A 144,179-nucleotide genomic window follows, 5' to 3' on the forward strand; every position below is an offset into this window, starting at 1 on the left:
CATAGATGTTCATCTAAATTCAGCGACCCGTGATAAGCTCATCTTTCCTTCTGCTATCACAAGGATTCTACGCCACTTTTCTGTTCCTTTTCCCTCATCCGACCACTTCACCATCATGTGTGCCATAGATTACGCTACCGTTAAACGTAGCGAGGCCCAACTTCGGTCACGGCAGTCGGATTCAGCAGCTCCTTCCTCTCGTTCCGCTCCATCCCGTTCGGCTCCATCCACATCAGCTCCTTCTTCCTCTTCGAGCGATGTGTCTCTAGGAGATATTATGGCACAGCTACAACGCATGGATGCTCACCTCAATACACTCTCTACGGAGTTGTATCAGGTGAACGTTCGTGTCGGTCGTATTACTCGACGACAGGCGTCTATGAGTGGCTTTATTCCAGAGGCTACTCCTTCACCGCCTTCTCCTGTGGCTTCTGCTTCTGAGGATGAGGATGATGATGATGGTGATGACGATGATGATGGTGATGACGATGATGTTTCAGATGATGATGATGGAGATGCTAGCTCTGCCGATGAGATGTCTACTTGACACTCTTACCTTTTGTCATTCGTGACAAAAAGGGGGAGTAGTTTTGGTATGAGAGTAGTCTATCTTAGGGGGAGAGTTAGTATAGGATCATTTTGTTAGGGGGAGTGTTGATACATTTTTTAGGGATGTAGTGAGGACAGTATGTATCTTTTCTTTTCTTTCTTTTTAGATACATTACTTTTGTACATGAGGTCTTGTGACCATTTCTAGACATACGTTATACTTATTTCCTTATTTATATTGATGTATGTTTTTCTTTCATCTACCCCTTCATGTGTTGTTTTCTTTTCGCTCTTTATACACATGTTTCTTATACATGTATGCAATCTATTATTTATGTTTCACACAAAGATGCCTTGATGAGTTTTGTTTAAAAGTATTTCAGAAATACAGGCTGTCAAAGTCTACTTGCCATAAACTATCTTCTTGCAAAGTTTTTCAAGAGTTTGTATTAAGATAGATTTTATTGTATTCAACAAGTGAATATGAGTTGAGTGATTTATGACTTCTCTCATATGTTCATTTGTTTGTTGTGGTTTTGTCACGGATTGCCAAAGGGGGAGATTGTTAGGACATATGTGTTTCACATGTTAAGAACATATGTCTTGATTTTATGTAATTGGCTTATCCTTTGACAAAACGCACTTTACTTGTATTTGGGTAGATTTAGGGTGTTTTAAATACTTCAAGAAACTTTGTTTCAAGATCACGTATTGAAGCTTTCAAGTTTGTTCAAGAAAACAAGTTCAGAGTGCAAAATCATTAAATCTCGACAGTTGGTCGACAGCTGCATCTATCGAGCTTAAGGAAGCTATTCTTCATTCGGTGTGCTCGACACTTGCTCGACAGCTGCTTGACACCTGCTATCTATCGAGATTTAAGATTTTCATAATTTCAATATGATTTTCTTGGGATCCATGAATGTGTCTTTAGGCTTTCTTTTCTCCTAACCCTAGACATATAAAAGGATCAGTTTAAGGGTCGTCAAAATGTTCACAAGTTGCGTAAGCTTTGAGCAAACTCTGTTTAAACAAATTGTGAGTGGAGACGAAATTCTTGCCCTAGCTCATCTCTTTCTCTTGAAGAAGTTGCTATGTATGTGCACCGTAGGGTTTTGTGACCAAGCATCTTCTTGATCTTCATCGTGTGGATGAACTGAAGAACTTTGCAACCAACAACCTTCTTAGTTGGTGATTAAAGTCGCGTACTGGGATCCGCACAATTGGTTAGTCACGTACTGGGAGTCGTGCATCTGAAAGGGGAACTGTCACTACAGAACACGTCTAATTGGGTATTGGGGTAAGGGTTCAACTGTAGGTTGGTAAGGTACTTTGATTCCTTTACTTGTAACCGCTTGTTGTGATAATAGTGGAGTTTCGGGAGTGGTGACCTAAAAATCACCCGGTGGGATTTTTGCCATTAGGTTTTCCCCATTCGTAAACAAATCATCGTGTTATTTACTTTCCGCTGCATAATTAGTTTATTGGTGATTTGTTTGTGCTACCACGCGTTTGTATGATAAATTGATTACTTAATCACTTGGCTAATTAATTAATTAATTTTTATTACAAGGGGTCATTCAGTTTGTGGCCTATCAGCTTAGATTCCACCCACTCCGTGAACTAATCAGTTTCAACCAGAAGCCATCTTCGGTTTCCCACAGTTTTAGGAAATGGTCCTACAATGTCCAAGCCCTACTAAGCGAATGACCATGGACTAAACAGAGGATTAAGTATGCCCCCTAGCTGATGAATGTTCAGAGCAAATCTCTGACACTGAGTAATAATGTTTTTCAACACAAATTTTTTTTGCATCTAGGTCCCTAATATTGGACAATGGCTTAGCTTCCACCCACTTCGTGAAGTAATCAGTTTCGACCAGAAACCATCTTCAGTTTCCCATAGCTTTAGGAAATGGTCCTACAATGTCCAATCCCCACTAAGCGAATGACCATGGACTAGACAGAGGATTGAGTACGCCCCCTAGCTGATGAATGTTCGAAGCAAATCTCTGACACTGAGTAATAATGTTTTTCAACACAAACTTTTTTTGCATCTAGGTCCCTAATATTGGACAATGGCTTAGCTTCCACCCACTCCGTGAAGTAATCAGTTTCGACCAGAAGCCATCTTCGATTTCCCACAGCTTTAGGAAATGGTCCTACAATGTCCAAGCCCCACTAAGCTAATGACCATGGACTAGACAGAGGATTGAGTATGCCCCCTAGCTGATGAATGTTTGGAGCAAATCTCTGACACTGATCACACTTTTTTACATACTCTTTGCATCTTTCTGTATACTGGACCACCAATACTCTTAAGTAAGGGCTCTATGTGATAGCGACATGCCCCCTGTATGACTTACACATATTCCCTCATACAACTCTTCCAAAAGTGGCTCCACTGCCTCAAGATGGAGACAAAGCAAGTATGGTCCAAAAAATGAACGTTTGTAAAACTTTGTTCCTCGGACAACCAGAAACGAGGAGCTTTACTCCATATTTTATCTGCCTCTCCCTTCTTATCGAGCAGAGTACCTTCTTTGCGAAACAAGACCAAAGGATCCATCCAACTAGGTCCGACCATGATCTGGTGAACTTGGACCTTCTCCTTCTTCTCCTCGATGGGCTTATGTAGATCCTCAAAAAGTATAACCCGAGGTAGGTCTTGTCCAGAAGAGGTTGCCAAAGTTGCCAAAGAATCAGCATGTGTAGTTCTGCTTCTTGGGATTTCTAGTATGGCGAAAAACTCAAAACTTGACTGCAAATGCTGTGCTTGATTCAAATACCCTTGCATTCTCAAATCTCTAGCTTTCAACTCTCCCCTTACTTGGTTTACAACCAACCTTAAGTCTGAGAACACTTCCACAACTTTTCCTCCCATCTTCTGAACCATGGCAATCCTGTTGAAAAAATACATGTTTGTATCGCATACAAAACATACCCAGCGGAAAGAATAACGGATCTACTTCATTTGCAATTAATAACATGTACTATGTAAATTTCAGAATATAAGAACAAGAGAGTGTACCTTGGTGCGGTGAAATTCAAAACCAAAGATTAGAAGTACTTGGGAACACTTTTAATCTTCACTTCAATTCCACTTATGCCCAAGAAGTGTGGTCTCTCAATCAGTTTATATGTGTGTGTTCAAGGGCAAATAATAGAGTGTCCTACACTCACATACAAAGCATTTCATTCTCATACAAAATTCTGTATGTTTCTCTCCTTATAATTGATTATTTAATTGGGCTAGCCTTTTGGGCCATTCCAATTGGGCTTTAGTATGTGGCTTGGAGTGAAACCAAAAAAGAACAAATAACATACCAGCTCCAATGGGCATTGGGCTTTTCTGTCAACTCTTGACAAGTCCAAAGTTACCATTAATTATATTTAATATTACTATATAAATATAATTGCACTTTAGGCCTTATTAATAAATTATATCCCAAAACTTTATTGTACATGCAACCCCTTCATAAAATATTCATAGTAATACAAAATCATGAATGTAGACTGTCACTTTGAAGATTACTACATCTTAATCCTTGAGTACCCGGTTTAATCCTTTAAGTTATTCATTATATATTTATGAAATCCAATTTCATAAATATATATACTTTAGTAACTCCTTACTAAAGTAGTTAGGCCTAACGTTCTAAATAACCAAATCCATTAAACTTATCTCAAGGGAATATTTTAGATCTCTGTTAAGAGATTATGAATTCCATCTTGAGAATATATGTTCCATCAACACTAAATGTGGCTGCCCAATATACTGAGGTTTTGATTGTGACTTTAGATCTCACTTCTGATATATCAAAGTAACCTACACTTCATGATCAGTCAATTATTCTCTTAGGATTAAGAGTTCATGTAAATAGAAGTTAGATTTATTATTCATTTGATAGTCTTTAGAAGAATAATAAATCTCATAGCCGTCTAGTTCAATATGTCTTAACTCTTAAAACATATCAACATATCAACTAGAAGTCTCCACTTCCATGATCAAGACAAATCATCTTAGTTGATATGTTATAATCTTCGTAAATGAAATGCCCAATTTCATCACCGACTACAAACTAAAATTCTAAGTTTACAAAGAACTTGTGATTTATAACTTCTGTGACTAAACCACATAAATCACATACTATGCATCTCATGGACAAAATGATAATGTCCAAATATTCATGTTACCATTATTTTAGATAATAATAAAACAAATTTATTAATTACAACATTAAGTCGTACATAATGTCATACATAGTGTCATACATAACATCATACAATAGGATTTAAGGCACTAATCCTAACAAATCCCTACTAGCAAAGCCTCATATTTGGATTCATTGTTTGTGGTCAAGAAACCTAACCTTAAAGATTTCTCAATGGTGATCTTGTCTGGGGACACTACAACTAGCCCCACTCTAGATCCCCTCTGATTTGCTACATCATCAACATACAATTTCCAGGATGAAGGCCTTTATAAAGAAATTGTCTTAACTTGCTTTCCTCCTAAGTTATGCTCCTCGTCCTCTATCTCTACTGGAGACTCAGTAAATTCTACCACCAAATCTGCAAGAACTTGCCCTTTAATGGAGGTCCAAGGCATATACTTAATGTCAAATGCCCCGAAAATCGTCCCTCACTTGGCAATTCTCCTTGTATAATCAACCTTCGAAGCAACGACTGCAAAGGGAGTTGAGTTAAAACCACAACTGTATGAGCTTAAAAATAATGGTAGAGTTTCCGTGTAGCATGCACCACAGCCAAAATAGCTTTCTCTAAGGGTAAATAACGAACTTCTGCTTCGTGTAGTGACTTGCTCACATAATAGACTGGTCGTTGTACTCCATTCTCTACCCTTACCAATACCAGACTAACTGCATAGGGAGCCACAACAATATAGGCAAAAAAGACCTCTTCCTTTTCAGATCTGGACATAATGGGTGGCCGAGAAAGGTAATCCTTTAATTACTAAAAAGCTAGGACACATTCTTCAGTCCACTCAAACCCATTCCACTTGTGCAACACTTGGAAGAAAGGCCTACATCTGTTTGTAGACCGAGAGATAAATCAGTTCAAGGCTGCAGTCATTCCTGTAAACTTTTGGACTTCTTTGGGATTCCAAGGAGGCTGTAAATTATTGATTGCCTTAATTTAATCAGGGTTGACTTCAATTCCATGATGGGTGACCATGTAACCCAAATATTTGCCCAAACTGACACCAAAGGAACATTTAGAAGCATTAAGGCGTAACTTGTGCTCTCTCAACACCTCAAAAATACTTCCGAGGTCACTCACATGGTCGGACTCTGCCTTACTTTTCACCACCATGTCATCTATGTAAACTTCAATATTCTTGCCAAGCTGAGGATCAAACATTCTAGTCATCATCCTCTAATAAGTTGATCCTGCATTCTTCAATTCAAATGGCATCACCTTGTAGTGGTAATTGCTAGTGGGCATTACAAAAACAGTCTTCTCTTGGTCAGTCAAAGCTAATGGTATCTGATCGTACCCTTGGAAGGCAACTAAAAAGCTTATCCGAGGATGACCAACCATTGCATCCACCAACTAGTCTATCTGAGGTATCGGGAAGGGATCCTTGGGGCAAGCTTTGTTTAGATATGTAAAGTCCACACACACTCACCATTTCCCACTCTTCTTCTTTACCACCATTGTGTTGGCCAACCACTCTAGGTAAAACACTTCTTTTATTGCCCTTGCACGCTTAAACTTCACCACTTCTTTGACAGCATCAGAATGTTCCTTAGAAAAGCGCCGAAGTGGTTGCTTCTTAGAGGTGACAGATGGATTAACATTCAGATGATGACAAATGAAATTCGAATCCATCTTGGGAGCTTCATAAGCACTCCATGCAAACATATCAACATTCCTTCTAAAGAAAACAACCAGTTCTTCCTTCTCCCGAGAAGGTAGCTGAACTCCCACTTGAAAATACCTTTCATCATCATTATCAATAGTGATTTTTTCTAACTCTTCACACTTTCCCCTTTCTGCCATAGCATCCGAGGACATGATTGCTTTCTTTGGTTGCTATAAATCCCTTTCTGTGAGAGCCGAGGATTTACCCTCAAACTGATGTCTAATTGCCGCTACTAAACACTGTCTAGCCATAGCCTGACTTCCAATCATCTCCTTAACCTGATCCCCTGAGGGATACTTCAATTTCAAGTGCAAAGTGGAAGAAATAGCCCCCATGGTATGAAGCCAAGGTCTTGCCATGATAGTAGTGTAGGGAAAATATGCGTCCACCTCAATAAAATCCACATCCACGACCTTTGACCTTGCCTAAGTAGGCAATCTGATCTAGCCCATTGGGATAACTGTTTTCCCATCAAACCCCACCAAAGGGGAATCATAGCTGACCAAATCCTTGGGCTTTAGCTTAAGGCCCTTGTACAGGTCAGGGTACATGATCTCTACGCCGTTACCTTAATCCACCAAAACTCTCTTCACATCATACCCACCTATTCGAAGGGTAACAACAAGGGCATCATCATGTGGCTAAAAAGTTCCCACTTTATCCTCTTCAGAGAAGCTTAAAGCTGGTCGGACTTCCATTCTCCCCCTCTTAGAATTAGGGATCAAATCCTCAGCGTGTGGCCTTGCTATGGACATGGACCAGTTTGACTTGGGGCAACAAGAATAACACTGATCATCCCCAAAGGTGGTCTTGAGGAAGCGTCCCTCTGATGTGCTGACCTGGCCTAGCTTCCCTGCCTAGTGGGCTAATATAGGAATTGCTTCAACTTCCCAATTTTAACTAGCTGTTCCAGGTAATCACGTAAAGTCCTACACTTTTCTGTAGTGTGTCATCGATCCTGATGATACTGGCAATGAAGACTTTGATTATGCTTGTTAGGACATATGTGAATCATGTTAGGAACATATGTCAATATAGAATTGGCTAATCCTTTGACAAAACGCATTTTACTTGTAATTGGGTAGATCTAGGATGTGTTTAATACTTCAAGGAATAAAGTGTCAAGTCCAAGTGTTAAAGTCATGCAAATCTGTTTAACGATCAAGTGAAGAAATGCTGGATTTTAAAGCTCGATAGGTAGCTTGACAAATAGCATCTATCGAGGTTTAAAAGGGAGTTTAGCCAAATGCTCGATAGCTTCTCGATAGATAGAGTATCTATCGAGATTAAAGAAAATCAGTTTTTTAGATCTGATTTCACTCCAATCCATCTATAAATGTTTGGGCTTTCTTTTCTCACAACCCTAAACACATATAAGAATTGTTTTAAGAGCCATCACAGCTGATGCACCTCAATGCAAAAGTTTTTCATAAGCATATTATGAATCGGAAACATATGCCCTAGTTCATCTTTCTCTTAAAGAAGCTACTATGTTTGTACGCCGTAGGATTTTGTAACCAAGAAATTTTGTGATTCTCATTGTGTTGATGAACTGAAGAACTTTGTAGCCAACATCCTTCTCAAGTTGGTGTGTAAGCCGCGTACTAGGATCCACACTTTGAATTGGTTAATCACGTACTGGGAGCTGTGCTTTGAAAGGAGAGATTGTCACTATAGAACAAGTCCAATTGGGTATTGGGGTAAGGATTTAACTGTAGGTTAGTATAAGGTACTGGGATTCCTTTACTTGTAACCGCTTGTTGTGATAATAGTGGATTATCGGGAGTGGTAACCTTAAAATCACCCGATGGGGTTTTTGTTGTGTAAGTTTTCTCAATTCATAAACAAATCACCATATCAATTTATTTTCTGCGGCACATTAACTTAGTTGGTGATTTGCTTGTGGTACCACGCTTATTGCATGCTAATTGAATTAATTAATTAACTTGGCTAATTAATTGGTTAATTCATCACAAGTGGTCAATACATTCTTGGCCTATCAAGTGGTATCAGAGCAGGCACACTCTAATTAGGATAAATCTTTGTTGTGTGATCCATTGATCCTTATTGTCATAGCTGCAACTGACATGAAAAGATCTTTGTTTTCAAATACATCGTATTTTTCTAATCTCTATTTGTTTGAGTGTATCATAAAATGTAAGTCTAAAAGTTATTTGAATTCTATCATGATGATCATTGGAAAAGATCTTAGATTGACAAAGAAGAAACTAGACTGTCTCAGAATAAAATTGCGTAGAGGAGTTCGTCTGAGAAGAGTGAAAGTTAAAAGTTTTGTTCATAAATGGTAGATGAGAGAAACCACCATTCCTACTGATGAAGTCTGCATTTAAGGTTATGGACACTTGTTTGTGGTACCTTGACAGTGGCTACTCAAGACACATGACTGGAGACCGATCTCTCTTTAAGGTTTTCGAGTCTAAGAAAGGTGGTAATGTCACTTTTGGTGATGGGAGCAAATCACAAATTAAAGGAAAGAGAACCATCTCACTACCTAGACTGCCAGACATTGCAAATGCGCTATATGTAGAAGGTCCAAGAGTGAACTTGTTGAGCATAAGTCAGATATGTGATCAAGACTTTATGGTGCTATTCTCAAAGGGAAAATGTCTTGTGTTGGATGAGTCTGGAAAGAAACTCATAAGTGGTGTTCGTACTCTAGACAATTGTTATGGTTTAGTCCCTGATGCTGATATTGTGTGCAATAGTATTCGATTGCCAAACAAAGATCTATGGCATCAAAGGATGGGACATGCTAGTTACAAACATCTTTCAATTATATCTAAGTATGAATCAGTTTTAGGGATGCCTAAGCTTAGTAGAGTGAACAATGTGGTGTGTGGACCATGTTAACTTGGGAAACAAACAAAAGCTAAACATCCGAGCACTCAGACATCCACTACATCCAAACCATTAGAGCTACTACATCTGGATCTCATGGGTCCAACCAAAACTGAGTCCCTTGGTTGAAAGAGATACATCATGGTTGTGGTAGATGACTTCACTAGCTACACTTGGGTCATCCTTCTACGATCCAAGTCCGATGCTCCTAAGCACATTGAAGCCTTATGCACAAGATTGCAGAATGAGAAGAGCTTGAAGATTGATCGAATTCGAAATGATCATAGTAAAGAATTCGAGAACTCTTACATGGAGTCCTTTTGCACTAAATCAGGTATATCTCAGGAATTCTCTGCTCCTATTACTCCTCAGCAAAATGGTGTAGTAGAAAGAAAGAACAGGATTATTCAGGAGATGGCTAGAGCCATGCTACACAAATAGGATGTGGCTAGAAACTTGTGGGGAGAAGCCGTCAACACTGCGTGTCATGCGGTTAACAGGGTGTATTTCAGACTCGGTGCCAAAAAGACTCCTTATAAGCTGTGGAAGGGAAGGAACCAATTGTTAAGTATTTCAGAATCTTTGGAAGCACTTGTTTCATTCTCAAGGATAGAGAGAATGTGGGAAAATTTGACTCCTAAAACGATGAAGGAATATTTCTGGGATACTCTTCTACAAGCAAGGCTTGTCGGGTATACGACAAAAGAACCAAGAAGGTAATGGAAACTGTGAATGTTATTATCAATGAATCTTTAGAGTCCAGTTCTAAGAAATTAGTGAGGAAATCCCCAAAGAAATCCTTCCTCCCGAGCCCAAGGACGTTCAAGAAATTGTTGATCAAGAGCCTGCATCTCCAAGTACTCCTAACACTCCAAGTGTTGTAGAAGGTTCAGCAAACATACCTACTTCACCAGATTCTAAATCCCATGAAGAGAAAGGACCTTCCTCTTGGATTAAATTGAATCATCCTCCTAAAGTTATTGTAGGAAACATGAATGAACTTACACTAAGGAGGTGTACAGTTGATAAATGTGTTGCTAACTTTGTGTCATGTTCTTGTTATTTGTCACAGGTTGAACCCACCAAGGTTGAAGAACCTCTTCAGGATGAAAGCTGGGTTGAGGCTATGCATGATGAATTGTTTCAATTTCAAAGGAATGATGTCTGGACTCTAGTACCTAGACCAGAAGGTGAGCACATCATCAACACAAAGTGGATATTCCGCAATAAGATTGATGAGGAGGGTAATGTGATTCGCAATAGGGCTCGTCTTGTGGCTTAAGGATACTCCTAAATGGAAGGAGTAGACTATGATGAGACATTTGCTCCAGTAGCCCGTATAGAGTCCATTAGAATTCTCCTAGCCCTAGCATGTCACTTGAAGTTCAAACTTTACCAAATGGACATAAAGATTGCTTTCTTGAATGGGTTCCTTAAGGAAGATGTTTATATGGCTCAACCAAAAGGATTCATTGATCCACACTTTCCGGATCAAGTGTTGTACCTCAAAAAGGCACTTTATGGCTTAAAACAAGCCCCCAAAGCTTGGTATGATCGGCTCACACAATACTTGGTGTCACATGGGTTCACACGAGGAAAAGCTGATCAAACTCTCTTCATCAAAAGGGAAGACGACGAGTTGATAGTTGCTCAAGTCTATGTTGATGATATCATCTTTGAGTCGACTAAGGATGAACTTGTTCATAGTTTCTCAAAACTCATGTAGGCTGAGTTTAAGATGAGCATGATTAGAGAGTTGACTCACTTCCTTGGTTTGTAGATCCGTCAACAAGAGTCAGGTATATTCCTGTCTCAACCTAAATATACTAAAAATCTTGTGAAAAAGTTTGGTTTGGAATTTGCTAGTTCTGTTAGAACTCCTATGAGCCCAAATGTTAAACTCAATGTTGATTTGTGGGTAAAAGTGTTGATTCATTTCTTTATAGAAGCATGATAGGTAATCTTCTTCACCTTACTGCTAGTAGACCTGACATTAGTTACAGTGTGTAATGAGAATGCAAAATGTCATATTTTTCTCCCTTAATGTTTAGTATTTTATACTTATTTAGTGCCTAAATGTACTCATTATTCTTATATTTTGATTTAAGATGCAAATGGAAGCATTAAGTGCAAAACGTAGCTAATTGGGCGATTTTGGACAGTTTCGACATTACTTCGTAATCTGGGCATAGCTCTCTCATCAGAGCTCCGATTGAGATGATTTAAGATGCTATGGAACGCCAAGAAAAAGCTCTACAACTTTTGAGTTTTGAGAGATACGGGATGCATCAAGGTCGAAATCGAGCTTGAAGTTGCTGCACCTACACTGCTAACGTTCTGGAATATCCCTTTGCTTGAAATTCTAATACCTGATGCAGTTTATTTTCAAAAGCTTCCAGATCTGGTGCATGAAAATTCCAACTGAAAAAACACCACTTTCCTAGTTATATTAGGACTTTGTTTTATTTTTTATTTTTTCCTTAATTAGTCATATTTGGATATTATTATTTAGAAAGAAATTAGATTGGACACACACACCTCTCTCTCTCCCCTCTTCTCTAACTTGTCCTTTGAGTTTTATCATGGCCTTGCATAGCTAAACTTTTATACTTGGTCGAAGGAAACTAAAGTCTCGGAATCAATAAAACTGTGAGATCTAATTTGTTTTTATTGTTCAATTTATGCTTTGAATATCGGATGTTCTTCTGTGCCTATTTTCATGATTGTCTCGTTTAATTACTAGGAGGCCTACTAGTTTATTATTCGTTGCAATTTACTGCTAGGTTAGATATAAAATCTGTAATTGCTTGATCTCTCTAATTTGTGAAGCAACCAAGAATTAATAATTTGCTGCGTCAAAAATTATTAGATCTTAGGAAGAACGCTCAACTAAATTAAATGCAGCCGCTTGTGCTTGTGTTGTTTAGCTTCATCGATCTCTCTAATTCTTAAGGCTACTGCTAAATTAAACATTTAGCACTTGTCTTGGGTTGTTTTGTAGTTAAAGTTTGTTAGATCACTTGTTTTCTAATTAACTACGACTAAGGACAGATAGGAAAATAGTTTCAACAATGAATATTCAAAGTGTAAATTGATATATGCTTGCATTGATGATCAGTTATAATATTCCGATGGTGGATGTTAACTTAGACCAAGGTTTGTTCTCTTGATTGATTTTGACACTTTGATTTGAATTGTTCCTTAGTTATTTTTCTTAAAATTATTTTCGTTATACTCAACCCCCCCCCCCCAATCCTTGTTCATGTAGCATAAAACTATGCTAGATACACTCTGTGGGAACGATCCTTACTCACACTACTACATATATTTTTAAGAGTATAGGTTTTATTTTTGGTTACCTGCGACAACACACCAATGTGGGAGTGTGTGCTAGATATCAGGCTAATCCCAAAGAGTCTCATATGATTGCTTTGAAAAGAATCATAAAGTATGTCAAAACCACTGCTGACTTTGGTGTGTGATACAACAAGGACACAAATGATGTCTTAGCTGGGTATTCTAACGCAGATTAGGCTGGAAATCCTAGTGATAGAAAGAGTACATCGGGGGTTTTTTTTTATGTGGGTAATAATCTTGTCTCCTGGATAAGCAAAAAGAAGAATTTCATCTCATTATCCACTGCAGAGGCTAAGTACATCGCTACTAGTAGCTATTGCACCAAACTTCTATAAATGCAAAAACTCCTTGATTACAGTATTCATCAAGAGTATCTTACCATCTACTGTGAAAATACCAATGCCATCAACATCTCTAAGAATTCGGTTCAACATTCTTGAACTAAACACATAGAGATTCGACATCACTTCATTCGAGAGCTTGTCCATAATGGTACTCTCCTTGAGTTCATTCACACTGATGATCAGAAGGTTGATTTGTTCACCAAACCTCTTGATAGCAAATGGTTTGAATTCCTTCGCCAAAACATTGGTGTTATCTCCATGGATTGATCTCTTCTTCTCCTCCTCCTTCCTCATGCATTTGCATCTAATTTATGCTTCGCTTTGTTTAACATGTTTTTATTTGTTTATTTTTCAGTTTTGCTTTTTTTTTTTTCATAAAAATTTAAAAAAAAAAATTGAAAAATCAGAAAAATACAAAAACAGTGTGTTTTGTGTATATTGGTACTTATGTACCTTGGATGGCCATTGAAACAAAATTTTCTAAACTTTGTATCATTTGTAACTTAGATGAGCATCTCTATGCACAACTAAGCAAGTGAGCTTTATGGCTCGTGTTTGTGATGAGTAAGATTAAGAAATCTCTTGTACTTAACACTTGTATTATCCTTTTTGAAGGGAAGGACTAGAAAATCCTAAGAGAAATGCATAAATAACCATCTCACCATTGTTGCCCACCAATCATAATATGACATCTGTATGCTTCGGCATAACAAAAGTGCAATGTCAAAAGCTTAACATTATTGGGTATTTCTTTTCTCTCTCTTATATGCCCATGCATGATATGCTTAACAAAAGAAAATATGCAAAGAAAAATAAAAGTAAAAAGAATCAAAATGCTTTATATATGATTGTAAGTGTGTCTTCTAGGAAATATGAGTTATAGAATGTACCTTAAAAGTGATAGTCCCTATCAAACAGTTATGACTATGTGTGAGTTAATGTGATTTTCTCATATCTCAAATCGTCATAACATGTAAACACTTATGCAATCTTGTGATGTTTTTTACACACAACATGCAATATTCTTTGCTACTCTTGATACATGTGCAGGTACAATGTGATTTGGCCATCACAAGGAATTCATGTGTTAATGTATGCTCACTAAACTGTCTTGACTTGTTTTTGAAATATAAAATTGGTTAGACTTGTTTAGTGTATGTGTGTGTGTGTTTTTTTTGGATCTAAATGCTTGACATTTTTCTTGATGATAGATGTTTTTGAGAGCTTAAAATATTGTTTGGATCTTTGGTTGAGTAGCATGTTTAATTGCATTCATATCTGTGTTTTTCTATTCTTTGAAAAACTGTTTTTAATCAATCTCGATAGCTTCTCGATACCTCTCAACAGCTAGGCTATCTATCAAGCCTCTTGAGCTTCCTTTCTCGACAGTTGTTATCGCATTTTCAATCCATCGAGGTTTTTGAGAATCAGGCTCGATAGCTACTTGACAGATTCTCGATCCATCGAGGAAGTTTCTGTATGCTCGATAGCTTCTCAATCCATCAAGGTCACATTGCCATGGACACCTCTCGATAGCTCCTTAACAGTTTCTCGATAGCCTTATCTCACTTTTTTTAATTCTCGACAGCTATCGACTCCTCTTGATCCATCGAGAAACTGAGATTTCTATAAAAAGGGTCAGCGCTATTCTTTTCTCATTTTCTCCGATTTCTCTCGATAGAAACTCTCTCCTTTCTCTCCCAAACACCTCAAACTAAAACTCTTCACTAACCCCACTTAATCTTCAGTCTAAATCAAGTTTTCTTCATCTAGTATGATCCTTTTTCTCTATTCTATCATGCATTTCATATTTTCTTACCTAAGTTTTGGGTTTTTGAAAAGTTTTTGGGGTTTTTCAAGTTGATTAAGGTTTTTGTGAAATTTTTGGGCCGGGTTTTTGTTCAAATGATTTTAAATCATCATGCATTGCATCACATGTGCATTTTAACTATGATTCATGCATTTTAGATGTATGAATATTATGTTGAAATGTTGTGTGCTGGTTGGTTTGGATTGAGCTGAGCCCATGATGTTTTTACTATTGCATATCACATGCTCATGCATTTTTCATGCATACGTATCTTCATTTCTTTATATTCTTATATTGAACTGTTTTGTGCTTTTCTGCGTGTCTCTCTCTCTCTCTCCTTCTCTCTTTCTTGTGTTAGTTTGCTCTATAGCCCCTAAACGCAAATCTACTCCATCCCGGAACCCTCTTCGTTCAAGGGCATCTTCTTCTTCTTCCCCCTCTGATTCTACTCCATCTCACATTCGGTTTCGTGATGATAAAGCCCATAAGGACTTTTCGAAGAACTTCTCATGATGAGGCATTCATTCGGAATGCCAAGTCGTTCTATCAGATTTTTCCAATATTGACCTTCCCACTGTCATCTACAGTAAGGGTTGGGAGTCACTGTGTGGCATCCCTGTCACTTGTCCCTCCGTGATCATACAGGAGTTTTACTCCAAAATGCACGGATTCGATTATTTAGTACCTCATTTTGTCACTCGTGTTCAAGGTATGCACATTGTAGTCACTCCGAATCTTATATCCGAGGTGCTACATGCACTGAGGGTAGAGTTTGCTGACTACCTTGATTGTAAGCGTCTAAAGACTATGTCCAAAGACGAGCTCTTGTCTCGCTTTTGTAAGACACTTTCATCTTGGGGTGACCGTCAAAACACCCCTTCAGTCATTGCAAAAGATCCGAGGTTCCTTAACATGTTGATGAAATTTGTTCTCCATCCATTCTATCACTATAACTCTATCACAAAGCCTTGTGCTCAATTTTTTTAATCCCTTCTTAAAGGACTCACTATTGATTTTCCTTTTCACTTCATTCTATCCCTCATAGATGTCTATAGGGATACGGCAACCCATAATAAGCTCATTTTCCCTTCGGCTATCACTCAGATTCTCCGCCATTTTTCTGTCTCTTATCCAGAGTCTACACACTTTTCCTCTATGTGTGCCATAGACGCTACTACCATCAGACGGAGCGAGGCCAAACTTCAATCGAAGTGGCCACGGACAGAGACAGCTACTCCTCTAACTTCTTCTGCTCCTTCCACATCTGCACCTTCTTCATCGGCAGGTGGTGTGACCTTCAAGGCGGTCATGACGCAGCTGCAGCACATGGATGCTCACCTTAACACACTTAGTGATGAGTTATGTCAGGTGAACACCCGTGTCAGCCATATTGCTTGATGGCAGGCTCGCCGTTGTGGCTTCTTAGAGTCTCCCTCTCCTTCTCCAAAGGCATCTGAGGATGAGGATGATGATGGTGACTCCGATGATGATGATGATGATGAGGATGAGAATGAATATGCTAGCTCTTCTGGTGACGATGAGATGACTGATTGATTTACTTACTCTTTGTCATTCGTGACAAAAAAGGGGGAGTAGTTTTGAATATGAGAGTAGTCATATACATAGGGGGAGAGTTAGCATAGGAGATTTTTGTTAAAGCGAATGTTTATATTTTGAGGGATGTAGTGAGGACTTATGTTTTTTTTTTTTCTTACTTTTTAGACACATGTTTCTTACTTTGTGATAGCAAACCTTGTACTTATGATGTTATATATATATGATAAGGTTGTTATTACAGTTCCTTCACCTATCTCTACTTATGTTGTTTCTTTTCTTTCTTTATGCACACGCTTCTTATGTATTGTATGCAATCTTTTATTTCTGTTTCTTTTCTCTCCTCTTGCAAAGTTTTTCAAGAGTTCGTGTTAGGATAGATTTTATTGTATTCAACAAGTGAGTATGAGTTGAGTGATTTATGAATTCTCTCATATGTTCATTTGTTTGTTGTGGTTTTGTCACGGATTGCTAAAAGGGGAGATTGTTAGGACATATGTGAATCATGTTAGGAACATATATCAATATAGAATTGGCTAATCCTTTGACAAAACACACTTTACTTGTAATTGGGTAGATCTAGGATGTGTTTAATGCTTCAAGGAACAAGGTTTCAAGTTCAAATGTTAGAGCCATGCAAGTCTATCCAAGAATTAGGTGAAGAAGTGCTAGATTTTAAAACTCGACAGCTAGTATCTATCAAGGTCTAAAAGGCTATTTAACCCGATGCTAGACAGTTGCTCGATAGATTGGGTATCTATCGAGATTTAAGAAAATCAGTTTTTCAGATCTGATTTCACTTCAATCCTTGTATAGATGTTTAGACTTTCTTTTCTCACAACCCTAAACATATATAAGGATTGTTTTAAGGTCCGTCACAGCTGATGCACCTCAATGCAAAAGTTTTTCACAAGCATATTGTGAACCGGAGACATATGCCCTAGTTCATCTTTTTCTTGAAGAAGCTACTGGTTTGTACGTTGTAGGGTTTTGTAACTAAGGAGTTTCATGATCTTCATCGTGTTGATGAACTGAAGAACTTTGCAGTCAACATCCTTCTTAAGTTGGTGTGTAAGCCGCGTACTGGGATCCACACATCGAATAAATAGGTCACGTACTGGGAGCCATGCATTGAAAGGAGAGATTGTTACTACAGTCTAATTGGGTATTGGGGTAAGGGTTCAACTGTAGGTTGGTATAAGTTACTAGAATTCCTTTACTTGTAACCACTTGTTTTAATAATAGTGGATTCTCGGAAGTGGTGACCTTAAAATCACCCGGTGGAGATTTTGCCGTGTAGGTTTTCCCCATTCGTAAAAAAATCACTGTGTTAATTTATTTTTTGCTACATATTAACTTGGTGATTTGTTTGTACTACCACGCTTATTGCATACTAATTGAATTAATTAATTAACTTGGCTAATTAATTGGTTAATTCATCATAAGGGGTCAATACATTCTTGGCCTATCAACGCTTCATGGGATTTCCTCCCATCTTATTTGGCCACTTGAAGTATGACTCATTCTTTATCTTCTCCAGGATTTGGTGTACAGGCTCCCTGAACACTTTGTTAACTACCTGGGCAGTAGCAGGCCCAGTATGCCCAGCAAAATTTCTCTTCGGCCGATTGTTGTTGTACCTCTCTAGTCTAAAATCTCTTCGGTCTTGAGGAATTACCTTCGCCTTCCCCTTTCCTTGCTGCTAATCCTCTTCAACTCGTTTATACTCATTAATTCGATCCATTAGCTAACGCACACTTCGGGCAGGCTTCCTAGTCAAAGACTTCCTCAAATCATTCTTAGCAAGTAGGACAACATTAAACGTCCTTATTGCTACAACATCAAAATTTCCATCTATCTCGTTAAACATCTCCCAGTACCTATCCGAGTATATCTTCAAGGTCTCTCTCTCTTGCATAGCCATAGACTGTAAGGAATCCAAGGGACAAGGAACCCTACTACAAGTGACAAATAGGGCCCCAAAGGCCCTGGTAAGCTCTTGAAAGGAGCTAATTGATCTTTCCTCCAACCCATCAAACCATCTCATCACCACTGGCGCCAAACTAAATGGGAATACCTTGCACATTAAGGCCTCATTCTTCATGTGGACAAGCATTCTTTGGTTAAAATGGCTAACGTGCTCCACTGGATCCTTCCTACCATTTTACATGGTAAATATTGGTTGGGTAAACCGCCGAGGAAGTTTTCCCCCCTCAATTCTCCGTGTAAATGGTGATTTTGAAATTTGGCGCAAGGTCCTGCTCATAACATCATTTCCTAAGCCCCTATGGGCCGGGCTTTTACTCCTTCATTTATGATGGCAATCTTCAACATAAGAGAAAGACTCACTAGGTGGAAGTCCTTGATCTGGGTCTATAACTGTCATTATCATCAGATTAAGACTCCGAGCTTAAAGGAGTCCCCCTTCTTTGCTTACGGCGTAGCTTCCTGCATAAATGATCTATCTCTAGCTGCATGTTTCTGGTGTCTTCTCAGTAGGACACATGACTCCCACTTCTAGAATGACTCCTATTGGTATGAGTGGTGTGGACACTAACTTCACGATCTCCCTTTGTTCAAGATTAAAGAAATGATCTTGACGTTGAAATCCTATAGATTCTTCACGGTTTGGCCCTAAACCCACCATGATTGAACAAGCTCAAAAATGTTTAATTTCCCACAGATGGTGCCAATTGTAAGAACACATTTTGCTCCACAGCCAAAAAAATGGATGGACAATGGCCCAATGAGCCCAAAACAATGAATTTGTTAAAAAGTGGGCTCGAGACTGAACATTCAATGAGTTAGGAAGATATTGTCACAATAGAGTAGTTATTAGTGGAATGAACAAATAGTTTGAACAAAAAAGGCTCTCCTCAGCCAAGTCCGAGGAAGGTATGTTCTTGTATATTTCTCTTAGACTCATACAAAAATTACAGTTCTTGGTTACACAGTCATATTTTCTCTGGTTTTTCTCCCCTTAATTTCTATAAAGGAGTTCATCCCTTTCATACTTCCTTTATTTCTTTCATCTTAGCCTTCCACGTGTAGATCAAACTACTAATCTTCTTGATACTTGTCCCATCAGCACCTTCCTGAAGTCTTTGGACATAGCTGTAAGGCTGAAAGTTACCATTCAGGCATCACTTCCACATTAATGTGGCCAGAGGGTTAGATGTAAAGCATTCAATACGGTGATAGCAGCTTTCTTCTCAGATATTTCTCACTTCTCTTTTGTCTTATATCTTTCTAACGCTTATCCATCCAAGCACGATTGCCTGCTACCCATTACTTGATGGGTAGTCGGACTATAGGCCTCAGTACTATTGGCCGAGATGGCATTGCTCCTTGAACAACATCACTTACTCATCATGTCCTGACCTTTTCCTCGACCTAATATCTATCTGCCTTCATTTGGACTGGTCTGTCCTCGGGCTATTTGATATCCTCTAGCGCAGCCTACGGCCCAATATTCTCATTTGGGCCCTTCATCCCTACAATTATGATAATCAAAACTCATAACAAGCTTATACTGAATATGTATAATTTATTCTCTAAATTTTTATTGTAGATAATTTGTTCTTCCTAAAAATTAAAAAATTTCAAAAAGTAATTTCCATCACTCAATTTTTACATATATATAATTTTATCATTTTTTATTGATATTATTCTTTTATGAAATGGTCATATTCTTCTAACTATTTTTATTATGCATTATATTTTCCTAATTTTTTTTGGTACAATTATAAATTTTAAAGTTATTATTCAAATTCTCATTCTTTTAAGGAGATTATTATGATAACCAAAACTTATCATATAATTACAATTGGTTTTACTCAAATAATTAATAGTACTCTCAACTCAAACTTGTATTTTGCCATTCTTAAGAAGGTACACTGAATTGGACCGAAGTGATTAAAAATGGACCAAATAGACCAAAGTGGACCGAATAGACCTAAGTGGACCAAATAGACAGAAATGGATCGAATTGGGCCAAATTGACCGAAGTAGACCGAATGACCTAATTGAACCGAATTTGACCGAATTGGACCAAAATTTACTGAAGTAGACTAAACCAGACCGAATTGATGAAGTGGATCGAAATAGACCGAATGTCGATCTATAGATTGTGTTTTGATATAAACTCAAATTCTTACTTCCAAAATAATCAAGTTTTAACTCAAACAAAATCAAACCAACCAAAACTATGTGAGAGAGAGAGAGAGTACTTATAATAGGGAACTAAAAAACATAACACCAAAATGTATGAGCCCCAAAATAAAATCTTAAAAATCACAATTATTCATTAATATAAAGTAGAGTTGCAAGAAAGAATAAAAAATGAAGAGAGAGAGAGAATAATCACTTTTCAATAGAGAATGTTAGAGAGAATACTGAGAAATTTATAGAAAATTATATGAGAAGAAAAACAAGTAAAAATAAAAAATATTGTAATAAATACCAAATTATCCAAGTCATGTTATGTTATGTAATAAAATAACATTATATTCTTATATATTATTTTTATATATAATGCAATAGGATAACATCTATGAAATGAAAGAGACGAAAAAAGATAACAACTTAATCACATCAACCTAAAATAAAGTTCCTAATAATATTTTTTTTTTTAAAAGGGAAATTATACTTTTCTTACCTGTGATTTGCCCGAAAAACATTTTGCTTACCTGTTGTTTAAAAATTGACATTTTACCCACCTGAAATTAGCTCCATTTGACTCTTGTTACCCACCTCTTTTAAAAACAATGGTAAATTTGTATTTTTGTTACCCTTTTATGTCTCTCTCCACTCAAAACATAAAAAACTTTAAAAACCAAGGGAAAAGAAGATCTAAAAGCTAGGCTTTGTAAAAATTAAAACCTAACTTTTACATCTTTTTTTCATATGTCAACTTTTAGATCTATTTTAAATCCAAATGGGATTCTTGTTCCTCTAGTTCTCTTCTTGGTTTACACCACTTTGTTTTCACCAAAATGTATAGTGACAACTGAGGAACCAAACTTCAAGAGGCCTGATCCTCTGCACCACTTCCATTACTACAAAGGAAGTTACGATGTTAGGAACAAGCATTACTGGGCTGTAAGTTACACTGCCTCTTGAGGAGGATATACATAACATGATTCATCCTTGCTTTTCTGTGTTTTGTTCTTGGTGAGGATAGAACCCACATCACGTAATATAACTGGCTATATAAGGGTCCCAACTCCCAAGCACATGTCCAATTTTTTTGGAGCAGTCAACCATGATGTTATTAGAAAAATAGAATTTTTTAGAAAATCAATAATAATAATGTGGGGTTAAGGAAAATGGGATTGATTTAGTGTGTTTTTCTCTTTCTTTTTTTTTTTTTTTCCAGTCTGCGGCATTTACAGGAGCCTAGACATGGCAATACGGGTCAGAATTTTCTGACCCGACCCGACCCGACCCGAAAAATACCTGACCCGAACCCGATTTTTTGACCCGAAGTAAAAACGGGTTGACCCGTGACCCGACCCGATTTTTTTGCGGGTCAACCCGACCCGACCCGGATAACCCGTGACCCGACCCGTTAAAAAAAAAAATTCACTATTTTTTTTTTTTTTTAATTACGTTCTGATACTATGTGCATAAAGCACAAAGTACCAAAACTAATAATAATATATTCAATATTTATCACACCATCAATGCTACTGTGCTTAACAGTAGACAAGACAAGTCACTATACAAGTGACAAGGGTCAAGGGCCAACCGGCCAAGGCTGCCACAACCATTAAAAAAAAAAAAAAAAACTCATTCAAAGCTTGCTAGCTGTAGTCCATCACTCGGCCAAAGCACAAAATGCACAAACACAATACAATTATACAAACAAACCTGAAAAGTGAAACCTGAAAGTTGAGTTCCTCACTTCCTCTACTTCTCTAAGTTCTCTTGCTAGCTACGTTATGTACTAAAAGTTAGCTATATGGATTTAAAGGTAATTTAATTTTTTTTTAGTCATAATTATACAATTTTAATTCTTTATTGATTTGCTTTCATGGTACATTAAGTTATATTAAAATATTGTATTGTAGAATAGATGCTGACGAAATTGGTCAACTTGAGCTACAATTTACAAGCATGAATATTTGCAGTGCTGAATCTGCTACCAACACTGAGTAGATTGAGATTGAGGTGTAATTTTTATAAAATATTTACTTATTTTTCTTTACTTAATAAGTTATGTTTATTTTTAAATATTTTTTTGTTTAGTTTATCTTTCTAAATAATCTAACTTTACTATTATTTTAAATGCAATAGGAACATGTGCACTTAAGAAGACTGATAACTTGCTACTTTGCTAGCTTACTTGTTTTATTTGTTTTAAGATCTATCTCTTTTTAAAGTTGTAAACTTGTAATTATATGCATTATGGCAGTGAACTATTAACATTGAAGACTTTTTCCATTATGAATTTATGACTATAAATAATTTTTGTTATGCTCAAAAGTCAAAACTGTCAGAATTAGAAGGATATTAACAAGTGGCATTAAGTGCAATTCATTTGCTTAACTGATTTTATTCATTCTTTCTAAACAGATTGTCATTGATTTGTTTTTGTAATTGCAAAAAAAAAAAAAAAAAAAAACTTGTTTGAAAAATACGGGTCAACCCGACCCAACCCGACCCGACCCGCAACCCGAGTGACCCGTTTAAAAATGACCCGTGTTGACCCGTGACCCGTTTGACCCGCCAACCCGATTGACCCGACCCGAACCCGACCCGACCCGCCCGTTTTGCCATGTCTACAGGAGCCTATGGTTATGCAATTGGGGTAGTTTGGTTGCTGTGTGGGCTGGGATTTCGAATTTTCTAAATCGTGAAGGAGCCAAGCAGTGCCTCTTGGCCATTTATGAAGTATTTGGATCATCATTATTTCCTAATGTTCTTGATGGTCCTGCTCTTCACCGTTCTCGCCACGTAAGTATTTCAAAGTGATCCTTAATTCCATTTTTTTTTTTTTGTCTGCTTTTAGTTCTATAGAAAGAGGGGAAGGTTTTAAAATAGAAGATTTAAAAGTTGATACATGAAAAGAAAATGTTAAAATTAGGTTTTAATTTTTACAAAAATTAGCTTTTAGATCTTATTTTCCCTTGATTTTTTATTTATTTATTTATTTTTTATGTTTTGAGAGGAGTGAGACATAAAAGGGTAACAAAAATACAAATTTATCTCTGTTTTTAATAGAGGTGGACAACAAGAGACAAACAGAGTTAACCTTAAGTAGGTAAAGTGTCAATTTTTAAACCACACGTAGGCAAAGTGTTTTTCAGGCAAACCATATATGGGTAAGGTGTAATTTCCCCCAAAAAAATCATCAACCTAAAGTAAAGATACAAGAAAAAAAAATCACCAAAAAATGAAAAAAAAAAAAATTTGAGAGAGAGAGGGAGAGAGAGAAATAACATTTTTGTGTGTGGGAAAATTATGTATAGAATAAAATTGAAAATTGAAATTTATAGTAAGAGGAGGGGAATAAGAAAAGCCAAAAATAAAGGAAGATAAAGGGATAGAGGATAAGTGTTATTAAGATATATAGTAGTGGGGAAATGAAAAAGTAAAAGGGGGAGGAAAAGTTGGAGAAAGTATAACATTAAATTGGGAAATTAATAAGAAAAAAAGAGAGTTAAAAATAAGAAAGAGAATGTTGGAAATGAGTGGATGATGTGACCCTGACGTTATTCAACGAAAGCGTAACAACAATAAATGTTACGTTTCAACTTTTATATATAATAATAATAATATATAGATATAGATGTTGATCTTATTTTAGGTTATTTTAATGGTGATGTGTTAAAAGTAAGAGATGTGATGTAAGTGAATTGTAAATCGGTGTGTTAAAATAAATAAAATAACTTTTTAATGTGTCAAAATAGCTTTTTCTTTTTTTTTTTATAGCACAACTAATGCTGATGGTGACGCTCTTAAGGGATGAGGGAGAAAAAATCAAATGCACCTCGCTTATCTTGCTAAATGAGAGGAAGACTCTTATGCTCTGTTTGTTTCAGCATTAATATTTTCTGAAAATTTGTTTATTTTTCAAAGAGTATTTTCTAGAAAATTGTCTTATTTTCCAGTGTTTAGTAATAATCTTGAAAATGAGTTTGAGAATGTTTTCTAGTGTTTGGTATGCAATTTTAAAAAAATATTTCTTGTATAATTTAAAACATGTGTATTATGTAAACCAACTAATATAATCATTATAAATAAATAAAAACCCAAGAATGAATTTGGTTTTCATACTAAAATTTTAACAATAGATACAATCAAAATTAATTAGTTGTCAAATTTTTATGATCTCTACTACTCATATTGTTTATATATATAGATAGTAACGTACGTACATATACCTACACACATACACACACACACACACATATTTATCAACCATTTGACTATTTATAATAGCGGAATACATTTTCAATCAGTATAAATAATAATAACTTTTAATTGTTTACTCTTTTTGTTGGTATACTAATTGTCTACTATGGTCAACTACAAGTCTTCAATATTACTCTAAATTATGTATTTACATAATGTATCTGTATAATATATCATCACTGCATAATATCTGCCTAAAGTATATGCCAACAAATGCAATTCCCCTAAACAATTATCATTCATTATATAACAATGTTATTAGTCTATGGTAAATAGTGTCCCATGTAAAAGCAATTTAGAGCAATATAAGTACTATGTTTAAAATTTTCATCTTTTACTTTATTCATTCTTTCTTCTTCTTCTTCTTCTTCTTCTTTTTATTTTTTTTGCACTTCATGTACGAAAAAGAAATAACTTCTGTTTGGAATCCATCAAACCGAAAATTTGTTAGAGAAAAAAGAAAATCAAGCTTGAAATTCAATGCAAAAAATTGGGATTTTGGTAGAGAGGAATGAAATAATTACCGCTACAAATTTGTTTTCTTTTGAAAGCCAGAGCTATTGACCAATCAGTGAAGAAAAAAAAAATCTAATCAAAGAATTGTGTTACAGAGGGGAAGAGAAACACATAGAAAAAAGAGAAGAGAGGCAGTTAGAGAGAGAAATCTATGAGAAGAGGAGAGACTGAGTTAGTAACAGTGAGAGTGTGAGGAGAGAAAAAGTAAAAGGAAGAGAAAAAAAGTGAGAAAACTTACCATGAGAGAGATAAGGCGTCAAAAAATTATGTTTTCCACAGCTACAGACGAAGATAATATTTATAGGAGATGCAACGCGTGAGAGAGAGATTGTTTTCCAAAAAATTTTTTTGAAAAACAACCTATAAAATATAACCCTTATTTTTATTAGGATTTTCCACTTACTAAAGATAAAAACTATTTTTACAGAAGGTTTTTCAGCGAAACAAACAGAGCATTATAACGACACTAATATACCATATAGAAGGCTGGGGACTGATGCTCTAACACATAAAATGATGTTTCTTCAATCAGTTGGGAAGATTCACATTTCCGCTGACAAAGTTTATTTTTTCACTTCTTTAGAAACAGAAAGACTATATAGACGTATTAACAAATACTAACAACTTAAACTTGGTGCCACACCAATAATCATTTTTCTTTCCTGAACAGGGTATACAAAATAACAATTATATTTCAATTATAAAAGAATACTAGTTGTTCAAATTATCATCCAATTTTTTTTAATACTTTTCTAACTTGAATCTTGGACAATCTGACAACAATTGAAAATCAGGACCATTGAACTTTATAGTCCACCTTTTATCTCTTCATATAATGCCCACAACAAAATGCCAATTACAGTATCTCTAACCAAACTCTTAAGAAGACCATCAACCCACCGGTTGGAGCCATCACCATTTGGCCTCTTCCCTGCAAGATCTCGAAACCGCAAGTCTCCTTGGTCTGATACTAGTGCATATATCACTCCATTCATGTGGCCTTTTCCAATCACCCCCACCACTCTTTTACTGTTATTCACAGCTTTGCTCCTCTTTAGTGACCATGCTAGGTACTGAGAAAGCAGTAGCATATTTCTTAGATGAAAATTATAGGCCTTAGTAAAGCAAAGTAGAAACATGATGCACGATTACTATGATACAATATGAGTCAGCAAAGATTAAAATTTTCCACAAGTCACTAAAACTATAAGAAAATTATAAGTTCTTGCAAAACTTTTTCTTCTTTCCCTCAAAACTCTAAACAAATGAGAATGTACCCATCTCTAACGTGGAGTTGAAGGACATTGCAGCTTTCTAGTGTTTTTCTGGCTGAGAAGTACTTACAGTGTCTCGTTCGTGTATAAGAGGCTGCAGAAGTGATGGAAATGAAAAACTGAGCTGCTCATAGAGCTGAAAGGTTCCATCATCTGAACTTGGTTCCTGCAATAGGTTGTAGAAATTATAAAGGAATAATCATGCTAATGTCACCATACTGTTGAACTACGGTCTAAAATGCAAAGAAAAATAGGATATTACAGCTAACTTTGACTTTACATCCTAATATCTCAGAACTTTTGTTAATTCCAATCCTTCAGAACAGAAAACATACTTAAGAAGGGCATCAGTAGGACATCTACGTCCATGGGAATGACAGGATTGATAAAAATAGAGTTGTGGGGAAATTTTTCTCTAAAAAGAAAAAGAACATTAAACCCAAAAACAAATGTCTAGCAGTCCAATTGATTACAAAAATACACTACGGGTAAGATTTACTACATTTTCACTCTTATGTGTTAATTGAGAAAGAAACACACATTAACCCTAAAATGTAGATTTCATTGCCATCCTGGTTGAAACAGCATTCAAATGGTTGAGTAAGGGAAGGATCTAAAGTTTCTATATGACAAGAGCACCATTTTAATTCCCCTTCCTTCCCCCTAAGGACACTGTTAGCTTTTACTTAGGTACCACCATAAGAGGCTAGCAACCAATTTCTATAGTCCTTGCCATGTAAGGCAATATAGCTTTCTAGCACATGTTAGGAATCAGTATATCATCATTTTCCTTAACTGGTACAACAAACCAATAGTGCTATCCTCCAAGTGAAAACAAAGGACAAGGAGATGGTGAAAAACAATTCCTGTAACGAACCCGAGTTCAGTGGAACAAAGGCTTCCTCAAGTTCAATATATGAAATAGACAATCCAAAGACTTAGTCATCACTTCATTTTCAAACTTCAATAGAGGCGTGGGAACTGTAACAGCCAGGAGATTATGCAGAATCAAAAAATCATATAATTTCGGGGAAGAGTTTTTTTTTTTTTTTTTTCTTTTAAGTTTAATTTCAGAAAGTATAGAACCAGTCATACTTATATCCAAGCTTTCTGAGGTGAAACTTTATCAAAGATGCAGAAATCCTCAAACCATAAATCTCCCTCCTCCCCACCCCCCCCCCCCCGGGTCTCTCTCTCTCTCTCTCTCTCTCTCTCATCATACTTCAACAAGGAAAAAGTTGGATTACCTAGATGACAATTAAACAGTGTAAGGGATCAACCTTGAGACTGTTCCTAGACATTTCGGACGATGATGTTATCCCACGAATAACTGAGGTCACCAAACTTAGTTTCTCAGTCCATGTCAAAGAATTCCAAGCCCTTTCAAGCTGCAAGAACACACATAGGAGAAATGGAAATTCTGTTATTTGAAAAATTATGCATAACTAAAAAATCCAGCTTTCAAAACAAGAACCAATAAATGTACTAAATTTAGTGCAATAATTGCTAAAACAGCAATCAATATGACCAGAAATAGGAGTTAAGAACTAGCTGGAATATTTTAGTATCATTTGATCAAGTTGTCTCATGTGTATGCAAGAGTTAATACATATGTCCATACCGTAATTTCAATTGGCCGATCCCCCAAAACTATTTGAGCACCAATTTCTTCAGATATTTTTCGAGCAGCTCGGAACTACAGATTATAGAAATTTTTGTAAATATAGATGCTCCAAAGAAACATATTTGTATGGTTCTTTTTAAGTCCTTGGTTGTATTTTTGTTTTATTTTGAATCTAAAGAAACTACCTCATCACCAAAAGGGCGGTTGATATCTGAAGAGAGTTTTGAGGAAAAAATTGCCAGCAGTAGACGAAGTGCTAGAGCGGTCTGACCCCCTGCCTTAGGATTTTCAGTAACTAGTTTTCATAGGCACATAATGAAGGTGCAGAACAAATTAAAGCTTACCTAAGTTTATGCTACGACCAACAGCACCAAAAAAGCCAGTCCCACTCAAAGAAAACATATTTGAACGAAGTTGTTGGCCAACCTCACCATCATTGGAAGTGTACATAATTCCAGCTCTGAAAATGAACTCTGCAACAATTGAAGTTAAGATGTGGATTGAAGCTAAACATGTTTTTGACAATCATGTTACTTCTTTTTGCTAACTGTCAAGACAATCTGCTCATAAAATTAATCTAATGCTATTTCCAAATAAAATGTGTCTTGAATCAAAAGTAATAAGTTTTAGTCTTTCTGGCAGACCTTGCACCTAGGAAGCACAGTTGCGGTGATACAGCAATTTTTGAAAGAGTAGGGCATAGGTGTGGCGGAATACGTTTATTAATTAATTATTAAATAATTTTTTTATTTATATTTTCAATATATTGCTAAGCTTTTTTTTTTTTTTTCCATATAATGGTAAACATATATCAATTTAAGAGCAATAGTAGTTAATAAAGTGAGAATTGATATGATTTTAGGGTTGTTTCCTTCAAAGTCTGCCAACAAAACGGTTTGTTTTGATCTAATCTTTAATGTTTTTTTTAAACAAGTATTTCGGCCCATATCGGTCCAAATTGGGTCCTGTTTCTGACTGTATCAGCCCATATCGAACCAAATTGAGTCCTATTTTAAACCGTTTCAGAGCGAATCGGGCCGCATTCAAAAAAAAAAATTTCGTCCACGGCCACACGGCGCATCCATGCGAATCCAACTCGGATGCACTGGCCAAATCATCGCACCCGTGTTTCCTTACCTTTCACTCTATAAAATTAATTTCCTGCATAAATGTTGATTCTTTTTCTTTTCATTAGTTGTATGTTATTTGCAAGTGTAAAAGGTGTTCTAAGGTTCATATATGCACCATTTTGTAAGTAAGTAATGTAGCATCCTCATGGCTGCAAACTCAAACCATTTCATTGGATTTAAGCAAAGTGATGCAAGATGTCTTCAAGAGTGAAGACCTTGCCCCTGACCTGTACTGCATATGGAGGAAAGAGTTACAACGGTTATTGTAAATCATCTTAAATGTGAAGCTCAATGGTTCTAACTCTAGAAAAATGAGTGGACGGTACTAGACTACTAGTGCCTATTGTCAATTGCTAACTACTAGGGGCAACATATGGCACTCCACACATAACTGTAAGATTTAGATGGACTCCTTCAAATGTCAATAAAAAACATGAAAGCAAGGGCACATCATGCTGAGTACCCATGTAGATTCACTTAAATGACTTCTAATTGTTGTCTCACCAGCGTGGTTGAGCTCAACCTGGCATGGAAACCATCAAAAGTTGGGATTCAAGGGAATTGAGTAAAACCCCTTAAAAAGGAACAACCATCTTGGGCAAGGTTGTGTCCTTCCTATCATATATATGCAATCCGATAGAAGATTTTACTGTCATCTAGACTGTAAATCAGAGATTCCTGGTGAAATTGCTGGCTTAATCCTTAAAAGTTGGCACTTTCCAGTGGTCAAGGATATTGATTTATAAACAATGATAGTAATGATTGTTATAAATCCTCACAATGTCATTTCCATTTAAAAATTTGTCAAACACCTTCCCTCGAAAGTCATAAGGCAAGTGGTAAATATTGGAGAAAAAATAATAACATAAAGGGGCATCATTAATCAAAAAACTTGAAAGTTTGGTTCAAATTTTGTTATATTAACTCCACTCACAAGCATATATCCAACAGTAAAAAGCCCGAAAATTTTCATAACAGTAGCGTTTCTCCATTCTGAGGAAATGTCTTTTATAGAGCAGCATTTCAGAATACTAAACAAAATCCTAATGCATTCGGATTTGAAATCTTCAATAAACATTCAAAATTTGCATCAACAAACTAAATTCAACCCAAAAAAAAAAAAAAAAATTCCCAATTACCAAATCACACTTGCCTGCTTCTACATAGCTCCACCACTACATTATCAGGCTTCACAGTCTGCACAACGCGCTCAACCTCCACAGCTGATTCCTCTGATATATGCGTAGTTCCAACCAACCATATCGCCTCAGGCTCCACAAACTCGGTCCTCCATGCTGGTACAGGACCATATTGACTTTTCTCAATCAATACCAAGCTCCCATTATTAGCCAAATCAAGCAACTGAGGGTGAGTTTGGGCTATTTTGGCTCTAGAGTCATCCATAATTTCTGTTCTAAAATCAAAGTCTGGTGGGGGTGGCTTGATTGAAAACTTGGATGGTTTGATAGCTTTTGTTTTGAAGAAAAATGGGTTGGTAGTGAAAATTGGGAAGGTTGATTTGAGGTTCTCCATGGATGAGAATTAAAGAGTTAGACGTGCTCGGTGAGAGTAACAAAAAAATAGAGCACTCAATTTTCTTGTGTTTCAGGATTTGGATAAGGCAACTAACTTCAACGACCTTGATTGTCCCACGTGCAGTAACTTGGTCTTTTATTTATATATATATATATATATATATATATATATATATATATATATATATAAATTTTGGCCTATAAAGAGTTAATGGATATACTTTTTTTTTTTTTTTTTTTTTTGGAGAAAAATAGTTAATGGATATACTATGTGCATTAATTTAGAAATTTTATTAAAAATTTTAAATTTTGTATAAGAAGAGTTAAAAAAAAGAAACTAATTTTTTTTAATAATTTTTATATTTTTCCATAAAAGTGGTATTAAATTTTTTAAAAAAAAGTAATGCTACAACTACAAACTATTTTATAACATTTTTACAAACTGCTGATGTGGCAAATTCTTATTAGTTCTGTAGGGATAAGGACCCAAAATTATATATTAGGCCTTAGGCCTTGGCTAAGGACATTAGTTGGTCTGAAGACGAATAAACAGTAATGAGGGTGTTAAGAGTCCCATGAGTATGTGGAAAATGGAAAGATTGGGGGAGGTTATCCAAGGAGGAGTATCTCCTAGGATCAGCGAAACACAGACCAAATGTATATCTTATCGTTCAAAGTGACCTTGTAGGAAATTCCACTAATAGAGACGTGCATTATGAACGTACAAGAAGGATGGAAGATTGGAAATATCTAAGAAAATGCTGCTACCACCGCATTAAATGCTCTGCAACTAACTTTCTTGCTGTATTAATGAGGAGAAGACCTCTGAAAAATGCTATCTTGGCTACTCCAACTCACAGAAGGTCTAAGGAAGTGTCTGATAGGACAAACACTCAAGTAGTGGCTTAGATAATCAACAAGTGTAAGACCAAGATCGTTCAAAGGGAACTACATAACATAAGAGACCCTCCATGGAGGAGGGATCGAAAATTTGTAAGAGAAAGCACTGTAGCATCTTGAACCATATCTGTAACCATTTTCAATTAATATACACTAGAATATACCTCCTTGGATTACGCCGAGGAAAAATTTACTTAGATAAATCCAGTCAATTTCTGTTTGATTATCTTTTAAAATCCATTATAACTATTAAGTCATTTATTAGAGCCTAATTTTCCAACCCACTCTCTACAAATTCATTGTATTGGGCTTATTAGGCTTAGATCCAATCATACATTGGGCCAAGGATTTGAAACGCGCCCTTACAAGTTCTAATATAAGTCCACCACTGACATCACATTTATGTTTATTAATGATTATTTGAAAATTACTAAAACCAAATCAGCAGTTTGTAAAAATATTATAAAATAATTTGTATATATAACATTATTCTTTTTTAAAATAGTCTATTAACAAATATTCGGTTACCTATTAACCGACACTAAAGACTTTGATTTTGGTGGTTGAAGGTGGGGAATGTTTGGATTAGTAAAGTGATACGAGAATTATGGTACATAACATGTGTGCTATTTTTTTATTTAAACGTGTGTGCAATTTTGAGGACAGTGATTTTGACAGAAAATTCCACTGATAAGGACATGCATTATGAACGTACAAGAGGGATGGAAGCTCGGAAATATCTAAGGAAATGCTACTGCCACCGCATTAAATGCTCTGCAACTAACTTTCTGGTTGCATTAATGAGGAAAAGACTCTTGAATAGTGTTGTCTTAGCTACCCCAACTCATAGAGGGCCTGAGGGGGTGTTTGATGAGACAAGCACTCAAGTAATGGCTTAGATGATCAACAAGTGTAGGACCAAGATCATTCAAAGGGAACTATATAACATAAGAGACCCTCCATGGAGGATAGCATCTTAAACCATATTTGTAACCATTTTCAATCAATATATACTAGAATATACCTCCTCAGATTGTGCCGAGGATAAATTTACTTAGATAAATCCAGTCCATTTCTGGTTAATTATCTTTTAAAATCCATTCTAACTGTTAGAGCACCCACAGTAGATGTGGGATATGTGCCAAATGCTAAATATTTGGCACATATCCCACACCAAACACAAAAAATAGCTCCCTAGCAGATGTTGCATATGTTGCATATATTTGGCACGTATACCATTTTGTGTCTGTACCATTGCAAATTTGCAACGGTACGGACAAATGTGGTAAACCAAAATAATGTATTTTAATGTGTAGTAAATATTATTTTAATGTATTTTAATATGTAGTAAATATTATTTTAATGTATAGAATTGAATTATAAAACATCTGATAAATGAGATGTTGTAAAATGATGTAGTAAAATAATAAAGTAGGCATTTGGTGTGGCAAAATGGCATAATTTTTACACCAGCTGCTACGAATGCTCTTAAGTCATTTATTAGAGCCTAATTTTCTAACTTACTCTCTATAAATTCATTGTATTGGGCTTGGATCCAATCATACCTTGGGCCAAGGATCTGAAATGCGTCCTTACAAGTTCTAATAGGGGTCCACCACTAACATCACATTTATGTTTATTAATGATTATTTGAAAATTATTAAAACTAAATCAACCGTTTGTAAAAATATTATAAAATAATTTGTATATATAACTGTGGGGTCAGAGAACTTATGACCCGGCCCACTTTCCACTAGGACCTGGGGCCCTTACCGAGGAGAGTAGTTGCCGAGGACAAGTGGTGAAAGACCAAATAGCCTAGAGACGCAGCCGAGGATGATCCTGTCCTCAGCATCCCAAGACTTCAAAGGGGAGAGCGACATCTCGTCAAAGGCTGCCTCCAAAATGCCCCCAGAAGAAGAGGCGAGTAGAATGAGGGACCCACATAGGGGTACGGAGTGGGGGTGGTTCAAGGTAAATACGTCACCTCTGCATTGAACGTGCCCACAAACGTCCTAGCCATATTAATGAGAAAAGACGTCTGAACAGTGTGACTTCAGTTAGTGCAACTAACAAAAAGCAGGGGGAGGCAGCTGATGGGACAGGTATTTGAATAGGTACCTGCCTGATAAACAGGTGGAGGGTCAGGATCAACCGAGAAGGGTTATATAATGTGAAGACTTATGCGCCAAAAAGGAGGCTCCCAGACCATGGAGTCCTAAAAAAGGGAGAACAATAAGGACATGAAGCTCCTTGGACGAGGTCTAACGACAGGAGCCACTCATGACGTACCGGAATAGATTATTATTAAACACGTCAGGTTCATCCTTGTGCAAATCGCTATAGAAATCCTGATTAACTACCGTCCGGTGACCAAGGCCTAACCTTTCAAGCCCACCCTCTACAAATTTTATTGTTTGGGCCTTTTAACATACGAACGCCAACATCATTTTGGGGTCGTTACGAAATGAGTCCTTACAATTGGCGCCGTCTGTGGGAAAACTTGTGTGTTGGCACAGGCAGTGGGTCGAGAAAGTCCCCCCATCACTTCCAACAGCCTGTGGTAGTGCCCTAACATAAAGTTCCATTAGGGGCTACGCTTCGAAGCGTCAGTAGCGCGGATGGTTCTAGGGGCTTGGCCGAGGGGCTAATCCCCCCAAACCAATGTCCCGCACCTTGGCCGAGGGGCTAATCCCCCTCAACTACTTAAAAAGCTAAGTTTTGGACAGAACCAAGGTATTGCATGGTCCTCGGACTCAAACCTATGGGGAAACCAACTACTTAAAAAGCTAAGTTTTGGACAGAACCAAGGTATTACATGGTCTTCAGACTCAAACCTATGGGGAAACCAAATACTTAAAGGAAATCTAGATACCAGGCTAGGCCTAACAATACACATGACATCTTGGATAAATGCCTATATCTCCCCAGAAGTATGTTCAGACACAAGTTCAACGTCCTATGGGCTCGGGTAAGTTAGAATTCCGAGATATGATCCCAAATATATCATATGCACAACCATTCATACGTGTTAAGATAATTGGTTCAAAAATCAGGAGATCCGTAACAATAGTATCAGCAAGGGCAACTAACATGTAATTTAAAGGAAAAAGGAAAAAAAGAATTTCATATATGTGGTCAATAAGTTCAATTGCAAACAAACTATAAAGTTTTCAAAACAAAAGGGAAACTAGTTAAATAATTAAACTAGAAACAAATACAAAGGTTGGCCAGTGCTTTTTACTTCTTCGATTTCGTTTGGGCCACATCTTGGGAAGGCTGATCGGGATTAGCCTCGGAGCCCTAGGAAATATCCCCTTTTTGGGAAGGCTTGGCGAGATTAGCCTCGGTGCCTTGGGGGACCTCAGTTAGGGGAATTTCCTATAAGGGCTAGGCAAGGATGGCTGGCTCCTCGGCACCAGAGATCTGGGCACTGACTGTAGACGGGACGGCCTCCTGAGGTATTTCGAGATCCAGTCCTCCAGGAGCTTCTGTCGCAGCATGAGGCTCTCCTCCATCGATCGACTCGCCGGAGGGGACGATGATTTGTGCAGCTTCTGACTGAACAGCACTGGCCTCCTGTGGATCGCGCCTAGCCTCGGAGCTGGTGGAGGCAATCTCGCGGATGGCTGGAGGGTAAAATATGTTCTCCGCCTTCCACAGGTCGAAGGAAGCCTCCACCCCAGCTTGTTTGAGGGCCTCTTCCCAAACCTGAGAGCAGTATAGCCTGCATACACCCGGGATTTGAGCTTTAAGGGAGGCCTGGGTTTCAGCTACTCCTGTTTCGTAACCCTCCTCATCGGCCTTGTCCCTAGCAACTTCGACCTCGTTTCTGGCAAACTCAGCCTCCTACTTGGCCCTCATGGCTTCGTCCCGGGCATACTCCGCCACACCCTTAGCGTTGTCTGCCATGACCAGTTTCTTCTTCAAGTCACTGATATACTCCTTAGCTATCTGCAACTGCTCCTCGGCGACGAGTAGGCGTTTTGTCTGTTCCTCGGCTTGTGTTTGGGCGCCCTTTAAACCCGCTAAGGCACTATCCCTGTCTCGGGTAGCATTCTTCAAGTCCTCCCTGGCCTTCGCGAGGTCAGTCTCGGAAACTTTGAGGGTCCGCACAGCATCCAGGCGTTTGGTGCGTTCACCCTCGGCAGCCTTACTCTGCTTATTAACTTCTTCCTCCATCCTATAAGTGGCCTCGAGAGCCTGTCAAGTGAGATAAATACATCGTGAGTGAAAGTCCGGGAGCAAGAGTTAATAGAGTTTTAGGTTTCAAGAGTCTTACCATACCCAAGTACCTCTTCGCGTTGAGGAAAACCTCATGCATCCTCATGTTCTTCAACTCTTCCACATCGGTGGAAAGCAGCATGATTCTCCCTAATGCGTCGGCCACATAACTGCCCTCACCATCTCCAAGGTCCCTCATGAACGCGGTTTCCAGCAATGGCTCCCCGTGGAGCATGGGGACGGGAAGCCAAGCACTCAGCGCCGATTGGGCTTCGATCCCTTTCCCCTTGCCTTGGGCGGATTGGGCCTCAATCCCTTTCCCCTTGCTTTGGTGCTTAATCTTTAGCTGTTTTTGGGCTCGCGAGGTCTCATCCCTCTTCTGAGAGGATTGGGATTTTCCTCTTTCCATGGGCTCCTTCCCCTTAGGACTCCTCTTTCTCTTTAAGTCGGTGGGCTCCGGTCGAGGAGGCAGAGCTAATTGAGGAGGAGCAGGAAGTTGGGGACGAGGAGATTGTGGCTGTGACTTAGTAGACGAGGACCTAGTCTGGATGGGCTGAGGCTAAGGCGGGGGAGTTGGAACACTGGATTGTGGTTTTCCCTGTGCACTCTTCCCCGGTTAACCCTCGATGAGGTCGAGTAAACTGGTCGGGGGCTTTCTCTTCAAACCCATCTCGACTCGGGAGGATGTTCCCACTGACAACAGTTCCGCTTCGGACAGGTCTGGGTCACCCAGATCACCAGAAGGATCCTCGGATGGGTCGGCTTGGTCAAATGCCTCAAATCCCTCCTTGGACAGACCCAACTCGCCTTCGTCCTCCGTTGCTTGGTGAGATAGGGAGGAGTCCACCAATGGGATGCCCTCTGGGACAGAAGATCCTTCGGAGATTAAAAATCCTGATTCGACTACGGTAATTTTTGGAAGCCGATGATGGTTAGCGTTGATCACGTGCCTTGGGTCGGCAAATGACTTCTGAAGGGGAGCGTACCCTAAGATTTTGTGAGCGGCTCTGACTTGACCATCCTCGTCATTTACAAAAACTGCCGCTTGAAGAACAGTCTCCAAGTCCACCCGGTTAACTAGGTGAAAGTGTCGGTGAAAGGTGTTTGGATCTGCATGAAAAGGACACGCACATGGTTATTAACCGAACCACATCAAATTAAAATGACGCAAAGGATCGGCACCCTTCCACTCTCTATACCCCATCTGGTTCTCCTTCCACCATTGGGCATGGAACGCCATCATACCATTCACCGGATACGATAATGAAGTCCTTGTTTAACCCCTTGTTGGAATCGGGGAGGCATTGGATTAGTCGAACCCTCTCGTCTCTCGTCTTCATGTAATAAGATTTTTCCTTCAAATTTTGGAGATTATAGCACCAATTCACGTCATGGTGGGTCAATCTTAGCCCCATCTTTTCGTTTAAGGCATCCACACAACCCAGAATCCTAAACATGTTGACAGCACACTAGGTGGGGGCTAATCGGAAATGCTTGAGGTAACCCTTCATTACCGGCCCCATGGGGATTCTCATACCCCCCTCTACGAAGGCGAGAATAGGAATTACCACATCGCCCGTCCTTCTCAGAAGGTGCCATTCCCCCATCTTACAGTGCCTCAAATTCACATAGGGGGGAATCCTATAATCGGCGATGAACTTTTCCATCGCCTCTTCAGTATCAACCAATTTCCTCGGTCTCAATTTAACCATCTCTAAGAGTTACCAAACAAACTCAACCAATGACGGGTGAAGGAGAGGAACAAGAGAAAAATAAACCCGGAAAGGAAAAAGCACGAGTTAGTGAAGGCAGAAAACTTACAGAAAATAGGAAAGGTGCCTCGGACAGGCTTTTTATGCTGGAGATAAACTTGAATTTGGATGAAATTTTGGAGGAACCCAGGGTATATGCGCTAGAACTCTTAAGTGCAAAAGTGAAGAGACAAATCAGTTCCAAATATCATTTATACCTCCCATCGAAAGTAACTGCACGAATTTTCCCGCCCATAAAGGTAAGGAGATCTCCATCGTTAGATCACCATCGCGCCGTTGAACGTGGGAAGCACAGAGCCACCCGCATTTAATGAGGACACATTTCGCCTTCCAAAGGTTCCAAGAACATGTCTCGGGCAGAAGAAGAGTCTCGAGAACCGATAGGTGACAAGGATTGACAAGTTTTGACAGAGGTCTGATGTTATCAAAACCCTCCTATCCGGCCAAGGATCCGGACAGCAGGATTTTGAGGGGCTATTGTGGGGCCAGAGAACTTATGACCCGACCCACTTTCCACTAAGACCTAGGGCCCGTGCTGAGGAGAGTAGTTGCCGAGGACAAGTGGTGAAAAACCAAATAGCCTAGAGACGCAGCCGAGGATGATCCTATCCTCGGTATCCCAAGACTTCAAAGGGGAGAGCGACATCTCGTCAAAGGCTGCCTCCAAAATGCCCCCAGAAGAAGAGACGAGTAAAATGGGACCCACATAGGGGTACGGAATGGGGGTGGTTCAAGGTAAATACGTCACCTCTGCATTGAACGCGCCCACAAAATGAGAAAAGACGCCTGAACAGTGTGACTTCGGTTAGTGCAACTAACAAAAAGCAGGGGAAGGCGGCTGATGGGACAGGTATTTGAATAGGTACCTGCATGATAAACAGGTAGAGGGTCAGGATCAACCGAGAAGAGTTATATAATGTAAAGACTTATGCGCCAAAAAGGAGGCTCCCAGACCATGGAGTCCTAAAAAAGGGAGAACAATAAGGACATGAAGCTCCTTGGACGAGGTCTAAGGACAGGAGCCACTCATGACGTACCGGAATAGATTATTATTAAACACGTCAGGTTCATCCTTGTGCAAATCGCTATGGAAACCCTGATTAACTTCCGTCCGGTGACCAAAGCCTAGCCTTTCAAGCCCACGCTCTACAAATCTTATTGTTTGGACCTTTTAACGTACGAACGCCAACATCATTTTGAGGTCGTTACGAAATGAGTCCTTACAATAATATTATTCTTTTTTAAAATAATCTATTAACAAATATTCGGTTACCTATTAACCAACACTAGAGACTTTGATTTTGGTGGTTGATGGTGGGGAATGCTGGGATTAGTAAAGTGGTGCGAGAATTATGGTGCATAACATGTGTGCTATTTTTTTATTTAAACGTGTGTGCAATTTTGAGGACAGTGATTTTGACAGGAGTAATGCGCATCACGTGGAAGCTAGCTAGCTTTTGAGTCTTGAGGATCTTTTGGATTTGTTTCAATACCGTGTTTAGAAACTACGAAAAAGTTAATTGAATAGTTGAAAAGCAAAGATATTTGCTAATACAGGAAACTATTCCATATGTTTTATATTGATTTTATTTCCATTTGTTTAAACAACGAGTAATTAAAATATACTATTATATTGACATTATTTCCATTTGTAGAATTGAATTTTTAAGGGAAACAAACACTTTCCTTTCCTTATGCTTGGGGTAATTCACAATTTACAATTTTATTTTTAAAACCAACTAATTTCCCCCATTACGTTTGGGAAATAAACAAATACCTCCAATTTGTTACTTTTTCAATTAAATCAAGCAAATTTTTTTGAGGAAATTATAGTTGAACACTATAAGGAAGAGAAAAAGTTGAAGATTGCACTGTTAGTTTCTTAGATTGTATTTGTAATCATTGTAATTTCATTGGATTGAATTAAAAAATAAAAAAAATAAAAAAAAAGTAACGAATTTAAGGTATTTGTTTATTTTCCAAACACAGAAGGGAAATTTGGTTGGTTTCAAAGATAATGGGAAAAATTATAAATTTCCATAAACATAGAGGGGAAAAGGCTTTTTACCCAATTTTTAATGTTTTCATTGGAAGTATTATATAAGCTACAAAAGGCTTGGCAATAAGAGTATAATTTAGATATAATTCTTAAAAATAAATCAAATATGAGGATATCTTTCATTTTAAAAAAATAAAAAATCATTCATAAAAAAATTTGAGTATTTTCAAATTTCTAAAAAACCAAACATGGTATAATTACATTTTCAAAAGTCAATATTTCCAAACATCAAAAGCTAAGAATCAAAATTCTGGTACCAACCAAGACTAGACCAATTGTTAAAGACTTGGTTAGAACTTTACCAATTGTTAAAGACTTGGTTAGAACTTTACCAAAGGTCCACGCAGGGACAAAGTCAGAACTTTAAGTTAGAGGTCGGCTTTACTATTGGTTACGTGCGACGGTTTCAACCTCTCACATAGATACTACTTAGCTGCTGAGTTTTTTTTTAGTTTTGTTTTTATTTTTTATTTTTTTATGGGTAAGAACAAAATTATTTTTGTTTAGAATTTTTTTAAAGGATAAGGTTGTTTATTTTAGATAAAATTGGTTAATTGAGCTTAATTTTTTTAGTTTTACTATTGGTAATTTTTGTTGCTGAGTTATTTTTATGGGGCTAGTATATTTTGTTTTAGATTTTAGATATACAAAATTTTTTTTTTATGGTCACTAAAATGAGAAAAATGTTAGAATTTCAAACTTTTTTATAAATTACTAATGTGATAAGTGATTACTGGCAAGTAAAAAAATGATGTGAATAGTGGGCTCATATACAAACCAATAAGAATTTACTACCAAAACAATTTGTAAAAAAGTTTGTGAGCATAGTATTATTTTTTTAAAAATCAATGATATTATTTAAGGAAAATAAAATGTAATTTTATAGAATAAAATTACTAAAATCGATACACATACATATAATAATTTTTTTTTTTTTTAAATTGGGGGGCCATTGCCCCCGTTCCAATAATGGCTCCGTCCATGGGTCCACACAATAATAAATGAATACATTTAATTGATGATACAATAATTGCTTTTCTCTTTTCTTTTCTTTTAAAAGTTCACAGATACGGTTATTGGCTCCAGCTCACTTAAACTTTACTCATAAATAGCATGAAACCACTTGCATAATAGTGAGATTTGTTACTATTTAAACTAACAACTTTAAACTCACAAAAAAAAAAAAAATCACGAGAACTTCCTACCAATAATTAACACTGCGAATAGCATAATTGTTTACCTCCTAAGAAAAGCAAACTGCAACAATAATACTCTAATAGGACAAATCACTACTAAATTTTAGCCATAGAAAAGGACTAGGATTGGTCAATTTTATTATCTAAAATCCATAAAACGATCTTCTAAAAATGAAAAATGATTCCTAAACACCCAACAACTCGACGAAAGTTCCAAGTTTTAGATTCAAAACATATTGCAGTTGCTCTAACAATTAGGCTGCTACTGTCAACATCATATCTCTGTCAAAACACATGAGCTCCACAAAACCTAAAAAAAGGTCGTACTATATATTCAAAGCAAAATAAATGCATAGAGTGGTAGGTAAGCATGAACAAAGATTAATGATCAGCAACAAGCCAACAGTGAAATCATGAATGAAATCCGAGGTTTTGAAGGTTCCATGTTTTTTAATGCACATGAGTGAAATTGAAAGGTTTGAAAAAACCAGATAAATTACAGCTAATTTTGCTTAATTGTAACCCAATACGTGTGCCCACTTCTTCAAATCCTCAAAAGAAAGTACCAAGCCACGAATTGCCCACGCTTTTTCCCATAGCTTCACTTTCACTTCCCTCTTATAAAAATCCAACAATGAAAACCTCAATTCAAATCACATTAAACAACCTTAAGCACTCCAAACATTTTATCAGAACCCCCCAAAAAGGAAAAACAAAAACACCATATTATAAACTTTTCGCCACATTTCAACATCCGTACAAAAAAAAAAAACACATTCTATACGCTGCATGGCTAGCAATTACAATCCTTCTAACGTGCCCCAAAATCCAAATGACCCGCCAAGTCCTACTTCCGATGCCTCGTCACCGGGACCCGTACAATCTCCGGGTGGGTCTTCGGGTCAACCCGTGCTGTCTGGGAGGCACTCGATGTATCGGGGGATTCGGAAGCGGAGCGGCAAATGGGTATCCGAGATTCGCGAGCCACGTAAAACGACGCGCATTTGGCTGGGGACGTACCCGACGCCGGAGATGGCGGCGGCGGCGTACGACGCGGCGGCGCTGGCTTTGAAGGGGTACGACACGCCCTTGAACTTCCCCAATTCGAGGCTGACGTACCCGATACCGGCTTCCGCTTCGGCGAGCGACATACGTGCCGCGGCGGCGAGCGCGGCGGAGGCGGCGAGGGTGCGGACCGAGTCGGAGAGCAGTAGTCGAGGAGCGCAGGAGCAGGAGACGAGTGTGGAAACGACGAGTCGCGTAGAAGAGGAGTATGTCGATGAGGAGGAGCTACTGAACATGCCGAATTTGCTGGTGGACATGGCGGGGGGAATGCTGGTGAGTCCGCCGAGGATCGAGTCGAAATCGTCGTCGGATGATTCTGATGGAGGTGGAGACAATTTATGGAGTTATACATAAATTAAATAAAAATCCTACATGATGTGTGGTGCTGGTTTTTTTTTTAAATGCCGTAGAATCTCATCAAGGTAAGGTCCTTTTAGTTTGAGCATCCGACTAAACCTCGGATGTACGAACCTTTGTCAAAACAATGTACGGTTAATTTGTATTGGCTTTTTAGTTTTGCCTTAGTTCTTTCTCTCTCTTCTTTTTTTTTTTTTTTTTTTTTTTTTTTTTTTTTTTTTTGAATTAGCTATTAGATAAGCTTCTCCATGCTGGGTTTTGTGCTACTGAAGCGTGCCTGTAGCTAGGCAGGTTGGCAGAAGAATTAAGGTGCTTGATTTTGCAGTAAGTGAGTATTGTAATTTTGCTGCTGCTATTATGGCTGGTTTTTTTTTTTCTTTTGATGAGTGCTATTATGGCTGGTTGTTGTTGTAGTATATATATATGTGTTAATGTTATGTAGTAATGCTGGAGAGTGTTTCGGTAAAGTCTGAAGAGACTTCTGAGTACTTTTTTGCAATGTGTTATTACTATTATTGGGAACTTTCGCAACTTTATTATTATCTTTTTAATACTTTATAAATCTACTTTATCCATTTTATTGTCTTATTTTATAATACATTATTATCTTACTTTATATTACATAAAACATCAATAATTCTATTTACTTTATCACTTTATTTAAATATTTTTTCTTTATTATTATTTTTTAATTTTTACTTTTTTCGTTGTCGTATATAACCATTGGAAACCTAATGACAAGCCATAAGAAACATAACATGTAACCAAAAAAAAAAAATCCTAAAGTTGCCAGGAGACCCTTAAAAACTCTAAAACACTCCTAGCTTGAAAAATCTAATTCATGTTAAGCAAAAAATTATATTAAAATTATCAAAAAAATGCAAAATTGAGAAAATTACAAAATTAAATTCTAGTGTTAAATTAGATATCCCAAAAAGGGAAGACCTTATTCTAAATTTTAATTGAAAATTACTCCAATAATAAAAGGAAATATTACCATAAAAAAAAACGATTAATTAAAGGCCTAAACAAAAGAATTCACCCAAAAAACAGTGTAAGTAATTGCTGTATAAGGCATGAGTTTTGATCCTCACAATGATTCTTTGCAAGTCACGAAATTTCACGTGATTCCGTCCATGACTCCTATAATTTCTACTATTACTTTTTTTTATCTTATGAACTTCTTTTGTGTATGACAGCTCTATGTTTAAGAAATGTTTGTGCTATCGAATGGACTTTCTCCTAGGGGTGTCAATTCGGGTTAGCGTGTCGGGTTCGTGTCGAGTCGAGGTAAGGGTATTCGACTAAATGACTCAACCCTAACCCGACCCATTTAATAATCGTGTCATGATCCTTCAACCCTAACCCGACCTATTAATAAGGCGGGTTGACCTGACCCAACCCATTTGACACACTTAATAAACGAGTTGTGTTGAGTTGACACGAATATAACACAACCCATTTCAACCTGCATAATATTAAATATAACATCTATCTAGAAATAATTTTTTTACATCTTAAAAAGCAATGCATACACTTTAAGTCTTCAACCCACATTCAAAATAATATAATTCAACAGAAATATAACATTCATCTAGAAATAAGTTCTTTACACTCCAAAAGAAGTGCATACACTTCAATCCAAATTCAAAATAACAAAGTTTAATAAAAATAAAATAACAAAGTTTAACAAAAATAAAATAACATAGTTTAACAAAAATATAATATCCTTGAAACTCGTCAAATGCTAAGTTTCAATTTCCAATTATATTCATTGTAAATTTTTATAATTACTCACTTTTCTTTCTAAATTTAAAATATATGTTGGATATAAAAGGTATTTGACAAATCTAAAATAAAATAAATATTTATTTGTTATACGAGTTAAATGGATTGTGTTAAGTGGGTCATTTCGGGTTGACACAAATAAATTGGCGTGTCAAACGTGTCTATTGCGGGTTACGCGGGTTGACCCGCTTTTGACACGTTTCTTATCGTGTCGCTTTCGGGTTGACCTGTTTATGACCCAAACCCATTAAGGCCCAACCCTAACCCGAAAAAACCCGTGTTGGGTTCGTGTCGTGTTCACGGGTTGGGTCGAACATTGACACCCCTACTTTCTCCTATCATTTTGGGCTTGGGTTCATTCGAAGCTACCTAACGAGTACTACAATTAAATAATTTATAGCAAATTAGTAGTTTCATCAATTAAGTTCTCTATGTTGATTCCCACACTATTCTTGGTTCTAGAAGCCGGTTTGTTTGGTTGTGTGTTCAGGTAAACCATGATGAGCTACTCAAAAACTTTATGAAGATTGCAAAATAGCTCAATTGAATTTTAATAAGGGTATTGGAAGCATGTGTTTCATGTATGGTAGACTTTGATACAAGAAAGAGTAATACTAATACCCATAAGTAGTTCATGATGTTGCTATGCTAAAGTGTGAGAACCTCGACCCATAGCACCCGGAGTTTTTGGGTATTCCCCTAGATAATGAGTCTCATAATGGAGGCTCAATTGACCATGTTTATTTCCCTAAATTGAGCAAAGTAGAATGGAGTCGATTATTATTGGGACAAAATCAAGAAACCCAATAAAATATGCATTTTATTAGCTAATCCAAAATTACATTATCATAACAAAAATATGAAATAAGAAAATTACATGGCTTTTACCTTGTTGCAAAATAATGAAAAATTGCATTGCTTTTATTTATAATTACAAACTAAGAAAATGTAAAATTACTTCTTCTTTTTTACGAGTTAAAGCAAAATGCAAACTTACATTGGAAGTGAACTAATCTAAATCCTTTGATTTAGACTTGAAGGCTAAGCGACATACCAATCTTGCCCAATCCGAACATGTCTCCTAGGAATTAATGGTAAATGATCAATCCCATCAAGTCATAAAATTTCATTCATAAATCAATGTCATGTCATACATTTAACAAAAATCAAAAAATGAGTCAAATAAGAGCATTCGTATTAATCCCGTCTAAAATTTTCTGTTTATTCTACATTTTTTTATTTATTTTACATTTTTTCTATTTTACATGACCATTTTGCAAAAACATCAACATCAAATTATCTATAATACACCATCTTTTATTTAAATAGTATTTTTCTCACTTTTTTTTATTATTTCACACCTACCCACGGTCCCACCCACCTTATCACACACACCAAACTTATTACTTCTTTGAACACTCTCTCTCTTTCTTTTTGTCCTTCTCCTTCTTTCTTCTTTTGCATCTTCTTCTTCTTCTCCTTCTCCTTCTCCTTCTTTTTCTTTTGCAATTCGAGTTTGATTATAGCTAGTGATTTTGGGTTTGCAATTTGGGTGGTAATTTTGGGCGGATTTTTCCATTACTATAGGTGGTGATTTTGGGCTCTCCACTGCTACTTCTTCTTCTTATTTGGCATCTTCTTCTTTTTCTACTACTACTACATTTTCTTCTTCTTTTGCAGTTTGGGTTTGATGATTTTTTTTTTTTTTTTTTTTTTTTTTTTTGAGGAGAGGGTTTGATGAATTTGGAATCTAGATTTAAAATAAGTTTGAAGAATTTGATGATTTGTATAGATTTGTCGTTGGACTTAAGATAATATAAAAGGAGAAAGAGGGTAGAGGAAGAGAGAGAATCAGATGAGAGAGGAGAGAGAAAAGAAAAAAGAAAAAAAGCTACGGTAACTGTGTAAACATACATGGTTACTAAAGCAATAATGAAAATGCACAATATTATAGAGGGATTGATGTAGGTAAATTTTGAGCAAAAATATGTAAAATTATGCACATTTTCTTCCTTTCTTTTTTACACAATCACTTTGCAAAAAACCCACATCAGATTATCTATAATACACCCTCTTTTATTTAAATAATATTTTTCTCACTTTTTATTTTTATTTTTATTTCACACCTACCCACAACCCCACCCACCTTACCACACACTCCAAACTCATTAATTCTCTATACACTCTCTCTCTCTTTCTTTTTCGTCTTCTCCTTCTCTCTTCTTGTGCATCTTTCTCTTCTTTCTTCTTCATCTTCTCCTTCTCCTTCTCCTTCTCTTTTTTCTTTTTCTTTTGCAATTTAAGTTTGATTATGGAAAATGATTTTGGGTTTGCAATTTGGGTGGTAATTTTGTGCGGATTTCTCCGCTACTGTAGGCGGTGATGTTGGACTCTCCGTTGCTACTTCTTCTTCTTCTTCAACATCTTCTTCTTCTTCTACCACTTCTGCATTTTCTTCTTCTTCTTTTGCAATTTGGGTTTGATAATTTATATGGGTTTAATGATTTTTTTTTTTTTTAGGGGAGGGTTTGATGAATTTAGGAACTAGATTTAGAATAAGTTTGAAGAATTTAGTGATCTATATAGATTTGTTGTTGGATTTAAGAGAATATAAAAGGAGAAAGAGAGTGAGGAAGAGAGAAAATCGGATGAGAAAGGAGAGTGAAAAAATAAAATAAAAAATTACGATAACTGTGTAAATATACACGGTTGCTGTAGCAATAATGGAAGGCAGGTAGGGGAGGCCTTATCTGTGATCACCATGGGAAATGGATTAAGGGCTACATGAGGAATATTGGAGTTGCAACCAGTATTGTCACTAAATTTTAGGATTTGAGAGATGAGCCGATGCTAATTGTCCAGCTTGGCAATACCCAACTTTTTGTTGAATTAGATGCACAAGTTATTGTTAACCTCGTTTTAGCTAAACAAAACCCTCTACCAGCTCGTATTCCCCTCTTCTCAACGACTGCAGGTACCTCTTGGGGCAATTCCACCGTATCAAGATCAACCATGTCTTTAGGGAGGCAAATAGGTGTGTTGACAACCTTGCTAGAGCAGGCTGCTCCTTTTTTGGGAATTTTATTGTTTTAGATTTGCCACCTACTAATGATTTATGTAATTTTTTAAGTTCGGACACTGCTGGTTTGTACTCCTTTAAGGCTTTTAGCCACTACTTCGTCTTTTATGGCTAGTTAGTTTAATGCATTTTCCCTTTAACAAAATAATAATAATAATAAATAATGGAAATGCATAGTATTATAGAGGGATTGATGTGAGTAAATTTTGAGCAAAAATGTGTAAAATTATGCACTTCTTCTATTTTGTACTGATTAATGTGAGTGCTCTAACATGTGAGATTACATAAAATAAATAAATAAAAGGAAAAAAAAAAAAAAAAAAAACCTGAAAACAAATTTCACTATTTCAGTTCACATGACCAAAGAATCAAACATAGAAAATTCACGCATAAACATGTAGATCCAATTCATGCTGATAGATTATCATATTTATCATTACATGAATCTTTATTTTACCCAATTTTATGAAAAAAAAAAGTCATGGAATTGCCTTCTTAAGGTTATATCTACTCATGTATGGCAAGATGATGACAAATCTTAACTCATATGACCATACTCCCAAGAAATCATCTACATGTTCATCACATCCACATGTGAAATTCCTAATTTGATGCAATAACTGATCATGATATGCAATTCAATTTCATGACATCAAAAGGAAATCGTTCATATCAGTCGATGATGTTATCCCACAAATAAGTGAAATAACGAGGACACCGAACTTACTTTTTCAGCCCATATGTCAAAAGATTTCAAGGCCTTTCAAGCTGCAAGAACACAAATGGGACAAACTGAAAATCTGTTAGTTGGTATTAAGTATAATACAAAAATCTAGCTTTCAAGACGTTACCAATAATCTATATCTATATATCTAAAAGATAAAACAAAGCATTTATTGTTGTTATGCTCTAATTAGGCCACATTAGCACTCACATCATTATCTTTTTTGTTTCAAAATTTTTCAATATTTTTTAAAAATATTTACTCATGTAAGGTGACTTCAAAACTCAATTATTTAAAAATTAAAATATTTTTAACCATAATTTTTATTATTATTTTTCCAACATTTTTCTCTCATTTTTACCTTTTCATTTCCCCACTACTTTCGACCTTAATATCACTCTTTATCTATCATTTTATCTTCCTTTATTTTGACTCTTATTATTCTAATCATATTACTATAAATTTGACATTTTCTCTTCTATTATATGCATAGTTTTCTCACGCAAAAATTGTTACTTTCCTCTCTCTCTCTCTCTCAATTTTTTTTTTCCTTGCATCCATACTTTAGGTTGATGAATTTTTGTGTTAATTAGAACTCTACTTTTCGTTGATGCAATTTAGTTTTGTATTTTAAGTTATCTTTTTTATTGTTAAATATTATCCTACTGCATTATACATATAGTACATAATAATATATTGTTATTATATAATATGACTTGGAGAATTTAATGTTTATTGCTATATATTTTATTTTTACTATTTTTTCTTCTCATCTTATTTTATTCAACATTTAAATTTACCTACATCCTCCATATCATTAAATTAGGCAACACAAATAGACACACACCTACCTTCCTTTACCATGCATTAGGGGACTTAAAATATTTGTGTGATAAAGGGCCATAGAATTTATAATTTAGATAGCATTCTTTGAATATGTTTGGGCCTATAGATTGAAAATTTTGTAGACTTAAAAAGTTATTGAGAATGGACATTTTGTATCAAGACTAAAAGAATATGGACTTCTAGATATCATTTAGACAAAAACCTTTATCATAGAGAGAGATATATATATATACTGCCACAAATTTAAATTACGCAAACTTAATAATATTATATTATGTGTTAGCATCTTCTCAGCTTCTTCTTCTTCTTCTTCTCAAAAAAATTATGTATAAACTTTAAAGGATGCTAACAATATTGATCTTATGGGAAAAATTACGTAAAATTTTGAGAAAAGATAGAAAGGGATCTGGATTGCTCTAGATGAAAAGTTACATAAAATTAATAAAAGTTAACTCAACTGGTCTCGAATGGTTGAATAAGAGATCTAGGGTTCAATCATTTCCTACACCAAAAATTGATTAATGTATTAGTCTGATGATAAAGAGTTATTATCAATAGTGAATGTCATAGGTTGAAACTCTTTAAAAAAAAATCTTCAAAAACTTTTCAAGCAGCTCAAAACTACATTTTAGAGAAAAAATTTGTAAATCAAGAATTCGAGATGCTCTAAAGAAAAACATGTGTAGCATTGTAAGTCATTTCTTAAGTACTTGTTTGGATTTTCTAAAGCAAATACCTCATCACAAAAAGGACGGTTAAATGGTTAATTTCTGAAGAGAGTTTTGAGGAAAAAATCACCAGCAGTAGACCCACCGCTGCCCTTAGGATTTTCAGTAACTAGTTTCCATAAGGCACATAATGAAGATGCACAAAAAACTCAGTCCCACTCAAAGAAAACATATTTGAAAGAAATTGTTGGCCAAGCTCACCATCATTGGAAGTGTATATAATTCCAGCTTAAAAATGAACTCTGTAACAATTGAAGTTAAGATGTCGATTGAAGATAAATAAGTTTGACAATCATATTACTTCTTGTTGCAATCTGTCAAGACAATCTGTTCAAGGAAATTAATCTATTGCTATTTCCAGGTAAAATGTGACTTGAATTCAAAACTATTATTTAGTCTCTCTGATAGACCTTGCACTATATCAAATCAATTTCTTGCATAAATGTCGGCTCTTTTTGTTATGTGCTAGCGTTTAAAGGTGTTCTAAGGTTCATGGCTGCAAACTCATACCACTTCATTGAATTCAAGCAAAGTGATGCAAGATGTCTTCAAGAGTGAAGACCTTCCCCTCAACTGCTTTGTATTTGGAAGGAAGAGTTACAGTAAGGTTAGCCTAGTTAGGATGGTTATTGTAAATCATTTTAAATGTGGACCTCAATTGTTCTGATTAAAGAAGTGAATGTTCTTAGTGCCTATTCTCAATTGCTAATTATATGGGGCAATATATATATATATATATGAAACTTCACACATAACTAACTGAATATGACCTCTCAATTTCATAAATTTCATGGTTAAGATTTTATTTCTAAATCTAACAGTGTTCAGACTGTCAATTTTAAATAACATGGTCATGTGTACACTTTTAGATTTGTTTTAAATATAGAGAATCATTTTCCATTATTTTCATGTAGACAGATGACTCCTTTGAATGTCAATGCAAAACACGAAAACTAGGACATAACATGCTATGCTTGATAACCTCTTATGCTTGTCTCACACTCACCCCACCCCACCCAAAAAATAGAAAAAGAAAAAGAATAGGAAAAAAAAGGAATCTCATGGGTGGATCAATCATATAAATACAATTCCATGGGAGATTTTGTTTTTTGTCTAGACTGTAAATCAGAGTTGGGATTTCTTGGAAACTATTGACCACCATAAGTAGTGAAAACTTGTCAAACACTTTCCCTTGAGAAACCTTGACATGGAAGGCAAGGCAACCGGTAAAAAGCTCTCAAAAATTCATGACAGTAGCATCCACATCAGTTCATAACTTACAGAGCAGCGATTCTGTAGGCTAAACGAAATCCTAATGAATTATGATTTGAATATCTCAAACGAACAATATTCATGATTTGCATCAACAAACTAAATTCAAATTAATACACACACACACACACACACACTCACATATATCCAAAAACCAAGTTACACTTGCCTGCTTCTACATAGCTCCACCACCACATCGTCCGGCTTCACAGCCAGCCTGCATAACGCGCACAAAATCCACATTCCACAGTCGATCCTGAGATATATGCAAACAACTGAGGGTGAGTTTGGGCTGTTTTGGCTCTAGATTCATTCAAAATTTCAGTTCTGTGAAATCAAAGTCTGGTGGGGGTGGCTTGATTGAAAACTTGGACGCTGAGGAGGTTTTGTTTTGAAGAAAAATGGGTTAGTGGTAAAAATTGGGAACGTTGATTTGAGGATCTCCACGGATGAGAATGAATGAAGGAAGACATGTGGGTTTTGTGTCCCTCATAAAAATCTGAGTTTTCTTTTGTGTTTCAGAATTTGGATAAGGCAACTAAAAACTGACGGCCACGACCGTGAGCCTAGAATTAAAAAAATGAAAATGTGTTTAGAAATATATGTGATATTATTTAAAAGTTGGAAATATATGTTTAAATACGTGTATTAAAACGGATAGAGTGACAAAAAATTTTCACAATTATGAAGAGTAATGTCATAGATACATAAAATGACATAATTTTTGTTATAATTTATTATATGACAAGTTATGAGTAACAAAGATGTATCTCCACATAAATCTATCATTACATCTCTATTACTAACAACTTATCATGTGGTGAATTGTAATAAAAATTATGTCATTTTATGTGTCATTAGCATTACTCAATTATAATGATGGTAAATTGATAGTAGTAGAAAAAAAAATTGACGTTAAGGTAGATCAAAATAAGAATCAATCAAATTTATGAACTAAATTGTCATAAAATGGATTCTAGTTAACTTATAATTAACTTATATGGTGGAGTCTCTTGTCTTAAAAAAAAAAAAAAAAAAAAAAAAACTCAATTGTCATAGAAAATTGTTATAAAAATTACTGTCAAAGCATTACTAAAAATTCAGTACGTCATTCCCTTTGATTGCCTCACACGTCTGCTTTATTCTTCTCTCTCTTTTTTTCTACCCCAAAATTTCTGATAAATAAGGAATCTTGATTTCGATTGTTCCAAGATAGAAAATTATTAGAGATGTGATAACATGTGTACAGTTTAAGGATAATGATTTGGTAGGATTTATGCGAACACGTGGATGCTTTCTTTTTAAACTTGCTTTCAATACCGTGTTTTGGAAGGATGTGTCTTTTTGGATGAACTTATTTTCATTTTCATTTTCATTCTAATCGTTTCAAGATAGATAAAGAATGATTAGACAAGTAATTACATGTGTAGAATTTAAAGATAATTATTTGATATGTTTCTATAAAGATAATTATTTGATAGCGTAACATGTGGAAGCTTTTAGACCTGGTTTCTATATCGGGTTTAGAAATTATGTACGCATTTGGATAAGCTTATTTTTATCGATTTCTTGTGTTTATTGTGTAAAATTATATTTATACCTTAAAATATGTTATATGTTGCGACTTAAATAATGCTCCTAAATGCAAGATTGTCGCAAAATAATAATTCGGTAAGTCCAAGGTAGAATCCATAAAGAAAAGAGAATTGATTAGCAAATCATAAGAGAATAAAACTAAAATAATAAAGTTTAATTGAAAAGATTTTGATGATTTAGTAAAGGTAATTTAAATTAAGAGAAAATAACAATATATTAAAGCGCTAAGATTTAAGGATCCACATACAACACATCTATTGGTAGTTTTAACAATATTTATTTTATAACTCAACTAAAATTCATACGAATGATGATCTTAGTCAGATAATTTAATAATAAGAACTCAATAATTAATTGTCTAAGGTAGTTTTATGAAATTAATTGATTTTAAACAAAACAAAACTAGTAAATTAGTTCGCAGGGAATGCTAAGCATTTAACGTGCCTGGAGTCTATGATAAATCAAAGAATTATACAAAATTAAAAAATTTTCTAGATGAGTAAATCAATCAAAAACATAAGAACATAAACATTAAAATCATAAAATAATTGTTAAGAACATACCAATAAACAGTTAGATTTACCCCTTATTTTAGCAAGGCTTTTAGCAAACCATAATACAAATAAAACTCTAAAAGCTATAAAGAAACTTTAAGAAAACCTAAATTACGTTCTATGGCAGCTCTTCTCTAAATTTTGCCCTAAAGAGACTTTAAATAGGTCAAAAAATCCTATTACAAGTTGAATTCTCGTTTGGAGAAAATCTCAGGTTTTTAGGCTTTATTTACCTGACGTTTTTGGCCCATTTAACATCAGAATTTGGATTTTTGGTAAACTAAAAAGTTGTAGCCCTTTAAGTTAACTTCCAACCCAACTTGAATCATCTCGATTGGATATCTGAGCCAAATGTTAGGCCCAAAATACTATCTAGTGTGCAGGCTGGAATCCTAATCCGAATTGGACTTGGATTTGATGCAAATTTCCTTTGATTCCTTACTCCAATTGAACTCAAATTTAATTGAGTTGTTCTTATTTAACTTCATTATGGCCATTGTAAAATTAAAGTCCATTAGCCTTCTTCTTTGCACAAATCCGTTTATTTAAATTCATTTTTCTACAAAAAACAAATTCACGCATTAAAATTCAATTAAACACAAAATTAATTACTCAACATTATTTCAAAACCAAATATAAAATGCACGAATTAACTTAAAATAAGATGAAAATGCTTTCTAATAATGATCTAAATATGCAAAATTAATACATTATCATGATACTTTTAAAATTGGTATATATATTTATTTTCTTTTTTTAGGTGAAAATATGTTCATCCATCATCCCAATGAATCTTACAAAAATTCAATAAAATTGTCAACTAGGAAAGGTATTCGCCAATACATGAAAATGCCGTATTTTATATTTTATACTTTAATTAATATTATTTTCTTATATGTAAATAATGAGTACTTAAAATATATGAGATGTGTTGAAAATCAAAATAAGTATATAAAAACAAGAGTTCTTTCTTGTAACATACATTTTTCCCTGCTCAAGTCACAAATAAACATGATCTTTGGAAATGTTCTACACTGTCTTATACTCCTCTTCACAAATAAAATATTGATATAGCTTATTCGATGATATTTGTTACAAACACAAAATACATAATAGCTACAATCTAAATGCCATTAATAGTAATTGATAAGAAAGATTTCTACCAAAAAAGAAGAAAAAAATTTTATAAAAGAGAGAGAGAGAGATTTCAGTGTATGTTAGGTATATATTAATACCACCACTAATTTGTCGGCAAAAAAGCCGTTGCAGTGTTGCACCCCTTTAATAGAAAAGTAAGGAAAGAACTCCAGGTGAGTTGTAGGAAACCAAAAGTGACAACTCTTGGGGAAAAAGCATATTAAAATTATCATAAATTTCTTTTAATTTTCTCATAATATTTATTTTAAAATTTTGGAAAAATCATATTAAAATCTATCAAGAATTCAATTACAAACCTAAATAGATCAACCATTTACTCATTTCTGACATGGGGTGATCCCAGTTTCTCTTATCCAAGAGCGGGTGTAGTTTTGAAGGGTCGTCTTTTACCTTAGAGAGTCCTAATTTTCTGGAATTTTTAGAGTTTGATCCAAAACTTTGATGTCTTATATCTCTGTCAATTCTTATCCAAAATAAGTAAACCATATGTTGTTGAAAAGTTACAAAATTAGGGAATTTTTCAATCAAAACACATAACCAATGGCTACAAAAATTTATAGCATGTTGCTAATATTATTATCTGCAACGTATATAATTTTCCTAACTTAATTAAATCAAAAGGAATGTGTGTTTTTCTCAAAGAAAAGAAAAGGAATGTGTGTCATGTCAGACCCCTTTTTTTATACAAAAAGCATGGTTCTTTTCATGTTTTTTACAAAAAATATTCAGAGATATATATTATGAAAAATGTTTTTGAACCATGCGGAGTAAGTTACTTAAATCAAAAATAGAGGTGAGTTTCAGTTAGCTGAACTGGTAAAGTTTATGATGATTAAATAAGAGATCTGTGATTCAATCTCCGCCTACACCAAAAATCGATTAGTGTTTTGGTTTGATAATAACTAGTTATTATCAGAAGCGAACGCTATAGGTTGAAACTCTCAAAAAAAAAAAAATAGGCGTGTAATCTTTTAAAAAAAAAAATCATCACATGTTTTTTAAAAGGTATAATTACAGTTTTAGAGCTTCATACTTAAAAACATCACATTTCCAAAAATCTATATACTAATATACCGAGAAGTACACAAAATTCCTCATACCAAATGCTACATTGAATCTTAACAAGGACAAGTTAGAGTCTTAGAGACTTGGTTTTAGTAAGTTTATTAATGATTCAGAAACTATAAAGGAACACCCATTAATTGAATGATTCGTAATTGTTTAATAATTTTAGGACACAACATTTTTACAATTACAAACATGGTATGTTACGATAAACGCATAACAAGAATGGTATCATTTGTAGACTTATCTAAAATTGATGTGATATCAATCATAACAAACCATGTTAACAATTATGTTTCCAATATTACTCATAGTTTTTTTTTTTTTTTTTTTTATAAGAAGACTTAAACTTATTATTAAGAGGATAATGAACTTGTTACATCATGGATAAGAGCTTGCTCTAGGAAGTAAGGATTCTCTTCAATCCAAGCAGTGAAGTCAGCAACATTCAAAGCATGTTTTGCTAGTAGATGTGCAGGTCTATTACCCTGTCTCCTAACATGAGAAAACTAAACCCCACAGAAATCCTTACATAGGTCTTGTATCCCTTGTACTACTGCAGCAACAGAGGAAGGCAGCATAGATGCTTCGCATAAGGCCTGGTGGATAACAAGTGAGTCCCCTTCTACAATAAAATCTTGAGTGCCGATGTCTTTTGCAAACAATAACCCAACTTCATAAGCCATAGCCTCTGCCTCAACAGCCCCCAATGGAGCTTTTATCTTCTTGCTCAGTGCAGCCTCAAGCAGACCCAAGTCATCGCGGATAATCACACCAACACCTGTTGTTTTTTGGCCCTTCAAAACCGCCCCATCAACATTCACTTTGAACCCGTGTACTGGTGGTGGCACCCATGATGCTTTAACCTCATCCCGTGTTGTCGTGGACCCCATGCACTCATTGGCTGTCTTGTACTCCTCCAAATATTAAGAAGCCCAATTCACTAGCTCCTTACCATTCCTTTTCTTCCCACCATTTCGGACTTCATTCCTGTTATGCCACAAAGCCCATGCAATGCAAACAACCTTTGCTACCACGTCCTCATCAAAGTGCTCCCTCACCACCATGTCCCACAACATGTCCTAGAATGAAAGCACTCCTTTATAACATGGCTTCATCACGATTTTCGAGCAAGACCATACCTCTTGGGCTCTTGGGCATGTCCAAAACAAATGGCCAGTCGTCTTAAACTCCATCTTGCACTCATCACAAAACTGATCTTTTACCACGTTACGGCGCATTAGGTTGACCTTCGTAGGGAGAATATCTCTGCATGCCCGCCATGCAAAACGGCGAACTTTGTGTGGCAAAGGTAAATCCCAAATTCTCTTCCAAAACAGTCGTAGTTGAGTCCTATCTAAACTTGTTACTTGGTCGGCAGATTTGGACAGCCGCAAAGCCACCCTATAAACACTCCTTACACTAAACTTTCCATTAGGTTCCTCTGCCCATATTAATTTATCTGCAGGAAGACGAGAGCTAAGCGGGATTCCTTTAATAACATCGGCTTCATGGGGTAAAAATAATGCATGAAGGACGTCTATCTTCCAGTTTGATGTAGCTTGATGAATCAGCTCACTTACCCTTGTATCTTGGTGCAAAAATTGTCTAGGTGAGGCAACTCTGTATGTGGAAGGTGAGGGTAGACATTTATCACTCCAAATGCGAATATTGGTACCATTACCAACTCTTCACTGTATACCCTCTCTAACCAAATTTTGGGCAGCCATGATACTACGCCAAGAAAAGGACAGGTTGTTGCCAAGGGATGCCTCAACGAACTCACACTTCGAAAAATATTTCGCCTTAAGAACCCTGTAAGCCAAAGAATCTTGTTTTGTTTGAAGCCTCCAACCCTGCTTAGCTAAGAGAGCCAAATTAAATTGTTTAAGTTGCCAGAAACCCATCCCTCCATTACTCTTTGGCTCACACATTTTCTCCCAACTAAGCCATGCTATCTTCATTTCGTCTTCCTTCTGGCCCCACCAAAAATTCCTTATCATGCTTGTTAACTCATTACATAGTGCATCTGGCAATTTGAAGCAACTCATTGTGTATGTAGGTATAGCTTGCGCCACCGCCTTGATTAGCACCTCCTTACCCGCCTTAGACAACATCTTTTCCTTCCAACCCGTCAACTCTTTACAAAGCTTCTCCTTTATCTCATTGAAAGTGTTCCTTTTTTTCCTCCCCACCAGCAAAGGCAATCCCAAATATTTCTCATGTTGCTTTATGACTTGGGCACCAAATCTTCGCTTTATCTCCTCTTGGGTCGCATTTGGAGTGTTGCTACTGAAAAATAATGATGTCTTATTACTCATAATTGTTTTCAACTTCTTTAGAAAAATCAACTCCTTGAATAATAATCAGCTGGTTCAAATTAAATAAATTTTAGCTGAAGAAGAAGACTATATAATTGGTTAATTTTGTTTCCTAACGTCCATAAATCAATCTTTGGAAATGAAAAAAAAAAAAAATGATTTGTAAATCAAGAACTCAATGAAAGTTAATAATTTTGATTTAAAAACCTAAAGCATAGGGGGGCCATCCCCCAACCCCTATCTCCCCAAAAAATATATATATATTTTTTAAATCTGACTTTTAATAGGTAAAAAGTGAGACAAGCTTAGTTTTATAAAGCCTAGCCCCCCAACCAAAAAATTGGGCCCCCCACCTGTGACTTGTACATGTCTACCTCCCAATTAGACTCAATTTTTTTTTTACAAAAAACAAAAACAAACAAAATAAATTAACCAATCAAAACTTTCTCCATCCACCTCCCAGTCCCAACACATTAGCCTCTCAAAAAATCTCTCATTAGTCATCATCATCACTTGATTAACATCTAGCTCTTCAATATATATCAACCTTTGTTTACCAATACCCTTTTAAAGAGGCCAGAATAAATATGGTATTCATAGCACCATTCTCTAACATAATTAACAAGTCAATCACAATAATATTCTCTCTTTTTTCTTTTTTTTTCTTTTTTGAGAATAACCATAATATTCTTTTGAGTGGTGCAAAACTCTTCCTCTCACTTTTCACTTGTATTTATTTATCTTATGGTTCATGATTTGTTTTCTTTTAACCAATTGATAGTTTTTATTCATTATTTTTAATTCCATATATATAGGCTTCAACTCAAAATTTTCTTTATATTTGACATTTGGAAAAGCAAATTTTGAATATTTGTTATACATGTCTATAGCAAAATAAAAAACTTTTGTATATTTAGTAGAGTTTAGAAAGATGTAAAGATTTTAGATAAGATAATTTTGTAGACAGATAACTTGTGTGTTTATATATATATATATATATATATATATATATATATATATAGTTATGACTTTCCTTGAAATTAAGAATTTATGACTTAAAAAAATAAAAGATAATACACTAAGACATACCTGCATAGATATTTATGTGTATGATATATATATGTACGTAAGAATGTGATACTTTGAATTTTTATTGATTTATAATCTAATAATATGATAGTTTAGTCTTCGCCTCCCAAACAAAAATTTTTACTTCCATTAATATATAACTTAACAGATAAAAATTTAAAAGTAACAATCATCATCTTTACATTTTGCACTTGCTCTTCCTTTAACACTGAAACAATATCAATCTGCATCATATCACTTTCGATATAAAGTAGAGCTCTTCCATTTAAAAAATTGAAAGTAGGGCTCCATAAAAAGTCGCAATAAATATTCAAACACCAAGCCAAAGAAATACTAAATATGGTAAGCATGACCTAGATTAATAATCAGCAATTCTTATTATAGTAAATTAGTTATTCGAATAAATTCCTTCTATCTTTTATCTCCATAAGAAAAAGGATTGAATCTTAGTGAATAAAGTATTTATTCAAAAAAAAAAACTTATGTTCATAATATTTTTGTAACACTTTTATAATAAATCTTAAGTGACTGATTGTTTACGGGTTATTATTCTTAGTGAGATAAAAAACTCTTAATAATAAATTTAAATTATAATTAATAATAATTAAACATTTACCACTTGTTGTGAAAATATCCAGTGTAAAAATATTCTAGACGTATCAAATCTCACCAAATCTAACGATAGGAATGGATAAAACCCGAGATTCGATAAGTAATGCACAAGAGAGGAGTTGACATGCTGGCAGACCCCGGTAGTAGATCACAGCAAATTGCTTGTTTGAGTTAACACGTGTATCCACTTTGAGCCACAAAAATATATGTGGGCCCAAACTTTCAGCCACGAATTTTCCACCCTTTCTCTCCCACTGTTTCACTTCCTCTTATACCCTTCAATAAATTAAAATAAAATACATAAAATGAAATTAACAAATACAAAATATTAAAGAAATTGTAAAATATGTCGAGCGCTCAGTTGTCGGCATCTTCAACTGAGATCGAAGATTCAAATCAACCTATTTCCAAATTTTGAACTATCAAAAAATAAAAATTATAGTTGGTATTATATAAAACTTAAGATTTGATATAAATATTTTTGGCTAGTTAATATAGTACTTCAAACCCAAAATGTTTTTTTTATAAAAAAAAATTACAAAAGTCACTTTATAATATTACTCTTTCTCATCATACTAAGAAAAAAATTGAATTTTGGTATATACAAGTATTATAATCAAATCTCTTATTTAATAATAATAATAAAAAACTTTATCAATCCAATTAACTTGAATTTGTATAATAAAATTTTTAGCATAACCTATCAATCTTTTTTTTCCCCTTTTTTTTTTTTTTTTTTTTTGATATCACTCATTTAATTCACTTTTTTCCAATAGAATAATTTTGTTTTAGAATCATTTTATTGACTTTTTTTAGAAAAAAACATTGTATTTACTTACATAAAACATTTCCTCACAAAAACAAAAACAAAAAACTTACATAAAACATTAAAGCGACATTACAAACTTTTTGTCTTTATTCCAACGCCCCGTACAAAATCACAAAAATAAATGCTCACAAGTAAATAGCCAACTGAAGCCCCGAAAAAAAAAGGGGGCAATAGTAAAGTCTAAAAATGGCCAACATTCCTGCTAACATGAGCCAAAATGACCCTTCTACACACGCTAATGTGCGCCGGGAGGAGACCACGCTAAGCTGTAATACTTCAAGTCCTACAACCACCGCCACGTCCCCGATATCGGAGGGGTTTTCGGGTCAATCCGGGTCGCCCAGTCCTACTCAGCACCCGAAATATCGTGGGGCTCGGAGCCGGAGCGGGAAATGGGTATCCGAAATACGCCAGCCTCGTAAACCCACGCGCATTTGGCTCGGCACGTTCCAGACGCCGGAGATGGCGGCGGCTGCGTATGACGTGGCGGCGTTGGCTCTGAAGGGGCCCGATACGGCCCTGAACTTCCCGAATTCGATTCTTTCTTATCCGATACCGGCCTCGATGTCGCCCAACGACATACGCGCGGCGGCGGCGTGCGCAGCGGAGGCTAGGCTGCATAGATCGTCGGAGGGTAGTAGCAGTGGTCAGGAAACGACATGTCGTAGACGTAGTGAGGAAGAGTTTGTAGACGAAGATGCGTTATTGAATATGCCGAATTTGCTGGTGGATATGGCAGAAGGGATGCTTGTAAGCCCTCCTAGGATTCAGTCAAAGTCGTCTTCTGATGAATCTGGTGGTGATGGTAATGGAGGCGGAGATGGGTTATGGAGTTATTCATAAACTAAAACCCTATGCTCTATGAAAATTCGAGTTGTATTTGTTGTATTTTTCTGTTGTATTGTATTGTGTGTGTGTGTGTGTGTTTTACTTTGCTTTGCTTTGCTTTTGTTCTTGTTCTTTGTTCTTGTTTTTTCAAACTAGCTATCGGATGAGATTCCTGCTTGTGCTGGGTTTGTAACTTTGAACTGGTACAACGTTGTCCGTAGTTAGCTTACTAGAAGAATTATTAGATGCTTTTGCTTCTAAGATCTATCTTTGTGGGGCTGTTTGTGTTGTTGTGTTTATATATGTTAAGGTACTCCTATGATCCAGTATTTTGGTACAATCGAAAGAGACTTTGGTTTCTCATGTACTTGTCCTTTTTCATGAGGTACCATTTTTTTTTTTTTAATTCATAGGAGGATATATATATATATATATATAATAGCACTACAAAGAATTTTTGTTAAGAAAACAAATTTTACTAGTAGTTTTCATGATTGTGATTGTGAGGCCATGGACACTCAAACAACCTAAATATGTTAGCAAGAACATAAAGATACAAAGAGGCCTAGTTTGCTGCATCACATATGTTTGGGTTATTATGATCAGAAGGTGTTACTTGTGAAAGAATGTGTGTTTGTGTGGGCGTTTGGGGGTTGGGGTTGGGAGCTGGGGGGAAGAAGCACGCAAAACTTGGGTTTTAGCTTTCATATTTAAAATAAATAAATAAAAAAATTGAACTGCAAAAAAACGCGGGAGAAATTACTCTATTTTCTGATTACGTAAACATGGGACCACATGTGGGGTCCATTTTACGTAAGAGGAAAATAAAGTGCTCTGAATTCATAATTTTCATGCAGAGAGTAAGATTTTTTTTCTTTTTATTTTTTTTCTTTTTTTACACCTTGGGGAGGATGTAGAAACATCTCTCCATTGTAGACACTCCTATATAACCTTGTCACCTTAATTTGTTCTTTAGACCGTATAGAGCGATTAGAACTGTGCTAAACAAGCAAGTTTGCTTCTATAAGCTAAACCAACCCAGAGTAATTGTGTAAAACTGCAAATATAAAGAATTCCATTGTAGAAGAAAGAAGGTGTTCTTGTTTTATGAAAAGGTTCCAATTGCTAAGTTTACAACTTATAACTAGGATTACATGTTCTTATAGTTTTTCATGCGTGTATCCTATCATACACTTCAACCCCACCCCCCAAAATACAGGGGGGCCCACAAAAAAAAAAAAAAAAAAAAAAAAAACCCAGCAGACTTTCTTGAGGTTATTCAAGAATCAGGCATGTAAGTAAAAAAAAAAAAGATCCAGTGCAACTACCCCACATAAGAAGGAGGTTGGGAGAGTAGTTTAAAAAATAAATTTATTAAAAAAAAAACTTTTTTTTTTGCTTAAAATGTTCTTATAATACCTGAACTTTTCGGCCTTCAATGGTCAAAATTTCCAGACAGAGGGCAAAAACTGTTCCAAACATCAAGGACTAGCATTTTGAGGAAAATTTGTGCCAAATCTGAGACAACCTTTTTTTTTTTTTGGGGAGAAGAAGAATGACTTTTATAAGCTACTTGAATTTTGGGGATTTATATATGATCACTGGACCTTAGAGATATTTTGTAAGTGGAGTTTTTTTTAATGTTTTTTTTGGATAAAAGTATGATTTTTTAAGTTACACAGCCTGTAACACGATAAAAATTAGTGTTTTTTATTTTTTTGGTCGCATGTTTGTATATGATATTTTAATGGAGATATTAATACTGAAGGCTGAGGAGTAGGGTCCACCGTGGAAAACGACTCAGTCTTAGATTCGCGGTGGTGCCGGCAAAGGAGGTCGGTCAGTGTGGTGGATCACTGCAGTGGTGGAGTGTTGGTGCTTATTGACTTTTAGTGGGGTCTGGGTTTGATTTTACTTGGTTGGGATTATTTACTGCTTTCTTCTTTTTTCTTTGTAAGATTACAGAGCTGCCTACGTGTCTACTTTAGAGCCATGTATAAATATAAAAATCAAATCAAATCAAATTAGTCCACCTAAGGTTTTAGGCTTTTAGCGACCGCATATTACAAATAAAAATGCATAATTTTGTATTACAACTCGTCCCGTGGTGAATTGCAAGTGGTGGAAGTATATCTCCACATGACTCACCATTACATATTTACCAATCACAACTCACGACGAGGTAAATTGTGACACAAAATTGTATATTGTTATGTATCTATAACAGTACTCTTCAAGCAAATTAACACGAAAATAATGTGATGTGCCTGATTTGATGTTTTGGTTTTGGGTATAATACTGTATAAAAACGTGGTCCAATGGGATAGATAATTTGAACCCGAACCCAGAGTATTTCTATTGGAGACACTGGATATGTCCTTTGTGATAGATAATTTGAACCCTTTAGTACCTCTATTAGAGACCCTAGATGTGTCCTTTGATCTAAAATGACCAATTATTTTAGATCAATGGACACTTCTAGTTTTAAGGGCACTCACATCAATGAATATATAATAAGAAAAAAGAATGTGTAAAATTTATACAATTTTCTTAAAAATGAATTATATTCGTCAGTGTAAAATTGTGTAAATTTACAAATTTGAATCATGTAAATTTATACTAATAATATTCATTTTGCATTTAATTTTTATTATCTTTTTTACATAACTCGAGGATGAAAGAAGCTCGCATATAATGATTGTTATCTTTACCCAAAAAAATAAAAATAATGGCTATTGTATGTGAAAAAAGAGAAACATTTTAAAAAAATTAAGAAAATTTGATATTGTACTGAAATATAGTATGAAATAGATGATCTGATGTAGAGTGTTTTGTAAAGTAAGTATGTAAAATTTTATATAAATATATATATATATATATAAATTTATAATTAAAAAAAAAAACAGATTCTTATGCTAAAATTGATATGAATGCCCTAAAGGTTAAAGATTAAAATATGACATGTATCGAACTTCAATTATTAAATATATATTTTTTATAATTAAAAAAAAAATTCATTTGAAACTTATGGAGAAATATTATAGGAAGATTTAAAATAAAATAAAATAAAAACCATCCATACATCATCATCGTTTATCCACACTTTCTTTTACATAATTTAAAAGAAAGGAAAAACTTTAGTTCAAAATTAAATTGACCCATGCATTTACTTTGTCTATAAACTTTCTTTTACATAATTTAAAAGAAAGGAAAAACTTTAGTTCAAAATTAAGTTGACCCATGCATGTACTTTGTCTATAATTCTCCTACTCATAACGTTGCTTCTTTTCTTTTTATTAAAAGCTTTAAAAAGGGGAAAAATATATATACTTCTTACAAATTATTCTAAAATTATTAATGATTCCAATAGTATATTATTATATATTTTTATTTCTTTCTTTTATGTTAAGAATAATGTTATAGGTTTATAGCTTCATAGGTGCAACATTATTTATAACTTTATTAAGATAACAAGTTATTATTCATTATTATTATAAAAAAATAAGTTATTATTTATTTTCACATGCACTTACCAATTACTATTAGCATCTTTTTATTGTTTTCTATTAGCAACATTTTTATCACCGCATTTATGAAAAATTTTGTGAAAAAGTAGCATATGCCATTATGTCAATGGTTCTATTTCCCTTAACCCTAACTTTTTATTATTATTTAATTATCAAGTTGTCATTAGTATACATCTACTACTGACAACTTTTCAACACTGCACTTGGCATGTTGCAAAAATTTGTGTTGTATAAGTAGATTTATTGTTATATTAATGTCATCATATCAACGGTTCTACATCCCCTAGCTCTAAAAAGAAACTCTTTTTAAAATTATCCTTTCTAGTTTTTTTTTTCTTCAAAAAGAGCCACATTTGGTGACATTTGGCCTTAGTCGTGCACATGGTTGTAAATGAATACAACTATTTATGAACAGATAGGCCCGGCTTAAGAAAATTCTTATTTATGATTATTTATTTTGCAAGCAAGCCAAATTCAAGTTTATATTTAAGTTCAACTATTAAACAAGTCAAGTTAAAACATACTAATATATTTGTAAAAAAAATCTTGAGTATGAGACTCAATTTCAATATTATATATATGCATGTATAAAAATATACTTATATAAATTGAAAATTAAATTGTGTATTTTTGTAATTAAGTTCATGAGATTACAAACTATTTTGGTAATTTTTATAGTAATTTTTTCATATAATCAATCTCTGATAATATAAATATTTCATTTCATAAAACAATACAAAATTGGTGAGTCTAGTTTTTATAAATTCATACACTCTATTGAACTAACTCAAATAATTTAATATCAACTATAATTTATTTATTAATTATTAGCAAAGATTTGTGAATGGGTAACAATTTTAGTTGTGATGTTTACTATATATGTGGAAATGATAATTTAATCAAGCAACTAGTGAGCATATTCGAGCTTGTTTTATAAGAAAATGAGGAAAGCTTAGACATATAATTAGGGGGTGTGCCTCTTGTTAAAATAAAAAATAAAAAAGGTGTGCATCCAACCCACCAAGCCAACCCAACCAAACTTGATGCTTTATGTTGGGTTAGGTTGGAATTTTATTTTAAGTCTTGGGTTTAGGTTGCTTGTTTTTTCAACTCATTTGGCACAATTGACCAAATCCGACGTCCCATGTGGGTTGGGTTAGGGTGGTTTTTATACATGTTACGGGTTGGATTGATTTAAGAATTTATCAAGTCGACCTTGTCAGGCAGGGTTAAAAGAACTCTCCAACCTGACTCATGTACGCCCCTACACATAATCTAGCTTGGTGATAAACTCAAACTCAACTTGTATTTAAAATAAAATAGAATGAATTAATATTGAACTTTCAAAACTTGACTCAGTTAACAAGAGTCTTGTATCTAAGTAGCATTTTTCTATTCTTTTCTTTACAAGAAAAATTAGGATTCAAATCTGATTCCTATTGTAGTAACTTTCAAAATAAATAAAAACATAAATTCAACTCGATCTTTACAATCCTATTGAGTAGATTGAATTAATTTTATGTAAACTGACCTTTAAGTTCATCGATCCAAAATCCTCTCGGCCTACTTACCTGAGTTGAACGAAAAAATCAGACAAAGTTAGAGTGTTAGACTGTTCATAAAAGCAAGCTTAAACACACACAATTAGTGTAGTCCTAAACACAAAAAGAATTATTTTACAGTTAAAAAACTAGTTTAGAGCATCCATAGCAGTGGTGCTAAAAATCCATATTGATATTTTTATCACCTCAAATACCTAAAAACCATTCTACAGCAATGGAGCTATAGGTAAAATTTTTACATCTTCAGCTACAGTGCACATCCATCTATAACTGTGCACTGTAGCTCTAAAGCTAAAAAAATAATAATATATTTTATTTAACTTTTCTCTCTCTTTTCCATTAAAATATTCTCTTACTCTCTCTCTTCTTTCTCTTTCTTTTCATCAGACTTAGAGTCTCAGCCCTCTCTCTTCCTTCTCTATGCTATCTTTTCTCTCTTCTTTTCGCGTGATCGGCGATGGCGTGGGTCGGTGGGTTTCGTGGATGGCGTGGGTCAGTGGGTCAGCAATGGCGTGATCGGCGTTGCCTGGTCTAGTTCGACGATGGTCTGGGTTTGATGGTGGGTTTTGTGCCCCTTGGTCTTGTTTCTTCTCTCTCTCTCGATCAAGCTCAAATGGTGGGTTTGATGGTGGTCTAAGGTGCTAGTTCAACACTCTTGGTTTGAAAATCAAGCTCAGATCTGTTGGATTTTTGGCAATGGTTGTGGATGGTCTTGGCTTGCTAGTTGTTGTTGGGTGGTCGTGGGTGGTTGTTCTTCGTTGGCCGTGGTTGTGGATTGTGCCATTTGTGGTGTTTTTTTGACAGTATGATATATTATTTTATTATAGTAGATATATTATTTTATTGTGTTGAAAACTAAAATAAATCCACTACTGTAGCATGTGAGTAGGTAAAATAGATAAAGTGACTTTTTGTGGTGCTAAATAGCTAAATTTTTAGCTCCATTGCTGTGGATGCTCTTGTAATCTAATTCTAAACACAAATAATTAATTAGTGTATGTCACTGTAGTCTAGTCAGTATCACATCCAGAGCAGCAGAAGCATAGGAAACCAAAATATCATGTATGGTGAAAATTTGAAAGTCTTTTTTGTCGTTGAATATTAAAATATTAAAGTCAAACTTGTACTCACACGTTTTCAAGGCTAGCTGAATGGTGGAGCAAGAGATGCGGTCGCCTAAGGCCCCAAGTAAAAAAAAGGCCCCCAAATTTTAAACAATAGGGTTATTTATAATCAATAAATAAAATAATTTTTTTTTAGCAGTTGAAAAACAAATAAAAAATAGAAAAAAATGCAACATCCACAATATTTTTCACAGCACTTTTTACAACTAATGCTAAGCAACAGGTTGTTACAGCTTGTTATTGATGGCAAAAAAATAATTATAGTGATATCTTCAAATAGAAAACAAAAAGTAACTTAAAACCTAGGATTTGTTGTAAAAAAATATTGTAAATGTTGCACTTCTAAAAAAAAAAAGAATAATAATAAGAGTTTGGTTAGCAAACTTTTACTAGTTTTCATCAAAGTCTACCACTAACATCATTCTTTTACTTACCAACTTACCACTATCAATCTACCACATCAACAAGTATGAAAAATTTTGTCAAATTATTTCTGTTTATAAAATTTCTAAAAAAAGAAAAAAAATCAACGTAGTTCATATTAATTAGTAGTAATTTCACAACTAAAATAAGATAATCAATTTTCGCCTTAGGCCCCAAAATGCATCAAGCCACCCCTGCACGTTTTGCATACCCACCACACTGCATTAGAATATTCGCCTCCTAAAAATTATTGCTTTTTCTTAAAGCATGTCACATGTGAAGCAAGCTACGAATGTTCTGCTTTGCTGCTAGCTCTTCATTCAAAACACATGATGAGAATAGTAAAGATTGATGGAAGTAATGATGCATGGTTGGAAAGACAAATTGACTGTGTTTTCTTACCAAAATAGGATTATTGCTGAAGATATTGAGAACTTAAAGAGAATTTTGACCAAAAGGAGACAAATGTTAAAGATAACTAAAATATATAAAAGGAGTAATCTATTTTTAGCAACAAAAAAAAAAAGAATAATAAATTTAAAAAAACATAAGTAGACCATGATCATTATGTTATAGATAAATAATTCTTTTAAGGTATGGGTGGGATGATTAGTTGAATATGTTTTTAGAATTCTGCGGCTGTCGGCATATAATATGCGGCTGTCGACATATATGATGGCATTGGATTGGTTCAACTTTTCTTCTTTTTTTTTTTTTCTCACAGGATTGGTTCAACTTAAGTGAAAAAGAAAGCAAACCCCACCTTTTCTCTTTAATGTGAATTTTTGATACATACGGTTTAGATCCCTAAGATCAACTACGGTTTAGATTCCTAAGGTCAACCAGTAAAATTTTTTATGGTTGTATAAGAGATCTGAAGTCCAATCTTCGCTTATACCAAAAACTGAAATTAAATAGGAACTCATTTAGATAGAATGGAATTGTACGTGTTTGGACTTACAAAAATAAAAATGAAAAAACTTTGGAATTTTGGTTGTTATTTTTGAAACCATATAGTTTAATTTGATACACTATTAAATTATCCGGGTTAGAATAATTTTTTAAAAAACAAAATGATAGCATCATTGCTAACAAGAGAATGTAATTCATCATGGATGACGAGTAAAGCAAAGGCTGTCTTCTCATCACAAACCCACCCATGAGCCGGCGAATGAAGTGCCTGCTTTTACTTTGCTTTACTATTATTAAAAGGTAAAGTATAGTTCACATATCTATCATGCATCATCCGTCATCCATGTAGCATATTGATCATCTCCAGTTTAATTTGTGAAAGAGAAGAGAAGATATGATTTAACCTTAAGACTATTATTGGATAGCAATCCACTGACTAAAGATTTTGTTGACAAGAGAACTAGAGTTCTCTCATATTAATCAGTGCAATACACATATCTAATCATAATCATAATTCATAAATTCCCTCAAAAAAAATCATCATTATAAATAAAATGCTCAGCCAACTGAACTATTAATAAAATATTATTATTTAAATAAGCGGGCTTAGTCCATATATGTTTAAGCTCAATCCATATGCATATGAACTCATATATTATCTCAAATTAATTAGTACAAGAACAAAATTTAGCTACAAAATTAGTTGTAGTTTAAAACTAAAACTTCCTTTAAACTCTTAATACACATGTTAAATTTTATGCCAATCAAATATTATTTACTATATAATTTATAAACTTATATTTTATGCATAATTTTAAACTATAAAACCTTACAATTTAAAAAATTTATTGATAACATAGTTATTAATCTTTAATTTTCTAAAAATTTTGCAAGCATGGAAGATATAAAAAGAAAATGTAATTCAATAGTGGATTTGTTAAAATTCACCTCTAAAAAAAAAAAGATATTAAGGTTGTAATTTTAGTTTACAACAAATTTTGTAACTAAATTTTATCCTTAGTACAATAGGTCAATACACAAATTTAAACGCCATCATAAATGAAATGCTCACTAAACTGAACTATTAATAAAATATTATTGGATAAATTACATATTTGGTCCCTATTTTTTACACCATATTTAAATTTAGTCCATGTTCTTTATACCATATTTAAATTTGGTCTCTAACCTTTCAATGTGTTAATTTGGTCTAAACATTTCAGTGTTGTATCAATTTAGTCACTACCATTATCTTTTGGATGAAAATTGTAGACGTGACTAGCAGCCAAAAAAAAAATTAGTTTCCATCGATGTGGCAATGAACTAAATTTTTATTTTGACTATTTGCCACATCAGAAATTTTCATCTAAGAGATAATAGCAATAATTAAATTGAAACTGCATTGACGTATTAGGGATCAAATTAAAATATGATACAAAAGATAAGAACTAAATATGTAGTTTGCCCTATATTATTATTTGGATAAGAGGGTCTAACCCGCACATGCCTAAGCTCAATTCAATATCCAGCCTATGATCATATAAACTCGTACAGTATTTCTTTCATTTCCTACGGAAGACTTAATATAATATTTCTCTAACACAAATCCCATGTATGTTGAGGATTCATTTCTATTCTTGTGGATTTTTGTTCCTTTAAGGGGGGAATCTTTGGACTGGGATTCTATTCCCAACATTTCATTTTCAGGGTCATGATTTTTGGTCGGTGAGAGTTTGAGACTGTCCCGGATTTGATTCTTGCTGTCATTATTGCGAATTTGCAATTATATAAGTCTTTTTTAGTGGAGGGAGGGTCCTTTTTTTTTGTCTCCTTCCGCTTTGGTCTCTAGGGTTCACCAGATCCCGACTAAGTTTTCTTCAAAAGTTTTTGAAGTAGGTTGTCATGAAGAACTCCATTTCGATTAGTGGGACGTCAATATTCCTGGGCCGTCACTTTAGCTTAGCTTGGGCCAAGTAATGATGAGTAAGCCCAAATACCAATTTTTCTTTAAATATATAACACGCGGCTTCTTTTTCAAGCAACACCATCCATCAAACAGAGATATTACATACGTAAAAGTGTCGTTATATTATAGTGTGATCACAAATCACCCATCCTTACACCCACACAAACAAATATTGTGTAGTTATTGAAATGGCCACCCAGGGCAATCACAGAGGTCCCAAAAACTATACGTAAAAAGAAAAGAAAAATATTAATAAAAGGCAAACTTCATATAGAGGTAAGCTTTGTTGAGGTTGCATATAGTTTGCAGAGAAGTACCAAAAGAACTAAAGACAGGGAAGTTGGAGCCTCAAAGGCTAGTGGCTTTGTTGAGGGATCAAACTAAGGACACTACTAGCTACAGAGATAATTAAGCTTCTGGGTTGTATAACAGGAGCCTTGATATGCATCAAAACCAGGTCTTTGATGATGAAGACAAAATTGGGTTTTCGTCTTCCAGCTATCCAAAGAGCAGAAACATTGAATCAAGGCCCTCCTGAACTTAATTTGTCTCTCTTGGTACTAGTAAAGGTATATATATTGTTTCCAAGTCTCGTTACTTTTGGAAACCTTATGGCAATTCTTATTTATACAAGCGAAAGCCATAAGAAACATAACACGTAAATACAAAAAAGAAGTCTTAGGATTGCCAAAGACTTAAAAAACCCTAAAACACTCCTAGTTAAAAAACTCTAATTCGTGTTGAGAACAAAATTAAGTTGGAAAATAAGAAAAAATTCTTTAAAAAATGCAAAATTGAGAAAATTACAAAATTAAATCCTACTTCCTAAAGGAAACATCCCAAAATAGGCACGACTTTATTCTAAAATTTAAATAGAAATTCACTCCAATAATAATAGAACAATGACCATAAATAGCAAAAATGACTAATTAAAGGCCCAAACAAAGGAGTTTACTCGAAAAGTGGTGTAGGTCATCGTCGTAGAAGGCATGAGTTTTGATCCTATTGAGTACCACGATTAAAGAATTTATAGTAAATTAGTAGTTTGATCAATCCGGTTCTCTGTCGATTTAGCACTTTTTGTGGTTCTACCACTCTAGAGGTAGGTTTGTTAGGTCAAGTAAACCTCAATGAGCCATTCAGAACCTTTATTAATATTGCAAAATATGCCCAACTGAATTTGTATTTGGTATTGAAAGCATGTGCTTTTTTTTTTTCTTTTTTCTTTTTTTATATAAGATGAAATTTCTACTCTAGCTAAATCTAAGTGTATATGTATGTGAAGTTTTCTCCTGGAGACTTGAACCCCAGCCCTTGCCCCCCACACCCCACAGGCACTTATACTTGTGGAGTGACCACTGTACCAAGAGTGCACGGTGGTGAAAGCATGTGCTTTGAATGTGATAGACTTGGACATAAGAAAGAGTCATACCCATATATGGTTCATGATAATACTTTGCTAAAATGTGACAAGCAGGACACGATAGCACCACAATTTTTAGGTATTCCCCTAGATAATGAGTCTTATAATGAAGGCTCAATTGACCATGTTTATTCCCCTAAATTGAGGGATGTAAATTGGAGTTGATTATTATTGAGAAAAAAAAAATTAATCCCAATACAATAGGCATTTTATTAACTAATATCCAAAATTACATTATCTTAACAAAAATATGAAAGAAGAAAATTACATGGCTTTTACCTTGTTACAAATTAGAGAAAAAATATTGCATTGGTTACCCAAAAAAAAAATTGCATTGCTTTGAAGCTCAATCTAAGGGCACGTTTGGTAGACTATAATAGACACTGTAATGTAATAAATATTCCTATAACATAACTATTCAGTTGTTTGGTTATATTTTTATTACAATGAATAGTTATTCCTTATGAATAACTATTCTTCAAAATGAGGAATAACTATTTCTTATCAAAAGTACTGAATATTTATTCCTTCACCTTATGTAATAACTTTATAAAAAAATTTCCTAAAAAGCCATTAGTTGCCACATCTTCAAAATGAAAGAAAATAAATTTTCCTTCTTGTTAATTATTAGCTCTATTTTGAACACCCTAAAATAAGTGTATTTTAGGAAATTTGACTTAAAAATGATATAATTACACCTTCTTTTTATACTCTACTAAATTGTGGATGCATATTCAGGATTCTATTCTTAAATGGTCACCAAACTAATGAAAAGTAATACTTATTACATTCCAACTTAATGTATTCCTTGTAATATTTATTCCTATTCTCATGTAATAATCATTACAGTATACCAAACGTGCCCTAAGTGTATATATGTGTGAAACTCCATCCTGGAGACTGGAATCCCGGCCCTTACTCCCCACACCCCACAGGCACTTATACTTATGAAGTGACCACCGTACCAAGAGTGCACGGTGGTGAAAGCATGTGCTTTGAATGTCTTTAGACTTGGACATAAGAAAGAGTCGTACCCATATATATGGTTCATGATAATACTTTGCTAAAATGTGACAAGCAAGACACGATAGCACCACAATTTTTAGGTATTCCCCTAGATAATGAGTCTCATAATAAAGGCTCAATCAACCATGTTTATTCCCCTAAATTGAGGGATGTAAATTGGAGTTGATTATTATTGAGAAAAAAAATTAAGAATCCCAATAAAATAGGTATTTTATTAACTAATATCCAAAATTACATTATCTTAACAAAAATATGAAAGAAGAAAATTACATGGCTTTTACCTTGTTACAAACTAGAGAAAAAATATTGCATTGGTTACCCAAAAAAAAAAAGAAAAAAGAAAAAGAAAATTGCATTGTTTTGATTCCTTAGTAAAAACTAAGAAAATGCAAAATTACATTGGAAATGAACAAATCTTTTAAATCCTTTGATCTAGGCTTGAAGGCTATCTTAGATATTAATCTTGCCCAATCTGAAGATGTCTCCTTGTAATTAATGGCAAACTGTCGATTCCTCCAAGTCAAATTCATTCATATATGTCATATCACATATTAAACAAAATCAACAAAGAACGCGTGAGATTACATATTAAAAAAAGAAAACCTGTATCCCTGAAAACAAATGTTAGTTCACATGACCAATAAGGAATTAAATATAGAAAAATCACGCATAAACATCTAGATTCAATTCACACTGATAGGTTATCCTAATTTTTAAAAAGAACCGCCTAATTAAGGTTATATCTACTCATGTATGGCAGGAATAAGGATGATGATAAATCGCCACCGCGCACTCTTGGTGCAGTGGTCACTTCACAAGTATAAGTGCTTATGAGATGTGGGAGGACAAGAGTCAAGGTTCAAGTTTTTAGGAAGAGCTTCACACACATATACACTTAGATTATGATAAAATAGAAATTCAGTCTTAAAAAAAAATTAAAAATTAAAAAAAAAAAAAAAAAAAGGAAGATGATGATAAATCTTAACTCAGGTGACCATACTCTCAAGAAATCATCTAAATGTTCATCACTACCTGCATGTATTACTTCTAATAAGAATCTTAGCGGTGGAACTTTTTCAGGGTTTCTATTCTTAAAGATGGATCTCGTCCACTTTCAGATCTCCACTTCTATTGGATGATCCATGAGTCTTCTCCATATGGTGGAACGAGGAAATGTATTGTATGGTTGTTGTTGATGAGGACAACAGGATCACTATTCATCTTTATTTGACAAATAAAACTAGCTAGGGTTGAAGTTTTGATCTAAGGTGACTGAAATAGCATTTGGGCTGAGTGATTTTAATGGTCTTATGGTAGGTTGAGTGATTTTGATGGTGTAATGGAAGCATTTGGGCTATTGAATTCTAGGCAAAAAATGCATGATTGAATGTGATTTTGGAGGTCTTTGGGCTCATGTTTGCATGAGTTTGCTTAAGAGATTGATGGGTGATCTTTCCATGGAAGGAGGAGGGTATCTTGATGAGGAAAATGATGGATTTTCTCTCAGAATTGTTGTTTCTCTTATGGACATTTTTCAGAGATGATGACTGATGGTAGACTGAATTTTCAGCCAAAAGTTCCTCCTTTTGAGTTGACATAATAGACCCCATCTATAGATGAAGTTTGTGGTAAGAGTAATGCTAAAGATACAAACCTTTTTACAAACTACTGATGTGATAAGTGGTTATTGATAAATAAAAAAATGATATTAGTTGTGAACATGAAAACCAGTAAGAAGTTAGCCACAACTACAATAAGTGAGAAGAGTTGTTGTAAAATAGTTTGTATCTGTAATATTACTCTTGCAGTAATAATTAGTCACTACTTTACTAAGTGGGTGAAAGACACACCTACAACTACAATAACTAAAAAGATCACCAAGGATTTTCGCCTGAAAATCCATAATATGCAGATTTGGACTTTGGACTACTAAGAGTGATAGTTACTGACAATGGGAAGCCGTTTGATAACCAGTTCAAGGATATCTGCAGCCAATTCGAGATATAGAGTCATCACTTCATAACATTTTCAAACATCAAATTATTTCCACCAAAATAAACTTCAATATAGGCATGGGAACAATAATAGCAGGGAGGTTATTATCAAAAAATCAAACCAGTTTTATTTCCAGAAAGTTCTTTTTTTTCCCCTTAATACGTATATATATATTAGACTTAAACAAGGAACAAATTGGTTTATCTCAATGACAAAGAAACTGTGTAAGTGATCGACCTTGAGACTGCTCCTAGACATATCAGTCGATGATGTTATCGCATGAATAACTGAGGCCACCAAACTTACTTTTCTCAGTCCATCGTCAAAGGATTTCAAGCCCTTTCAAGCTGCAAGAACACAAATGGGACAAACTGAAAATCTGTTATTTGGAATTATGTGTAACTCAAACAGACAGCTTTAAAGACAAAATACCAATAATATGCTAAATATAATGCCATAATTGCTAAAACAACAATCAATATGACCAGAAATATGAGCACCAACTTCTTCAGATACTTTTCAAGCAGCTCAAAGTTTAGAGAAAAAAAAATTTGTAAATCAAGAATTCAAGATGCTCTAAATAACTCATCACAAAGAGGGGCGGTTAATATCTGGAGAGTTTTGAGGAAAAAATCACCAGCAGTAGACCTACACTGCCCTTACGATTTTCAGTAACTAGTTTTCATAAGGCACAAAATGAAGATGCACAAAAAATTAAGGCTTACCCAAGTTTCTGCTACAACCAACATTACAAAAAAACCCAATCCCACTCAAAGAAAACATATTTGAAAGAAATTGTTGGCCAAGCTCACCATCATTGGAAGAGTATATAATTCCAGCCTAATATTGAACTCTGTAATAATTCCAGCCTAATATTTTTAGTCTCTCTGATAGACCTTGAATTTTATAAAATCAATTTCCTGCATAAATGTTGGCTATTTTTGTATCTTGCCCTCAGTTTTATTATATGTGCTAGTGTTAAAAGGTGTTCTAAGGTTCATTGAATTCAAGCAAAGTGATGCAAGATGTCTTCAAGAGTGAAGACCTTGCCCCTGACCGACATTGCATATGGAGGGAAGAGTTACAATAAGGTTAGCCTAGCTAGTTAGGATGGTCATTTCTAGAAAAACAAGTGAAAAGATATTAGTGCCTATTGTCAATTGCTAATTATATGGGGTATATATATATATATATATATGCCACTACACACATAAATAACCAAATTAAATTTCTCTATTTTGTCAATTTTACGGTTAAGATTTTATTTTTATTTTTTGAATTTAATCATGTTCAAACCGTCAATTTTAAACAACCTGGTGTTGTGTACACCTTTAAATTTGTTTTAAAGGTAGAGAATTTATTTTCCATTAATTTCATGCAGATGGATGATGACTCCTTCAGATGACAATGCAAAATATAAAAACAAGGTACCCATGTAGATTCACTTGATAACCTTTTATGCTTGTCTTACCCTCCCCACCCCCAACCAAAAAAAGAAAAAAAAAAAAAAAAAAAAAAAAAATCACATGGGTGTATCAATCATACACCCTAGACTGTAAATCAAAGTTGGGAAACCCTGACATGGAAGGCTAGGCAAGCGGTAAAAAGCTCTCCAAAAAAAACAAAACAAAAAAAAATAAAAAAAAAAGTAAAAACAAAACCCTATCCGCTTATAGAAAGAAAGTAGATGCAAACTGGCCCAGAAAAGAAACCTGCTACCGTGCGCAAAAATGACCTACCTGTCCCCGCTAACTTGCGCCGGTGGGAGAGACCACTCTGAGCAGTAACACAGCAGCTACTTCAAGCTCTACAACCACCGCCGTCGAGCCACCGATTCGGTATCGGAAGAGTTTTCGGGATCGGCCAGCACTACTGAGCACAGGAAATACATGGGCTCTCGATCGAAGCCGGAGCGGGGAAATGGGTATCAGAGATACGCCAGCCACATAAAACCACGCGCATTTGGCTCGGCACGTACCCGACGAAGGAGATGGCAGCAGCGGCGGCTTTGGAGGGACCAGATTCGGAGTTGGGCTTCCCAAATGTGATTTTTTTGTGTGTCAGAAACCGGCTTCGATGGCGCCGCCGCGCCGTGTGCGGCGGAGGCGAGGATGCAGAGATCGCCGGAGAGTGGTAGTGCCGATCAGGAAACCACACATCGTAAAAGAACCGAGGAAGGGTTCATTGACGAAGAAGCGTCGTTGAACATGCCAAGTTTGGTGGTGGATATGGCAGGAAGGGAGATGCTTGTAATTAAGTCCGCCTAGGATTCAGTCAAAGTCGTCTTCGGATGAATCAGGTAATGATGGAGATGGGTAATGGAGTTATACATATAACTAAACACTATGGTGTTTGAAAAATGGTTGTATTTTTGTATTGAATCTATGTATGTATGTATGTATGTGTGTTTTGTCTTGCTTTGCCTTGGTTATTGTTCTTGTTCTTGTTCTTGTTCTTGAACTAACTATTGGATGAGCTTCCTCTATGTGCTGGGTTTGTAAATCTGTAACTCTGCAGATTAGGTAGTTAACTACATAGAAGAATTAGATGCTTGTGCTGCTAATTAGCATTTTTCTTGGTGGCTGGTTGTGCTGTGTATGCTTCGTATTAAGCTACTTTTAAGTTCTATCCAGTGTTTTGGAAAAGTCCAGATAGAGAGTGTTTGGTTTCCCAATGAACTTGTGCTTTTTCATGAGGTACTAGGCTCTCTTTTTATAGGATGTATAGCACAACAAAGAATTTTTGTTAATAAGAAATACATACTAGTAGTTTTCATGATTGGGATTGTGAGGCCATTCGTGCTTAAGAGACCTATATATGTTAGCAAGATTTGCTCAAAAAAGAGCAAGAACATAAAGATACTCAAAGGGCCTAGTTCACTGCAACTCTTAAGCGTCTGAATCTTTAGGTTATTATGGTCAAGAAGTGTTTATGTTGTGGATTGTGGGGGAGAAGATGAAAGAGGAGGGGGGTTGGGAGAGAGAAGCATGCAAAACTTGAGTTTTAATAATATATAAATTGAACCACAAGAAAGCGTGGGAGAAATTACTCTGTACACCTTACTCGCTACTTTCTTCTTACACAAGGATGGGTCAATTTATGGGCTCCACTTTACGTGAGAGGAAGATGTAGTGCACTAGATGCCTTAATTGAAAATTTTCATGCAAAGAGTAGGATTTTTTATAATAAAAAATTTTGGGCACCAATGAGGATTTAGAAAATCTCTCCATTGTAGGCACTCCTATGTAGCCTTGCCACATTACTTTGTTCATTAGGCCTTATAGAGCCATTAGAGCTGTGCTGAACAAGCAAGTTTGCTTCTTTAAGCTGAACCAACGCAGAGTAATTGTGCTAAGAAGGAAACTGTGCTCGTTTTCTGAAAAGTTCCAGTTGCTAAGTATGAAACATGTAACTAGGATTACACTCTCTGATACTTGTTCATGGGTATATCCTATCATACTCTTCAACACAAAAAAAGCAAATCTCAAAAAATACACCCAGCAGACCTTCTTGTAGTTAGTCAAGCATATGGGTCTTCATCAAAAAAATTTAAAAAAATAATTCAAGCATATGGGTAAAAAAAAAACGATCCAGTGCACTTCACAGTTCACAACTACCCCACATACGAGAAGGATGTTGGGGGAGTAGTTAAGAAAAATACAAACAAAAAACAAAAAAAGCTTCTTCATTTTTTTTTTCCTTCAAAAAGCTCTATCCATATATAGTTAAATACCTGAACTTTTCGGCCTTCAATGTTCAAAATTTCCAGACAGAAGGCAAAAATTGTGCCAAATATGAAGTACTAGCATTTTGAGGAAAATTTGTGACAAATCTGACTGAATGATTTTCTTTTTGTTTCTTTTTTTTCCCTTTTTTGAGAAGAACACTGACCTTTCTAAGTTACTACAATGGTGGGATATTTATACATATATATGACTATACCTTTGAAAGATATTCTTGCAAGTGGATATTTTTTTTTAAGGTTTTTTTTTTGGGATAAGATTAAGATTTTTTAAGTTACACCTGTAACTCTCTATAGAAATTAATATAAAGTAGCGTGGGCATATTTAGGGTTTGTTTGCAACTGTTTATTAAGATGAAATTGAAAATATTTTATTAAAAGTACTATAGATAAAGTTAAAAAGTAGTTAAATAATACAATGGGACCTATAAATAGTACTAAAAAGTGTAATAAAATCTATAAATAATAATAAAAATAAGTAAAATAGTAAAAAATTCTGACTTTTTAAACTAATATCAAATACACACTTTAATTTTTTTTGTTTGTTGATTATTATTTTTGCTATATATTAAAGTATATATAAGGTTTTAAAAATTGTACTTTAGCTTTAAAAAAAGAAAAAAAGAAAAAGATGGCCTAAAAAGTCATTCCCAAATGGACTTCTTATGTTTTTTGGATAATTATTTGTTTGTATTGAACTATGTAAGATTTATACTGTAGATTAAATAAAAATGTACAATTTTAATTTATAATGTAAATTTTATATTGATAGCTCAATATAAACAAATAATTTTTAAAAATCTTATAATTAATGTGAACTAATAGTTTTCCTTTTTTTTTTTTTTCCACATATTCGTATATAGTATTTTAATGGATGCTTATCGCTTATTGGGTGGTGGTTGAGTGTGGGGTTGGGGTTTGATTTTACTTGGTTGGGATTATTTGCAACCTTTTTCTTTTTCTTTGTAAGTTTAAAACAGCTGCCTACGTGTCTACGTTTAGAGCCATGTAAAATTAGGAAAACAAAATAAAATAAAATAATTCCACCTCAGCTTTTAGTGACCGCATAATCAAGCAATTTAACAGGAAAATAACGGAAGGACTGATTTAATGTTTTTTTTTTTTTTTTAATAATTGTAGGTCGAGAATTTGAACTCTTGGTACTCAATTAAAAATACTCAGATACCTTTTCTTTTGTGAGTTCTAATTAACTCAACTAGTAAAATCTCTGATGGTTGTATAAGAAATCTGGAGTTTAATCCCCCGGCCTACACCAAAAACTGATTGATGTCTTGGTTTGATGATAAAGAGCTATTATCAGGAGCGGACATCATAGGTTGAAACTTTCTCTCAAAAAAAAAAAAAAACATTTTCTTCAATTGAGCTATTTACCATTTTCTCTACCCTTTTCTTCTCTTTAAATATTAAATTAGGATATAAATCAAACCTTAATGATCAAATATATACATATATTCTTTTAATTTTAAACTTATAGAGAAATATTATAGGAAGATTAAAAAAAACTAACCATACCATATTTTCACTTTCTAACAAATAATTAAAATAAGGGAAACAAAAAGTGAACTTTAGTTCAAAATTAAATTAACCCAAGGACTTCTCTCAAATAAATTTTTTTTTTTTTTTGACCCATGAACTTTGTGCATAATTCTCCTACTCCTACTCCTATTGGTAAAAATTTTTTTCTTTTCTTTTTATCAAAAGGTTTTTTTTTTAAAAATCTTATAAATTATTCTAAACCTTTTAATGGTTTCCAATCAGAGTATTATAATATATTTTTATTTATTTCCTTTATATTAAGAATAATGCTATGTGTAAAACATTTATTATAACTTTACTAAGATAGAAAGTTATTATTGTTTTCAAAAAAAAAGAAGATAGAAAGTTATTATTATTTTTTATGGGAAAAAAAGCAAGTTATTATTGATTATTAGTTATATATATTTTTTAAAAAGTAAAATTTAAGTACAGTACCTTAAGTATTATTTCTTAGGTTCATCTCTTAAAATTCAACTATGTGGCTTTTTTTCTCGTTGAATGAAAGTGTATTTTTAATTAAGCATGAAATAGAAGTGTATTTTTAGTTAAGTAACCACATAACTAAATTTTAAAAAGGAAACTTACGAAACAGCACCTAAATACTATACTTAAGTTTTGCCATTTTCTAAAATTGAAACTAACCATTTTATTAAAGTAATTTCATTCGATACAGTAATATAAGATACATCCTTAGTGAGCAATTTGTCTAACCAAGCCAATGTTCTTCTAACCCTTTTTTTTTCATACAGTCTTAATTTTGCTGGTTCTAGCAAGCATATGGCCTACTACTAAAAAAGAAAGAAGTTTTATTCATTTTTATATTGACTTACCATTAACACGTTCTTCTTGTTTTCTATTAACAACGATCACTGCATTTATGAAAAAAAAAAAAAAAAGTGAAAAAGTTGTGTATGCTATTATTTTCTATTAACAACTATTACTACAATTATGAAAAAAAAAATGTGAAAAAGTTGCTTATGCCATTATGTCAATGGTTCTATTGCCCTTAACCCTTTTTTTTATTTTAAAAAAAAAAAAATCAATGTTGACAACTTGCCATCACTGCAATTGTGAAACTTTGTGTGATAAAAGTTGTGAATGTAGACTTATTGTTATATTAATGTCATTAAATCGATGTTTTTATTGCCATAACCCTAAAAATAAACATTTTTTAAAATTATCAAGTTGTCAGTAATAGGCATCTACTATTGACAACTTTCTATCAATGCAGTTGTGAAAATTTGTGTAAAAAAAAAAATTGTATATGTATATTTATTGTTATATTAATGTTATTACTTGATATGTCAATGGTTCTACTACTCTAACTCTAAAAGATTTTTTTTTTTTTTTAATTATCCTTTCTAAATATATTTTTTAAAATTAAAAAGAGGGTCACAGTTGGTACTTTTGACATTAGTATTGCGCATGGTTGTAAATGAATATAGATATTTATGAACACCTTGGAGGCTATAATGCATGTAAAAAAAAAATCCTAGGGTTGCAAGGAGACCCATAAAAATAAAAAATAAAAAACCCTAAAAAATCTCTAGCTAGAAAGCTCTAATTCTTATTAAGCACAAATTAGGCTATATAATAAGAAAAATTACCCCAAAAATGCCAAATTGAGAAAATTATTAAATTGAATTCTACAAACTAAAGGAGACATCCCAAAATAAGTGAGATCTCATTCTAAATTTTGAATTGAAATTTACCCCAATATTAATAATAAAAAATTACCATAAATAGAAAAAACGACTAATGAAAAGCCAAAACAAAAAAATTTACCCAAAAAGTGGTGTAGGTTATCGTTGTATAAAGCATGAGTTTTGATCCTCACTACAATTCTTTTCAAGTAACCAAATTTCTTGTGATTTCGTCCTTGACTATGATGATTTTTATCAATACTTTTCTACTTCTTGAACTTCTTATGTATTGACTATGGTGATTTTTACCAATACTTTTCTACTTCTTGAACTTCTTGTGTATTGATGATCTTTCTGTTAAAAAAAATGCATGTGTTGTCCAATGGACTTTCTCCAATGCTGCTGCTAGGGTTGGTTTGTCGAAGCTACCCATCAAGTACTATGATTAAAGATTTTATAGCAAATTAGTAGTTTGATCAATCAGGTTCTCTATGTCGATTCCCACACTTTTTGTGATTCCAGAGGCAAATTTGTTTGGTCAGGTAAACCTCAATGAGCTAAAGTGCGACAATTACAACCCAATAGCACATCAATTTTTGGCTATTCCCCTAGATAATGAGTCTCATAATGGAGGCTCAAATGACCATATTTATTCGCATAATTTGAGGGATGTAGAATGAAGTCGATTATTATTGGGGAAAAAATGAAGAAACCCAATAAAATATGTATTTTATTAACTAATTCAAAATTACATTATCTTAACAAAGAGATGGAAGAAGAAAATTACACGGCTTTTATCTAGTAACAAACTAAAGAAAAAATTGCATTGCTTTGATTCCTTATTACAAACTAAGTAAATGCAAAATTACATTGGAAGTGAACTCATCTAAATCCTTTGATCTAGGCTTGAAGGTTGTGTCACAAAATGAGAAGGTCTATCTAAGTTAACAATCCCTCCAAGTCAAATGATTTCATCCATAGATGTTACATTAAACAAAAATCAAGAAATAACATGTGAGATTACATTAAAAAATAGAACTTGAATCCCTGAAAACAAATGCTAGTTCACATGACCAATGACAGAATAAAACTGCATGGAAAAATCAAACATAAAATGTAGATCCAATTCATGCTGATAGATTATCATAATTTTCTTTACATGAATCTTTACTAAACTCATTTTCCATGAAAACAAACTCATGGAATACCCTCTTAAGATCATATCTACTCATGTATGGCAAGATGATGACAAATTTTAACACGTGACCATACTCTCAAGAAATCATCTACACGTTCATCAGTTCCTTATTTGATGCAATAACTGATCATGATATGCAATTCAATTTCATGACATCAAATGGAAATCATTCTTATTCATATCACAATTTTAATCAAATAAGAATTGATTAGAAAACTACATGTCTATTTTACTTCTAATAAGAAGCTTATTTGCAGTGGAACTTCTTTAGGATTTCTATTCTTAATGAGAGATCTAGATCCCCACTTCTATTGGATGATCCATGAGTCTTCTCCCTATGGTGGAATGAGGAAACGTATTGTTGATGCCTTTATGGCTGTTGTTGATGAAGACAACAAGGTGACTATTCATCTTTATTTGCCAAGCAAAACCAGGGAATTGAAGTTCTGATTCAAAGTGAATGAAATTGCATTGGTCTGAGTGATTTAGATGGTGTAAAGGCAGCATCTGGACTATTGAATATTATGCAGAAAATGCATGATTGAGTGTGATTTTGAAGGTCTTTGGGCTCGTTTGCACAAGATTGATCAAGGGATTGAAGGTGATCTTTCCATGGAAGGAGGGTATCTTGATGAGGAAAATGATGGGTTTTCTTTCTGATTGTTGTTCTCTTTTACATATTTTTTTGAGGTGATGGACTCTCCAAATTTTCAGCGAAATATCCCTCCTTCTGAGTTGACAATATAGACCCCCTATGTATAGGCAATATATTCAAGTTTGGACTACCAAGAGTGATAGTAACTGACAACGGGAAGCCATTTGATAACAACCAGTTGGAAGGATTTCTGCAGCCTACTCGGGATATAGAATCACTTCATAACATTTTCAAACTTCAAATTATTTCCACCAAAACAAACTTCATTATAGGCTTGGGAACACTAATAGCGAGGAGGTTACAATAATGTTAGCACCACATTCTTTGCTACAACTATCCTATGCAATAGACTGTGATTAGCTATCTATCACTGTGACTATCACATAGGTCTACCATTTTTTCTCCACAACTCACAATCTACCATGTAAGATAATTGTGGCAAAAAGATGTATAAAAGTGTGTGATAGCATTATTGAGGAGGTTATTATCAAAAATCATACCAATATATTCCGGGAAAGTCCCCGCCCCCGCCCCCGCCCCCGATACACATAGTTCACGATAGTGAGCAAAGAACAAACAGAAACATTAAACTACTCTAAGAGACAAAAGAAAATCAATAAGAGTAGAACAATCCAAGAGATCCCAACACCGAGACCAATCAAAGAGCGTCTGTTAGCACAAATCTTACAACTGAGCCAGAGATTTCTTAGTATCCTCAAAAGAATACCAATTACGTTCAATCCAAATAGTTCACATCAAACAACCTCGAACCAAATTCCAAATGTCAAAATTATGTTTCCCCATCTAAGGATGCCAACAAAATAATAAGTCTACAGCAGAACCTGGCATGACCCAATCAATCCCAAACAGCTAGAACAGATACATCCACAAAGAATGAGCTAACGGGCTAAAAATCAGCAAGTGATCCACAAATTCCTCATTACAATAGCACATACAACAACGATTCACCAAAAAGCGAGGACGAAGCATAAAATTATCCAAAGTAAGAATCTAGCCATGAACTGCTGTTCACATAAAGAAAGCCACCATTTTAAGAACCTTTACTTTCCAAAAGCCCTTCTAAGGGAAAATAGAAAGAGTAACATCTTGAATCTTATGATAAAAAGATAAGTGTCAAACTTCCCACTTCCATCGAGGCTCCAACAAAGACTGTCACAACCACCACCCCTAGGAATCCAAGATTGGATCAAGTGAAGAAATGAGAAAGAAGCCACTAACTCCCAGTCATTGAATCTTAAATTCGAAACTCTGTCGTTTCCACCAACTGGAGGACTCAAAACATCATAACTACAAGCTTCCTTATTGGCTAAACACACAAATAACTGAGAATAAAGAGTTATAAGAGAATTATCCCGAATCCACTTATCATGCCAAAAGAGAATATGTGAACAATCACCCACCACAAAAGACAGGTGCTTAGAAAAGTTCTCCCAACCTTCACTAATGCTTCACCATAAACCACACCCATGATCCATTCTACAAACTCTAGTGCTCCACCCCCGCCCCCCCCTTTCCCCTTCCCATATTTCATGGCAATGACCCTCCACCACAGATGGGTGGTTTCATGGCTGTACCTCCAAAGCTATTTTCCTAATAAAGCCTAATTACAAGACACCAACTTCCAAATTCCTAAACCACCTAGCTCAAGCGATAAGTAGACCTTTTCCCAGGCCACCAAGGGGTATTTCAAACACTCCTCTGAAGAACCCCACAAGAAGTTCCTTTGAATACGTTCTAATCTAATAGCCACGGCCTTAGGAATAGTAAAAAAAGAGAAAGATAATAAGTCGGAAGACTTAAAAGGTTACTTTTCAACAAAGTGAGTCTGCCACCCTTTGACAAATAAAGATGCTTCCAGCCTGAAAACTTCTTCTCCATCCTCTCCAAAATAGGGTTCCAAATAGAGATTGTCTTATACGAAGTACCCAATGACATTCCCAAATAATTCATAGGCAAATTGCCCACCCTGCATTGAAGAATGTTGACCAAAGTTTAAATGTTACTCACCTCTCCAACAAGGACAATCTCACTTTTCCCCACATTCACCTTCAAACCGGTAAAAACTTGAAAACTAGTCAAAGCCAACCCAATAGAGAGCAACTACTCCCTAGAAGCATCACCAAAAAAAATTAGTATCATCAGCAAAAAGAAGATGGGAAATACGAATGCCAGTAGTATTAACAGTTCCCACATGAAAACCCTGAAGAATACCACCTTCCTTAATTTTATTCTGAATCTAACTTAAAAACTCCATTATCAAAAGGAAGAGAAGAGGAGACAACGAATCACCTTGTCTTGGACCTCATGAGCTACCAAAGAAACCAATAAGAGATCCATTAACAAAAACTGAGAAACGGACAGTCGTGACACATGCCTTTAAGCATCCTCTCCATCAAACCCCAAAACTCATCCTCTCCAACAGATAGAACAAAGTGCCCAAATTCACATGATCATAGGCTTTTTCAATGTCTAACTTACAAACCACTCTTGAAGTACAATATTTCAGTGTCCTATCAAGACATTCTTTAGCAATAAGCACTAAATCCAAAATCTATCTACCACCTACAAAAGAATTTTGCGACTCAAAATTGAGTTTGTCCAACACCATCCTCAATCTTTTAGCCAAAACCTTAGATAACAACTTATACACACTGCCCACTGAATTGATAGGCCAGAAATCTTTAATATCCAATATACTAGACTTTAACAAGAAACAAATTGTGCATTATCTCAATGACAAGGAAACCGTGTTAGTGATCAACCTTAAGACTGTTCTGAGACATATTGAACGATGATGTTATCCTGCAAATAAGGCCACTGAACTTACTTTCTCAGTCCATGTCAAAGGATTTCAAGCCCTTTCAAGCTGCAAGTACACAAACGGGACAAAATGAAATTATGTTATTTGGTATTATGTATAACTCAAAAATCTAGCTTTCAAGACAAATAGCAAAAATATACTATAAATATAATGCCATATTTGCTAAAACAGCAATCAATATGACCAGAAATATGAGCACCGACTTTTTCAGATACTTTTCAAGCAGCTCAGAACTACATTCTAGAGAAAAAAAAATTTATAAATCAAGAATTCAAGATGCTCTAAAGAAAAACATGATTGTATGTTGTTTCTTAAGTACTTGTTTGGATTCATTTTTTTAAAATCTAAAGCAAATACCTCATCACAAAAAGGGTTGTCAATATCTGAATCAAGTTTTGAGGGAAAAATCACCAGCAGTAGACCTACCACTGCCCTTAAGCTTTTCAGTAACTAGTTTTCCAAAGGCACATAATGAAGATGCACAAAAAATTAAGGCTTACCCAAGTTTATGCTATGACCAACATTACCCAAAAACCCAGTCCCACTCAAAGGAAACATATTTGAACGAAATGGTTGGCCAAGCTCACCATAATTGGAAGCGTACATAATTCCAGCTTGAAAATGAACTCTGTAACAATTGAAGTTAACATGTGACTTGAAGATAAATAAGTTTGACAATCATGTTACTTCTTGTTGCAATCTATCAAGACAATCTGATCAAGAAAATTAATTTATTGCTATTTCCAGATAAAATGTGACTTTAATTCGAAAGTATTACTTCTTCTCTCTAATAGACCTTGCACTATATAAAATCAAATTCCTGCATAAATGTCGACTCTTCTTGTATCTTGCCCTTGGTTGCATGTTACATGCTAGTGTTAAAAGGTGTTATAAGGTTCATGTTTGCACCATTTTGTAAGTAATATTGTGGCACCCTCATGGCGGCAAACTCATACCACTTCATTGAATTCAAGCAAAGTGATGCAAGATGTCTTCAAGAGTGAAGACCTTGCCCCTGACCTGCATTGCATATGGAGGGAAGAGTTACCATAAGGTTAGCCTAGTTAGGATGGCTATTGTAAATGATCTTAAATGTGAAGCTCGATGGTTCTATTTCTAGAAAAACAAGTGAAGGATATTAGTGCCTATTGTCAATTGCTAATTATATGGGGCAATATATATATATATATATATATATATATATATATTTATAGCACTACACTCATAACTAACCAAATATGATCTCTCCATTTGTCAATTGCACAATTAAGATTTTATTTTCTGGATCTAACAGTGTAGAGACTGTCAATTTTAAATGACATGGTAATGTGCACATATATAGCTGGATGACTCCTTCGGATGTCAATGCAAAACATGAAAACAAGGACATTACATGCTAAGCACCCATGTAGATTCTTGATAACCTCTTATGCTTGTCTCACCCTCCCTCCACCCTCACAAAAAATAAATAAATAAATTTAAAAAAGGGAAAAAAAAAAAAAATCTTATAGGTGGATCGATCATATAAATGCAATTTGATAGCAGATTTTATTGTTTGTCTAGATTGTAAATCAGGGATTGCTGGCTCCACTTAATCCTTTAAGTATCATTTACAGCTCAAGTTGGGAATTCTTGGAAACCTTTGACCACCGTAATCAGTGAAAACTTGTCAAACACCTTCCCTTGCGAAACCTTGACATGGAAGGCAAGGCAAGTGGTAAAAAGCTCTCAAAAATTCATGACAGTAGCATCCACATCAGTCTATAACTTATAGAGCAGCGTTTCAGCAGACTAAACAAAATCCTAATGAATTCCGATTTGATGTCTCAAACAAACAATATTCAAAATTTGCATAAATAATACATATACACACACTCACATAAATCCAAAAACCAAGTCACACTTGCCTGCTTCTACATAGCTCCACCACTACATTATCCAGCTTCATAGCCCACATAATGCGCTCAACATCTACATTTCACAGTCGATCCTGGAATATATGAAAGCAACTGATGGTAAGTTTGGAATATTTGGCTCTAGCAACTGGTGGGGGTGGCTTGATTGAAAACTTGGATGCTTAAGAGGTTTTGTCTTGAAGAAAAATGGGTTGGTGGTAAAAATTGGGAACATCGATTTGAGGGTCCCGTGGATGAAAATGTAAAAAACCATGCGGGTTTTGTGTCCCTTATCAAAAATCTGAGTTTTCTTGTATTTCAGACTTTGGACAAGGTGACCAAAACTGTTGACATAGAAATTCCCAAGGCATCTCTCGAGAATCAACCGCCTACATGTGAGAAGTTTATTGGCAACGTGAGATCCAAGTGTGTGATTTGTGTCCTACACTGGAGTGATGTGGGTGCAAGGCAGTCTATTCATTATCTTTCCATTTTATTAGAGCCGTCACCAACTATTGGTTTCTAAGATGTGATTGGTCATCTATGTCTAATCCATCTATTACCTAATTAACTAAGAATTACCCTAAGGGTTCTTAAACTAAAGGGAAAGACCAATGTCTTGAATCAAAGACATGGACTCGGAAGTTCTATTACTATGGGAAGGTGTTAGGCACCCTACAAAGCCTATCATAAGATAGTACCTTGTTTTGATTAAATCCAGATTTATATTATTTAAAATGTGACTCGTTCATTTGAAATTTGGATTCAAGGAAACATGTGAGAATGCCTGTACAAGTGAGTATTTATGGACATGTAAGCATGTGAAGCATGTGAGAATGCATGGTATGTAAGATACTATGTACTAGCGAGGAAATACAATTAGGCATACATAGATAAATTATTCTAAATGCAAGAAATTTATCTCACTCCATTAAAATTTTATTACTTAGCATTGAAAAATAAATACTAATGAAAAGATTAGTGCTTAGGGGATGGGGGATTTGTTGGCTAATTAATTTAAGGCATGGGTCAAGCACCATTTGAAATTCATTTTGTGAAAAAGGCCGTTTATTTTGGAAAAAATGATTTTTTTATTCTTTAGGAAAAAATATTTTGAAATCCTTTTTGAGTTTTTGTTGTAAAATACCCTCCAAGGGTTTGAAAATCTCATGAGTTTTGTTGTAAACTATACCCTCCAAGGGTTTTGGTGCAAATCTCATAAGTTTTTTAAAAAAAATAGTCTCCAAGGGATGAAAATCCCATGAGATTTTGTAGGAAAATACCCTCCAAGGGTTTTTATTGAAAATATCATGAGTTTTTGTTGGTAAATACCCTCCAAGAATATTAGAAAAGTATTATTTTCTTTCTTTGAAAATGGTGCAAATATCAAGCCTTCTATTATGAGATGGAGAATTCACAATGCCATCTATGAAAATAGCATTCAAACTCATATATATCCCCAAGGGAATTGACATAAACACAACATTAATTAAATCACAATAGGAAAGAGGAGATAAGCATATTGACAAGTTAAGCATGTGAATTACAAAGAGGATATTATGCAAACCTAATCAACCAACATGTGAATTCATTGACAAAATTATTGATCTAGAAGACACTTCATTTATTTTTAGGGATTTTGGATATTTGGTGACCTTGGGGGCCAAAAATGTAATTTATGAAAGTTTGGGGAGCCAAAAACGCAATTGTGAAAAGTTTGGTAGCAAAGTTGTAATTTTGAAATGTTTTGGGCTTAGGGATTTGATTTAAGGGCTGGCCGTTTACTTTTGGGCTTGAATTTGTTTTAATTTTCAGATTGAGCTTATGTGTGTGGTGGATAGAGGGATTTTTTTGATTGGGCCTGAAGATTTCAAGAATTCGGATCTGGGCCTAATGAAATTCTTAAGCTTCCTGAAACTTTAGTTAGAGAGGTGGGTTAAAGCTGGGCTTAGGATTTCTTGGGCTTGAAGGTATTCAGGACTCATACCAAATGGGCTGGGTTGAAACGCCGGAAATGGCCTCAAGGTCAAGCAGCTTCAGTGGGCTGGACCTGTAGAGCTGGGCCGAGCTAAACCCGACCCAAGTTCCATATTTCTTCAACCCGGTTCCCGGCCTCTACAACAGTACGTTCTCTCTCTCTCTCTCTCTCTCTCCATGGCCGGAGCTTCGAGCTCTGCAACTTTCCACCACTGACGGTGGTTTTCCTTCTCACCAAACCTTCTAGGCCTCAAAAGTCAAACCCCTTCTCTCTATCTCTAAACCTCAGACTCTCTGCGAACCAAGCCCGAGCCTCCATGGCCGGATATCGAGCTCTGCAACTCGACCTCACGGCGGTATTTTTCCTTTTTCTCCTCCAACCCAACCTCTCTGACTCTCTCGATCTTCTATCAAACCCAAGGAGGTTCTAAAACGCACGTGGGAATGTGTTTTTGGTTGGGTTTGCAGGTGAGATGTGGTTTTTTCTTTGCATATAATATGGATCCAGGCCCCATTTTGTGTTTATTCACAGTTGAAGAATGGGTTGGTATTTTGTCATTGTTGTGAGAAGTTCAGTGTCTCAGTAAGTATTGTAACAGTGAGAATGGCGTAGAATTCAAATTGTGTGTGTATTTGTGTACAGAGATGATCAATAGAGTGGAAGGTTTGGGGGGAAGAAAATGATAAGAGGGGTGTAGGAAAAATGAGTGACGTGTGAGGGAGGATTTGAGCTTGCTAGCTGCAATTCGATTATGCATGGGGAGAGGGGGAAGACTTTAGAATTAGGAGACTTGTATCAAATGTGAGCTCCCACCTAGCAATGACAAAATGAACATGTATTTACACTCTTCTCGGGTTTGGAGAGATGACACACCATCCCAAACTTGAAGGAAAAAAAAAAAGACATTTTCCCTTATTAAAAATGACCCAACTTGCGGCCACTGACACATTGGGATGCAGATTCAAACACTACATGTCTAGTAAAATTGAGCGCTGGACACAGGCTCTTTCCCATTAAAAATACTATGTACTAACCTGCTCTTTGCTTGAAGGCAAGTTTCCAAAATTACCTTCATTTCAAAATTAAAATCTATTGTTTTAAATTTTTAATTAAAGTGTATTTAAAATATTACGTATGATTTTTGACATCTTTCTTCTTCTTCTTCTTTTCTTCATTTTTTAAACGGGTTATAGAAAATTTGTCATTGCAAGTATTTTGGTGCTTAACAAATTTTGCATTTTTATTATAAATTTATTAGTTATGTTTTTATTATCCATGGTTAAACTTTTGTAAAAGAGATTTTAAAGAAATTTAGAATATTTTGTTATTAATATAAACAAAAAGATAAGGTGTTAATTTTTTCAAACCTAAAGAGAGGGAAGTTTTTTTTTCCTTCAGGTTTGGGATGGAATGTTATTCCACCAAATCTCAAGGGAGGAGAGTGTTATTACCCTAATAGACAATACCAATTTTTAAATATGCATTCCTCAATGTAATTAGTTTAGAGCATAGTTATTAAATCAGAACCAACCCAGCTGGTCAAACCAAAAACCCAATAACTCGGTACCTAGACCAGCTTGGGTGTTTAAATAGATCATTTTTGTATAAGACCTGGTCAAATCCAATCAAACTCAATGGGTTTGTAGCAACCCAGGTAACCCGAATGGGTTTATTTAACCCGTTGGATTTGTAAAATTATAAAATTACATCAATAGGTCCATTTTATTAACTTCTTTACTATTTAATGTGTAAATGGTAATTTAAAGAGTATAAAACCTAAAGAATTAAAACAAAAAGTGCACTTCTTTGTTTGTTTTCCTACCTTTAAGACTCTCACTCTATCAACAGGCTACTCCATTATTGTGAAAACCTTGATTTTGATATGACAAGTAAATTTTTTTAAGCAAACCACCAAAACTGATGTGGGTTCTATTTTTTGACAGCACAAAGGCCCAAGTAGAAACAGGGATCTTAGGCCCAATGCTTTACGTTTAAAGGGACTAGGCTTGGTTTACCGCAGCTAAGTTGGACTGATTTAGAACCAAGTTGTGCACAAAGCGTGGATCCTACAACACATACATACTAACACATAGAAAATATACATGTATTGTACAGCAAGGGACAGTAAAGAATGATATAAGCAAAATGAAAAGTGAAATAAACGTTTGGGATCCTTAGGATAATAAGAAATGATTCATTATTTTCTTAAGTTTTTAATACATCATGCTCTTTTTGCATTAGGATATGTTACAAGGTTCAAATAAGTTCAAAAATCATAGACTTGATAGCTCCTCAAGCTTCCAAGACTTACAAAGTTTGAATCCCTTTGAATCCAAGTGTATTTTCTAGTGGCTGCTTTAGGATCCCAAACGGTGTTTTCCCCCTTTTCTTTCCTTTTAAATTTTGAAAGAGTTTTCTTAAGGATCTTTTCTCTCTCATTCACTGTTGCTGAATAAATTTCACTGTTGGCTGCGCTTTTCTAGTGTCACCTTAAGGTTTTTGGTGTACCATTGTTTCCCTCCATTTGCTGCCCTAGGTACCAAAACCAATGTTGTGTCAGTAACATTGGTGGTTGAACCCTTCCTCATTTTTTCACTATTTCCCTCTTTTAAAGTTCCCTCTTCAAAAGCCCCTAGCTGACTATCCCGTTCTAGGACGTCCTAAAGGGCTAACTTCTAATCTTTTTTTTTTCCAAGGCTTCTAAACACCACCCTTTTTAGACCTACCTTATGGTTCCTTTGCCTTTTGTCCTTTTCCCTAAATGGGAAGATTCTTTTCTATCAGGCTAAAAGATCCCCAACCTCCTTCCTTCATGGTGCATCTTCCTGGGTTCCTCGAGATACTAGACCCTTATTCATAAGTTGTTGGTTCCCAAGTCTTCTGCTCCTTTTCTGCATCATTGGGTGGCTAATGGGACACATCTGCTCTCATTCTTTGTGCTCCTGGGCATGCTCCCTTGAGATGTCTCAATCTCAACCTGGCCCTGTTGCATATCCCAAGGATCTCAGGATTCTGAGAATCATCAGGTATCCTGGTTCAGTTTATCTCCCTGGGTTCCCAGCGATTTTTTCCCTTAAGAGTTGGGCTGAGCTTCTCTTTTCTTTGTTTCGTAAGGCCCAAAGCTTGCCCACTCGTGGGCTTGAGTCCCTTCTTATTGACTTTTTAATGAATTTGGGCCTTGCCCTTCCCTTGAAAGCCCAAATGGCTCTTAGATTTCAAACTTTTTGTATTGTTTTGGGCTTTGATACAATATTGTGATATTTTAGACCTCAACAACTGATAGCTCAACATCGAAGTTGTTGGTGTTAGAATCCAGTGACCAAACCATTGGAACCAGCAGTCAGAGTGATGGCTTAGTGACTGGACTTTAGACAATCACCATGGAGTGATATCTCCAATGTCTAGACCGCCAACATAGGTTGACAAATCAACATCTTCAGATACTAGACCTCTGGCACCGGTTGCAGTGCAGTGTCTTTGGCCATTGGACCGCTGACACTAGCCATCAATGCAGCGTCTCCAACCATCGAACCACAAGCACCAATCACCGGTGAAGGGTCTGGTGCCACCAGACTGCCGGCACCGGTCGCCGTAACTAAGTCTCTAAACACTAGACAACCAATACTAGTTATAGAGTGGAGTCACTGCTGACCAAACCACTGGCATCAGTCTCTGGAGCGAAGTCTCCAACCATAGGAGCTATGTATCCGACCACCGAACTAGTGACCTAGCGACCAAATGGGGGATGGGAAGCCACTGTATGTTTATAGAATTGTTTTACCAAATTTTCAAAGGTAAAGCATTTTACAAATGACTATATTTTACCTGCAAACAACAACTGAAAATGGGAAAAATAAATTTCAAAAAATACTTTACTTCAAAATAAACAAAGTGTAAATGCGACAATTTCAACAACAAAAAATGATCAGAGAAAGTTTTATAAAGAAGAATAAGAAGAAAGAACAATGAGTATGGAAATATAAGTGTAAATGCGGCAATTTCATTGTAAATAGTTGGACCCAATAAATGTGATGATATGCATTCCATGAAAAATAAAGTAATTTTGAGAATAAAAAAGTGATTTCAGAACATCTATTCAAATCTACTTTTTTTTTTTTTTTAGTTATAACCTATGACATTCACTCCTGATAATAACATTTTATCATCACACCAAGACACTAATGGTATAGGCGAGAATTGAACCCCAGATCTCTTATTCAACCATTATATAGACTTTACCAATTAAGCTAACCGAAACTCACACATCTATCCAAATCAACTAAAGAGCAAATTAAGGCCATTCATGGGAAAATAATACATATTTTATGTGAAACTACACATCTTCCAATGGGGACAATTTCTATATTCTCAATTCAAACATAATTTATGTTGAAAGACTTTCACATGAAAGGAATTTTATAATATTTGATTTAAAACCTGGTTAATCTCATAAAATCAATTGAAACCAACAAAAACAAGATCTAACCATTAAATTCACAAAATCCCTTAATTTAAACCTTAAGTTTTCATCAAATTTTAGGGCCAAAAAAAATATGGTATCAACAACCATAAGCCTAGAGGAGAAAAATGAGATATAAGTTTAGAGAGACAAAAATAATTATTAGTAAATACAAAAGTGATGTTATGATGGATTCAAATAAGAACCAATAAAAAGTTGTAAATTGTTGTCTATAGCATTACTAAAAAATAAGACATTCCCATTGATGGCCTCATATACTTCTGCTTTAATCATCCCTAATTTTTGCTTCAAGAGAGAAAATTATTAGAGATGTGATAACATGTGTACAGTTTATGGATCTGATAGAATTAATGTGTAACACGTGAATGCTTTCTTTTTAGCCCCGGTACCGTGTTTAGGAAGTACATGTAAGTTTGGATGAGTTTATTTTCATCTAATTTTTTTTATCATTTCCAGATGAAGAATGATTGGACAAGTAAATACATGTGGAGAGTTTAAAGATAATTATTTTATAGTGTAACATGTGCAAGCTTTTTAGGCTTGGTTTCAAAATCATGTTTATAAAATATGTAGGGGGTTTGGATAAGCTTATTCTCATCCATTTATTGTGTATATTGTGTAAAATTATATTTGTACCTTAAAATATGTGATGCTTTAAAAAGTGGTATATTCTTTTCTTTTCTTTTCTTAGGTGAAAATATGATCATCCAAATGAAACTTACAAAAAGGAAAGGAATTCGCCAATGCATGAAAATGTTGTATTTTATGTTTTAAACTTTTGTTAGTATTATTTTCATATCTATCTACAAATAATGAGTACTTAAAATATATGAGGTGCTGAAAATCAAAATAAGTAAATAAAAACAAGAGTTCTTTCTTTACATACATTTTAGTTACCCTACTGAAGTCACAAATAAACGTGATCTATGTAAATGTTCTACACTGTCTTGAACTCCTTTACACAAATATAACATTGATATAGCTTATACGGTTATATTTGTTACAAACACAAAACACACAACATCCACGATCTAAATGCATTAATAGAAATTGATAGGAAAAAGAGAGGTTTCAGTGCATGTTGTTATCAACAACACCACTAAAATCTTGTCTGCAAAAATGAGCCATTGCACCCCTTTCTATATAAATCTAAGGGGAACAACTCAAGTGAGTTATAGAAAAAACCAAAAGTGACAACAGTTGTGGAAAAAAAAATTAAAATCTATCAAGAACTTACAAAACTAAATAGGTCAACCATTTGGTCATCTTGACATGGATCCCAGTCTCTCTTGTCCAAAAGGGCACGGGTGTAGTTCTGAAGGGTCATCTTCTACTTTGATTTCTCTTATCTCCCTCAATTCTAATCCAACATAAAAACAAAAACAAAAAATCATTTGTTGTTCGAAAGTTTATGAGAGGTAGTAGATTCTATTTCTAACAATGTAGCTTCCTTTTCTTTTTTTTCAAAAGCGAGGCACAAATTTTCAAATTACAAACTTAGGGATTAACTTTTCTCTCAATACACATAACCAATGGCTACAAAAATTTTAAAACATGTTGCTAACATTGTTATCTACAACATACATAAATTTCCTAACCTGATTGAATCAAATGGAACATGCATCATGTCAGACCCCTTTTTAGAAACAAAAGGCATGGTTTCCTTAAGAAAATATTTTGAGACATGCTATGAAAAATGTTTCTGAACTATATTGAATCAAATGGAACGTGCATCATGTCAGACCCCTTTTTAGAAACAAAAGGCATGGTTTCCTTAAGAAAATATTCTGAGACATGCTATGAAAAATGTTTCTGAACTATGCAGAGTAACTTAAATCAAACATGGGGATATCTTTTTTTTTTTTTTTTTGTTGGAAATATTATCATATTTCTTTTTTAAAAAAGAAGTTAATTACAATTTAGTAGTTAGGCTCATTTTAGTAGTAACTACCATGATTTGGACTTTGGTACTTCTTCTTTTTTTGGTAGAATTACTTTTTTTGGTAAACTGGTAGAATTACTTTGTTACTTCACCCACTTGAGTTGTCCTCCGCTAGGAATCCGTAACTCACTTCACCACTTCACTGAAAAATAATAATAATAATAATAATAATAATAATAAAATATTAAAAAAAAATCAGAGTTTTGAAGAAAAAAAATCCACAAAACTACTATTTCCTCGTCATACAAAAATATATATATATATATATATAAACATTTTCGTTGATTCACATATAGATTTCGTTATGCCCACGACAATTTCACAGCCAATCATATGAGAAATAGAAACATTTTGGTTGAATCACATGTTGAGTAATTAATTTCACAACCACTCATATGTGACAAGAAGTTGTTATTTAATTATGAAATTAATACTGAAATTACTTTTTTTCACATTGTAAAAGTCGGGCCATCGCCGCCGTGGTCGGCATGAACACCTCCTTCACAGCCACCATAATTTCATCATCATCGTCTGCTATAGCTTGCTGTCAGTTTTGGATCTCTAATTCAAAGCCATATCAGATCTGATTTGGTAGTACCAAGCTCGAGTTTCAGATGGGTGTTTGATAAATTGACTGAGAGAACTGAAGATGATGTGTTTTTGGGAAAATTAGTTGGCTGGAGATGTGGGTTTTGAGTGGATTTTGTGAAAGCGTCTTGGGTTTGATCCAAAATCAGTTTTTTAAGCAACCAAACACCAAAAAATCACAAATCAAAGATCCATAAAACTGCTGAAAAATAAACATACAAACCTCCAGAATAACAAACAATCATCAGATCTGGTGAAACCCACAAAAGAAATTACAAATCCATGAAAACCCACAAAAGAAATTACCTTCTGTAGCTCTTCAATGTCCAGTAAAGAGATTCTGATGCCTCAACCTAGTTCTCGGGTCCTCACACACAGCATATGGAGAAGACTCCATAGCAACAACCCCTTCCATCTTCTTCATCAGATCAATCCCAGAAGACAACCAAAAATTAGAGAGAGAAAGAGAATAGATTGGGAGGGAGAGAGAGAGACAGTGCGGAAATATGGATGATGAAAGAGAGATAGAAACGCGTGATAAATAATGGAACTTTATAAGAGAGAGACAATTAAGAAAATAAAGAAATAAATAATAAGTAAATAACCATGTTTGAGAAAACGATGTTCGAAGGAAATAATATTTTTTTTCATACTCCCCATTTTGATCAGGATTCGAGAAAATCTATAGTTTTTTGTTATCATGTTTGTTCTTGATTTTCTTCGGCAAAGAAAAAAAAAAGTTTGTTCTAGATTTTTAGGAAGAGAAATACTATATACACAATATTTTTATAATACTTTTATAATAAATTCTTAGCAAAAAATTGTTAGTGATTACTACCAATGGATAAAAAAATAATTTCTTTTATTTTAATAGTAGGTTCAAGTTAAAACTAGTAACAAGATTTGTTACGTAAATGTTAAGAACAATAGCACTTCTCTTTACAAAATTCCAACTTTTTTTTATTTTCATTTATTTTTTTTCTAATTCTTATGTTGAAGTGATAATGTGGGTTATGGAGTCAAGACCACTTCACATGAGTAAAGCGACAAAGTCCAAACCACAAATAAGCACTATTAAATTGTAATTAATCCCTCCAAAAAAAAGACATGATATAAATATAATTTTAGAGTTTTATAGTTCCAAACATCATATATCCAAAAATTTAAAGATAAAGAAGCATGTCAAATTTCTCGTACCAAATTCTTCACTAGATCATATCAAGGACAAGTTTTAGAGACTTGGTTATAGTAAGTTTGCTAATGATTCAAAAATTGTAAAGGAAAACCCATTAATTGACCTATTTGTAATTGTTTAATAATTTTAAGATAGTATTTTTCATAACTATTAACACGATATGTTGTAATAGATGCACAAGAGCATTCACACTCAGTTTCTAAAAAATATCTTATTTTATCACCTTAAAAGCTATTTTATCTATTATTTTATACTATTTTACAACACACCCAACATTTTAAACTCTATTTTTTTGTCACTTTAATTAAATATTCTTCTTCTTCTTCTTTTCTACTATTTCTCTATCTCTCTTCCTCTTCCTTTAAGCAACCGGCCACCACAACTACTTTCTTATCAATTTCATAACTGCACGGGTTTGATTTGTACCACTACCACAACCACAATAGCCACCAACAACAACTACAAGAAACCACCACTACCACCACCATTACAACCACTTTATTTTTATATTAACTTCAGTCTCTCTTTCTCTCTCCTCCCCTCTCTCTCTCTCTCTTAGCACACCCACACCCATACACAACCCACCATCACCACCATTCACAACCAACCACCCACCTTATTCAAATCAAAACCCACCAACACCTTATCTAATCAAAACCCACTACCACCCCTACACCTACCATTTCCACAAACCCACAACAACCAACAACCGCCAAAAATCAATCGCCGATCACCACACCCCACACCCCAATGGCCATCGTCGATCGCCACGCCACAACAACCAACCCAACGCCAATTGCCATGCCCCAACGTCGATCTCCACGCCACGCCCAAACACCAATCTTCGTGCCAAACTGCAAACGCCGATCTCCATGCCACCACGTCGATTTGCAACGAGAGAGAGAAAAGAGAAATAATGAGAGTGGGCGATGCCTCGCCATGGCCTGTGATAGTAGGTATGGCCATGGTGCGATGGCTATGTGGTTTTGGGTCTAAAGAGAGGAGAGAGCAAAATGAGAGAGAGATAAGAGAAGAGAAATAACGAGAGAGAGAGAAAGAGAGAGTTTGTTGGAATTATTAATAAAAAGTAGGAGAGAGACAATTAAAAAATAATTTTTAAGAATATCATTCTACTACAATAGCATCATATAAATAAGATGCTATTGTAACACAATTATAAATTTTTTTACAATTAGAATACCGGATAATGCACACTTTTATGGTTTTGATGCTATAAATTTACAATTTGAGGGGTTTTACAACCCCCAATGCCAATGCTCTAAGAGCATTAACATCCAGGTATCTAAAAAATACTTATTTTACACTCTAAAAGGTTCCTTGATCTATTTTAATATTCTACTTTACAACTCACTCGACACCTCAACTTTTATTTTAACATATAACATATCGTGCGTGTGTGCTTGTGTGTGTGTATAAGTTAAGAGAAAATTCAATTAAATTTCAGTTGGGTTCTAATTTTGTGCTATGTGTCAATTCAATTTCTTACTTTTTGTGAAAATATTTACTACTAATTGCAAAAATCTAGGACTTTGTTAGTTTTATATTAAATGTAACATCAGATTCAATCAGAATTTTTACTTTTTCTTTCTTAAATATAAGAAATTTATTGCAAATTGAAATTTAAGTTTTAAAATTTTCATTTATTTTAAGTCAATTAGGCAACTCTTTTTTTTAAAAGGGCCCTTAAATCATAACTACAATCAACAAAACCAATAATTTAAGGACAAAATTAAACTTTAACCATATAATTTGAAAGGAGAAATTGCTAGTCTAAAATATTAAATTATTGCTTCCTTTTCCCAATGCCCCCATCAAGAATAAAATATTCATTAAATTATTATAATATATAAAATAAAAAATAAATAAATAAAAAAACGTAGCTTATTAAACTAACTCTAAAACCTAACACAACAACAGAAAACGTAAAGTAAAGAAAATAGAATAATATTACAACAAAGACCAAACTATATTAGTCCATAAACAAATGAAATGAAATTATATCACATTCTAAAAACTGGTTGCTCGTATCTTATCCGGAAAATGCACAAATGAAATAAATTAATTGCATCACATTAACAAAAATTAAGTTAAGAAGTAACAAAACAAATTTTTTCCTAAAATAAAGTAAACAAGCATGAGCAATTTTCATTCTCTACCAAATAATATTCTTATTACAAAACTTTTTTAAGAGTTAATAAAATATAAGAATGACCATGAATAGTACTTAACTTATGTAGAAATTATAATATGCATGTAATCATATATTTTTAAATGTATCTATACATATGCATGGATTTACAAAACTAGTTAAAATAACATAAAATACCAAAAAATATAATATGATCTTCTTCTCTTCTCTCTCTCTCTCTCTCTCTCAACCACCTACCACCGATCCTAGAACAACCCAACCATTGAACAACTAGAACCACCACTAACCGAAATCAAAACCACCACCACCAACAACAACAACAACAACCAAAGTGACCCCCACAACCAGTCACCACAACACAATCGCAACCCAAATCAAAACACAACCGGAACACAAATCACAGCACAACTGTAACCCAAATCACAAATCACAACAAATTGAACCAAATCATAACCAAAATCACAATTACCATGACCTAAATCCATCGATCTCCATCGCAACAAACTCAACACAACCACCAATCTCCACCACAACCAACCCAACCAACCCCACTGATCTCACCCAAACAAACCTATTGATCCACTGATGAGAGAGAGAGAGAGAGATTAATAAATAGAAAAAAAAAAAAAAAAAAAGTCACTAAAACTTGCTATGGGAACTTCTTGCTGTGGCAAAATGTTAAAAAATTTTAACAATAGACATCTAGGTAAAGCTTGTTTTTGGGAATTGTGAGTTCTAAAATAACAATTTGATAAAAATGATGTCATTTATGTAGATGTTATACCAATCACAACAAACCATGTCAATAATTATAAAGAAAATTATGTTTCCAATTTTATTAATAATTGTTTTCAATGAAGCAAACTCTCAGAATAATAATTGAATAGTACAAATTAAATAAATTTTAGTTAAAGAAGAGGATTATGATTAGTTAGTTTTGTTTCCTAATGTCCATAAATCAATCTTTGGAAATGAAAAAAATTATTTGTAAATCAACAACTCGATGAAAGTTAATATTTTTATTTAAAAACCTATACCATTTTTAAAAATCTTTTTTGTTGGGGTGGGGGGGGGGGGGGGGGGGAGGTTGGAACATGGCTGCCTGTGGACTTTGGGCCAAAGAGGAAAAGGTCAAAGAGACATTTCTGATATAAGACCTCAGTCCAAGTCCCAACTTAAAAAAGCTCAAGCCCAGGAGAAGATAGCTCATTTGAATTAACTACCGAGGTAATCTAAGGAACTAGTTAACCCCAAGATACGATGACCTAACCAAGAAGAGATCAACGGATTCATCGAAGATGCAACTTCAATCCCCTTTTCTCGAGGAACGCGATGAAAACAACGCAGAGCCCAATGTAACAGTTACCTCCGCATTAATTAGCTATTCTTACATAATTTCAATAACATTAAATGTTGAATGACTAACCTGAACAGTGAAGACACCCCAAAAATTTGCTTTCATGATAAAAAAATGGCAGGAGGAGAGTCAGATTGGACAAGTATCTCCATAAATCCAGCTAAGAGGAAAACAGCCAAAAAGAAAGAGGGGAGGAGGGATAAAAGGGAGCCAACAGAAAGGGGGATCTAGAAAAATTGAGGAAGAAGAACAAGAGATAGCAAGAACTTGTATTTTCCTTAGATTCACTCTTTGTTCGTTGGGAAACTAGTTTTTCTCAATCAAAGTGTTTATTGCTACCTTCTTTGCCTTCAATCATTTGTCTAACCTTCCCATTATGAAACTTTATCTCTTTTTATTTAGAAATTAGTTTTGTTGATCAAAATCCTAAGCCCTATTCTTCATAATTTGTGTTTTTTACCCCGACAATTTTGAGGGATAAAAACCTATAGCATTGATATATAACAGTTATAACTTAATACGTGCCCAAAAAAAAAAAAAAAAAGTAATGAACATCTTTACCTTTTTCGTACTTGCTGTTCCAAACACTGAGACAGGATCAGTCTGCCTCATCACTATCAATAAAAAATAAAAATGAAAAAAACTAGAGCTCTTCCATTAAAAAAATAAAAAATAAAAAGTAAAGTGGCAATGAGCATTCAATTCATACAACCTGCCAAGAAAAAAAAAATACAAATAATTGTAGGCATGACCTAGATTAATTATCGCCAATTCTTGTTAATAATTCGATTTTATCCTTCCGTTCGCACAACATCGTCATAAAAACCCCCCCCCAAGATATTTATGAATGCACAAAGAGAGGAATTGACATGATGGCAGACTTGGTAGATAACAGCTAATCCCGTGATTGCGTTCAATACGTGTAACCACTTTGAGCCACAAATTGATGTCGGACCATTTCTCTCAGCCACGAATTTCCCACCCCCTTTCTATCCCACTGTTCCACTTCCACACTTTCACCTCCTCTTTTTTTATATAAAAAGTTACAAACCCGATAAATTTAAATTAACCCACGTAATAATGAAATCAACAAATGAAGAATATTTCCCATCAAAAAATAAAATAAAATAAAAACAAATGAAGAATATTAAAGAAATTAACAATTTTTTTTAAACTCTTATAAGTTATAACTCAACTAATTAACATTTTTTTGGTATTTTTAAATTACTTTATCCTTAATTATCAAATTATTAAAAAAATTTAATTACATAAAATTTATAAATTAATGTGTCAATAATTATGATTGGTTGATCACCTTTTAAATAAATATTTGAATTATCTTTTAATGGTTGATCCTAATAAGTTTATGAAATCTATATAATAAAGATTTATAGTATAACCTATCACAGATTTTTTTTAAAAATTTAATATCACAAATTTTATTCACCTTTTTTCTAGAATAAAACCTTTTTAATCATAAGAAAGTTATAAATTAACAGCTTAAACAGACATTATAAATTCTTTTGTCATTATTGTGACGTCCGTACGAAACCAAAAATATATATGTAGGCAAGTAAAGGCCAATTCAGGGCAAAAAAAAAAAATTAAAAGGAAAACCAAAAAAAAAAAAAAAAAAAACAAACAACAACAACAACAACAAAGGGACCTATAGAAAAGGCAAGATGCCCAAGAATCCTGCTAATGTGCGCCAAAATAACCCATCCACGCATGCTAATGTGCGCCGGGAGGAGAGCACTCTGAACAGTGATACCACAGAAGCAATATCTGCTTCAAGTTCTAAAACCAACACCAACCCCACCACCTCCGCCGCAACCGCCACCTCTCCGATATCAGAAACGGAAGGGTCTTCTAGTCAATCCGGATCGTCCAGCTCTTCTGCCACTCCCAAGAAATATCGTGGGGCTCGGAGTCGAAGCGGCAAATGGGTATCAGAGATACGCCAGCCACGTAAAACCACGCGCATTTGGCTCGGCACGTACCCGACCCGGGAGATGGCGGCGGCGGCCTACGACGTGGCGGCTTTGGCTTTGAAAGGGCCCAGCACGGTGTTAAACTTCCCGAATTTGATTCTCTGGTATCCGATACCGGCTTCGTTGGCTCCGAGTGACATAAGAGCCGCGGCGGCCTCTGCGGCTGAGGCGATGTTGCAGAGATCGTCGGATGGTAGTAGTGGTAGTGGTAGTAGTAGTTCAACTGGTCACGATACGGCACATCGTAAAAGAACAGAGGAAGAGTACGTTGACGAAGAAGAGTTATTGAATATGCCGAATTTGCTGGTGGAAATGGCAGAAGGGATGCTTTTAAGTCCTCCTAGGATTCAGTCAAAGTCGTCCTCGGATGAATCTGGCGGTGATGGAAATGGAGATGGAGATGGGTTATGGAGTTACGCATATTAAACTAAACCCTATGGTGGTTGAAAAAATCTTTGTATTTCGTATCGTATGTGTGTGTGTGTGTGTTTGTTCTGTTTTGTTTTTTGTTTTTTTTTTTTTTGTTTTGTTTTGTTATGCTCTGCCTTGTTCTTTGTTCTTGTTCTTGTTCTTGTTCTTTTTAAACTAGCTATTGGATGAGCTCCCTCCATGTGCTGGGTTTGTAAAGTTTAACTAAAAAGGCTAGAAGAATTAGATGCTTGTTGTGCTAACTATGATTTTCATCGTGCTAGTTGCGTTGTGTATACTTTTCTATTATATGTAAGGTACTTCGTTGATTCTATGTTTTGGTAAAGTCCAAAGAGACTTGTTTTCCAAATGTACTTGTCCTTTTTCACGAGGTAACACACTTTCTTTATTGGAGGATATGGCACTACAAAGAATTTTCGTTAAGAAAAAGAAATTACTAATAGTGTTCATGATTGTGACTGTAAGGCCATAGATACTCAAAGACCTAGATATGTTACAAGAACATAAAAGATACTCAAAGGCCTAACTAGTTTACTGCAACACATAAGCGTCTGAAACTTTGGGTTATTATAATCAAAAAGTGTTCTTGCTGTTGATTGTGGAAGAGGAGGAAAAAAAAAGATGGGTGGGATGGAGGAGGAGAAAAAAAGCATGCAGAAGTTTGATTTTAATAAGATAAAAATTGAACCATGAAAAAAGGCGGGAGAAATTACTCTGTACACCTAACTTGCTACTTTTCCTTCTTACGTAATCATAGACCCACCGGGGTCCACCTTACGTAAGTGGAATGTGAAGTGCACTAGGTGCATTAATTCAAATTTTTCATGCAAGAAAAAAAAAAATTTTAAAATTTTTTTTCTTTTAGCAACTAGGGCGTATTCAGATACATATCTGAGACATCTCCTATATAGCCTTGCCGCATTAATTTGGATTGATTCTTTAAGCTAAACTAAAGCAGAGTAATTGGGTAAAACTGCAAATATAAAGAACTCCATTATAGAGGAAAGAAAGTGTGCTCGTTTTGTGAAAAGTTCCACTTACTAAGTATGAACATGTAAATAGGACTAGACTTTCCTATTGTAGTTCATGTATATCCTATCCTATCATCCACTTCGACACCCCCACTCCCCCATCACAAGGGGGGCCCCAAAAAAAAAAAAAAAAACCCAGCAGACTTTCTTGTAGTTTTTTAAGCACAAGGGTCAAAAAATAAAAAATAAAAAATAAAAAACGATCCAGTGCCCTTCACAGTACACAACTACCCCACATAAGAAGGATGTTGGGGGAGTAGTTTAAAAAAAAAAAAAAAAATACAAAAAATAAACTTTTTTTTTTTTCCTTACAAAGTTCTGACATCTTATCCGTGAATAGTTAAATACCTGAACTTTTCGTTCTTCAATTGTCAAAATTTCCAGAAGAAGGCGAAAATTGTGCCTAATATCAAGGTCCAGCATATTGAGGAAAATTTGTGCCAAATCTGACAGACTTTTCTTCTTCTTCATTTTTTAGAACAAGACTGACTTTTCCGAGTTACTACAATGCCCGGGATTTATATATGACCGTACCTTTAACTCTTTAAGAGATATTTTGTAAGTGGAGATTATTTTAAGTTTTTTGGATTAAAATAAGATTTTTTTTGTTACACAGTGGTAAATCTCTATAGAAATTAGTAGAAAGTAGTGTTTTAATGGTAATATTGAGGCGGAGGAGGTGGGTCTGCCATGGATAAAGGCTCAGTCTTAGTTTTGCGGTGGTACCGACATAGGAGAGTAGGAGGTGGCTTTGCGTGGAGGCATGGATCACTGAGGCGGTGGAGCACTGTGGGTTGTTTATATTACTTTATTGTGGAGTGGTTGTGAGTGGGGTATGGGTTTGATTTCACTTGGTTGGGATTATTTGCGACTATTTTTCTTTTGTCTTTATACGATTAAAAGCTGCCTACGTGTCTAAGTTTAGAGCCATGTAAAATTTATAAAAAAATAAAAATAAATAAAATATTTCCACCTTAGCTTCTTGTGAGTAGTGACCGCATAGTCCAAGCATATTAAGAGGAAAACTAGCCTGACCATCGCGGACCATTAACGCGATGGTCACTCAACATATATGAAGTATTTGTGAGATCTAGGGTAAAATCTAGGGGGTTAAAGGTGTAGGGTTTGGAGTTCAAATTACGTTAAAGTAGAATTTCTATTTTATATATATTAAGAAAAAAACTAGCCTAATTTTACACGTCCACCTCAGCTTCTTGTAAGTTGTAACCACACAATCAAGCAAATTAAAATCAAAACTCATTTATTTGTTTAAGGTTTAGTGTCATAATTCTTTATTCATCTCAATATGAGGTTTACATGTTTGTCCGTTGATATCACGCATTTTCAAACAACTGGTACAATCAGAGTGTCACGAGGCTCTTCTATTCTTTTTTTTCTTCTCTAAAGATCAATATTTTCCATTTATCCTAATTTGAGGTTGCTATATTTTCTGATTATTGAAAAACCTTGAGATGTGAGAAGATGTAGCACAAAATATCCACAAAGGTATATACTATTTTGTCATATATTTACAAGATATTTGGTGAAAGAGTACACTATTTTAAAAACATACTTTAATATTAACATGTGCACTTTTGTTTTTTTAATTAGAGTTTATAATTAATCAAGTTTATATGATAATGATAGTTTGTGCACCCACAAGCACATAAATCTCATCAAACCCCTAAGTAAGAAATGTACATGTTAATTAAAAAGAAAAAAAAGGTACATAAGATAGATGAACAAAATCATAGCAACTTTTTGTGAATAAATTCATATCACTACCTGGCTTTTGCATGATTTATTTTATTTTAAAAAAATAACCCTAGGTCCACAGCCAATTAGTGCATCATTAAACTCAATCTTATGAATGAATAATGTAAACATCCGGAATCCACCATAAAATATTCGTATTTTCTCATTACTTTAAAGATTTCTTGAAAAACATTTATATATGAAAGAATTAAAGCAACAAAGAAACTTCTGATACGGCCTATATAACCCAACATTAGTTTGGTTTAGGGGTGTGTAACCAACTCGCCAAAATCAACCCGACCCAATCCAACCTGTCAGGTTGGGTCAATTTTTAGGACTTGTTGGATTGGGTTGGGTTGGATTACAAAATTTTTTTTTAATAGCGAGCCAGGTTAGGTTCAGGTTATAAAATTCCAAACCCGCCAAACCCAACCCAACTCACCCATATATTTAATATATATTTAAAATATATTATATAATTAATAATTTTTTTTAAATAACTAGCTCTTCCTCCTATCCTATACAAAAGCCAATATTAATGTATATTAGTTCATATATTAATGTATATTTTGTTTATCAACTCAGATGATAGGTGTGATATATTTTTTCATGCTCAATTTAATAATAATAGTAATAAATAAAAAATTGTCCAACCCATGGATTCAACCCAACCCAACCCAACTCATGTGGGTTGGGTTGGGTTGAATTTTTTTAACCCACTATAGTAGGTTGGGTCAAAAAATTCCCAACCCAACCCAACCCACCCCCATCCCTACTTTAGTTTCTTTTTTTTTTTTTTTTTTTCTTTTTTTTTTTTTTGTAAAAGGCGATTTCATTAAAAACTAAGAAAGCACAGAAGAAACAGGACACAACCTGGACAGGTAAAACCCGTTACAATCATCCTCATAGAACTTAAGAGTGCTCACAGGTGGGCTCTCATAGGAAACAAATTCAGCTTCTTGGCTGATGCTCATCCTAGCTAAACTGTCTGCACACCGGTTTGCTTCTCGGTAGCAGTGCTTGAAAAGAATCCGGTGAAAACGAGAGATCAGCCATCTGCAGTCGTCCAAAACAGGGGATATTACATTGTTTACATATTGATCATTACTAATAGCATCCACAATAGCCCTTGCATCCAGTTCAACGATGACAGAGACTATGTTGAGATTACAGCATAACATAAGGCCCTCCCTTAGACCCCATAATTTAGCTATGAAGCTATTTGTGACTCCTATACGTCTGGGGAAACCCCCAATCCAAAGCCCATGATCATTCCTTATCACTCCCCCACATCCAACCACACTCGGATTGCCACACACCGAGTCGTCAGTATTAAGCTTCATCCACCCAACCGGAGGCTTTTCCCAATGAATTCTCTGAACAGTTTTTTGGATTAGTACTCTAGGAGAGCCAATGCAATGCAAGAATTCAATGACTTGGTAAATAATAAGCGAATCCAATTGCAGGTTCAACCTCTTCCTTTGAAAAACAAAATTATTTATGGTTTTCCAAATGTTCCAAACAGCAAAAGGGAACCTAATTTTCCACGGCAACCTCATGGATACACGCGTAACAACCCCCGTGTCCATATGATTTCCATTCCAATGCAGCCAGTCCAGCAGCCCACTATCCCAAAAAACCCGATTTGCTTCAGTAATGCCCAGCTTAGCCCACTCTAGCTTAACCCAAGCACAGTCACAAAGGGTATGAAGAACTGATTCCGGAGCTTCTTGACAAATGGGGCACAATTCATCTACACATACCCCTCTCTTCATAAGACAACTCCTAACCCCAATACTATTATGGGCACACATCCACAGAAAGGTTTTAATTCTAGGGAGGGTATTTGCTTTCCAGATCCAACCAGCACTGAAAACCCCACACTCCCCATGCCTCATTGCAATACTATAGGCACTTTTCAAGCTAAAATTACCTTGAGGAGAATCAGCCCACACAAGTTTATCCCTTCCCCTGCTTGTCATCGCAAATGGAGTGGCTTGAATCAGCATCTTAACATTCGCTAGCAGCTCAAAAGATAGCCTATTCCAATCTCAACCCGTATCTCATAAGAAATCTTTAACTACCAACTGGTTAACTTCTCGAGGAAGTGGCCCCTGAATATAACTTCGGAGAGTACCCTTACCCAACCAATTGCTATGCCACACATTCAAATTACTATCTCTGCCTACCAACCATCTACTCCCCTTATTGAAAATATCCATCCCCTTTTTCATGACTGCCCAAATAGAAGAACAGGGAAGCTTATGGGGATTAGCAGCACGCATTCTTCTACCAGAACAGTATTTTCTTCTTAAAACTTGAGCCCACAAAACTTCTCCTTCAGTATGAAATCTCCAATTAAGTTTCGCAAGGAGAGCAAGATTTCTCAAATTACACTAAATGATCAACGTGGCAACATTGAACTATGCGGGCAAAATATATAATAGCAAAGGTTTTTTTTTTTTTTTTTTTTTTTTTTTGAGAAATATAATAGCAAAGGTTTGAATAGAAAACAATTGTGCCAACTGACTTTTTAGAATTATTGGTCAAGGCCCGTAAAACAATAAATTAGAAAATGACAAAATGTGCAGTAAGTCTTGCAATAACAGTAAGCAGCATCTTCCGAATCTGAATGCTACCCAAAAGAGGGGAAAAAAAAGAAAATAAAGTTTTTTAATTGCTAATTAGACATGATTAGCCTCATCACACGCCGCCTCGCGCGTGCAATGAGGTTTTTTTTTTTAAAAAAAAATTTTATATATATGATTTTTATTTTGAAAATCTAACTTATTTTTTGAGAAATTTGAAAATTTAATTTATAAATAGATAAAGTAATTTAAAAATTAATAGGAGAGTGGTCCTATTTTTTAGACAATGTTTTAATAGGAATTAAAGTTTCATTTTTACCGGATTGTCCTTTAATTTTGTCTCTACTTAAACATAGTAGTGTAATGACTTTTTTGAACTAAAAAATGAGAAATTCAAACAGAGAAAATCTCTTAAATAATAGTATAGATAATAATTATTGATAACATTAGATTTGGGATTGGTATATAGTTGATAGTTGTACAGTGTTATAATTTAACATATAGCCAAACAAATTAATTTTTGAAAATCAAAATCTAACCAACGCTTACTTCCCTGGCTTCAAATCCTAAAAGAGACGGCCAATATTTAAAAACAAATGGATGAAGAAAAGGGAGCGGTAACACTAACAGACAAAATTGAAGCGCATCTTCGTGATAGAAGCAAATGGATGCGAATGTGCAAATATTCTCGGCCAATAGCACACACAATAAGTGGGGGGCTTCATCTGTAATTTAAAAAGAAAAGAAAAGAAAAGAAAAGAAAAAAGATTGTAGAACGGGGAGAGAATAACAAAAAAGGAGAGGTTTTTATGAGAAGACTCAGAACTGAAAACGTGGGGGAAAAAACTGTATGTGTATACATAATGGCAAGCAATTATGTGTATTGGCAGTTGTGTTAGATTAATTTATTAAATTGAGGTAATAAAAAAATATATATTAAATTGAGATCCCTTAAAAAAAAAACAATTTATTAAAGAGAAATGATATATTCAAAACATTTTTACAATAAATCCTAAGTGACAAGTTGTTCCTAGTTGTTATTATTAGGTTAAAAAAGTAGTCTTCTATCAAAAAAATAATAATAATAATTTCAATGCTAAATTCAAATTTAAACCAATCACAACTAACCACCTATAATTTGTTGTAAAAATGTTATAGACGTATTATTAAATTGAGGTCCTATTTTGTAGGCAGTGTTTTAGGTGAGAATTAGAGATATATTTTTACCAAGTTGTCCTCCAAGTTTTGCCCCTACTTATACATAAAATAGGTGGGTATTTTTTTATTTAAATTTTATACATACATACACATATATATATATATATATATTTATATATGTGTGTGTGTGTATACATGTATGTGTATATATATATATATATATATGTACATACATATATCTATACTATTATTTAAGGGGTTTTTCCGTTTGAATTCCTATTTTTAAATGCTCAAAGTATCCTCAAATCCAATTGTTTAGAAAGTTCAAATAAGAGGGTTAAAAATGTAAAATAAATTGTAAGGACTCAATTTGTAACAATCCCAAACTGGTCTTGAGTTCGTACGTTAACGGCCCAAACAATAAAATTTGTAGAGCGTGGGCTGAAAGGTTAGGCTTTGGTCACCGGACAATGGATGGTCATGGTACTCATACAGAGGTGAACTATGTTTGTTTAAGAAGTCTTTCTCCTCGGCATGGCCTGTGAGGCTCTGGTTCTTGGCCTTTTTTCCCAGCCTCCTTTCTGAATTGCTTACTTCTCTTTTTATATTAGCCTTTACCCTTCCTCCAACGTCCACGTGTAGGTTCAGCTTTCCAGGGCTGATACTTATCCCATTAGCTCATACCCAAAGTGGTTGGAGGTGGTTGTAAAAACTGAAAATCATTGCTCTGTCTGGCGCAGAGTATTTAATTACAGTAATGGCAGTCTTTCCTTTGTCCTTTGTTGCCATATTGTCCAGAGGTCCTTTCTCCATCAATGTGGAGGTGTTCAGTTTTTCCTTAAACTGTTCCTATACCGTTCTTGCCCTTTCTTTCAGGAGCGCGTTGGGATGCCGAGGACAGAATCATCCTCGGCTATATCTCTAGACCATTTGGACTTTCACTGTATGTCCTCGGCAATATCCCTCCTCGGCTTCGGCCTTGGGCCCTAAAGCAAAGTGGGCCGGGGTCATAAGTTCTCTGGCCCCACAATAGCCCCTCAAAATCCTGCTGTCTAGCCCCTCGGACGGAGAGGAGGGTTTTGGTAACGTCGGGCCTATGTCACGGCTTGCCAAGCTTTGTGCTTCATTAATGTCGATGTCTCTTCATTTGCCTAGGAAATGCTCTTGGTTATGAGCCATTCCTTGAGTTTTACTCACGTCGTGCTTTTGTCGTTTCAGTACACGAGGTGCGTCTTTAATAAGTTCCCTTTACGAGGCAACGCCAATCCAACAGTTGTAGACCGGGTTGGGAGTTGAGTGGGAATTATCTCGTTTGTAGCTTTTCTTGGAAATCTGTACAGATTAAATGCCACCAGACTTGCCTTCCATATAAGAAGCAAGGTAGGAGGTCATTTCCTTTACGTACAGAACCCTCAATCTTTTCAAATTCCTAAACCACCTGCGGTGCTCAAAGTCCTCACTGCTAGTGGGATTAAGCCTTAGGGAGTGATATGGTTGGGGCGAAGGTGGGGGTGAAGGGACCACACCCTCTCCAGGAGCACTGGTCTCTCCGAGACTCAAGATGGCCCGGTCAGGGCAAGAGAGACAGAGACTTAAAACATTTCTCTCCCTTGACAAGGCGGGAAAGAAGCCTCTTCTTCCTTTACCAAAATTCGAAGCAGGTGCTGGTCGCATCAGATTTTTGGTGCGATAGCACGGGTGTTGCTCATCGTCGGTACCATCCGCTCTCTCTCGAGTGCTGCTAACATCGCACTGGCTTGATGGGAGTCAGAGCTAGCACGAGGACTAGGCATCCCCGCTTCCTCCTCTCCTCCTTCTCTGGTGCCTCCTTTTGCCTCCGCTTCTTCTTCTCTTCCATCACTAGGGACATCCTGGTGTTTCTACTTCTTCTTTTACCTCTTCTCCCCTTCCATCAAAGCGGCCATTCTGACACGTTTAGTCGCCACAAGAGCAGAATTTTGAAGGATTTATCGTTCTCTTGTATCTTTTTCCTTTTTGCTTTTCTTTTTGCTTTTGTAGTTAGCTTCTGGTATAGGTTTGCTTAAACCACTCATTGTACACTGTACTATTTCTTTGCATTAATAAAAGATGATTTTATTTTATTCTAAGCATTCTTTCTTTTCTACAATAGTTATATTGTGAATGGATGTGATATTTTTTTTTTTATATTCTGAACGATACTTAGGGCCGAAACCCCTGTTAACAAAAAGCTATTATTTTGAACTTATTGAGACTAACAGGCATAATAATGCCGACCTGAAAAAGGTTATACATATAAGACTAACTGGGATAACAGCTGAATGCTCTGTACTGCGTATGAGGCGATCATCCGAGGATGGGTAACCAAAAATGAACTATCCGAGAGGGTGGCCGAGGAGTAGGGTGTTTTGCCACGTTCCTAACAACATTCATAGCCTTAACCATTTTTGGTATTCGGTCCGAGGACCGAGGTATGACTGTACCGGAGCTAAACACTTCTTTGCGTTAGTTCCCTTAAAGCTGGGGATCTGAGGATAGGTCGAGACTTCCATTCTGTCTAGAACTTAATCCATTTTCTAATGGATAATCTTCCCATAGGTCTGAGTCCGAGGACCATGCAATACCTTGATTCTGTCCAAAATTTAGAATTTTTTTTTTTTAAGTAGTTGGTTTCCCCATAAGTTTGAGTCCAAAGACCATGCAATACCTTCGTTCTATCCAAAACTTAGAATTTTCTTTAAGTAGTTGGTTTCTCCATAGGTTTGAGTCCGAGGACCATGCAATACCTTGGTTCTGTCCAAAACTTAGAATTTTCTTTAAGTAGTTGGTTTCCCCATAGGTTTGAGTTCGAGAACCATGCAATACCTTGGTTCTGTCCAAAAATTAGAATTTTTTTTTAGTAGTTGGTTTCCCCATAAGTTTGAGTCCGAGGACCATGTAATACCTTGGTTCTGTCCAAAATTTAGAATTTTCTTTAAGTAGTTGGTTTCCCCATAGGTTTGAATCCGAGGACCATGCAATACCTTGGTTCTGTCCAAAACTTAGAATTTTCTTTAAGTAGTTGGTTTCCCCATAGGTTTGAGTCCCAAGACCATGCAATACCTTGGTTCTGTCCAAAACTTAGAATTTTTTTTAAGTAGTTGGTTTCCCCATAGGTTTGAGTCCGAGGACCATGTAATACCTTGGTTCTGTCCAAAACTTAGAATTTTCTTTAAGTAGTTGGTTTCCCCATAGGTTTGAATCCGAGGACCATGCAATACCTTGGTTCTGTCCAAAACTTAGAATTTTCTTTAAGTAGTTGGTTTCCCCATAGGTTTGAGTCCCAAGACCATGCAATACTTTGATTCTGTCCAAAACTTAGAATTTTCTTTAAGTAGTTGGTTTCCCCATAGGTTTGAGTCCGAGGACCATGCAATACCTTGGTTCTGTCCAAAATTTAGAATTTTCTTTAAGTAGTTGGTTTTCCCATAGGTTTGAGTTTGAGGACCATGCCATACCTTGGTTCTGTCCAAAACTTAGAATTTTCTTTAAGTAGTTGGTTTCCCCATAGGTTTGAGTCCGAGAACCATGCAATACCTTGGTTCTGTCCAAAACTTAGATTTTCTTTAAGTAGTTTGGGAGATTAGCCCCTCGACCAAGGTGTGGGGCATTGACATGACGTTGGAAGCCCTAGAACTATCCGCGCCACTAGCGCTTCGAAGCGTAGCCCCTAGTGGAACTTTATATTAGGGCAAAAACAACGGGCTGCTGGAAGTGATGGAGGGGCTTTTGCAGGCTCTTGTTTGACAGGAGCTCGATCCACCGCCCGTGCCAACGCATAAGCCTTTCCCACAGACGGCGCCAATTGTAAGGACTCAATTTGTAACGATCCCAAACTAGTTTTGGGTTCGTACGTTAACGGTCCAAATAATAAAATTTGTAGAGCGTGGGCTGAAAGGTTAGGCCTTGGTCACCAGACAGTGGATGATCATGGTAATCATACAGAGGTGAACCATGTTTGCTCAAGAAGTCTTTCTCCTCGGCATAACCTGGGAGGCTCTGGTTCTTGGCCTTTTTTCCCAGCCTCCTTTCTGGATTGCTTACTTCTCTTTTTATATTAGCCTTTACCCTTCCTCCAACGTCCACGTGTAGGTTCAGCTTTCCAGGGCTGATACTTGTCCCATCAGCCCATACCCAAAGTAGTTGGAGGTGGTTGTAAAAGCTGAAAAGTATTGCTCTGTCTGGCGCAGAGTATTTAATTGCAGTAATGGCAGCATTTCCTTCGTCCTTTGTCGCCATATTTTCCAGGAGTCTTTTCTCCATCAATGTGGAGGTGTTCAGCTTTTCCTTAAAATGTTTCTATACCATACTTGTCCTTTCTTTCAAGAGCGCATTGGGATGCCGAGGACAGAATCATCCTCGGCTATATCTTTAGGCCATTTGGACTTTCACTATATGTCCTAGGCAATATCCCTCCTCGACTCGGGCCTTGGGCCCTAAAGTAAAGTGGGTCGGGGTCACAAGTTCTCTGGCCCACAATAACTCCTTAAAATCCTGCTGTCCGGCCTCTCAGACGGAGAGGAGGGTTTTGTTGACGTCGGGCCTATGTCACGGCTTGCCAAGCTTTGTCCTTCATTAATGTCGGTGTCTCTTCATTTGCTTGGGAAATGCTCCTGGTTATGAGACATTTCTTGAGTTTTACTCACGTCGTGCTTTTGCCGTTTCAGTACACGAGGCGCGTCTTTAATAAGTTCTCTTTATGAGGCAACGCCAATCCAACAGTTGTAGACGGGGTTGGGAGTTGAGTAGGAATTATCTCGTTTGTAGCTTTGCTTGGAAATCTGTACAGATTAAATGCCACTAGACTTGCCTTCCATATAAGAAGCAAGGTAGGAGGTCATTTCCTTTACGTACAGACCCCTCAATCTTTTCAAATTCCTAAACCACCTGCGGTGCTCAAAGTCCTCACTGCCAGTGGGATTAAGCCTTAGGGAGTGATATGGTTGGGGCGAAGATGGGGGTGAAGGGACCACACCCTCTCCAGGAGCGTGGGTGGGTTCGAATGCTAAAGGCCCAAACAATAAATTTGTAGAGCGTAGATATGAAAGAATTAGATTAATTTCAGAAGAAAAACGATTAAACTTAACGTTTCTAGATGGATTAATACAAATATTACGATCAATTTATCCTTGAAACAAGCTAAGTTCTTTATTTCATAAGATTTTCTTCTAAGCATCACTTGTTTAGAAGTTCCGATCTTTCTCTCAATGTATTCTTCCATGTTATATACTGCCTTCTTGGTGTCATCTTCACCACACACGCGTAGATTGGATTCGGGGGATCCCTTCCTGTCCCATCCAACACTTACTGGAACCTTCAACCAGTAGCTGTAAGGCTGCTTCATCACTGTTTAGGTATCGCCTCCACATTAATGCGGCCAGAGAGTTGGTTGAGATGCAATTAATGCAGAGGCAGCAGTTGTTAAAGATATTTGTTTATCTTTTCTTTCTTACCCTTGGCCCCATGTCCCATCTTTAGTGGTAATGCAGCTTCGAAGTATGTTTGTTACAATACGGCGTTCAGGTCTTCCTTGGACACATATTGTCGAGAAGGATTTTGTCCTCGGACGAATACTGGACCCATCTCATGTGATATCTATTCCTCTTTTCATTTGATTCCCCTTATAACCTTATGTGGGTCTCCTCGGATGGTTTAACGTCCTCGGATAAACTATCGGCCTAGTTAACACGGTTTTAGTAATTATTGATTGACTGGCCCTCACAATAGCCCCTCAAAATCTTGCTTTTCGACTCCTCAGGAGAAAAGGTTGATTTTGATGTCACAAGCCCATATCCTTTTATGTTTTGGGCATGCTCCTGACGCTTCAGCGTCCCGAGCGCGGCAGCATTAAATTTTGGCGACGCCCCTATCCCCCATGTTCAACGGTAAGATGTAAATCGAACGATGGTGGGTCTATCTCGTTTTGCGAGTTGGAACTTTCCCACTTATAACCTCTACACGACTATAAAGGAATTTTCAAATCAATTCTCTTTCTTACATTCAGCGATCACACAATTCTAGAGCTCATACACTGAACCTGTCTTTCTCCTTTTTCGTCTCTTTCCTAGGCATCTACAAATACTAAAATCTTGTCCAAGGACCTTTTTTCAAACCTGTAAGTCTTCTTAAAACCTTTTCAGCTTTCATCTTAAACTCATTAATTTCTCTACAAAACCCTTTAGGAAAATGGGGAAAAAGGGTAAGTTTCAATGTCTGGTTGAGTCCGAGGAAGGTATGAGAAGTTTCTGCGCTAAGTATAGGATCCCCTCAACAGTGGGTATGAGGTACGCAGCCTAGGGGGAATGGGCCGATGCTAGAAGAACAGGGGAAGTGGTTATTCCCATGATTGCCTTCATAGAAGGCGGGATGACCATCCCCATGGGTATTATTATTAGGAACTACCTTAGGTTCTTTAGGTTATCCCCAACTCAGTGTGCCCCAAACATGTTTAGGGTCCTGAGAAGTATAGAAGCCTTGAATGAGAGAATGGACCTAAACCTGACCCATCATGACGTGAATTGGGTGTACAACCTCCACCATTTGAAGAGGCAGGGATATTATCTCAAGTCGAGGTATCTCGTGATGAGGCTAATTCAGTGCCTTCACACTTCAAACAAAAACTTAAAGGAGGATTTCCTTATCTTTTATGGGGAATGGCATAATGGCCTGCCATGCCCCATGGAGGAAGGAGAACCAGATGGGAATGCAGACATGGATTCATATTGTTTGGTTTATACATACATATTTCCCCCCCTTTTTTTTTTGAGTCTCAGTATTCTTATCCCTAATGACGCTTCATTTCAATTCAATTATTTTGCAGATAGACGTTCTATCAAGCCCAAACTTAGTTTAGTCAACAAAGCAAGTTTGGATAGGGTATTGAAAGCCGAGATATACGTGAACGAAGCTGACGGCCAACTCTGGGCAGCCCATTTAATCCTCGAATACACCCCCCTCTCGTTTGCCTTCCAAGCGCCGAAGTGCGTGATCAAAACCCGTGATCTTCGGCTTCACCGTATTAGCGTTGCCTACCAGGGGTTCGTCGTTCTAGAAGGTGTTCCACTTCCTAAGGACACCTCCCGTACTAAGCCCCTTTTTGTTGCCGCTATCTCAATAGGAGCCTCTTCATCCTAGCCTGCCCTCAGGGAAGAGGAAGAAGAAGAAAAAAAGGAAGAAGAAGAAGAAAGTCCAGAAGAGGTCGTAGAACTCTCAGACTCCTCGGACGATTTTGGGATTTTTAATTAAACTATACACTCCAAGGAAGCTCTTGACGAGATAGGAGTACAAAGGAAGCTTCAAAAAAGTCTAATGGAACTGATAGAGAATCAGCCTGGGAAGAGTGCACCGGGAAAATCAACGCAATCACAGATTCCTCCTTTTCCCACCAGGTCTCCTCCTCCCGCTCTTCATCAACCTCCCCAGCCGGTCAGAGCTGATGCCGCCGAACTGAAAAGGCGTAGGGAGTAGAAAGGGAAAGATGTAGTAGATACAGGAAAGTCCCGTCCGACTCGCGAAGAAGATGCCCAACGAGCTGCAAAGCAACAGAAGATTAGCCATACTCTTCAGCGAGGCTAGGAGAGGTCTGACACTCAACCTCCTGAGCCACAAGCCTGGCTGCCAGAACCCATGCACGGTGGAGAGCCCCTACAAGATGATGCATTTATTAGGGACTTCAACGGTGGCATTGGGTGCCACATAGCCTCGGTTATAGAGGAGGCTTTGTTACTCCCAGAGGACATGGCCAAAATAAAAAATGCAAGGAAGAATGAACTCATCCTTAACAATAAAAGATATTTGGGAATGGTATAGTGCTAACTCTCTTCTTTTTTCTTTTGCGATCATTACTCATTGATGTGTACTCTTTACTGACTATAGTGTTAATTTCTTCCTTTTAGGTTATCCAAAACACTTTTAGACTGGATGAGATACTTAATAACTGTTACAATCAATTAGAAGATGAAAGAAAAAGACGGGTGTCGGCTGTACAAACTTTAACAATATCCGAGCAAGACTTGGTGGACACGAAGAAGAAATCAATTGCTGAGGAGCAAGCTCGCAAAAGCGCTGACTCAGCCTTGGAAGGCTTCCAAAAACAAGCCGAGGACTAGAGAAAGCGCTTGTGCGAAACAAATGAAGAATTAAAGGCTGCCCGGGAGCAAGTGACAGTCCTTAAAAAGCACTTGGAGAAAACCCAAAAATTAAGGGAGTAAGCTGAAAAATCCAGGGAGTAAGCCGAGAGGGCAAAGGCTAAGGCCAAACAGGCAACGAACGAGGCCAAATAGAAAGGTTACGACCTCGGGGTGGCTGAGACAGAGGAGACCCTAGGGGCAGAGGTGCCAATGATGTGCCGCATTTACTGCGCCTAAACCTGGAATGAAGCCCTTAACTGAGCTGGGGTTGAGGCTTCATCCGAGTTAAGGAAGGCAGAGAATGTGTTCTATCCTACATCAATCTGCGCCTCAGATCCTCCATCCAGTCAAGTCGAAGACACTCCCTCAACCACTAATCCTAATCAGGAGGTTTTGTCTCAAAATCTTCCTCTCCCTGGCCAACCAAAACCAGCTAAAGAGACTAATGCCCCTCCAGAAGCCTCCTTGGACAAAACTACAGCAGCTTCTGAGGCAGAGGTAGCCTCTCAAGGCTTTCAACAGGATTTGGCTTCCACAGTCATGCCAGTTGGGGGAGCTACTAAGGACAAAGAGGGAGTCATTACCTCAGAGGCAGATAAATTAGCCAACCAAGCTCCCAAGCTCCAAATTAAGTTGAAAAAATAGGACTTATTTTACAATTTGATTAGGACTTTTGTAAGGATTTTATGTCTATTTGTTTGTTGTTGTTGCTGTTTTATCTTATTTTTGTACTTGTTCGCTCTGTTATCTTAGCTTGAATGGATTCATCTTGACTGTTATTCGTTTGCAAGAGAAAAAATAACTTATACACATTAACAGTTGGCGGTTAAAACGGGTGATAAACATTAATACTATGAGATCTCAGGGAGACATTTTGGATACATATGCATTCCTTCTAATAAATTGAAACTTAAGGGAATGTTCAAAAGTTGGGTTTAAAGTACTTCAATTATACATTAGATGATGTTTATAGGCTTATTGGGGTTTATATCTTCAATAGATAATTAAAAACCCTGTGATCTTAGGACGATATTTGAGAATTTGTTATTCTGGAATGCATAAGCCCAAGTGGCACTAGCATTTTGATAGCGAGAGGCTGTATTAGTTTCTATAGAACCCACTTAGTGACCCAATAGATTTCACAGGGTATTAATTTCTACTAAGCTTGTGGTCCGAGGACCTAACATAACTTAGTTTCTGTTTAATACTTCATAAGATGCCATAGGGTATTAATTTCCACTAAACTTGTGGTCCATGGACCTAACATAACTTAATTTCTGTTTAATACTTCTTAAGATGTCATTAGATGTGGAAACACAAGATGCATGATCAGCATAAATTAAAAGAAACCCAAACTAGATTACTTTTATTAATAATAATACCTCTTGAGATTATTTACATTCCAAGGATGGAGTACAGCTTTTTCATCTAGGTCTTCTAGATAATAGGCTCCTATTCCGGCTACTGAAGTAATCCGATAAGGCTCTTCCCAATTAGGCCCCAATTTTCCCCAAGTTGGATTCTTGGTGGTTCCCAGAACTTTCCTCAGCACCAGATCTCCTACCGCTAACGGTCTCAGCTTTACATTAGTATCATAGCCTTGCTTGAGTTTATGCTGGTAGTAAGCCAATTGGACCATTGCATTCTCCCTTCGCTCTTCGATCAAGTAAAAACATTTTCCCAACAGCCCATCGTTACTATCCGAGGAAAATGTACTAGTCCTTAACGTTGGGAATCCAGTTTCCAGAGGGATGACGGCCTCGGCTCCATAAGTCATGGAAAAAGGAGTCTCTCCTGTTGATCGTCGAGGCGTTGTTCGATAGGTCCAAAGAACATGTGGCAATTCCTCCACCCATTTTCCTTTTGCATCATCCAGTCTCTTCTTAAGTCCATTGACTATTACTTTGTTAATAGCTTCAGCTTGCCCATTCCCTTGAGGATAGGCCGGAGTGGAATATTTATTCTTTATACCTAAGTCTGAACAGTATTGCCTGAAGGCCTTACTATCAAATTGAAGGCCGTTATGTGAGACAAGAGTGCGCGGAGTTCCAAATCGTGTAACAATATTCTTCCAGAGAAACCTTTTAACATCTACGTCTCTGATGTTAGCCAAAGGTTCAGTTTCGACCCATTTAGTAAAATAATCCGTGCCGACCAACCGATACTTTTTGTTTCCTAAGGCTTTAGGAAAATGGCCGACAATATCTAGCCCCCATTAAGCAAAAGGCCAAGGGCTGGACAGAGGGTTAAGAATTCCTCCAAGCTGGTGGATGTTTGGAGCGAACCTTTGACATTGGTCACATTTTCTAACATACTCCTGCGCCTCCTTTTGCATATTTGGCCACCAATATCCTTGAGTAATGGCCCGGTGTGATAGGGACCTTCCCCCCGTATAACTTCCACAAATGCCTTCATGCAGCTTCTCTAGGAGTGACTTTGACATCTCGGGATGTATACAAAGTAGGTACGGCCCAAAAAAATACCATTTGTTTAACTTTTTGTCCTCGGATAACCAAAACCGAGGAGCTTTCCTCCGTATTTTCTCAGCTTCTATTCTCTCTTCGGGCAAGGTGTCACTTTTGAGGAATTTCAATATGGGGTGGGGGTCACAAATCTTCGACGATTATCACCCGAGGAAAACTCCGTGCTGAAGAGGTGGCAAGGGTTGCCAGGGAATCGGCATGGGTATTTTCACCTCGGGGGATATGCGACAAGTCAAAAGATTCAAATTTCGTTTGCATACTCCTAACTTGACTTAAATATCCCTGCATTCTTGGATCTCGGGCTTCCAGTTCTCCTTTCACTTGGCCGACTATCAATCTTGAATCCGAAAATAATTCTATTACCTTTCCACCCACTTTCTGGACCATACTCATTCCCATCAACAAAGTTTCATATTCTGCTTTATTGTTAGTAGCCGAGAATCCCAACCTCAAGGATATCAGAACTAGCCCCAGTCCTGCCCCCCGTTGGTTTGCTGCTCCGTCCACATATACTCTCCACGAGGAACTGCCTTGTGTGGAGATCAGACCAACCAACTTTTCATCCATGTCACTTTGCTTCATGTTAGCTTCTTCTGGACACTCGACGAATTCGGCTACCAGATCGACGAGGACTTGTTCTTTCACAGAGGTGCGAGGCATATACTTGATGTCGAAAGCACCAAGGATTGTGCCCCACTTAGCAATTCTCCCAGTATAATCTGCACTTCTACCTTGTGTGGTCCTGCTGCGTAGTTATGTGGACCTGCTTCCTCCATCATGAACATTGAACCGGATTTCTTTTAATTTAAATCAAGCTCTTCCCACAAACGGCACCAATTGTAAGGACTCAATTTGTAACAATCCTAAACTCGTATTGGGTTCGAACGCTAAAGGCCCAAACAATAAATTTGTAGAGCGTGGATATGAAAAAACTAGATTAATTTCAGAAGAAAAATGATTAAACTTAACGTTTCTAGATGGATTAATACAAATATTACGATCAATTTATCCTTGAAACAAGTTAAGTTCTTTATTTCATAAGATTTTCTTCTAAGCATCACTTGTTTAGAAGTTCCGATCTTTCTCTCAATGTATTCTTCTGTGTTATATACTGTCCTCTTGGTGTCATCTTCACCATACATGTGTATGTAGGATTCGGGGGATCCCTTCCTGTCCCATCCAACACTCCCTGGAACCTTCAACCAGCAGCTGTAAGGCTGCTTCATCACTGTTCAGGCATTACCTCCATATTAATGCGGCCAGAGAGTTGGTTGAGACGCAATTAATGCGGAGGCAGCAGTTGTTAAAGATATTTGTTTATCTTTTCTTTCTTACCCTTGGCCCCATGTCCCACCTTTAGTGGTAATGCGACTTCAAAGTATGTTTGTGACAATATGGCGTTCAGCTCATCCTCGGACACATATTGCAGAGAATGATTTTGTCCTCGGACGAATATTGGACCCATCTCATGTGATATCTATTCCTCTTTTCATTTGGTTCCCCTTATAATTTTATGTGAGCCTCCTCGGATGGTTTGACGTTCTCGGATGGGCCATAGGTCCAGTTAACACGGTTTTAATAATTATTGATTGACTGGCCCCCACAATGTCCTTTTGTTTTAGATATATAATGACAAGTGGTAGTGGATTTTAATCTCCACATTTTATTTAGTCAATAAATAATGTGACAATCTCTTATTAAAACAAAAAGTAATTCATTTTTCGAAAGTGTCAGCGGTAAATCAAACCACTTCATTTTTAACACAGAGTGAAGGTCTTGCTACTGTTTGACATCAAGATCAAAGGCCAAAATGGCCATATACCACCTTTTTTGGAAATTTTTAGCAAAAAAAACTGTTTCGAAAATAAATGGCAAACTACCACTTTTTCCAGAACTCGAGTTTCAGAAACTCGAGTTTCTCATCAGTTCTGCCACCATGGACAGCTGAGTTGGATTTGTACGATTAAAAAAAATTATGTGGTACTCGAGCTTGGTAAACTCGAGTACCATTTACACAATACTCGAGTATACCAAGCTCGAGTACTTTTTATAAATAAAATGCAAAAAAAAAAAAAAAAAAAAATTTACACAGTACTTGAGTTTGGTAAACTCGAGTACTGTGTAAATTTTTGTTTTTTTTTTTTTGGTTTTGTTTTGTTTTTTTTTTTTTTTTGGGATAAACAACAAATAAACATAAAGATAAAAATAAGTAGCTTTTTTTATGTTTTTATTTATTTAAATAGAAGCATTGTAAAATATAGAGATTTTAATTTCGAAATATGAATTTAATTTCTACATTAGTTAAAATTGTTCATTGTTTTCTCATAAAAATTGTTCATTGTTTTCTGTATAAACAATTTCTATGATTTTGCATAAAATTATTTTCTATTCAGCATTATTTAAGAAATTGTTCGCTCTCTTTTTTGCATAAATTATTTTCTGTTCACTATTTAAAAAATTGTTCACTGATTTCTTATAAAACAGTGAACAATTTTTATGAGAAAACAGTGAACAGTTTTACTTAATACAGAAAATAGTTTTACTTAGTGAACATTTCTACATTCAACTAATTCGAACTTTTTTACAAATTTGAATTTTTCGAGGCATTTACTATTAGGTGATTTATACAAATCATTCATTTTTCTTTCATGGAGTTTGTCAATTATTCATATGGTTACATATTTAAAAAAAAAACACAAAAACCATATAAGTGCAATAACTGCGCCAATGCTAAAAACAATTTATGCAGAAAAGAGTGAACAATTTTTATAAGAAAATAGTGAACAATTTTAATTAATGCAAAAAACAGATTTTATGAATGCGGTAAGCAGCTTCGAAAATACAGTAAACATGATGTGTAGAGAATAAATTTTATTAACGTAGAAACAGATTTTATCAATGCAGAAAAACAAATTTGATTATTGTGAAATTCAAACATGAAAAAGCATTCAGATTTGGCGTTTAAATTTAGAAAACACGATTTCACTAGGTGTTTTATGAGAAAACAGTGAACAATTTTTTAAATAGTTGACAAAAAATAATTTATGCAAAAAAGAGAGCGAACAATTTCTTAAATAATGCTAAACAGAAAATAATTTTATTCAAAATCGTAGAAATTGTTTATACAGAAAACAGTGAACAATTTTTATGAGAAAACAATGAACAATTTTAATTAATGTAGAAATTAAATTCATATTTCGAAATTAAAATCTCTATATTTTACAATGCTTCTATTTAAATAAATAAAAACATAAAAAAAGCTACTTATTTTTATCTTTATGTTTATTTGTTGTTTATCCCCAAACAAAAAAAACAAAACAAAACAAAACAAAACAAAAATAAATAAATAAATAAATTTACACAGTACTCGAGTTTACCAAACTCGAGTACTGTGTAAATTTTTTTTTTTTTTTGCATTTTATTTATAAAAGGTACTCGAGCTTGGTATACTCCAGTATTGTGTAAATGGTACTCGAGTTTACCAAGCTCAAGTACCACATAATTTTTTTTTAATCGCACAAATCCAACTTAGCAGTGCCACGGTGGCAGAACTGGTGAGGAACTCGAGTTTCTGAAACTCGAGTTCTGGAAAAAGTGGTAATTTGCAATTTATTTCCGAAACAGTGTTTTTTTGCTAAAAATTTCCAAAAAAGGTGATGTAAGGACGCAATTTGTAACGATCCCAAACTGGTCTTGAGTTCGTACGTTAAAGGCCCAAACAATAAAATTTGTAGAGCATGGGTTGAAAGGCTAGGCCTTAGTCACTGGACAGTGGTTCGTCATGGTATCATGGCGGACGCGCAGAGGTGAACTAGGCTTGTCCATGGATCTTGTCCATGAAGTTTTATGTTCTTATTATTCCTCTCTCTATTTTGATACCATGGTTTTAGCATTTTTTTTAGCGCCTTAGCCCTTACATTATATATCCCTTTCCAGTTGATCCTGACCTTCCATCTGTTGATCAGGCAGATACCTACTCGAGTGTCTGTCCCGCCAATCGTCTCCCTCCCACTTTCTGTTAGTTGCAATAACCGAAACCACATTGTTCAGGGGTCTTTTCCCATCAATGTGACTAGGACGTTTGTTGGTGCATTCAATGCGGAGGTGACGTCTTCTCCTTGAACCAATCCCACACTGTACTCCCGTGCGTGTCCCATTCTACTCGCATTTTCTTCTGGGAGCGCTTTGGAGGCTGCCTTCGATGACGTGTCGTTCTTCCCCTTCAGGCCTTGGGATGCTGAGGACATGGTCATCCTCGGCTGCATTCCTAGGCTATTTGGTATTTTAATACTTGTCCTCGGCAACTATTCTCCTCGGCGCGGACCTTTGGCCCTAATGAAAAGTGGGCCGGGACCACAAATTCTCTGGCCCCACAGGTGGTATATGGCCATTTTGGCCAAGATCAAATATGATGATAACCCAATACCCACGCATTATGAATGGCGCTACGGAAACTACTTCAACAATAAGACTAAAACTAATTCTTATTTAAATAGTAACTTTTTCTCTTTTCAGTGTTTGTGCCTTTACGTGTAGGTGAATCTCATTTATAGACAAGTTCATGTTGGCCCTTCATATCAAAGCTCCGAATTTTTTTTTTTTTTTGTTGAATTATGTTCCTCTTTTCAATCTGACGTTTTCTAACACACCAAATTCTTATCCTCTGAACCTTAAAGGCTACAATTCCGATGAAATTTTTTCAATTTGCAAGAATAGAAACACCATTTTCTTTGGGACTCAACGACTGGCAGCTATATAAAGAATCTGTTATATCATACTAGCCTGTGAGCCATGCTCTGAAGTTATTCTATTTTTGTTTTGTAAAAGTTAATAGTTTTAATTCATCATTATTCGAAGTTACTATATTTTTTAATTACAAAAATATTTAGAAATTTAATGATATTTATACAAAAAAATTATTTCACTCATAGATACATAAATTTTATCACACCCTAGGTTTTTTTATGATTGAAAAATGTAGCAACTTTGAATTATAATGAATGAAATTGTTGTTATGATTCAAACCTCACATGAAGTGGTTGTATCTAAGAAATTGTTGTAAAAAAATTTCTTTTGTAACAGAAACTATATTTATCGTTTGTATAATTCTATGTGAAATTTAATTTACATTTTTTTATAATTATTAATTCACTCCATCAAAAATGTTATGTAGGAAGTTGGTAAAATTTAAACTCTTTTTAACTTTTGTTATGGATGAGTAGTAAGTGGCTAACTTTTAGGATTAAACAAAAATCGATAACTGTTATTAATAACTAGCCTCAAAGGCTCTTCTATTTTTTTGAATAAAGGCTAATAATTTGCATCGATTATAATTTGAGATTACTACATTTTTCATTCACAAAAAAATTCTAAAGATCTGATGAAAAGCATAATACTCATCACACCCTAGATTTTTTTTGTGATTGAAAAATGTAGTAATATCAAATTATAATGGTTACTAATTATTAACATTTACCCAAAAATATAGAAGAGCCTCTGAGCACGCGCTCATGTGCATACTTAGACACTATATATATATTAATATGTCTGTTAAAAATACTAAATGAATAGTATTTCACAGAGAATAAAAATATACCCGAGTACTTTTATGTAAGAGGCAGAGCGTGTAGTACAAGTATGTGTGCTATACAAGCAAACAAGGTGGGCCTAAGGCCCACAACCCTATTACATGTTAACAGCCCCCTTCAAACTCAAGATGGATATGAGACCAACTTAAGGTTATCAACCAAAGAACAAAAGTGTCCCTTAGGATGTGACTTAGTGAAGATATCTGCAAGTTGATCTTTAAAGGAGACTGAGAATAGCTTAAGAGCACCATGGACAAGATGATAACGGATAAAATGACAATTGATCTCGATGTGTTTAGTCCGTTCATTGAAGACATCATTGTAAGCACTACGAATGACACTTTGGTTGTCACAATAAAGAAGAGTAGCAGAGAATGTGGACACACCTAAGTCCTTAAGAAGCCATTGTAGTCAAAGGAGCTCAAATGTGGTATCAGCAAGGGCACGATATTCTGCTTCAGTATTGGAGCGGGTCACAAGGGTTTGTTTCTTGCTTCGCCAATAAATCAGAGAAGAACCAAGAAGAAAGAAATAACCTATGGTGAACTTGCAATCAGTGGGATCTCTTGCCTAATCAGCATTAGAGAATGTATGGAGAACAAAGGGAGACTGAGTAGAGTAGAAAAGGCCATGGAAAAGAATGCCCTTCAGGAATTGAAGAATGTGCAAAACAACAGCAAAGTGAGTCGATCGTGGAGCAGGCAGATACTGGCTCACCTGGTGAACAACATAAGAAATGTCTGGACGAGTAACAATAAGATATACTAGACTGTTAAACAATTGTCTGTGAAGAGAGGGATCAGACAATGGTTTCCCCCCCTCCCCAAGGGAGTCAGATGCGCATTAAATTCAACTGAAGTGTTAGCAGTCTTGCTATTAGTGAGTCTAACTCGCGCCAAAAGTTCAGAAGCATACTTGGCCTAAGTAAAATAAAGATCATTTGTGGAATGAGTGATTTCAAGACCCAAGAAGTAGCTGCGATGTCCAAGTTCTTTTATCCCAAACTGCTGACAGAGAAAATTCTTCTTGAGTTCTTGAATTTCATTGAGGTCATTACCAGTTATGATCATATCATCCACATAAAGGAGAAGCAAAATGGTGCATTTGTTGATGCGACAAAGAAATAAGGCAGAATCATAATGACTGGCAATGTAACCCAAGTAAGAGATGGTAGAGTTGAACTTGGTAAACCAAGCTCGTGGAGCTTGTTTAAGGCTATAAAGTGCACATCCAAGATGACAAACCTTGTTCGGTTCAATGGAGAGACCAGGAGAAGGTTGCATATAAATTTCCTCACTTAAATTCCCATTAAGGAAGACATTTTTAACATCCATTTGAAAAATGTCTCAATTACTAGCAACGGCAACAGCTAAGAGGGCACGATTAGATGGGATTCGAGCAACCAGACAAAGGTCTCTTCATAATCAATTTCATACTCCTGTGTAAAACTTTTTGCAACAAGACAAGTTTTATATCACTCAACAGACCCATCAAAGTGAGTCTTGATCTTGTAGATCCACTTACAACCAATCACAGATTTTCTAAGTGGGAGAATCACCAAATCTCAAGTATGATTTTTAGATAACGCATCAAGTTCCTCTTTCATTGCAATTTGCTATAAAGGGTCAGTGGAGGCCTTACAACAGGTGTGAGGCTTGTGCAGTGTAGTAAATGCAGTGTAATAATAATAGTTAAGTAAATGTGCAGGAATGGATCTTACCCGAGTTGAATGATGAGGTGTATGTCCTGTGCAAGATCTTCAGGCGGAGCAAGAGTAGAGGACCCAAACTTAGGGTTAGGTGGCTCATCTTCGACTTGTTCATCAAAGGGTGATATAAGAGAGGCATCAAAAATATCTGGTGGTTGGACAAAGAAGTCCATAGGATGATCATGAGTAACTATAGAAGGAATATGTGGCTCATCTGGAAAAAGATCTAAGACAGAGGTAGATAGGTAGGCACGGAAGTGAGAGAGCTCAAAACATAAGCGATGCTCCCAAAAGACAACATTGCGAGAGTTAAGTATAAGAGGGCTGTCGTAAGCAGATAACGTAAGCATTGACGTGGCAGATGATGTAACCGGCTGACGTGGAAGATGATGTCAATTAGGGCTAACGTGGCGAGTGACTTGGTAGTGATGACGTCATGGATGACGTCAACAGGTACTTACTAGCGCATGTGGCGCATGCAAAAACCTATTCGACGCATGGCGATGCGTGCAGTGTATGGACAACTTATCGAATCTTTCGATGGCGTATGGTAGTGCATGGACACTCAAAAGGTGGTGATTCTGGTGGCATTGAGTAGATTGGTTGAAGATCTATATGATTGTACCTCTAGTGTCGTAATCAAAGCTTCAGAACTGATGGATCTTAGGAAGGCAATGATCTTGGTGGCGAAGGGAGATCTTCTAGCGGTGATGATTCAACCCGAGTGCCTCTAACAGTGGTGGAGCAGTCAAAAAAAGGGCACAAATGGGTTTACTGACCGAAGAAGGTTGATGCAGCTGTTGACATCCCATTTTGCAACCCATATTTAACCTCACATGGAAGGTAAAAGAGTAATTTCACCTTGGAAATATGCATTTTGATTCTGGTCATTAGATCCTTAATTTCGCTTCACCAAAATGATCTTGATGTTGTAATGATTAAATTGACTGGTTATAAGCCCTAATCGGACCATCAGATTGAAAGTAATCATCAAATCAAGTTTTAATGGCCAAGATGCACTATCATAAATTGAGTCTGACTATATGTGATTATGAACAATTGATTCTAATTGGTTATAATTATAATCAATTTGAGATTAATGATGTGTCATAATTCAATTGGTTAGGACTACATTTTATGGTGAGGTTGTATACACCTAATTAATTAGATAGACAAACATTAATTATTTAATGAGTAATTTGTGCAATTATCTTTTAATTAGGGTAAATTTGGAACCAATTAAGTCTAAAATGGGAGTGATTGGAGTCATTTAATGTTAATTGGGAGCTAATTTGAGACCTATTAATGTTAATTATGCTAAAATCATTTTCTAACAAAGGACCTCTAGTCACCATTTCATCGATATCTCTCATAATATTTTGAATCTATGAATGAGATTAATTTTCCCAAAAACTAGACATCCGGGGCTTCAATTTGAGCATGAGAACGAGACAATTCTGATTAGAATTGAGTCAGATATGATTTTTTGAAATTGGCTCTATAGCTGTTATAGCAACTACGGAAAAACCGAATTGTAGCTTACTCCTCACTCCCACCAATCTCTACATTTAATGCACCAGATTTTCCCAAATGCTAAAATAAGCTCTAGGTTCATGATTCTTTGTCAACTCTCATTAAATGGTCTTCCATTCATATTTCCTCAATCACTACTATATAAACCCCCCCTCTCCTCAATTCCAAGACACAAAAACCCTATTTTTTCTCCTTTCTTGAGTTCTAAGAAGTTGAGTAGTCTTGTCATATCTTGGTCTTCTCAAGACTCAAGGTATTGAGTGAGACTCACTCTTCCTCTCCTAACTCTTCTTTTCCTCCACCCTTAGGACCTCCCTCAAGAGTCTCTTTCTCCACCATATGGATCTTGCATAAAGGTATAATCTCTTTCCCTAATTATTTTTTGTGTTGCCATGATGAAAGTTTAAGATTAAAGCATGATAATAATCATCTAAATTCCATTGAATAAGTTTGAATGTTCTTAATTGTTCTTATATGTTCATCACATGTTCTTGGTTGTTCATCACATGTTTATGCATAACACTAGTTTCGATCTTAAATCCACATTAAAAACATGAAAAAGATGTTTGTTTAATAATTCTTTTAAATTCTTGAATCCAAGATATCACTATCCACACATATGCACTAAAATTTATTTTTCAATTCAAATGAAATGCTTAATAAATGGAATTAGGGTTTATCACATGCACACACAATGAATTCAACATGCAAATTGATGGATAACATATTGGATGATGTGATATGAATGTTGGTCACCATAGTTTAGAAGATCGGTTTCACCGGGCAAGGTAAGTGCTTAACACCTTCCCACTTTGTAACATAGCCTCTGAGCTTAGATCAAGGGTTGATAGACCAATGTCTATCCTTGTAATTTTCAATTTCTAAATTGTAACTAGGAAACAAAACTATGTATTTTATCTTAGATTTTATATAGGACCAAAACCATGTAATTTTCCTATGATCAATATAAATTCAATTGAAAATTAATAAAATGAGGAATTTTTCAATTTTGGTTTTCTTATTTATCCCAATAATTAAATAAGTGGCGACTCCATTGTAAAACCTTTAATTTAAATGAGAAAATATAACTAGTCGAACCTTCATTTTAAGAGGCAATAACACGACTCCACCCATTCACGTGGGTTTGGCCCAACATCCTATAAAACGGGCCAGGGGCGCGGTCTCTCACAGTAGCGGAGAATGCCGAAGAAGACAAAATTGCAAGACGCCAAAAATGTTAGAGCAGTGGCTTTGATACCATATTAGAAATATTGAATGAATTGTATTGTATTTCACAGAGAATAAAATATGCTTGAGTGCTTTTATATAAGAGATAAAGTATGTAGTAAAAGTATTTGTGCTATATAAGCAAACAAGGTAGGCCTAAGGCCCACAACCCAATTACACATTAACAATGTCAATAGTTGTAGACTTGTAGTGCTCTTGGCTATATTCTCACCATCTCTCACTATTCTTCTTTCCTTTTTAAGAGCATTAGGTCACCAAGTACGTGAGCTCAACAACAGTTTTCAGCGTTTAAATATTGAGTACTGTGAGCCCAAAAAAAAATGTGTTTGGTAAGAATGTTTAATTTAGAGTGTTTGAGTCAAGGATATCAATTAAAGTGCTTAAACACTATATATTGAGAACATATTAGGGCAATTTTCAGTTTTTAAGTAACATTGTTAAATGACACTATATTATTATGAAAACTATGGGACCCACACAAGCAGACGCAAATAAAAAATGGACTCCTCTCTCTCTCTCTCTCTCTCTTCTCTTTTTTTTTTTTTTTTTTTTTTTTTTTACTTTATGGGTTTCTCATCACTTATTTGAGTTGATTCTATTAATTTTAAAATTAGGTGAGCTTAAAAGAATGAAACATTGAAACCCATATAACCCACCCATAAAAGAAAGAAACCCATGAAACCCATAAGCTTTGTTTTTGGTTTGGCAATATTTGGTTATATATCAAAAGAACAAAACTCATTTCTCTCTAATTTTGTTTTAATTTTATTTTTAGGTAATATTAGGTTATTTTGTTTTTGGTTGGGTAATGTAATGGTGATTTGATATTAAGCTCAACATTGGGTATTGTAATAGTTTGAAGAGCAATGAAGGAGGTGGAAGAATATGCAAAAGAGAGAGGAAAGAGTTGTTGGGTGAGAGAGTCTCTCTCTTAAAAAACAATTACTTAAAATCACTACTCATATCACAAAAGTTACAAAATTATAAATAAATAAAAAACACACACACACACACACAAACACATCGTGGGGATAAAAAACAAACACTCTTAATGGCGGTGACTAAGTAGATAATTTACACAATTAATTTATAAGAACACAGGGATAAAAATTCCATAATGGAAGATCTAAACAACTAATTACAAAGTGATAAGGAATAAAAAGGTTGTTTATTGATATAGAAACTGCTTTCCCAAGGTACAAAGGATTCAGTTGAAAGCTAAAAACTCTTAGACCTATTCTACAATTACAATCTTATTCTTCTATAAGTCTTATCTCTCAATTTTTTGGAACCTCCTTTCCTGCTGCACCTCCCCTCCTTTTATAGGCATTCTTCCCTTCCTTCTCTCCCCAGCTAGACTCTTTCCAATTGGATTCAGGGGATACTTGTCCCATCACCCCTTTGCTATTCATTCTTTCATAATGAAATAAGACTTTTAGGGGTGTCTTCACTATTCAGGCCAGTCAATCAACATTTAATGTGGAAGAGATTAGGTTGAAAACATCTCATTAATGCGGAGGTGACTGCCTCTGTGGTCCTTATCTCTTCAAGGCGTTTCCCATGGTGAGTTTGATGACGATGGCATCTCAGACCAGAGGGGAACTAGTTACCTGCAGTTCCTTGCGTATTTGCTCTAGGAAAAGCCTTGCTTAGTACCTTGGTAAGGAGTCGTGGTTATGGTAGCTAGCTCGAACCTCCATGGGATCTACTCCTTGGAGTTATCCTTTATTCCTCAAGCTTCTTCACTTATATCCACATCTCTGGGCTGGACCCATCTTTTAAGATATGATTTGTTGGGCCTTTGGTTCTTAGCCCAAGCTCGAGTTCATCCCCCCCACACACACTCCTACCAAACACTTAATTGTGTTTCTTCAGTTTTGAAAATATGTTACTAGACACATGGTAGCAAAACTTTTTTTTTTTTGTATTATGTACACTTTAAATACCTGTTTTCACAACATTTTTTTTTTTTAAATTACACATTATTTTGAAAATCAATACCTAAACACCACAACCAAATGAGCCGTTAGTATCTAGATTGGTAAAAGCTAAATTTTAGCAATTTAGTACTCCAAAGTCCAAACCACAAAAAAACACCAAACAACCAAATTTTTATATCTAAAATTTTTTATATGCTACAGTAATTTGTTACTTATACAAGTTACTATTCAATGAGCGTAAACTTAACTTTACGTATTTTATAAATTCTGAGTTCTGTTACTTTTGTCTGTCTGTCTGTCTCTCTCTCTCTCTCTCTCTCTCTCTCTCTCTCTCTCAATCTGTTGCTCTTTCTTTCTCTGGTAGATGGTGATGACCTGAAGATTGAAGGTGACGATGGTGGATAGCCATGTGTCGCTGGGTTTTGCTTGCCATTTTTTGATGAGTTGTTTCAGTGGTTCCATGGTGGTTATGGGTTTGCTGCAGTAGGTCATGGGTTGTTTTTGGTTGTGGGTCGTGGGTTGGTTTCAGTATTTCAATGGTGTTATTTAGGTGGTTGGTGGTGCTAGGCTTTGGTTTTGATAGTTGCATTGGGTTTGAATTAGAAGTCTATTACATGAAATGAATTATATGCTTGCTCTTGTATGTATGTTGATTGGGATGCCATATAATTTATGGTGCAGTTGCAATATAGTATTTCTAATTTTTGAAATTCGGTCTATAGTTTTGCAATTGCATAGTTGGTTCTCTCTATTGTTGGATATGGCTGTATAGTAAGGTGCTATGTAAGAGCACTAGCAATAGTGGTGCTAAATAGCTATATAGCTATTTTTAGCACCACTAAATATCAAAATGTACCCTGCAATAATGGAGCCAAAATTATATTTTTTGGCTCCACAGCTACACATAACTATTTTTGGCTATACACTGTAACTGAAAGGTACCAACAAAAAAAAAATTATTGGTGCATTCACACTACTTTTTATTATTTTACTTCTTTACAAGCTCTCTCACTCTGAACTTGTAGACAACAATGGCGAACCCAAGTCTGTATGTTCTTCTACCTTTTACTTTTTTGCTTCTCATCCTCTATTCCTTTTCTCCCAAGCTTTGAAAAACCCAGATTTGGAACCTCTCTTTGCATTCAAAGCCTCTACAGATAAAGCAAACAAGCTTACAACTTGGAACTCCACCACCAAGCCTTTCTGTACATTCACACTATTTTTTGGCGACAAGACTTGCTGGGAAACGAAGGGAGAGAAGTGAGAAGTGAGAAGTGAGAGTGGAGAGTGGAGAGGCACGACACTGAGATAGAGAGAAAGAAAGAAATTAATAAAATAATGTAGTAGATATATTATTTTATTGTGATGTTTATATTATTTTATTATGTTGAAAGCTAAAATAGATCCACCAATACTGGATGTTTTGTAAAGTGAGTAGGTAAAATAGATAAAGTAGCTTTTTGTGATGTTAAATAGCTAAAAAAAAAAACAGCACCATTGCTGTGGATGCTCTAATAAAATGAAAAGAGAGAGCGAGTTTGATCACTGTGTGAAGTGATCAAGTTTATAGTGGTAGTAAAGAGGTGCAAAATTTGGTATGCAATGAATGACATATAACATGTGGCCTAATCTATGTTGATTTTTAATTAATATTGTTTATATGTGAAGATTGCTGTCTCTTTTCCATATAATCTCAAGGTAGAGATACCTGAGCAATTAATGTCCTTTTTGGCTGAAATTATCCATAAGGATAACCATTTTGAGATTAATGCATACACATATTTACTTTAGTCTATGAAGGGATAAAATGAGATTTGGGCTTAATTCCCATCTTGCCAATAACCTCTCTATTTTTTAGTTTGTCATAATACTTGTAGTGATGTGTAATAGTATTGTTATAAATTGGAAGTGGTTATGAGTGGGTTGATTTATAGGCTTAATGGGTCTTACAAAATTTTCCACCCAAATTAATCTATTTTATTAAGTCCTTTAATCTGATTTAGTTAAAGTTTCAAAATTCATCACGGGATATTAATTTGATGGGTTGGAGTTACTAACGTTAATAATGGATTAGATAAGGAGTTCTTTACGAATTTAAAAGGTCCAAATGGCCAGTCCAATTTAGTGTATTATCACTAACAATTTTAAGGAGATTAAAAAACTTTGGAGCATTGAGAATCAATGGTGGTAATATCAACAAGCCCTCAAATGAAAAGCAATCTTAGAGGTGAGAAATTATGAGTTTGAGATAAGGTATCTCTTAATTTATTCAGTAGATTGATATCATATAATAAATTGTTATGACCTAAATACGTGTATGTATATATAATTTGAGTCAAAATTATATGTCAATTTGTGTGCGTGACGTATAGTATTATGTGTATATATAACAAAGATGTTTCTCTCTCTATGGTCACTAGCATGGTACCGAGTAATGTGCCTCTAATGATAAAATCAAACGTTGAGAGAGAGAGAGAGAGAGAGAGAGAGAGAGATAATAAGAATAGAGAGTGTATTCAGTGTATGTATGTACCTTTTCTTGGTTCTAAGGTCGTTTATATAGATCTTTGTCTTTCTAGCAGTTGGAGGCCTTCAATGGTGGCCTTAATGGCTTTGATAACACCTTTGGTGGTTTAATGAGGTTATTGATGATTTTGCAAACGGTCATGTCTACACATGCATCCGTTGGTAACGGCTCATGCATTAAATGCGTGTTTATGGCGCTTTGGTCGTCCAATGATAAGTTTGGACGATATGAATTTATGTACTCATCATATATTTAATTAAAACACACACGTTTACGACTTTGTTAAAAAAAAAAAAAAAAACTTTTAAAATCTCACTTACTCACATTTCTTGTCCACTTACTTTTTTCAGTGTGAAAAAAAAACTACTACTTTTCAGTTATCACATATGTGCTATTCTTACAAATTTCCTCAATCATTTGCTATAATTTTTTTTTATTTTTAAATTGTGATAATTTTTAACGTCCACAAACTTTTGACGAAGAGAATGAAGATACTATATTAGAAGAAAGTGGTAGATTATATCAAACGAGAAAAAAAAAAGAAAGGAAATGAGATCCAAGAATTTTTGTGGGTGCTGACTCAAATTTTATGATTATTTTACCCGGTGAGTTTCAAGACTTCTTGATTTTCTTTTGTTCATATATATATATATATATATATATATTTTTTTTTTTGTTGGGTTTTCTTTTTCTTTCTATTTTACAATATTGATGTCAAGTTCATCTTCAAAGTCTTTTCAGGCTTTGTTTTTTGGTAAAAGAAAAAAAATTCTTTTCTGTACAAATTTTCATTCTTTTTTTAGTATATCTTTACAATTTATTTATTTGTGTATTCACTTTATATATGTGTGTGAGAGAGAGAGAGAGAGAGAGAGAGAGGGAGGGGTTTGAGTAATGTTGTTTGTATTTTCTTGAAATATATGTAGGTAAAAAAATATGTGAAAATACGTATAATATTATTTAAAAACTGAAAATATGTGTTTAAGATGTTTTACCAAACGAGCCTAATTTATAGATTGAAAATTATTAATCTTAAAAAAAAAAAAAATAGAACCTCTAATAATAATAAAAGAGCCACATGCGAGTGATCTGGCGCCAGTTAAGAGTTTATTGATGTTTTAACTTTTATGCAAGTGAAACCTAATGGGGTTGGTAAAGGGAGTGGCTCTCTTGGTTTTGACTAGAAGCTCCTTAATTCAAGTCCAAGTACCAGCACTTTAAAAATAAGAAACCAAAAACTTTTACACAAGTGAAGCAAGCTATGAATGTTCTGGTTCGTTAGTTCTTCATATAAAACACATGATGTGAAAAGTAAAGAATGACGGAAGTAATGATGTATGTTTGAAAAGACACTTGACTTTGTCCTCTTTCCTAGATAGGATTGCTGAAGATATTTTTGGACGAAGTTGAAAATATAGAAACTTTTAACTGTACCCGATCCGAAAGAGGACAAACGTTAAAGATAACGAAATATATATGAGGGGTACTCCGATTTGTGTTTTATTGACGTGTCCTTATGTTATATATATTAATAAATTATTTTTAAAAAATTTTATAAGAAAATAAAAAAGTGATAAATTTTTTTGTTTTTTTTTTTAATTTTTTATAAAAAATTTTATAAAATAAATTATTAATGTATCCTAAAGAAGCAAACATTAACCGTAACCATCTATTTTTAGCAAAACAAAAAAGAACAAATTAAAATACTGCAGCTATCGACATATATGAGGACAAATGATACTGGATATATTCAATTTAAGTGAAAGAGAACGCATATCTACCTTTTCTTTTCAATTTGGATTTCACACATGGATTAAGAGTGCGTACTACTATTGACTTTTAACAAATAATGTGTAAAGTTAAATATTTTTTGCATGTGTTAACTTTATTTGGTGTCAATTTAATTGAAATTTCATGCTTAATATTTTTTATTTGTGGGCTACTTTTGTAATATGGTTGGAATTGAGAGTCCAATATAGTGCTACTGGAACCGAGAACATGCAGGACATCATGAAAAAAGCTCGTGACACTTATATAAAAATTCGTTGTACTTTTAGATTTGTGGGATTCTCACCAATTTGCACTTGCAAATTTGTTGAATGGAAAAAAAAAAAAAAAATTATTATTATTTAGATCATCCACTGTTCTAACCCCTTCCCACTCTAAATACCTATAATTTTCCACGAATTAAACCCTAAGCACCAACCTGAGAGTTGAGATAATTGTATCCATTGTTGAGAGAGCTAAACACCATCAATTGTCTACACTCTTCCATCTCATTATAGCCAAACCTTGAGAGAAGATTATCTCAATCACAATTATCATTATCCATTGAGTGTTGTGAGTGAATTAGATTATCGAGAACATTAGAGCTTTCCAATTTCAGCCATGGTGGCTTGAAGGTGCAACTAGGCTTGGTTGTGGGATCCGATGCCTTAGTTAGAGAAATGACTCAACGTAGTCGATTGTGAGCAGAAGTTTGGAGGGTTCGAGTACAAGATGGTAGCACTATTTGGAGGGTGTATGTCAATTTGTATTGCAATTGTCTATACATAGTGGATTGTTTCGGTGGCTAGCCGCGAAAAGGTTTTTCCACCGGTTCTTGGGTTTGCTTCACTTTACTTATTGCTTTATAACTTAGTTTTTATGTTTGATATGCTTACCCATGCAATTGTTGGTATCCATGCTTAGTTCAATTGGTTAATCACATACGCTTGGGATTAATTATAGATTAGCCTTGATTGATTAAGCTGTAATTAAAATTTGGGAGTCTAAAGAATGACCTAAGTTTAGTTAGGTAAATTCTCATATATGAAAAAAATTATATTTTGAATCTATAGCTTAGAAATGTGTAGCTTTAAAGAAACAATTTAAACAGTAAGATTTCAAAGATTAATCAATTAAATTGCAACTCATTTAGGTATAATGGAATTGTGTTTGGATTTATAAAAAATAAAAATGAAAAAAATGTGGAGTTTTATTTGTCATTTTTGAAACCATATGGTTTATATGTTAGGTGGCGTTTGGTATGGAGTAATGGTTTAGGATTTTTAGGAATATTAAAAGATTTTCTCATGTTTGGTTACAAATCACACAAGTGAATCAAATGTTAGGGTATCTGGATTCCTACTTAACCTTATTCTTGTAAGAATGTGAATTCTCTTTGAAACAGGTGGGTATCTAGATTCTTATGGTCTGTTTGGATATCGCTTATTATTGAAAACTGAAAACTTATTGCTGAAAATACTATAGTAAAATAATTGTTAAACTATGAATAGTGCCCGTGCGAATAGTTTTAAAGTTATATATATGTTTTTTCGTACTTGTTGTCCTGTGAATAGTGCACGAGACTCAAGGAAAAACTTAAACGCCAACCACGTTTGCTATCAAAACTCACACTTAAGCTGAAAAAAAAAAATTGTTATAAATTAACAATTTTTATCCATTTTCCCTTATTGTTTAACCAATGAAGAGAAAACATAAAACAAATCATCAATATCTTAAATTGAAAATTTTATCCATTTTTCATTATCATTTAATCAATGAAGTAAAACATAAAACAAATCATCGATATATTTTCTACCGTCATTATCTCTTCCTAACATAGCAACATATCTAGGATAGACAATTTTTACCCTTCTTGTGAATTATAGTTAACTCGACTAGTAAAATTTATTATTATCAAATAAGAGATTTGAAGAAAATAACTAATTGATATCTTAGTTAAATAATAAGAACAATTGCCATGAAATGGACAGAATAAGTTAAAATCTTATCATATCTATGAAAAAGAGAATATAATTAGTCGTGGACGACAAGTAAAGCAAAGGTTTTTGTTTTTGTTTTATGGGAAGTGAAGCAAATGTTGTCTCCTCAGTAATCACAACCCCACCCTGCTTTTACTTGGTTCTATTATAGGTAAAGTATGGCCCGCATATCCATCATCCGCGTAACAATGAAATAATAACCTTAGATTTATTGGTTTTCATATTGATATCCAATCTATATATATATATTAATAGCCAAAGTTTTAAAAAAATTCAATTAGATTTTAATTGAATTCTCAATTTTGCGTCACATGTCTCATTTAATAATTTTGTGTCAAGTGAATTATTGAGTGTAAAAATCAAAAAGTCCAGATCCAGTTAGATTCTAAATTGAGTTTCAATTGAAATCTAATTTTCTGTCATGTGTCCATCTATGTTTTTAATTTTTATAACAAGTGAATTATTGGGTACAAAAACCAAAGAATCTAAAACCAATTAAATTCTAAATCATATATATATAATGAAAAACCATTGCATATTTTAGGAATGTATGGTTTAAAAAAATTGTAAACTAATACTTTGTAAAATTTGAATCTCTTCTAAAATATATATATAATTTGAACTGTATAATTGTAATTATTTTTAACTGTATCCGTGAATATGCACATGATTACACACTAATTTTGTATAAGAGAAGAGAAGATATGATTTAATCTAGAGACTGTTGATGGATAGCAATCCACTAACCAAAGATTTTGTTGAAGATTTTGACAAGAGAACTAGAGGTCTCAGATTTAGTTTTGTCCAAATTCAGTGCCCATGAATAGCGAGATTGAGAGTCTGTTTAGATATCGCTTATTTGCTAAAAACTAAAAATTTATTGTTGAAAACACTGTAGCAAAATATTAATTAAAAAGCCAAATATTGTTCATTTGTTACTGTTCACGCGTTTTTGTGCTTTGGCTAGTCCATAAACAGTGTTATGGGACCAGTCAAAAAACGCAAATGCAGCAATAACGCAAACGCAGCAATAACGCAAACGCAAACTAATTAGTACAATAGGCTATTGGTTTTACAAATTTCAATACTACTATTATTTTTTTTATTACTTGCAAATCCCATTTCAAACTATGGATATATATATATATATATATATTTATATTTATATTCTCAAATCTCCACAATTGAGATTCAAATCATGTGCGTTGAGGACTCATTTCTATTCTTGTGGGCTTTTGTTCCTTGGACTCGGATTCCTATCCCAAAGAATTTATTATCAATATCATGCTTTTTGGGCGGTGAGACTTGTCTGTTCCGGATTTGATTCTTGCTGTAATTATTGCAGTTATAATATTATTATTATATAGATCTCCTTAGGTGGAGGGGTCCTACATTTTTTGTCTCCTTCTGCTTTGGTCTCTCGAGTACAAGATGAAGACTAAATTTAGACCAGTTTTCTTCAAAACTTGTTGAAGAATGATGTCTCCTGGGCCGCTAGGCCCATTCACTTGGGCCTAGGAATGATGAATAACGAGTCAGCTATGCATCCAGCCTAAAATCAATCATCCTAAGAAACAGTGATGGAGCCAAAAAAAAAAAAAAAAAAAAACTTCTTAAAAGGGGGGTCAACTATCAAGTCAACAACTTTAATGATTTGGAGCGATTTTTTTTTTTTTTTTAAAATTAGAACGGGATATACTCGTAGATTAGGAATTAATAAGTCTATTATAAAACATATTAGCCTTATCTAAGGTTAATAGAGTACCTATCGCAGGCAATTGTTCAACAAAAACAACAGAAAGGTGCGATTTTCTGCACTTCACCTTTCCAACTTCTATAATCTGGTACAATTTTTTATGGAATAAGAGAAAAATATGGAATTATTTGCCACAATGTTGTGGACAATCGACAATGTGGGATGGAAAAATTATATTTCTTTGGCATGACCTTTGGCATCCTAGGCCTGCTAGATCTATTGCCCTTATAACTATTCAGAGTTGCAAGTTATTAAATCTGGGAAGTTTACTTATGCTACAACATATGCTGAGATTACAAATAAATCTAGCAAAGTTGAGAGGTAGAAGCTGCTTTGGTTCCATTTAACTATCCTGAAGTATTCTTTTATTGGTTGGTTAGTTGTAATCAATAAGTTGTCCACGTGAGATAGAATGGCCAAGTTGGGGTACTTGGGTGTTAGCTTGTGTGTGTGTGTGTGTGTGTGTGTGTGTGTGTGTGTGTGTGTTTTGATTGTTGTAGAAATTGCCTTGAAAGTAGATATCATCTCTTCTTTGAACGTTCTTTCACTAGAAGAATTTGGGATGACATGATGAAGCTATGTCTAGTTTCAAATGCTTAGTTTGTGTGGGAGGACTTGATTGCTTAGGGGGACTAGAGAGTTAAAAGGGAAGGGGTTGAGAGTAATAGCTTCCAAACTTGCTTGGTGGGCATCAATCTACCACATTTGGCTGAAAATGAATGCTATAGTTCATGAAGAAAGATTTTGGACTGAAAAGTAGCTAAAGAGAAGCATCATTGATGATGTTAAAGCTAGGCTAGGGTTTAAAACCAAGTTCAAGAAGTTAGTTTTGAATTCTACCATCTGTTGTAATTAGGGGAATTGATCCAAGTAGTATTTTAATTTGACCCTAGAAATCATGTCCTGTGTTTTGCTAGAGTGCTATTGTGTTGTCTACGTGCCGCTGACTAAAGGTGCTGGTTTGGATGCCTTATTGATGTATTGTTTAGTTGTTAGAGTGTTTTGCTTTGCCATTTATTTTGTTGTTAGTTTTGTATTTTGGCTGCTGTTGCAGGTTTGTTTTGAGATTTCCCTTTGTAATATGTGTTTGTTAAATGAATAAAATCTGAATTACCAAAAAAAAAGAGAGAGGAGAAAACTGCAAAATAATTTATGAAAAAGTATTATTTTGCTAAGACCCGCATGTATATATGGTGGGGTTGAATTAATTAACATTTTCTTGTTAAAGCGATGTACCGCTAGATTGTCGGACCATAAGAGTTTTAATTCTAACTCAAAACTCAAAACCCATAACTCATATTCCATATCTCAAAACTCTATCTCTACTATAAATCAAAACTCTCACAATTTCTTGTTTGGTACCAAAACTTGGTTGTGTCTCTCACTCAAAACTAAACCTTTTCACATATTGGTGAAGCTCACAGAGACTGAAACTCCATAGAGCCCCTATCTCCTTCCAATTTTGGCCTATCCCACCTCTACACATAGATCGGGTTAGCCCCCACTTGAGCCTACGTGAATTGAACCAAACAACCAAAGATAATATTCCCAATCTCTATCTGTCTCACTTGCTCTGTCTCTAAACAAAAAAAGAAAAAAAGAAAAAAAAAAAAAAAAAAAGAGAGAGAGTTTTGATTTGAGTATTATTTAATTCTGGGTTTTCTTCATTCAATTTTTGATTTGTCTCACTTGGGACACTTTCTTCAATCCATTTTTGATTTGGGTGTTATTTAATTCTGGGTTTTTCTCAGCAAAAAGAAAAAAAAAAGTCAAAGAAGAAAGATGGGTTTGGTTGCTATGGGTTTTATGTTATCATGGCTTTTGGGTTAGAAGAAATCTAAAGGAAGAGGGAAGGAGATAATGATCTTCCTGTGGAGAACGAGATACTCAACCGATTTGAGCTTTTGGGTTGCTGAGATGACAAAGCACAAAGTAGGGTGTGCACAAAATCGAAAAAACAAAAAAATGACCGAACCGTGTCCAAAATTTCAGTTTGGTTTTGGTGCATTTCGGTTTCAGTTTCAGTTCAAATAGTAAAAATTTGAACTGAACCAAAACTGATCGATATGTATTAAATATTATTATGTACAAAATATTTCAAGAAGACTACCACTAGTTTAGTGGTAAGACACATGTGATAGCACTTGGCCTAGGTTCGAACCATGATGATAATAACATTTTTTTATTTTTTTTTCTCCTTATAACACAAAACTACATCATCATGGGTATGTTCTTTTCTGTTAAAGTGTGAGTTATTTGTTTGATTTGGTTTGTTTTTTTGTGTTGTTTGTTTGCTAAAAAAGTGAAAATACATGATTTGGGTTTTTCTTGGCAATCATGGTTTTTCTACAGGTAAAAACTACCTTCAAAACCGACAGACCCGAATTGATTACACCCCTAGCACGAAGATGG

General features: G+C 35.2%; 4 protein-coding genes and 2 long non-coding RNA genes across 21 annotated transcripts; 3 read left to right on the forward strand and 3 right to left on the reverse strand.

Annotated features, from left to right (window-relative positions):
• Positions 1-25,967: 25,967 nt before the first annotated feature.
• On the reverse strand, positions 25,968-98,120 carry LOC126700557 (uncharacterized). Of its 15 annotated transcripts, XM_050398750.1 has the most exons (10): positions 97,703-98,120; positions 96,818-96,950; positions 96,104-96,226; positions 88,421-88,503; positions 28,536-28,651; positions 28,377-28,465; positions 28,189-28,263; positions 27,848-27,955; positions 26,638-26,733; positions 25,968-26,366 (listed from the first exon to the last, which is right to left on the reverse strand). In XM_050398750.1, exons 4-10 carry the CDS (start codon positions 88,468-88,470, stop codon positions 26,100-26,102), a joined length of 801 nt encoding a protein of 266 aa, XP_050254707.1. In that variant the 5' UTR covers positions 88,471-88,503; positions 96,104-96,226; positions 96,818-96,950; positions 97,703-98,120; the 3' UTR covers positions 25,968-26,099. The 15 variants fall into 15 exon arrangements, 7 of the variants coding, with proteins under 7 accessions (XP_050254707.1, XP_050254706.1, XP_050254710.1 ...); XM_050398749.1 differs by lacking the exon at positions 96,818-96,950 and having other exon boundaries at positions 97,703-98,074; XM_050398753.1 differs by lacking the exons at positions 96,104-96,226; positions 96,818-96,950; positions 97,703-98,120 and having other exon boundaries at positions 28,536-28,664; positions 88,421-88,440.
• On the forward strand, positions 41,599-43,438 carry LOC126700560 (ethylene-responsive transcription factor ERF025). Its single transcript, XM_050398756.1, has one exon. The coding sequence runs from the start codon at positions 41,797-41,799 to the stop codon at positions 42,424-42,426; it is 630 nt and encodes a 209-aa protein (XP_050254713.1). The 5' UTR covers positions 41,599-41,796; the 3' UTR covers positions 42,427-43,438.
• On the reverse strand, positions 45,017-51,029 carry LOC126700561 (uncharacterized). Of its 2 annotated transcripts, none has more exons than XR_007647237.1 (4): positions 49,603-51,029; positions 49,325-49,368; positions 48,024-48,064; positions 45,017-45,298 (listed from the first exon to the last, which is right to left on the reverse strand). It is a non-coding gene; the product is annotated as an uncharacterized LOC126700561 (long non-coding RNA). The 2 variants fall into 2 exon arrangements; XR_007647238.1 differs by having other exon boundaries at positions 48,024-48,088.
• LOC126700559 (ethylene-responsive transcription factor ERF024-like) lies at positions 60,209-61,258 on the forward strand. Its single transcript, XM_050398754.1, has one exon. It carries the CDS (start codon positions 60,277-60,279, stop codon positions 60,931-60,933), a length of 657 nt encoding a protein of 218 aa, XP_050254711.1. The 5' UTR covers positions 60,209-60,276; the 3' UTR covers positions 60,934-61,258.
• On the reverse strand, positions 73,067-78,796 carry LOC126700562 (uncharacterized). Its single transcript, XR_007647239.1, has 2 exons — positions 78,610-78,796; positions 73,067-75,247 (listed from the first exon to the last, which is right to left on the reverse strand). It is a non-coding gene; the product is annotated as an uncharacterized LOC126700562 (long non-coding RNA).
• Positions 98,121-103,737: 5,617 nt separating the features above from the next.
• On the forward strand, positions 103,738-104,849 carry LOC126699869 (ethylene-responsive transcription factor ERF027-like). Its single transcript, XM_050397839.1, has one exon. It carries the CDS (start codon positions 103,801-103,803, stop codon positions 104,533-104,535), a length of 735 nt encoding a protein of 244 aa, XP_050253796.1. The 5' UTR covers positions 103,738-103,800; the 3' UTR covers positions 104,536-104,849.
• The last annotated feature ends 39,330 nt before the right edge of the window (positions 104,850-144,179 follow it).

Source organism: Quercus robur, chromosome 9, assembly GCF_932294415.1.
Source record: "Quercus robur chromosome 9, dhQueRobu3.1, whole genome shotgun sequence".
Taxonomy (NCBI): domain Eukaryota; kingdom Viridiplantae; phylum Streptophyta; class Magnoliopsida; order Fagales; family Fagaceae; genus Quercus; species Quercus robur.

What these genes read in the sequence shown, in the direction of transcription:
- LOC126700560 (XM_050398756.1), top strand. Translation starts at nt 41,797, where the DNA reads ATGGCTAGCAATTACAATCCTTCTAACGTGCCCCAAAATCCAAATGAC.
- LOC126699869 (XM_050397839.1), top strand. Translation starts at nt 103,801, where the DNA reads ATGCCCAAGAATCCTGCTAATGTGCGCCAAAATAACCCATCCACGCAT.
- LOC126700559 (XM_050398754.1), top strand. Translation starts at nt 60,277, where the DNA reads ATGGCCAACATTCCTGCTAACATGAGCCAAAATGACCCTTCTACACAC.
- LOC126700557 (XM_050398747.1), bottom strand. Translation starts at nt 30,854, where the DNA reads ATGGAGAACCTCAAATCAACCTTCCCAATTTTCACTACCAACCCATTT. An exon ending in ATCGGCCAATTGAAATTACG is followed by an intron (nt 27,956 to 28,188) that starts GTATGGACATAT and finishes GTGTTCTTGCAG; the next exon opens with CTTGAAAGGGCTTGGAATTC. An exon ending in TTATACACGAACGAGACACT is followed by an intron (nt 26,367 to 26,637) that starts GTAAGTACTTCT and finishes CTGCTTTCTCAG; the next exon opens with TACCTAGCATGGTCACTAAA.